At 39.8% G+C, this 142,236-nt stretch overlaps 9 protein-coding genes across 17 annotated transcripts in view; 7 read left to right on the plus strand and 2 right to left on the minus strand.

Annotated features, from left to right (window-relative positions):
* Positions 1–53,717, minus strand: part of akap9 (A kinase (PRKA) anchor protein 9) — a 65,394-nt gene extending 11,677 nt beyond the window's left edge. Inside the window, exons 1-32 of one of the 4 annotated variants that reach the window (XM_023409840.2) lie at positions 53,498–53,717; positions 44,502–44,774; positions 40,167–40,211; positions 39,161–39,223; positions 37,500–37,649; positions 37,270–37,425; positions 36,843–37,040; positions 33,858–36,728; positions 32,280–32,363; positions 30,414–30,561; positions 30,104–30,174; positions 29,893–30,010; positions 29,586–29,683; positions 29,393–29,498; positions 28,811–29,045; positions 26,838–26,898; positions 25,576–25,899; positions 24,741–25,019; positions 22,711–22,841; positions 22,208–22,419; positions 20,232–20,464; positions 14,670–14,832; positions 12,090–12,184; positions 11,529–11,646; positions 10,489–10,527; positions 9,290–9,522; positions 7,541–7,660; positions 4,355–4,531; positions 3,721–3,825; positions 3,134–3,286; positions 2,412–2,498; positions 915–1,961 (exon numbers count right to left, since the gene is read on the minus strand). In XM_023409840.2, the coding sequence (XP_023265608.1) occupies positions 915–1,961; positions 2,412–2,498; positions 3,134–3,286; positions 3,721–3,825; positions 4,355–4,531; positions 7,541–7,660; positions 9,290–9,522; positions 10,489–10,527; positions 11,529–11,646; positions 12,090–12,184; positions 14,670–14,832; positions 20,232–20,464; positions 22,208–22,419; positions 22,711–22,841; positions 24,741–25,019; positions 25,576–25,899; positions 26,838–26,898; positions 28,811–29,045; positions 29,393–29,498; positions 29,586–29,683; positions 29,893–30,010; positions 30,104–30,174; positions 30,414–30,561; positions 32,280–32,363; positions 33,858–36,728; positions 36,843–37,040; positions 37,270–37,425; positions 37,500–37,649; positions 39,161–39,223; positions 40,167–40,211; positions 44,502–44,774; positions 53,498–53,545 (8,241 nt within the window). In that variant the 5' untranslated portion in view covers positions 53,546–53,717. The remainder of the gene's footprint in view (positions 1–914; positions 1,962–2,411; positions 2,499–3,133; positions 3,287–3,720; positions 3,826–4,354; positions 4,532–7,540; positions 7,661–9,289; positions 9,523–10,488; positions 10,528–11,528; positions 11,647–12,089; positions 12,185–14,669; positions 14,833–20,231; positions 20,465–22,207; positions 22,420–22,710; positions 22,842–24,740; positions 25,020–25,575; positions 25,900–26,837; positions 26,899–28,810; positions 29,046–29,392; positions 29,499–29,585; positions 29,684–29,892; positions 30,011–30,103; positions 30,175–30,413; positions 30,562–32,279; positions 32,364–33,857; positions 36,729–36,842; positions 37,041–37,269; positions 37,426–37,499; positions 37,650–39,160; positions 39,224–40,166; positions 40,212–44,501; positions 44,775–53,497) is intronic. The other 3 variants (XM_023409842.2, XM_023409841.2, XM_023409844.2) reach the window with 3 other exon arrangements.
* Positions 53,718–57,940: 4,223 nt separating this feature from the next.
* Positions 57,941–60,728, plus strand: mterf1 (mitochondrial transcription termination factor 1). 3 transcript variants are annotated; one of them, XM_023409810.1, is made up of 2 exons: positions 57,941–58,233; positions 58,789–60,728. In XM_023409810.1, the coding sequence occupies exon 2, from the start codon at positions 58,835–58,837 to the stop codon at positions 59,993–59,995; it is 1,161 nt and encodes a 386-aa protein (XP_023265578.1). In that variant the 5' UTR covers positions 57,941–58,233; positions 58,789–58,834; the 3' UTR covers positions 59,996–60,728. The 3 variants fall into 3 exon arrangements, with proteins under 3 accessions (XP_023265578.1, XP_023265580.1, XP_023265579.1); XM_023409812.1 differs by having other exon boundaries at positions 57,941–58,148; XM_023409811.2 differs by having other exon boundaries at positions 57,941–58,023.
* A 288-nt stretch (positions 60,729–61,016) lies between these two features.
* On the plus strand, positions 61,017–68,667 carry dus3l (dihydrouridine synthase 3-like (S. cerevisiae)). Of its 2 annotated transcripts, none has more exons than XM_023409922.2 (16): positions 61,017–61,309; positions 61,734–61,831; positions 62,546–62,816; positions 62,921–63,272; positions 63,783–63,859; positions 63,982–64,077; positions 64,306–64,347; positions 64,583–64,735; positions 64,870–64,986; positions 65,648–65,713; positions 65,855–65,965; positions 66,542–66,638; positions 66,859–66,934; positions 67,282–67,470; positions 68,133–68,261; positions 68,372–68,667. In XM_023409922.2, exons 2-16 carry the CDS (start codon positions 61,758–61,760, stop codon positions 68,442–68,444), a joined length of 1,923 nt encoding a protein of 640 aa, XP_023265690.1. In that variant the 5' UTR covers positions 61,017–61,309; positions 61,734–61,757; the 3' UTR covers positions 68,445–68,667. The 2 variants fall into 2 exon arrangements, with proteins under 2 accessions (XP_023265690.1, XP_023265691.1); XM_023409923.2 differs by having other exon boundaries at positions 63,988–64,077.
* Positions 68,668–69,722: 1,055 nt separating this feature from the next.
* On the plus strand, positions 69,723–74,217 carry LOC111657644 (zona pellucida sperm-binding protein 4-like). Its single transcript, XM_023409915.2, has 12 exons — positions 69,723–69,922; positions 70,430–70,741; positions 70,837–70,946; positions 71,089–71,266; positions 71,528–71,650; positions 71,765–71,934; positions 72,528–72,625; positions 72,738–72,886; positions 73,031–73,208; positions 73,299–73,434; positions 73,996–74,070; positions 74,166–74,217. Exons 1-12 carry the CDS (start codon positions 69,772–69,774, stop codon positions 74,169–74,171), a joined length of 1,686 nt encoding a protein of 561 aa, XP_023265683.1. The 5' UTR covers positions 69,723–69,771; the 3' UTR covers positions 74,172–74,217.
* A 1,834-nt stretch (positions 74,218–76,051) lies between these two features.
* Positions 76,052–84,133, plus strand: cndp2 (carnosine dipeptidase 2). Of its 3 annotated transcripts, none has more exons than XM_023409860.2 (12): positions 76,052–76,207; positions 77,245–77,325; positions 77,723–77,866; positions 78,123–78,285; positions 79,982–80,070; positions 81,353–81,553; positions 81,730–81,814; positions 81,953–82,113; positions 82,221–82,385; positions 82,891–83,032; positions 83,513–83,660; positions 83,933–84,133. In XM_023409860.2, exons 2-12 carry the CDS (start codon positions 77,266–77,268, stop codon positions 83,997–83,999), a joined length of 1,425 nt encoding a protein of 474 aa, XP_023265628.1. In that variant the 5' UTR covers positions 76,052–76,207; positions 77,245–77,265; the 3' UTR covers positions 84,000–84,133. The 3 variants fall into 3 exon arrangements, with proteins under 3 accessions (XP_023265628.1, XP_023265630.1, XP_023265627.1); XM_023409862.2 differs by having other exon boundaries at positions 76,092–76,252; XM_023409859.2 differs by lacking the exon at positions 76,052–76,207 and adding an exon at positions 76,424–76,447.
* A 130-nt stretch (positions 84,134–84,263) lies between these two features.
* Positions 84,264–98,297, plus strand: recql4 (RecQ helicase-like 4). Its single transcript, XM_023409857.2, has 28 exons — positions 84,264–85,594; positions 86,382–86,415; positions 86,546–86,643; positions 86,745–86,891; positions 87,007–87,164; positions 87,778–88,846; positions 88,977–89,059; positions 89,160–89,256; positions 89,528–89,693; positions 90,230–90,343; positions 90,459–90,623; positions 90,726–90,818; positions 90,919–91,055; positions 91,208–91,291; positions 91,677–91,865; positions 92,136–92,318; positions 92,512–92,713; positions 92,911–93,104; positions 93,477–93,560; positions 93,794–93,931; positions 94,071–94,172; positions 94,413–94,683; positions 95,070–95,199; positions 95,384–95,550; positions 95,771–95,948; positions 96,467–96,620; positions 96,721–96,829; positions 97,921–98,297. The coding sequence occupies exons 1-28, from the start codon at positions 85,511–85,513 to the stop codon at positions 98,040–98,042; spliced, it is 4,752 nt and encodes a 1,583-aa protein (XP_023265625.1). The 5' UTR covers positions 84,264–85,510; the 3' UTR covers positions 98,043–98,297.
* Positions 98,298–103,715: 5,418 nt separating this feature from the next.
* Positions 103,716–112,437, minus strand: slc39a4 (solute carrier family 39 member 4). Its single transcript, XM_023409784.2, has 12 exons — positions 112,086–112,437; positions 109,415–109,765; positions 108,323–108,524; positions 107,748–107,914; positions 107,096–107,279; positions 106,507–106,679; positions 106,133–106,327; positions 105,721–105,819; positions 105,464–105,518; positions 105,190–105,342; positions 104,908–105,095; positions 103,716–104,812 (listed from the first exon to the last, which is right to left on the minus strand). Exons 1-12 carry the CDS (start codon positions 112,293–112,295, stop codon positions 104,684–104,686), a joined length of 2,106 nt encoding a protein of 701 aa, XP_023265552.1. The 5' UTR covers positions 112,296–112,437; the 3' UTR covers positions 103,716–104,683.
* Positions 112,438–124,452: 12,015 nt separating this feature from the next.
* Positions 124,453–127,096, plus strand: LOC111657597 (CD59 glycoprotein-like). Its single transcript, XM_023409825.2, has 4 exons — positions 124,453–124,519; positions 124,959–125,035; positions 126,375–126,482; positions 126,833–127,096. Exons 2-4 carry the CDS (start codon positions 124,981–124,983, stop codon positions 126,994–126,996), a joined length of 327 nt encoding a protein of 108 aa, XP_023265593.1. The 5' UTR covers positions 124,453–124,519; positions 124,959–124,980; the 3' UTR covers positions 126,997–127,096.
* A 2,003-nt stretch (positions 127,097–129,099) lies between these two features.
* Positions 129,100–142,236, plus strand: part of LOC111657568 (transcriptional repressor scratch 1-like) — a 44,827-nt gene continuing 31,690 nt past the window's right edge. The window contains exons 1-2 of the mRNA XM_023409780.2: positions 129,100–129,113; positions 129,788–129,906. The gene's annotated coding sequence lies outside the window, so the exon portion shown is untranslated. The remainder of the gene's footprint in view (positions 129,114–129,787; positions 129,907–142,236) is intronic.

The raw sequence follows: 142,236 nt of genomic DNA on the forward strand, positions 1-142,236 counted from the left end.
ATATCGAGTCCATTCAGTTCATAGATTTGGTGTTAATCACATCGTGCACACATAGGAAAAGAAGACAAGTATTGCACTCAACTTTAAATTCTTCTTTTTATTTCAAGACGTCAGTGCAGTGCGTCACTGTGGCCACAAGTTTTATGTTTAATTCCAGTGTATTGTCTTTGTAAAGTACTAAATCTGTTCTGATGAAGAAAACCAAAACCAGCTGGCATTTGAAATCTGTATGCCTGAATAAATAAAGGTTTTTAAACTTTTCTCCTTGCTCTGCCAAAGAGTGTCTGAAGATTGTCTTCTTTTTCTGCGACCATTTTTGTCATTTTCAACAACTCTTTTTTAAATTAATAATCACCTGTATAATAATAACCTTTTAAAGTCCAATCTGGGGAACAGGGATTGAAACTTGAATGGTTGGTGACAGTTTCAATACAAGTAGTAACATTTCACACATTAATAACAATTTGATTAAAATAAAAACTCTTCAGTAAATGACAGTTAAATCTGAGTATGTGTAGTACAAACACATTTGTACACAAAAAAGTACAGTTGTGCTGAAAAGTCAAAGCCAAATTTGCACATTTTCAGTGACAGTCATCTCGATGCTCTTTAGAGGAATAGTTTAACATTTTGGGAAATACGTTTATTCGCTTTTCTGCTGAGTTGTTATATGAGAAGATCAGTATCAGAATAATGTGTGTATGCCAAAGATGGAGCTATAGACAGCGACCAAGCTTATTTTGGCATTAACGACTGTCCAAAAGTAACAAAATCTTCTCTGAAGCTGACAAACTAACTGATACTGAAGAGTAAAAACAACAACTTGTGGTTTAATGGGAGGTTATGCGCGAGACTATTTCTTGGCTGAGCTTAAAAGCTCTAAGTATTTTCATACTTAGTGGCTGAACTCTTACCTCCACAGCTGGTGAAGTCCTCTGGTGACTCCTGGCCTTCATCTGACTGAGCAGGTCCATGAGCACAGCCAGCCTCCTCTCATACTCCAGCACCTCCTCCTCAGAGCTGGAGAGCAGCTGCTTCTGAAGCTCCTGGTCTTTCTGCATCCCACTGAGTCCCGCCTCCAGCTCCCGAAGCCTCTGGGTCAGGTGGACAACCTTTCCAGTGGGAACGTGTCCTGCTTGACCCAGTCCACTGAAGTCCATTTGGGGAATACCAAAGTCGCCAAAGCCGTGCACATGTGGCTCTGCATCTCTCTGCAGGTCCTGGCTTTCTTTGGTTCCTTGTGACTGCTGCTGCTTCTGCTGCTGCTGCTGCTGCTGCTGCTGCTGGAAGGCCTCCAGGGTGGCTTGGCTCACCAGCGCTTCAGCCACTTTCTCCCTCAGATTTTCCTCCAGACTGGAGACCTTCTTTTGGAGACCATCTACATAGCTTTGCGTTTGCTCCACAAGGAGGCGAGAGCGACTTAACTCACTGTCTCTTTCAGCGACCAAGTCTTCAAGCTCCTGGATACGGACCCCTAACTCCTCCACCCTGTTTGTTGCGCTCTGCTCTAGAGCTTGTACTTGGGCCTGCATGACTACGAGTCCTGCAGTTTTCTCTCTGAGAGCTTCTTCAAGATCTCCCTCTGAACCATCCATTTTCTCTGTTTCAGCTAAAGCTTCGGCGCTCTCTTTCAAGCGTAGATATGTCTCCAACAGTTTACTGTGCTCCGTTTTCAGTGTATCGAGCTCTTTGGTGGCAAGGTCCATCCTCTGCTTCATTTCATCGTACTCCTCTTTACTTGGCCCCCATTCACCGCTCTCCGCCTCACCCTTGTCATCCTCATCTTCCTCTGCGACCTGTTTTTGCTCGATATTGGCCAGTTCCTGCTGAAGTTTGTCTATGACTGCATTCAGTTGGTCAAACTCCTCCTCATTATTCCTCTTCAAGCGCTCTTGTTCACTCCTGAGGCACTCTACCTGGGACTCCAGGTCTTTTATCAGCTCATCCCTCTCATCAATTTCCTACAGAGTAAAACAGACATTATTAAACCGTGAAAATATCAAATTTGACGAGTCCATGGCTATCCAGCTAGGTTAAACCTCTGAGTCCCTGCTGTGCTTAGAGAGACTCTTTAGGCCTTTGATGTAGTCTTTACTGGCATTTTTAATCAAAATTTCTGTGTCACATAACAGAGACTCAGAGGTTTAATAAGCCACCTCACACGAGCAAATGATCACCTCACAACAAAAGATGGTGCTGTGGATCTACTTACCGAGACAAAACAAGCAGAAAATAAAAAAAAAAACAACCCAACAAAAAACATAAAAATGGAAAAAAAATAAAAACAATGGAAGCCAACACAAGTAAAAGCGAAGAGGAAACCAGAGAACACACACAATGATGCACTACCACGGAGCTATGCGTATTCGAAATAGACTTTGGTTCTATTTCGTATACACATATTGTGTTACCTTGTTATCGGAAGCTGTTTCCATGTGTTGAAGCTTAGTGATCTGTTCATTAAGAAGTGCTATTTCCCTGTCCTTCTCCTCCATCACCTTCAAAAGTCAGAGATTATAATGCGGTGGCTATTAATAAACACGTCACGCGAAAAGTCCACTCAGAGTCAGCCTTGTGGTGGACTACTGAAAGTTCAAAAACTGAGTCATAGAAGAAATGTGTCGCAGCGGCACTCTTGCATCACACATGGCAGAACGATGGGTAATAAATCCTAAAAATGTGCAAACTAAAATTAGCAACAGAGAGCCAATATCTTATCTAATAAAAAAACAGACCATCTGAAGAAGAATCAATTTGCAGTTTGTGAGCAGAAACATTAATGTGATATAGAAATAACAGTGTTATATATCTGTTTACATCTGCTGGGAGCAGTTTTAGTATCATGATTAAGACAAAACCTCTGCTGTACAAGACAAGCTTATCTGACAATATCACACTGGTCAACAGTTTTAAAGTCACCAGTGACCAGTGGTTTATCATTCGCTCTTCAGTAGAACAGTTTGTAAACTATGACACATTAGATTAAACAGTAAAAGTGTTAAGAGCACAGTCGTTTGATACAGTATGTCACTGTCTGTCTGACAGTGCTAACCACTGTCATCATACAGCCAGACTTCACAGCTCAATTTAAAAATAAACATTTAAACATCTGAGCAACAGGATGTCTGTTCACCTGGAGCATGCTGTCCCTTGTTTCTAGGTACTGCTGCTGGCTGCTGATCTCCTTCCTCTGGATCTCCAGCTGCATGTGAAGCTGCTGCACCTCCTCGCTCTTGTTCTCCAGCTCCTCTCTGAACTGCTCCAGCTGCTCCTCCAGGTTACCGATCTGAGGCGACAGGGAAACACATTATTGCTCTAGTCTTTTGCATCATAAAGGAAAATACTTGTCCTGCTTTTGAAATATTCTTCCCAAAGCTTCAGTTTAATTTTTCTTTTGGTTTACTAAAACTTAATAGAAATCCAGGTGCCACCTGTAAATATATTGGCAAAAAATGCTTTTGCCAGATAATTACAACTGTTTTCATTTTTTAAACACATCATCATGAATGTACTACTTTCCAAAAACAAAGGATGTGTAAATGCACATTATGAGTGTCAGTGTTTAAAATAATAATATTAATAATAATAATGTTTATGAATATCCACTTAAAGGAAACTCTTCACTATCAAAGATCTAACTATGTATACTGAAAGCTTATATAAAAAAACCAGGTTGGCTGCTTTGAAAAACCTCAAAGAACAAACTGAACATCACTCTACCTCCTTCTCTTTCCGCTCCAGAGCTTCTCTCTCTGTCTGCAACTGAGCCTCCAGTGTGGATTGTCTGGTCTCGGTGATGGATGCATGCTGCTTCTTTTGTTCAACCTGCCGAACACACGCACACAGAAAAAGAGACACACAACTATTTAGGTCAGCAGTTATTTACAACGTGTGCAGAAAGACATGAAAAAGCAACGTCTTGTAATCAGATAGATTTTTAAGGAGGCTGAACATATTGTATCCTGTATCGTGCCAAAGAAACTCAATATGTCAACAGAGCAGCAGCAGCACAGCAAACAGGAACACTTCCTACGCTGCTCTTTTTGTTCACTCACCACAGCCCTCCACGAACACTGGGGGGCAATCTTGACAGTTGCTAGCCATAGCTCAGTGTCATCACAGCAAACTGCCGAGGCAGCTGAAGTAGACCCACCCACACATTGTTCTCCCTCTTGTGCGTCCTGTCCCTCCTCCCTCCTGTTCCTCCACTAGCTGTCACCTCCTCTACATGCTCTCACATACACACACTTTGTCTGCGATGCTTCACAGCTACTGTTCAGGTTTTTTTCTTCTGCTTTAATCTCAAGAACATCCTTCATCTCCCCCTCCCCTCCCCTCCCCTCCCCTTCCTAACCTTCTCCAGGGACTCAGCGCTGGCCAGCAGGGCCTGCTCCAGCTCACGGATGCGGCTCTCCAGCTTGTCAATCTCTTCGTCGCGCTCTCCCAACTCACGACGCAGCTGCTCTGAGCTGAGCAGCAGCTCACTGCACCAATCCGCCTTCTCCTTCAGCTGGGAGGTCAGCTGTTCCACCTGGTAGCGAGAGGAGGAGAAAGAGAGAGACGAGGGGAGAGGGAGAGAGAGGGGTGATCGTTCAGTGAGATTCGTTCACTTGCTACAGCATAGCTGGTACATGTGCAGCTAGCTGGGATGTCAGCTGATCCACCTGAGAAAGGAGGGGGTGGGACAGAAAAGAGGTGCAGGGACAGAAGGGAGAGAGAAATTTCATTCAGGAGGACACAAGCCACAGAGCAGTACAGTAACCAGGAGGGCGACTGGCAGGTAACTGATCCACCTGTGAGACGGGAAAACAGCAGCAGATCAATGAGGGGGAGGAAGAGGGGGAGGAAGAGGGGGTCAACAGGAGGAGGATTCCTTTAGGATGTACTAAGATCTTGGAAGCGATAATGATATGTCCTTTTTGCAGAAACAGTACCCAGATGGTAAACTGTCCCCCTGCTGCAATTAACCAAGAAGATGATGTTGCTTTATCAAGGACTGACTGACATTTATAAAATGCATTTTTATGGACCTTGCGCCACAGAAAACTGAGATTCTATTTAAATCAAGATGAAACTGCAGTAAGCCACATGAAATACAGCTCTTAATCAAATATTAATATGACTAGAATGAAGGATGGACTCTTGTGAGTACTTCCGCACATAATAGGTTATTTACATTTCTTTAAGCTTTATTTTACCAAAAACTCCCTGTTGGTCCATTTATGGATGAAAATATAGCCAACACAAGTGTGTTTTTCTATCAAATTTCTTTCATGACATTCAGAAAAAAAAAACAAAAAAACACCTTGCAAGAGGTCTGCTCATTTTTGAATATTTGAAAATGGCATCTGAGGAATAGATAGGAAAAGCCAAGTAGCTAGTTTTACAGATTATATCTTTGAATTGTTCATTTTCACATTGAACTAAAACTTGGTCATATTCAAAATTTCATTAAAAAGTTTGGGAATTCAACTATGCAAAATTTTGACAAAAACCGAGCTTGAATTTATGGTTACTTTACTTTGTTTTTACCATTTTACTCTTTTTACATGGAAACGTTTGTGTGAGAGACAAGGGGATGGATGAGAGTGAGAAAAGGACGGTGGTTTGAGGCTCAGACACTTCCAGACAAAGACATACAGTAGAGAAGGACCAAACTGGAGAACGGAGAAAGAAAAGGGGTAACAGAGATGGACAAGTCATTTATCGTATCAGGGATGGGCAGGGTTACTAAAATGCACTAATTGCTCTCTGGGGGAGACTTCTACATGAAGCTAGAAGCAATACCTTAAAGGTTACTCCGTCCACCTGCAATAGCCACGGGAGAGAAAAGGCAGAGGCATAAGGGATCAGCGGATGGAGAGTTCAAGGGCAAAAGGGGGGTAAAAAAGCACTTAGTGATAAAAATGTGGCATGAGTCTCTGGGAATTATAGAAGTGGTAGAGGTTATCTCAGGGGAATTAGCCTGTGTGTTTAAAACAGAGGTCCAACTGGGGTATAAAATTTATGCTTCAAACACAAGAAAGCCATAGAACGAATAGCTGGTTAAAGCTGCAGTCAAAAATTATATTATTCACGTCTATATTTGACTTAATAGGGAATGAACTGGTCACTCTGATCTTTATGCTGCTCTCATCAGGCAGGTCAAAGACCAATAGCAGGGACAATATAAGGATACTTCACTTTTACAGTATCGTATGAAAGGACAGAACGTTTTGACATCAAGCATCAGTCATTATCCGCTGAACGAATAACTGATTTATCTTGTCATGTGATGTTTCAGATCAGGCAAGTGAAATGCACTGAGGGCCCATAAACCAGAACAGCTGATTTTCCAAAGATGACTGTGCTCTTTTATATTATCTAAAGGAGAAACATTTGAATCTCACAGATTATTGTCATTATTATAAACCAGACCTTGACGATAAACAGGGTAAAATCCTTACAAGCAAATTACTTTGGTGTGGTGGGCAAGGATCTAATCGATTGATTTGAGGACATAATTGACGCTTCAAATGTGCTGCAATTCCACGACATGACAGCGTCGATCAACATTACATTTCCCGTTGCCCAGAGAGAACTGGCGGCTAGATGGTGATTTGGATAAAAATAAAAATAAAAAACGTGACAGTAAATAATGATGACTACTTGAGCAGAACAGCAAAAGCAATGCAGGCACAGCGGATGTTACTGCTGTGAGGAATGAGACCGAGGAAATATCATTCTGTGATTTGGTGACCATGCTGACAACTTTAATAAGGCAGGGTTAAAACCTGTGGAACAAGATGTAAATATAAGTTGATCATGTTTCTGGTCAAATCTCCGCCCAATATTCATTCTCTTTTAGCTCTTTTTGTTTTCTAACTAACTCAATAATCTGGCTCTAAAGGTGTTTGAGGTTTAGTCTCTAACATTGTCTATCGGCTGTTTGAATCTCAGCGGGTACTGTACAGAGTTTTTATTGCTAAAAAAACAGCTGTCTGTTGAGGTTAGAAATGAGATGAGAGCTGTGAGAAAACAGCAAAGCTGTGGACAGTAAAACCAAAACGTTGAGTTGGGTGATTCGTCTCTACAAACAACCCCTTTCATATCACACAGTCACTTGATCCATTGTTCATATAAAAATATCAATTAGCACAGCTTTAAGCAAAATTATTTGAATTTAGCCTGTAAACTGTCACATGAACTGACATGAGTATTCACTTCTGAAACCTGACATCAGAGTCAGTCACATTTCATATGATGTAACTGAATTGTCCTTGTGTCAAAATGCACCTGATGTAGACACCAGGCTTTTTTTTAGACAAAATCTTGTATTTGAGTAAAAGCTGCATAAATATTAGCAAGTCTTAGACCTCACTCCCAGTGTTTTGTGTATTTGGTATCACTTTCGAGGCAGCACAGGTAATTCTACCAGCTCTATTGTTCTGCTGTGCGAGTCTGAGCTTAGTGTTGTAGCCATAACAATGTTACGCTCAGAAAATGAACATCTCTATTACTGCCTGTTCCCCTGGAGGAACACAGAGCTTTCTCCTGTTACCTCTTGGTTTCTTTGCTCAGAGCCGGTCTGAAGCTTCTGCGGATTCTTCAGCTGCTGCTCCAGTTTCTGGATCTCCTGCTGGAAGAAGTCCCTTTCATGTTCTCGGTCCACAGCTTGTTCCTGGACACCAAAACAAAGACCGAACAGTCAAATTAATAATGATGAATACCAAAAAAAAAAAGGTCTCAAATTAAGAGGGATAAATATTTATTTTTTATATTAATACAGTTGTAAGAATTTCTATTTTGAATCCACCTGTTGGGAAGTTGGAGTCCTGGTTAAAGAACTACTTTTTTAGTGATTGGAGGCTTTTATGTTTTCAGTATTTCTTCCCCGCTATCTAGTCTATGTTTTACTACACACATCGGAGCTGAAGTAAGTGGTACGCTTTAAGTGCTGCCTGATGGCCGAGTTAGATGAGTTTAACTGTTAGTAAATGCTGCTTTCCTGCAGATGATAATATAACTAGGAAATAATTCATCATTAAGAGTTATACAGAGAGACTGTCAGACTCTAAGAGCAGCTGTAGATAGATGAGAAGATACAAACATGTTTTGAGTTTTAGACCTTTAGTTGACTAATCTCTACACTGAAATACTGTCCTGTTGATGACTTCTATAAGAAAACACTTCCCATGTAACTACATGGCAGGAGTGGTATATCCATGTGCCAGCAGCTTTTTGTCCAAAATGTCAGCTCCACAAATGTAGGAAAAAGTAAGTTTCTTTCCAGTAAAACCTCAGATGGAGACGACCTTAAAATGAAATGCCCAAGAAATATTTACATGATCAGTAATGGGGTTTGTCAGGCCTCGATAACTGATCACAAAAAGATGAGTACTTTAACGAAACAGAAAAACATGCTGCACCTTTAGCTGTCAAAACAGAAACACAAATGAAATCGAAATTTCCAACAAGACTGTTTGTGTCTATATCGATGATTAAGGAAGGGCCAAATAATTAATAATTAATTAAATAATCAGAAAATCACATATTCACAAATGTGCTTATCTAATATTTGAGGATAACAGAAAACAGCAGAGCAGAATAAAAGGAATCTGCATTCAAACCACCTCCACTCAATCACATGCCAACTCCTGGCCAAGTGGCCTATTTATGATGATGGGAACAAAACTCATTAGACAAATACAAGAGAGGCCCCACAAAAAAACATGAAAACCATCAGTTTAGCTTTGGATAGTCCCACTAGGCTGAGCCTAAATCTGTTGTTAACAGCTAGCCCTGCCGCAGCCTTATCCCTGTGTCAAGTTATCCACCTGCAAGTGAACACTAAGCGTTTATTGACCAATATAAATATAATATAAATCAGTCCTACAGTCAACTGTCAAAAAAGGTAAAATAACCTTTCTATCTAAACCTGTTGATGGAATATGAAGGTGTCAGTAAATGATCAGAGCTGTGTCACGAGAAACACTCATCATTATTACAGTATACACCTTACAAGGTATGTAGCTTTAAAATAGATTTAAGTTGTTTCATGCTTCTATGGTTATTTGCATTTGACTGATGAGGGACAATAAGATGCAAGTGGACGAGAACAAAAATAAACTTTGCACAACTTTCCTCAAAGAGGAAACATATTAAGAACAAGGGCTGCAACTAACTTTCATTTTCACTATTAATTAATCTTTTAGTCTATAAAATCCACCTAAAACCAAAGATATCACAGACTTTAGAACATTTAATTAAACTGCCTCAGACATTGGAGCTCATTTTGTTAGTCACTTACATCAAGGAACTTCCTGTTCTTCTCCAGCTGTTTCTCCAGAGCTTGGATCTGTTGTTGCAGGTCTCCGCTCTCCGTCCTCTGAGCGTGCTCCAGCTCGATCACCCTGTTGACCTGTTCCTCCAGCTCTGCTTCCAGCAGCTTCACCTGCTTCAGGAGGTCAGAGTTCTCCTTCTCTGCCTGCCGCTGGACCTCCACCTTCTCTTTCATCAGCTTCTCCGTCTCCTCCAGCAGGTCTACAGGACACGATGGAGGAAGGAGCAGAGGTTAGCCGTCACTGCCTGGCAACCAAAGGTGGTTGAACTGAGCTTTTTAGTCATTCAGGTTTGATTTCAGTGATTAACAGGATGCTGAGATGGATCTGAAGAGTCTGAAGTCTGTGAGCATTGTGATTAGATTTAATGCTAATTTTTCTTTTTTGCCATGGTGATCACATTTCCCATGCAAAAGAATAATCTTTTCTCTTTGAAAAGCCTTTGATTTCATTATCTGTGGTTACTTTTATAACTTTGCACCATCTGAATAAATGGCTAACGTCAGACTCTTCTAACATCTCAGTCAGCTTCCCAACATAATGCCCCGTTACCAAAAATGACCACCCATCATGGTGCCTCTTTGCCCTCCTGCTGTCACCAGTGAACAACCCCCGCTGGTTCACCCAGGACCAAACCCCGCAGGATTAGTGCAAAAGTAACAAGGTGAGAGAGTGCAAATGACAGATCAGACACGTGGACAGTCCAGACATTGCAATATCCATGCCCAATAAGCATTTACAGGCAGGGGAGAAGGACTTCCTGAACGGCCAATCATCTCACTCAAAGAAATGCTGTAAACACAGCATCTACAGTTCTAAAATATAAATAAAGATACTTTAACTCAGAGTGAAGATGGTTGACAGTTAGGAAATAATGACTACATATAAATGTCTGAAGATTACTTTCATTTCATCATGCTAAAATGAGTGCTAACACTGACTCCAAGACATTAAAAATGACAAACCAGGACAAAAATCAATCAAAATGAAAAGCTGAAGCGAAGGTTAGTGATTGAACTGAGTGAGTTTGTGAGCCCATAGCAAGCAAGCTCCAAGCTTTGTTGGTGAGTTGCTGGATTAGGGTTAGAGAAATATACTGTCACTCAGCTACAGTAGACAATTAAAAGAACATATAGATATGACTGAGCCATGCTCAAAGTTGACACACCTGCTTCAGGTGCTGCAACCATTGCAGCTTCAACTAGGCCTACAGGAGAATAAGAAAGCACAGGAGTTTAACATGCTCTTGTTTTTTTTGTCATGAACAGGACAACTCTTAGAAAAAAGGAGAAAGAAAGGTGAAGATAGACTGGCAGTGCTTTTCTGCAGAGAGGATGCTGTGAAAGGAAAAGGTTCCTGAAAAAGCCCAATCTGGTTTATACCCTTCAATACAGAATACTCACCATTTCATCAGTGAATTAACTCATGGGATACCTTTTTGATAATACAGGAGTTATATAGTGCAAAATTAGCAGATACAGCTTGTCGAGCTTAATGCTTCCAGAGCTCTTCCTGGAAAATACCTGTAAATTTATGAGTTGTGTCACAAGAACCAGCAGCAAGTGTTTAAGAAATGTAGATAAGCCCGAAGAGTTTCCTCAGCATTGCTACTTTCAACATTCAACAAAATAAACATTTTAGCGACTTTTTGACCCTTGGTATTTAACTCTGTCACTGATAATGCTGCCCATTTATCTCATGCTCATAAACTTTTTTAATGACTTTTATTGGGCCACAGCAACACAAGAACTACAGAGGAAATCAATATGAGTGTTTTACATCTTTCCCTGAAACCAGTATAGATGCAGATATAGAAGTGTATACTGTCAATATGACGTATACAATACTTATATATATAATATAAGTATAATATATAATATAATACAGTACTTTAAAATAGGAGCTGGAACAATGACAACTTCTGTACTGTACTCTTCAAAACCTCAGCTCCTGTGGCTCTCTGGAGATCTTCTACTTTTGTCTCCTCATTTACTACTATCGTTTTTCTTTTTGATCGACTAACTATGATGTCTACAAGGCAACAAAATGTACACTTACACTCAATGTTCAGAACATGTTGAATAAATTAATCTCTGAATATTTTCCTTTCAACCGTGAGGATAATAACTACATGTGAATACTGTAGGTTACTTAAAACGCCATGTCAATTTCTTCCCGCCTTCGTTAAGGGAGTTCTAGGATACGTACGAAGCTCACGGGGCCCGGCGTGCTCCCTCATAGCGTCCTGTTGCCGTGACAGCAGCTCCCGCTCCTCCTGCATCTGAAGCCTCTCCTGCTCCAACTCGTGCAGCCGGCTACTTGTAACCTGCAGGGAAAAAGGATAATTCAGCTAGAGCACAGGAGATAATGCCTATATCAAAATGTGTCCCACAAAAAACAAAACAAATTTTCTTGCAAAGCAATATTTGACTTCACAGAAAATACTTGTTAGTAGGTTTTGGTCTTTTAATAATATTTACTGACAATAGGAAATATGTATAGATAGATGTAAACGATACATGAATATGACTAAAGAGAAACAAAACTACCTCATGATCCAGATTTTATTTTAGATAAACACATTTTATGTTTTTTTTTTCTTCTGGCAGAGACTGAATTCAGCCTGAAGTTATTGTACTTACACGTGAGTCACTACTATGCCATGCTAGAGGCAAAATACAGAAATCGACATTCAACATAGTCAGGTCATGTGCCGTCTCTTAAACAGGGTAATTAATTTTCCTCCTCTCTGCAGCTGGAATGCCTCACCTGCAGCTCTTGCTCGAGGCTCAGCTGGAGCTCTTCCTTCTGTCGCAACTGCTCCTCCAATGCAGCCCGTTCACCTGTGTAGCCATCGATCAGACCTGAATGTAGACAAAGGGGGAGGGGGACGGTTAGAAAAAGGGAAATTCTGAGTATTTCAGCCCCTTTCTAAAGTTTTTGCATCTTTCGTTCAGCCGCATTCTTGCAATCACTCAACAAGAGAATTTAGAGGAATCAGGTTAAACCTTGTTGTCAAGCCTCAGTCACACACGTACACACAGATGCTCATAAGGCAGCCATCCAGATGAATGAACACTTAACAGCGGGATACAAAATCCTAGGTTACCAACAACACAAAGGCAAACAAAAACACAGAAACACACAGAGGCACACAAACATGCATACAAATGCAGAGATGAACACAAGTGAGCGTGTCTGACCCATTTTGCTTGACATGAAGTACGAGACCGAGCTGTAAACACAATGCAAAGCTCTATGATTACTGTACTGCTCTGTCACAGGTCAACAAGCATTATGCACCAGGATGGCATTCAATTCATAGATACAGGAGAGGAGGAATTCACACACTAACAGACTGGTCAGAAACCATTTATTCATTTACGGTAACTGCCACTTTTGTGTAGAATGAGGCCAGTTCCGAGGTAAAATCTATATATTTTCTGACTTGAATCTGCGTGTTTATAGCTCGTGTGTGCTCAAAGAGCTTCCTATCTGACTTTAAACTGAAAGAGGCAGAAGGTAAATGTCACCTGTGCTGTCAGGGGATCATATCATTTCAGACATGTGAGCAGGAACCAAAGCTGTGTGTAAAGTTTGCCTAAGGAGGGATCCCTCCATGACACACAGCTATCAGATGCACATGATTACTGGCTAAATAAACACATTGTCCAACCAAACACACAGAGCTCTCCTCATTCTACAAAAACACACATCACGACATTACAGCCATCTCACTTGACCTTTTCCCTGGTTCAAAGGCAGACTTCTCATTCACTGAAATGTTATACGTCCCATCAATCAGCACATCATCCAGGTTGAGCCTGTCACTTGGGTTAACTCAAAACCAGTTTGAAAAGGCCACACCCTGATCTTTTACCTCTGCGCGTATCATCCACACAATAGAGGAAGAAATATTTGTCTTTCAATTCATTGGCATTTGCCTGAATAGATGTCCACCAGACAGCTTAGCAGATTTCAAACACTCCCTTAATGAAGAAGAGGCATGCCACATGACCAGAGAGGAACAGCTGCTCTGTAACTCTTTGCTGTGTGGCATTTCTTTCTCTGTTATAGCTGCAACTGTAAGTCGATCAGTCGACTGACAGAAAATTCATCAGCAACTATTTTGAAAATTGTGTTCCAGTCATTTTCCAGGCAAAAATGTTAAATAGTTTCTGCTTTCAGCTTCTAAAATCTGAGGTTTGGCTGCTTTACCTTGACAATAAATCTGTCTACATTTCTTGATGTTTTGTAGACTAAATGAATAATCAAGAAAATAATCAGCAAATTAATTGATAATAAACATAACTGTTACAGCCTTAATTTCTTTAATGTTGTTCTTGGTTTTATTTTCCACAGTTTGCCACATGGTCTCAGGCTTTGATGGTCAGCCCTATAAATCTATAAAGCTTTTCTATGATGGCAAATATTTGCTATTTCTCAGCACCTCTGTTGGATATCCATAAAACAACCATCGTAACAAGATCCTTCCCAAATAAAAAACAATATAAGATTAGAAATAGCTATAAACTCACCATTGTTCAGTGTGTTCAAAAAGCCATAGAGTAAGAAGTGACTGCTGGACTGTACACTTACTACAGAAGGCTTGAAAACAGCTTTGTGGACTGGGTTTGGTGTGTGTGTGAGTGGATGTGGTTGTAACAGTTGACCCTCATGGACCAGCTGTCTCTGAAATGGATGGGACAGCGATTTAACTGTCCCATCCATGCCCCCCCCCTCAAAAAAAAAAAAAGATCTGTCACTGCACTCAAACTGTTCTCAAGTTGCAAAAAATCCTACTGTTATTGTTTTGAGGATTTTTCTCTGTCCCCACAGCAATACATTCACTTCCATACACAAAAATGTAGTTGTCATGCAGATACAATCAATTGCTCAAACACAAACCAGAGACAGACAAGCAAACACTAATTACCATTTGTCGATTTCTCACCACAGATGGTCTTCACACTCCTCTACTCTCCCTTTCAAACAGCTGATCCCCTCACTCCCAGTAACACCCCCACTCCCTCCGCCAAACACATGCACACATGTATTTTCACTTCAGTTCCTTATGCTCTCTAATGCAGCACTCTCTGTTTTCTGTAATCAGTTCTGTCATCAGATCACCAATTAGTATCCACAGAGAAATTGTGAGTGAAATTGCATTTCCTGCTATAAAGAGACTGCTCGTCTTTGAGAAGGCCTATGAACTTTGAATGCTGCTGCTGTGCTAAGCGTCGTGGAGCACATAAAAACCGATCAACATTCAAATAAAACTATGATGCATCTGAGTTTTTTTCATGTTTAAAAAAAGAGACTCAAAAAAAAAAACAAAAAACCACTCACCCTCAGCACGGTGAAGCTCCAGAGCCAGCTGCTCCCGTGCCCGGGCCTCCTCGGACACTCTCTCCTGCAGCTCCTCCTGCTTCTGCAGCAGCTCACTCATCTCCTGGTTGTGGCGGAAGGACTCCCGCATCAGCTCGGTCTGGGTCATCCGGGCATGTTCAAGCTGAGAGGAAAGAGACGGTGTCACACAGGCACAATAGTTTGAAGGGAATGTTTTTTTTTTGCATTAAATATTCTGAGCAGACATTCATTTCTACTGTTTTTAATCTTAACCTCTTGCCCTAAAGCGGCTCCACCTATTCACAGCTAATGGTGTCATCAGAGTTATAATGTATGAGACAGGCATTTAGGAGGCAGGAAGGCCAATCAGAGATGCTATCAATCTGCAGTAATGGAAGTAGAATTTCATTGCTTTTGGAGCTTAACCCACACTAGGAACTGAAAGCCAGGATGTCTAGTATCTGCTGCTTCAGTTTCCATAGTTCTTTTTTAAAACTGCAGGTTCTACAACGTTATGGAAGTGACAAACAAGATATCTGTTTATCATCTGAAAGGGCTAATTATGACATCCACTGTCTGGAGTACAGCTGCACTTACCTGTTGATGATATGATCACATCATGTTATAATTTAGAAATAAACAATTCTGAAATTAGTTTTTGTTTTATATATGGAAGGTTTGGTTTCACATAATGTACCAGTGAAACAGCACATTACTGTCAATATCCATTTGATTATTTTACATGTGATTCTGCATACAATTGCCATATAGTGATATATCCAGATAACAGAAATGACGCTGTTTATACATACAGTAGATACTGATTTCAAGCAAATTATCAAGCCCATTTTGAAAACAGACTTTGTCAACTTAATAAAAGAGGGAGATTTGCAGCTGAAAAGTAAATTGATAAATCATCTCAAGCAAGTTATTTTTAACTTAGTTAGAAAAGCATTTTGTTGTCACCTTTAAGAATATACCACTTCTGCAAATGACTTGACAACACAGTTCATTGTCTCTATATATAATGTGCAATGTTTTTCAGTCAGCCTCCAACATATGTGCACTATCACTGTTCGGCAAATGGTACAAAAGTCAATAATAAAACAAGGTGTGTGCAAATGTGACAAATACACTGAGATAATTATATCACATTGCTATGTCGATTGTCTGGTCAGGTGACAGAAGGCATCTTTTCCTTGACAAACTCCTATAAAGACATCGTTATGCAATTAACTGCAAGCGTGCCCACGTTCATTTCAGTTACTTTCCATAGATTTGCATATCTCCATGAGCAAAGGTCTTACTGTAACATTACGGGAAGCAGGAAGTGGTAAAGTGACCCTGCCACATAGAAGTCATACAATCTTTCACCTAGTGATTCAAAAGCAGCACAGAAAGTTCCTGCTTGGAATAACATTTATCTTGCATCACATCTGCATGTGTAGACATGAACTGTATAAAAAAAGGCAGTGAGGAAATTTGCCCATAAGATATGAATCAACAGTACATGCCCCGAGACTATTTAAAATTGCATAAACCTCTATATGTATAATTTAAAAACTGTACAGTCGTGTGTTAAAGCTGAAAAACTTACTGTATAAGGAGGAGTGGGCAAGGAGATTTTGGAGATAACCTTAAGCAAGTGACCATTAGTCCTGTGATTGACATGCGAGATCTGCGTCTGCACCACCACAGCATTTTTCTCGTTCAAGGTGCTGCAGACCGGGAAAGGTCGGGGAAGGGGTACACGAGATTCCACCTCGTACACATCCTGATCCTCCCCCTCCAACCACGTGCTGCTGTGCATGCTGGAGTTCCAGTAAGAGCGGTAGGAATCCATGGTAAAGGATGGATGAATGAAGGGAGAACTTCCAAGCTTGTTTTGTTACGTTGAGGCTCTTTTTCTGGAGTCATCAAAAGACGTTTCAATTTGCCATGATCCGACAGGCTCAGCTGTGCAACCGCAAATGACAATAAAGTCCAGTGGGGAATGAAGCAGTGAGAGACCGTTATGGATAGCTCCAAGCAACAGTTTCTATGTGTTTGCCACACACGCAAGAAGAGTAAACAACATTTGGAGAGGGTGACATTCACGTCAATCACATGCTGCCTGGTTGAGGTAGAACAAGTTCCAGGTAAATATTGAGACAAAAAATCATCCAGCAACTGTGAGAATTTCTATAGTTCTACCAAAAAGTGTCATCTTCCACAGCAGGTGGAAACCACAGCTTGGTCCGGTAGCTTAAAGGGCATTCCTGAACATGACCGCAATAGGTATATCAACACAAAGGCAAGCATTTTTCCTCTTCATGTCCTCTTGAAAGATCTCCAGCCTTCGCTCCGTGTTATTTCTGACCTTCTTTCTTCAGAGTAAAACCATATCATGCCGCTCTGTAAACCTCACTCCCCCGCGACTGCTCCAGCTCTCCCTCTGTCTCTCTCTCTCTCTGGAGATTCATTAACAATACTATGCCACCGTAGCAACCCCGACCTGCAGGGAAGCCTCCCAGAGGCCCCTTTTAATTGTTTAGTCCAATCGGCAGCCAGCAGAGGTTGAAATGACAGCCGCTCGCTCTTTCCTTCCTACTTCCTTCTAGGACTGTCATTCCCTCTCCACACACGCCTCTCGCTCACACCACATTACTCACTGATGCCAGATAGCTCTCCTGTCAGGCGAGGTTTACTTACGTCACTCTGTTACACTCACTTTGCCTCTGTCTACCCATGTGCTTTAAAAAAAAAAAAAAAAAAAAAGGTTAAATCCCAGACTTTCAGGTCACTTTTCCCCACTCAGACAGAAGGATCTTTCTTCCACTTCCTATACTGATCGCACACAGCAGGATACTGTTCAGCAAAAGTGGGAGGGAAGCAGGCGTGGCTTCAATCCAGTGGGCCAGGTAGATTTGCAAATAGATCTCACTCAGCCTCCCCATAGACACAAATAACCAGAGACAATACACACCCTCTCCACAAAGAGTTGTCAAACCGGATTCCCTCCCTACATAGCCACAAAAAGAAGTAATTAAAGTGTTCTAATATTTTGCCTCTCGGTCCCACCTACTGTTTGGCACGTCAGCCGTCATAACTCGCACATGAACAATTTCTACCTCTCACTGAAGCGTCTCACTGAAATTATGGGTGGTGAGCAATGAGTGAGTAAACACCTTCCCCGAGCAAATCATTTACAGCAGGAGTTCAACAAAGACACTTAACATTCCTGAGCGGCTCGTTACATCAATCTCTGTTCACGACGCTGCTTCACGGCCCAGACATGATGATCCAGCACGGCTCACTGACAGACTAATGTACACTGGATCTATAGCAGCAGGAAAATCATTGAATGAACCATTAAAGGCTTTGTTGATTACAAGTTTATTGCGATGTTAATTGTGTTTACTTGGAAGAGATGTAAACTGTGTTACATGTAAGCAGCTTGTAAAAACTAGATGGTTCCTTACTGAGGCTGCAAACAACAGATATTTTCATTTTCAAGTCTCTATTGAAAATTTTAATCTTTATCTTTAAGATATTTTCCCTGAATCCATGCTGTCATATGTACATTTTTTTGTTTTATACAGGCAATGGTCCAAAACTCAAAGATATCCCGTTTACTATCACAGAAGATTGCGTTTGTTTACCTTAAAAAAACTGCTTTAACAATGAATCAGTTATAAAAACTGTTGCCAGTGAATCAACTTATCATTTCAGCACTATTCTTTAGTAACACAAAAACAGATCAAGATTTCAGTGACTGTGTCACTGGTATAAAAATGTTCATTGTAGATGAAATGCAATGCTATAATATTTAATAATTCTAAAAATGACAAACTGACAAAATCAATTAGTTTGATTATCATCTACTGCAAAAGAAACCACCAAGACGATGCCCAAGCAAAAGGTAAAGTGTGGGTTTATTGTAGTGATAATGTGTTGAATTAAACCTTTAAAAACCCAAATATGCAAAATGATTGGATAGAATACAACATTCAACCAACATGCACTCTGGAGTGCAGATGGATGCAGGGACAATGATGTTGAGTTGCTCGGCTCGAAATTTCTTTAAAGCTATTTTTAGATCAACAAGATAAAACCCATCTCAGCGTGAATAACGCGTGTATTTCAGCCAACGGGAAGATGCGCTGTGCAGTGAGTTACAGTAACACATTCAATGGCCTACTTAAACTGGCCCTGTCTCTGTGGCCTGACACCGCTACATAGACAGCCTGAGGGGGGGTGGAGTTGTTCTGTCTCACTGGACTATGATAGGCTGGTCAGCCAAACAAAAGCACAGTGCAAATACAACTCGTATCTACAGGCAACCACTGGGAATGAGGCAGCTCTTTTGTGTGTGAATTCTAGACAGGCCAACTTTGTTGCCGGCCGCATTCTGCAACCTCATCCCCATTATACCTCCATGAACGGGCGTAGAAACCCACATAGGGGGTTAACTGTGTTGAGTGTGGGCATTTAAATGTTTTGACAAAAGCTAAATGTGTCACTAGAGCTTTCTGTTTATTGGTAACTTTTAGGCACAAACACACACACACACAGAATCGTTCATGACAAATCCATCTGAAACCTCAACTCGCTAAAAAATCCACTTCACCTGACCAGGGGTTTTAAACTAGGGACTGTTATTGAACCATCTGTAGTGACGAGTAATGTCTGGTTAGAATTCTTCGTCTGGTTTACTCAATTTCTTATAATATTATCTAATCTATGTAAATTAGGAAAGTTAAAACGAGCAAAATAAGTTTTTTAAATGAATAGTTTGACAATTTGGGAGTTATGCTTATTTGCAGGACATGACGAGTGATACTGCTGGCTGCTTGTATGGGTTAAACAAACAAGATGTGTTAACCAGTCAGCTTTAGATGTGTGTTCAAGGGGATTTTGTTACCTTCAGACGGAGCCAAGAAAGCTGTTTCATTCCCTGTTCTAGTCTTTATGCTAAGCTAAGCTAACCAGCTTCTGGCTTCCAGCTACATATTTACTGTAAACACCTGAGAGCGGTGTCAATCTTCTCTGCAAAAAAGCGAATAGATGTATTTCCCAGAAAGTTCTACTATAAACAGTTAATTTCTTTTGTATTTATCATGCCTAGCCAACCAATCAGACTGAATTTATGAATTTTCGTTTAAATTCATTAATTTTCTTTAACTTACATTTATTTATTTCATAACTGTTTTGATATAAATGTATATTTACATTTTATAATGGATACTTTTACTGTCTTTTATTGAGTGAATCACTAAACAAATCTGAAATGTGAGCAGCTCTGGGACAAAGCTAACTCATGCTCAGTTTATATGATATTTCAGATTTGGCTACTTGTTTGCAAAAATATGAAAGAATATTTCAGAAAAAATAATTACTAATTATTTTTGTAAAACAGAATAATTTATCTTCTCAGGTTAAAAACAATGAAAGTTTCTTGGCCAGCAGAAAGTGCTATTTGCATTAAGGCAAGAAAATGAGGTGAGCTAGCCAATCAGTGCAGAGAATGGAAGCAAACAACAGGAATCCCAGACCACTTAGCCAACAACGTTTGGTTTGTACCTGGTTGGTGGTGTCGGTGATGGTCATCAACATCTTCTCCAGAGCCGTTTGGAGTCGGCTGCTGATGCCCATTAGATATTCCTCGTTCTCTAACTGTGTCCCCGCGCCCAGCAGCAGACTGTCCATCATCTGTTGGGACACCTCCATACTCTCGTGAGTCTCCGTCTCCCCAGACCACAAACTCATATCGTCTGCGCTGGTATCACTGCTATGCCAACTTTCTGCACTGTGACCTGGTGTCAGCAGAGGAACACAGAGCAGAAATACATCACACACAGAGCTGAGATTTAATGCAAAACTCCATTCAGATATTTTGTAACTAATAGTTATTATTAGATGAGAAATAAAAACCACAGTAAGGGTGTAGGTGCATACATCATTCAGGTCAAAATGGGTACACCGAGTTCACACGACTTTAAGCTAGTTCACATGACGTCATTCACTTTCAGTAATTTGACTCTGTAACTTCATGTTGACATTTTCAGAGGAATATCATGACAGCAGGAGGTTTGGTTATGGTTCAAACTCTCAATTGCCCCTCTGTATTTGGTGCTTTGTGTATTTTACTGTAATACTGCTGCTTAACCCACTTTAAAAGTTATTTACATACAAAACATGATTAGATAAACGCAAGCACTATACATACAAATTCTCATGCAGTTATGTAATTTCACAAGCACCAACCATAATTTGCATGCAAACACGTGATAAGACCAGCTGTGACAATCTGCCTGGGGTCATAGGATTACTAATTTATGAGTGATAACTACAGCAGTGTGTAGCATGTGCAGCACAGTGGAAGAGCAGGCTTTTAAGAAAATGCATATAAAAAAACAATGGATGGCAGTTAAATGAGTTGTAGGTTCAATGGCATCTGTCCTGGTGACTGGGACTACATTTGTTTAACCTAAATTTCAACTGAAATCTAGTTAATAATGCAATACTGTAATGCAAGTAACAGAAAGCATGGAACTGGTTAAGGCCAGAATGAAGCTGAGTGCTATGAGTTTCTTAGTGGTCACACATTTTCAGAATTTTTTATTTTACTTTAAAAAAAAAAAAGAGCCTAATGGCAGGTTGGTCAATTAATCCATAGCTACCATTTTGTCAAAGGATTAGACTGTTATCATGAGACTTTGTTGTCTGTAGCTGCCATGGAGTCACCACATTCACTTATAATGAACAATTCAGACTGCAGGCGAATTTGATATTTTTTCTGAGATCTGAATTACAGGACTAACTGTCCTTGCAGCAATTTGTACATTATGTGATCACGTTGACTTTGTGCATGACAACTGTACACGAGTAAACACATACACTAAGTGTGTGTTTTCTATAAAGAAACTGAAAGAAAAAAAAATTCAGGCTAAATGAAAAAAGAGAGGAGGATTAACTCTTTGGTCATGCAACAACATGATGTTGTCATGGTGGCAGCTTTGCTACATTGCACCAGACAACAGGGGAGGTGGGGCGCCTCAGTGTCCCACAGCGGATATGGGTTCGAATCCGACCCGTGGCCCTTTGCTGCGTGTCATCCCCTCTCTCTCTCCCTGACTTTCCTGTCTCTCTCTCACAGTGACTATCTAATTTGAGAACCCAAATAAATGTGGTTTCAAGCAGATTTGTAGTACTTGGGTTGGTTTGCACATGTTTTTGGTATGAAGACTTAATAAATGCAAACTGATTCTAAGCTCCACTCTATAAAATGTCATAAACTGGATTTGGGGTCAGTCTGACGATGACCTATTGCAGAAGCTCAAGACCTATACTGAGATTCTGTAAAGTAAGTGTAGCCATAATTAAATTTTGTAAACTTTACACTCTTATTTTCTGATGTTTTGCTTTTTAAAGAACTGTAACACACAAACAACTACAGTACAGTGCACAAACCGAGGTCTTTCTATTGACAGATGGGCTTTTGAACCTGTTGCTGGGATAGGGACATCAGCATTTACCGAAACCTTTGAGATACATGCCTGCAGTATAAGGTCTGACGGGCTGTGTGTTAACTCTCTGGCAGGTTGCTCTCTGTGAAGTGGAGTGGGGTGGTGCAGCCTGCTGCCCTGCACCGGAAGCATCACGCAGACTTTGCATGTGGAGGCCAATAGTTTCTTCTGCTGCTGCTGTTGTCTTCAGGACATCAACCAGCACCTGACTAAGCTTCTCGTTGGCCTTATGCAACAGGTTTCTGAAAACAAGACAACACATGTAGTTAATACCAACCAAAATTAAATACCTGAAATGTAGCTCAGAAAAGATATAGAAACGCTTGAGGTTATAGTAAGAATTCATTTGTAACAAAATCAAAACCGAGCCTACTATGGCTTCAATTGGAAATCAGTATTAATCTTTCCTGATTTATGAACAGAAATAAAACAAGGAAACATGCAGCATGTTATCATAAAGGAACAACTTTTCTATGTGCACAAAGCTGATTTGATTGTTAGATGATTAGAGAGCAGGATGAAAGCAGTACTACCTTTCAGTGTCCTTATCAGACGACTCTGCATCATCCTGCGATGAAGACGATTTGTGTTCATAAGCCTGCTTTATTCCCGGCCCGCCTGGATCTTCTTCTTCCTCCTGATCATCTTCTCTCTTCTTAATGGCCTGGACAGGCAGGAGAGAGAACACAGACAGCAGCCCTGTCATTGCAAAGTTGCAGTTGGATAAACTGACCTCTGAAAACTCTCCACTGCAGTGGACAGTGTGGCTGAATGTGGGACCAATAGTAAAAGTGAATTCAAATAAGGCACATGTAGAAAACACACTGCCCTTTTACGAGGACACAGACACACACAAAGACGCACTTCTAACTCCCTTGGAGCCCAGAGAAACAGTACTATCTTTGTGCTGCTATGGCAACAGGTGCACCTGAGACACAGTGACTCCACCTCCTGGGGAAAAGGCAGAAATGCAGCTCAAGTCTCACAGACACGACCACAGTGCAGAGACTGCAGATGACCGAGACTGGCACTGGTTTCAATCAAAGACAGATGAGTGCACATGTTTTCAGTGACACTTTTATAGTTTTTGCTAACAGACAACATTCAGCTCTGAACATTTAGTATGGTGTAAACATGACTTTCAGACAGACATGTTTACATGTCAGAGAGGCCTTGAGTCAACTCTGGACTGATCTTTTAGGTCTGTTGTTTAAGGTAAATTGTGTTAGTTAAATTTTTTATACTGCATGTTCCCCACTTTACACACATTAATATGATACAATGTAAAAATGGTTTATTTTAACAGATTTGAATTTACATGACTGTGGTACTGAAGTCAAAAAGTGTGTTGACCAACCAACCAAAACGAGAAGAAAACAAACTGGGCAAAGTAGAAGTGCTTGCAAGACATTAATTATGCATTAAGGTGCATACAAAGAAACCACATGCTATCATCAATTGATTTTTCATCTTGTTTTGTGAACTTGTAAAGCAAAGCTTCACTGTTAGAATTTAGACCTACCTCATATATTTTTTTACATTAGAGAACATTAGAGGTTTGTCCAAAAAGTTTTATACTGGAGATTTTTCTTAACAACAGATTCTTCTAGTCTTCTAAGTCACCTTTATCAACCTTTTTATTTTCTGTGGATCAATTCCACAATGAAATGTCGAGTTGTGCTTGTTTTTGTAGAAATGACATAATTTTGGAGAATTTAGGAGGGAATAACATAGTGCATGTAAACATCTCAGCTGGGACAAAATATTTTTCTCATCATTAAAATGAATCTAAACCAATAACAGGATCTTTAGACCGTTGTTTTACTAAATTATCATGAATCTGAATCACCACCTAGAGTGTGTTGGAGCAACTGATCTGACACAGAACACTGAACCTGACAGCCGCTGCTATCGCAGTTAAAGCCTAATCATGCAATAAATGGTTACTGAAAGGCTGACAGGCCCTGGGATTAGCTCTTCAAGAAATGAACAGTGCCTTAAAAAAAGAAAATCCCAAATCAACATGACGAAATCAGGGCATGTGAAGTAAATATATGATGAAAGTATGCATGATCTAGAGTGTAAAATATTTTTTTTTGAGTGAAGTGCATAAACAAATATTCCTCTTGTCTAATCAATAAACTGTTGTGAGAGACTCTGAGAAAGTTTTTCCTCTAAAACTGGTTATGTTCATGTGTGATTATTAAAAGATTATGATTATTGCATAAAGGTAAGTATAGAAGAGCGAAAGAATAATGATGCTGTTCTCTTCTTAAACAGGAGAGGACAGTGCGCGTCTTGTTCTACAGGGTCCAGGCTCTCAAGGCAAGATAAAACAGCCTCAACCACATTTACTGACTGTAGCTTACGGACACAAAGTCACAGTGAGTAGGTAAAAAACAGAGAAAACAACATTAATCACAGCTCAAGCATACATAATCAATAACACAGTATATAGCACACACCTGCACTGCACTATCTAAAAATCAGTGGCATGGCAGTAAGTGTGCTGAAAGTAAATCAAGTCTTAGTTCTGACAGCTCAGTTAGTGAGTGACACTGACCTGCTCAGGTGCTGTTTCCGTTTTCTGAAGCTCCTCCTTTAGCTTTCGGATCTCTGCGTTCCTCTCTTCCAGCTCCCTTTCCAGCCTCTCCCTCTCCACCTCCTCCAGCCAGGCTCCTGGGCTGAGAGAAGCTCTGGAAGTCCGCTCCTCATTCTCCCTCTCCTCCACCTCCTCTTCATCTAGCTGGGTCTGCATGGAGGTGCTCGCCTGGCAGGCACGCTTGCTGATTCGAGCCAGCTCAGTCTGCTGTGCAAACTCCACTGACATCTGAACAATGGCCTGTCAGAAAACACAGATATAAAAGTTTTTAAGGACTCTATAATGTGACATAATGGAGGATAACATTTCATATTTTTCAGAATGACTCTGTCGGTCTTTCTTTCTCTTTGTGAGTAACCTCTCAGGTTTTTACTATTCTACTATAGCTGCAATAATTACCTTCATTATCTGCTAATATTCTGCTGATTGTTTTCTTTAACTGTTTGCTCTTCAAAACATCAGAAAAAAGTGAAAATGAAACTCCATAAAGCAGAGATGACATCTGTAGATGTTTTGTTTTCTCCGTCCAACAGTCTAACACCCAAAGATATTTTGTTTACTGTCTCACAAGACCAAGAAAATCAGCAAATATTTGTATTTAAGAAGCTACAACAAGTTAATTTTGGCCATTTTTGTTTAATAAAATATCTTAAATGATATGTCTACTGTTTGTTTCAGCTTCAAATGTGTCTTTCCACATCAATAAAATAATACAAATGTCTAGTGTCTACAGTTCTACTGATAATGGAAATACAGAGAACAGTTGCATGAAAATATAAAATGCATGGCCACCTACTTTGGCAACTTCCTCCTCTACTCTCTCCCAGTGTTGTTTCTCTTCCAACACGACCTGCCCGGCAGCCCCGAGGCTTTCAGTGGAGCTTCCAGCGCCGATTATACCGTTGCGATCCTGCTCTTTCTCTCCGCTCCCTTCCTGACCCTTTTCTTCTCTCAGTCTCCTCAGCTCGCTGCTGTGCTGTTCTTTGAGTGCAGCGACTTCTTGGAGATACTTGTGATAGAGCGCTTTCCTCAGTGCCTGCAGCTGTGCCGTCAGGCCTGCAGACCTGGCAGCCCAACGCAACTCCACACCTCCCTCTGACAATTCCTCTTCACCCAGGTCCTGTGAAGAGAGAAGAAAGTAGAAAAGAGGAGGAGAGGAAGAGTTAAAAAAATTAATGTACCAAATAAGAGCAGACTGTAGTCTTTCAAAATGAGGCAGATAACAAGATATGAAGTTATGGACAATAAAAGTTCCTCAAGACTGTTCCTGAAATAAACAGGTCTTCCTTACTGTAGCCAAACCCCACCCACCCTTTGACCACTGATAAATACACCATTTTGTTCTCGCCGACCTCAGGGATGATAGCGCGATAAAGAGATGTCTTGCATTACATTACAGCTACATTTTCCCCTAAGACACTACTGCTCTGTCTCATGATGAATCCCTGTCTTGTCTGTTTCACAGTCACTCAGCTTCTTCGCTAGCACTCGACTCAAGTTTAACTTTTCCAACCCAAACATACAATCTCTTAAAGAGTATCATGCCCAGTTTTTTCAGTTCCTCTCCGGTTCTCGCTCCTCCTGTGCGTTTCTCAACCTCCCACTATCTTCCTGTCTGATCTCGGCATGAGGATGTCAGAGCCTCACACACATAGGATGTGGAGTTTTGAGGTCGGAAACTAAGAAAGGATGGAGGTTGGTGTGATGCGAGTGAGAGATGGATTAAATGAAGTGCAGTTCCTTCACGCAAGACAGAATCCTCCTTTAATGCAGCCGCAAAACTAGAGTAAGTCCGCTTGGTTCATGAGTAACACGCTAAAGTGCCGGGTTATGTAACATCCAACCCTTTTAATCATTAGATATAGGTCCACTCACGATGCTGCTTCTGGAGCAAAGCTGGGGATTCAGGACATGTTTTAGCCTAAAGGCTGCAACTGCCCCCTCCCATCCACCCTTACTGTCATAGCGTCTTAATGCATGTACACGTTTTAGCTCATACTAAGATGTGATGCATCTGACATGGGAGATTTAAATGAGGGCAAAATGTAGGAGCCAAACCTTTAGTTCCTTGCTGTGCTCCTCCGTCCTCTCAGAGCTGGACTCTGGAACTGTGGACAGGCTGAAAGACAAAACGCAATGTCAAAATGAATTGTTCTGTGGATCTCATTGAAGTTGAAAAGTTTGACACAGATTCTTATTTCTTACTCCTCTCTAGAAAAAAATATATCCTAGTATCCAAAATTGTTTTATATTACAGGTAAGAATGAATCTATAAAGGACCATGAAGCAGCTTACTGGGGGCATTGTTTCTGGTATTACTCATCATAAATGCACTCTGGGTTGTCGTTACCAACAAATTCTACAGCAATATGACGACGGAGACTATCCCACCTACTTTCATACGAGTCAAGTGCAAAACTCAAAACTTGCTAAAGCTCACGTGCTTTCCAATTGTGAGCACTTAAAGCTAAATATTTATCTGTGATACCATTTGATAGTTAATAAATTTGGCTTAGAAACAACAACAAAACATTTATAAAACAATATAAAAATTATATACAAATTCCAAAAGTTTAAAGTAAACACAAACTGAAGTGATGACATAATTTGGGCTGCAACTAATGATTATTTACATTATCAATTAATCTGCTCCTCATTTCTAGACTAAAGGATTAACATGTATATAAAATATCTGAAAATAGAGAAAATTTCCCATTATAATTTAAAATCCAAATTTTCAAATTCCTTATTTTGTCCAATCAACACTCCAAACCCATGTAAGTGGACAAACATATTGCATTATACTGTATATACATATAACGTATCTGGATATTTGTAATTGGATTCCATATTTTACTGTATGCCTGGGAATCTTTTTCTTGAACACAGCCAGGGTTGTTGGACAGAAAAGTTTTGAGAAAACCACAGTAGTAAGTGTATCTACAAAATCAAACAGTGGAGGGCAGCAGCATCTCAGTTTTCATTGCAATAGTGGGACTCAGCTTCTCCTTGGCACTGAGGAAGGAATATATCCTGTGTAATAAGCCATGTGTGACACACATGTTTATACTGAAAACTATAAATGGAGACCTTTATGCATCTTTATATACAGCCTTTGGTTTATACATAAACCTCACAGCAAATACCTGATTTTTGCCATTTCCGTGTGAACCTTAAATTCATTAAAAAACAAATTCAGTTCCCTGCTGAGTGCTTCATAGTGCTTCATTCATCTTGTCTCCTATGCAGCACGTCTGTGGTTCACTGATCACTTCCCTAAGAGAGCCATCTGGAATGGCTGAGAGGTACTTTTATAGGTTAGTGGGCTAACAAAAGGCATGAGTAACACTTTAAACAACCTAGTGAATATTTCATTAGTTGTTGTCAATGTAACTGGGTCAGGGAGCTTCCACGTGCTACACATCATGTGCAGACCAGCTTGTATTAGAGGTGATCTGGAGGAAATCATGTAACTCAGTCTGCTTAGACTCCTCTGACACATGCACTGCAAAGCAACCAGGTGAACAACTGCTAACATGAGTTCTTCTAATTCAAAGAAAAAAGTAAATGGGAGAGAGAAAAAAATCAGTGGAAGAGAAAGTCAAACTAAATTGTTTACCATAATAAGTTAAATTTATCCGACCATCATTTTCTCTTTCCAAACAGCTGTCATGCCTGCCTCTCTTTGGGGGCTTTTTATGCCTTTATTGGCTAGTATAGTAGAGAGGGACAGGAAATGGGGAGGCAGAGAGAGGGGAATGACATGCAGTAAAGGGCCGTCCGATACGGGATTCAAACTGGAGATGATTACAGCGAGGACTGTGGCCTCTACATGTGGGGCGCCTGCTCTACCCACTGTGCCACTATATTCTCTTAATTTGTTAAAACATCACAGAGATGAGAATTTTGAAACTTTGAGTTTGAAAAACTTTCTGTGGTAAAGCAGTGTAATGTACGTTAGAGAACCTAAAGCTTTTATTTTTCTTGTAGTTAACATTTATTTCTCAAGAGAGAATCTGTCGTGTCATCACCTGTAGTGCGTCTCAGAGCCTGTGACCTCCTGCAGTCGCTGCTGCAGCATGAAGAGCTCAGTGGCGTAACGCTCCTCTGTCTCTGTGGCCTGCTGCTGGTAGTGAGCTCTGAGATGCTCCATCTCTTGTCTGTGACTCTCCTCCAGCTGCAGCTGCTTCTCCTGAGCCTCAACCTTCAGCCTCTGTAACTCCTTGGTTATGGAGGGAGATGGTGCACCAGCCTGCTCCTCTGGATCTGAAAGATACAGAGGTGAAATGTTAAATTCACGATGCTCAACTGGATAGCTTAGATTAGAATCAATCACGGGAAACTTTAAGTTTCCTTCCTAGAAAAATGCGCCTCTGTCGTGGCAAAAGGCCTCAGCTCCATATAGTAAGACATGAGGGCACAGACGACAACAACAAAAAGGATGTCTTTTTTTAAACCAATCACAAAGTTAACAGATATTTGCTATTTACAGGCATATGTTTTACAGTATATCCACATGCAGGGTGTGAAGGTTTCTTACCACTGTCTCTCCACATTAAAGTCTTAGTTATTTGCTTTAGATTTATCATAAGTGGGTTTAACTCCAGGTTTACCTTTGCTTGAGGAGAGGCTTAAGGTGGCAACCTGCACACGCAGGTCAGAGATCTCCTTCTCACTGCTGCTCTTCAGGTCATCGTACGCCATCTGCAATTCCGTCATCTGAGACACCGACAGAACAGTTAGCGTGTCTCTGTTAACACTGTCAACCTCTCTGTTCGTTCAAAAGACTCAGTCAACATATCTTACCTTGTTCCCATCAGCTCTCAGCAAAGTCTGGAGCTGTGACAGTCGCTGATGTTCCTGCTCGATCCTCTCCCTCACCTGCTGAAGGTCTCTGTACAGCTCTACAATAAGAGAAAGCAATGTATATTATCAGATGAAATTATAATTAACCCCATCTTAGATTCTTCTCTTTTATTTGATTATGTATGATGAATATGAATATGTTGCTGGGTTTTGAATATACAGAGCTATATACAGATATACTGTGCATATACAGACATTTAGACATTTTACACTCGCCAATTTTTTAAATTTTAAAAAGAAAATTGACCTCTGGCCTCCAGTACAATGGGGCTGGATTCACTAGTTTCTGGTCTTTCCTCTGAAGGAGGCAGCTCGCCCACATCAACACTCTCCAAAAAGTCTTCACCAAACATCTTTCGAAAAGACTGAAAGAGACATGGTTGCATGTTATAGTAATGTGGAAACACATATTAATGAAATCTATTCAGGAAACTACAGTATTTGTATTCAATAATTACCTGAATGATCTCACTGCATTCCTCTGACACAATTTGTAACATATTCTGATATTTGAACATTTTTGGCTCATCTGTTAAAAAAAAAAAAACAGAAAATAAGACACATTTAATTAAATGTTTCAAATGTTCTGAGTGTTTCTCAGACAAATACACAGCCATCTATAACAAACAAATACAAAAACATTGCAATGTATACCAGCACACCAAAATCCTGCTCCCTCATGAACGAGTGATCAAAGCTCCTGAGGGGACTGCTGCTTTCCTACAAACACAGATGCACACAAAGGCAAACAACGACGCATCTGCTCACCCAGGTCACCGTGATCTTTCCGCTTTTGCAGTTTCATCTCCAGAGAGTGTGTGCGGGAGTCCGTCTCCTCCTGCAGCAGTTCGAGCTGGGCGGCGTGGATCTGAGACAGGCTGATGCGCTGGGCCTCCATCTGCAGCTTGCACTCACCCTTAACACACAAAGACACCATCACATTAACAGGGTTGGAATAATGTACACAATAATGAACAGGCTTTTCCACGTATATAATTTGATTCTATGTTTGAGCATTTGTCTTAATATTCCTAAAAGCGGTCAACCGGACAACACTGAATGGCAAAAAGAAAATGCTGTTGAGACTGAAGAGTTATACACATCACTTATAATTGATTACAAATTGAAGTACACAGCATGATGCATCCATTTGCTAATCAGAGAAGCTAAATGATTAAATAACATAATCCTGTTTCTGCGACAGAGCAGTGGCACAAGCCATCTGTTTCCAGGATGAGAGATTGGCTATTATCACTTCTTTAAACTAGAACAAAAGGCACACGTTGAGCCCTTTTTTTCTAATTATGCATTATGCATTAGCGCAGATTCGTTAGGGTTACACAATTATGAAATTACGATTCTGTTACCTTTGATGTCACATGTTTTTAAAGTGCACTCTACATTTTAATTAGGCTTTATTTAAACTGCTTTGTTATGATACAATATCCCCATCCGTGCTACATCTGACAGTGTAGTGAAGAGAGGCCTTTCAAAGCTGCGACCACTCAGATGCTGCTGCTTAAAAACATGCAGATAACACGCAGACTGCAGCTGGGTTATGATGTGCCGCTGCTACACACACACACCAATAACAATAAATATAGAATTGCTTTCCATGGTGAAAGCTGTACAAGTTTACTAAGAAACATAACCGTGACTACTACAATCCATAAAAAACAACTTCTCTTACAAAACACTTTTGTTCTTAAGTGGCACATCGAGAGATTAAAGAAAATTCTGCAGTTTCCCCGTACTAAACTTTTCTTAGGTACAAATGATATTCACAAGCGGTGCAAACCTGTTGTACAAGTTGTTGCAAATTGTTTAAATATTAATTAATTTGGTGTTTAATATGATGTCAAAATTAAGTCAAATAAAATACATTGATTAAAAAAAAAAAAAACTTACGGTAAAATAAATATTGTGTTCACCCTGTCAATTTACTGTCACATTTCAGCGGGTTTTTAGATTTTGTTGGTATATTTTGGTACAGAAACTTATACAGTTCTGTCGTTGCAAACACATTTCTGTCACTCTGACGGCCGCCTCAGGGCGCTGTCGAAGATCATCTTCCATTGCACCAACAGTGATATGTCATGGACTGCTTTGTTTTCGAAAGATGTTTTCAGCATTTTACTTCATGTTAAACCAATGCTCCTTCATCTCTGTCACAGTGCAGCTATGCTCTGATGACACTTCACTGGCAGCTGTAATTGTTTTGAGTCATCTAACACGACTGGTGACACGGCTCAAGTTGCTATGTTTTCCTCTGTTTATTTGTGACTGCAGGACTTGAAGCTCCACAGTTGTTTGTTTTACTGTTCTAATTTGTGTGATTTGAGTGATAATGCAAATGATCAAATCTCATTAAAGTAAACCTCTTCATGATCAGGCTGAAACGAGCATTTTCTGACAAATTAGCCACGGTTAAGAAAAAGAAAAGCTCTTTTGTGAAGACCTCACAAAAATAAGAGATTTAGGGCGAGAATACAAAACTGTTGCCATATGAGGCCCGTTGTATTTCAGCTGTGTGAGCACCTATCTATTGACCTTTATACTGTATGATGTGCTGTATCAAAGCAACTAGTGACACTGCAAAGCAAAGGGCAGGATGTGAGCTTAAGTGGCATTTACATGCTCAGTGGTCTCTGCTTCTCCCTCTGCTCCATGACACACGACAGGCTCTGTGTGGTGGCCGCCCATCCCATGTCTGCTCACCTGCATAAGCAAGCAGAAGAAAAGTAATGTAGTTTTTTTTTTTTTTTTTAAACTGTCTGAAATATTATCCCAGTGCAGATGCAGACAAATATGACGTCAATGGACAGAAAGACAAGATGAGCCATTATGTATCACTTCCTGAGAGGGAGGGGAGAGGAACTCTATGGTAAGTGCAGAAATTAAATTGTTAGTAAAACTATCCACTATATTTTTTAATGAAAAGATTCTGATCATTGTCTATTTTACCTTTGTTGCAATTCTGTTTCAGCATGAAGGATTTCTCTAGAGTGTTGTTTATGAAGCCCTTGTGTCAGCTTTACATGAAGTTGGTCAATGTGTGTGTGACTATACGCAGAACTTCATTTAAAAAACACCTGGTTTAAGTTCTGGTTTTGACTATACAAATGTAGAACGTCTTAAAGGGAACATCAAAGACATATCTAAAAAATTTTCCCAAGCCACTAAGCATCAAAAGCAAATGTTCAAATTATTTTAAAAAACTTCAAAACTTGCATTTTAGGTGTTTTTGGTCAAGGACATTGAAAATAAGATCGTGGCCCATGTGTAGTGTTCCAACCCAGGAGGTGACAAAAGACAATATGAACCACAGATGTGAAATGGCAGACAGACACTGTAAACTATCTTTTGCTTGGTGTAACTGAGACACAGACACAGAAGTGACTGGGGTAAAATGGCTTCTCACCTCAAACCCTTCACTCCCTGCAGGATGGAAAGAAACTAGAATGTACACATTTCTACACAACGGCAATGATTCAAAGCTAACAGAAAACTGCTGGTGATTGTTTTCCTTCTTTTCCTTCTATTTTTTATTTTCAGTCCTTTTTAAAACCAACGTTAACATTCAGACTGAGGACGAGCAGCATCAAACAAAAGCAAAGCATAAATATTGTATAAAGCCCCTTTAAAAGTAGAAATGAGCAGAATATCGATTGTCTTGACACTTCACCACTATATGCAGGCTGTACTGTGTTACAATTTCTCTTTTGCATTATTCTCCCCGCAATAGCTCTGCTTAATGTCACTGAATGGTCTCCACGAACTTAAAAAAAAAAATATGGCTATCTATTAACACACCAGTCTGACTGTGCTGCTCAACGCTACCTTTGAGAGCAAGCCTGCAGACACTCAGGCAATTTGCAATCATGACTGTTTGTCACTAGAGAGAAAACATGTCAGTGCTGAAATACCTCAGTCATATTCTCTCTCAATGTTAAAGCTTGATGTGGCTGTGAATGCAGTGCACACCATTTCTAATGAGGCTAATAACAATATCAGACATCACAGCATTAACTGTCAGTGTGATACATGCAATTTGAACTGCGCTTTCTTCTGACAAGCACAGTTTTTGAAAAGCCCTTGAATCAATCAAACATGTAATTTCGTCAGACTTAAAAAAAAAAAAAAAAAAAAAAAAAAGCCAGAGAAAATACGTTTTAGTGAGGAGTGATGCAATAGATGTATGCGAGTGCCTACCCGTGTGTTGGTGTGGTCTCCGTCTCCCTGGTACCCGTCAGTGGAGTCCTCCTTGCTGGCCCTCTCCTGTGAACATGACATAACCTGGCTCTCCATCTGAGGCTGCATCTCCTGCTCTGCGGCACTTGTAGCTCTCTCTTCCTCTGCCACTGCCTCCTCTTCCTCCTCCCTTTGTCTTTCTTCTCTGCTTTCTGTCAGAGGAGTGCTCAGTTTGCGCTCCTGCTTCGACCTCTGCCGTCTCTTGCGCCTGCTTGACCCGGAGGCTGTGGACTTTTGCGGGGAGGATCGTCCTTCAACAGGTCCCTCCCCCGAGGACTGGACTGCTGCTGGAGATGGAGTCTGTGAAAGCCTCTGGAGCTCCAGGGTCTGCCGGATGCCGTCTCTCTCGGCTTCAGCTGCCCGTAAGAGGGACTGAAGAGCCTTTATCTCCTCTTGCAGAGATTGAATCTGAGGGTGATGATCCTCAAAAGAACAAACTGGCTCAACAGCTTGCTCTTCTTTCTTGAGCTTAGCTTTTCTCTGGGCATCCTGCCCCCTTGTCTGCTCTCTCATAATCTGCTGTTTCTTGTCCAGTTCTTTCCCTAGGCTTTCATTTTGGGCGATGACCTTTGTGTTTTCTTTTTTCACTTCCACCAGCTCTTCTTCCAGCTGTCCCACTTTGCTCTCTGTGAACATCAGTTGCTCTGTAACTTCAGAAAGCCTCCCAGCCAGGCTGTCCTTCTCACTCAAAGTAACATTAAGTTTCTCCATTAGCTCAGTAGTATCTTTTTCTAGCAAAGCTTTGCTATCTGTATCTGCGTCCTCCATTTTGAAATCTCTGCTGCTCTCCTCCAGCTCTTGAATCTGTGTCTGAAGGCTGGCAATTTTTGCTTCAAACTCAAGTGTCTCCTTTAGTGTCCTCTCTTCTAACTGTGTCTTTGCCTCAATGAGACACATGTACTCCTCCTTCAGCTCCTGATAATTCACATCAAAATTCTTCTCAGCAAAAGAGAAAGTAGTTCTCTGCTTTTCAATTTCCTCTCTAAGCTCATCTACTTGTTGCTGTATTTGATTCTTCTCTGCTGTGACTGTCTCAATTTTCATAATTTTTGAGTCTAACTCTTCTTTCAAAGTGTTATTAGACTCTATTAACGTCTTCTTTTCTAATTCCTGTTCTTGGCATCGGTTCTCCCAACACTGTTCTTTCTCCTTTGTATGTTTTTCAAGCACTTCTGTCTTCTTCAGTAATGCCTGAATTTCGTTTTCCATTCTAGCTCGTTCTTCTCTTCCCTTTCTAAGTTCCTCGAGCTCCACCTGAAGCTCTTGTAGCTGCTGGACAAGCTCATCTGCTTTGGAGCTGTGTAAAGCTAGGTTTAGATCTTCTTTCAGGCCAAGAACCTGGTGCAAAAGCTCATCTCGCTCTGTGGCAAAACTCGCCTTTTCTCCTCGTAACAAATGCAGTTCTTCTTCGTAAATAACGCGCAGTTCATCCAACGCTCTCTCGTGTTTGATGGCAGCTTCATTGAGAAGGTTTTCTGTGTTCAGGAAGCCCTCCCTCTGCAATTCTTCCCGCAGATGGGTGAGCTCTTCCTCGTGGCTAAACAGAAGCTGAGTCCTCAGTCGTTCCAGCTCTGCTTCCTGCGACTCAGCCATGCGGTCCAGCACAGCATCTTTCTCCCTTTCTAGCATCTCCAACTTGATCTTGTAATTGGTTACTTCTGATTCGTGTTTTGTTTCTGCCTCTTGTGCAGCTTCTTGAGCAGCAGCCAATTCGCTCTTCAGATTGTCAATCGTCTCCTGGAGGCGCTGCAGTTCATCTTGTTGGTTTTCCTGAGAGATAAGACTGTGGGAGACCAGCTCCACTTTTTCTTTAGCAGAACGAAGATCTTGCAGAAGGTCCTCAACCCTAACCTGCAGGTTCAACTTTTCCTGGCCGACCTGGCTTAGCTCATGTATGGTTTTATCCTGCATTGCTTGGGATTGCTCTAATGTCTCCTGAAGCTCCTTAATCTTAGCACTGAGACGGTCCACTTCAGCAGTGGAGCTTTGAGACAGTTGTGCTTTTAGAAGCTCAAGCTCAGCACTATGTTGCTCAATCATTTGCTCCACTTTTGCTGCATTTTGCAAATTAAGCTCCTGCTTCATCTGAACAATTTGCTGGCCGTACATCTCATCCAGCTCTGCCCTGAGAAGTTCGAGCTTCCTTACACTCTCTTCCTGCATTTTTTGGATGGTATCACTCTCAGACAGGCTGCCCTGGTGACAGCGTTTCTGCAGGTCCTCCACCGTGCCCATGAGCTGCATGATTTCATTAGAGGACATTCGCTCTTTCTGCCTGGAGGTTGTGAGTTCACCCTTACAATTTTCTAACTCTACCCGCTCTTTCTCCAGTTCTAATTTACAACTTTCCATTTGACGTTTAGAGCTTTCTAAGTCAGACTTAGTGATTTCCAAATCATCCAGGCATCTTTCAAGCTCTGATTCTCTTGCAGACATTCGCTGCTGGAGGTCGCGCAGGCGTTTTTCAGAGGACTCAAGCTCATCCTCGAGCTGTGTGACAGAGCAGTCCCGCTCTGAAATGACTCGCTCTTGCTCTGCTATGATCAGGTCTTTGTCATCTGAATGGTGGATGATATTCTCATCTGTAGTCCTTCCCACATGAGCAAGTTCCTCTCTGAGGAGGCTCAATGACCGCTCATGTTCTGTGATTATTAAAGTTTGCTCCGAAATGATCACACTTTTCTCTTTCAGTGTTTGTGCTAAAGACTGCTCTGCTGTTCTTAAGTCCGTCAGCGACTGCTCCTGACTCACAATGACTTTTTCTTGTTCAGCAATCAGCAGGTCCTTTTTGCTTATCCTTTGTGTAAATGACTCCTCTGATGTGCTTCCTGACTACAACGAAAGCAAAAGGTAACATTTGGAACATGACCGTGACCTCTTTAATTTAACTGTAATAAATGTCTCAAACACATCTGTGATAATCAAACACTCTAGGCAACTTCTCACCATCTCGATCTCGCTGAGTTTGTGCTGGAGCTGGCTGATGTGCTCCAGCTGTTCGCTGCTCCTCTCCTGGTGCTTTCTGACCTCCATGTTCATTTCCTCCAGCTGCTGTTGGTACTGGACGAGCTGCTGCCTGGCCTGCAGAAGATCTGCTGCTGTGCTGCTGTGGCTGGTATTCCTCAGTGTCTCGCCTGCCTGCAGCTGTGATTATTAATCAGTGGAAGGCAGTCAGAATTTGGAAAGATAAAGAAAAAACATTTTACTTCCTGTTTATAATATGTACAAGCTCACCCTGACAAACAGATTAATTGCTAATTGGACAGGGGTATAACAAGCTGCAAAATAATAACTGTGTAGAAAGGATAGAATAGAGGAATGTAGCATAATAATTTAGGCCAAAAAAAAAAAAAAAGGCTTTTTGATTTCCCACCTGCTGGAACTGAATATGCAGTTTTTGGCTTTGTTCTGTCAGCTCCAGGAATTCTTTCATGATTTCGTCTTTCTCTTCACGAGCCTGCTGAAGGTTGGCTGTGAGCTGGGTGATGATGCCATCTCGTTGCTTCAGGGCAGCTTCAAAGTCCTGCAGCTATTAAAGCAAAATGAGATTAAGTAAAATTGCAGAAGAAATGGTAAAACTGTAAACATTAATGAAATATCTACCTGCTGCACTCCTTCTGTACCAAAGGCAGCCCTGATTTCATCAAGCTCTCGACTGAGCTTCTCCACTGCCTGGGTCTTGGCGGCGAGTGCATCCTCCATATCCTGCATCGTACCTCGCTTTGTCACCTGTTGCAGAGGCTCCACCTCCTCCTGAACAGGAAAGTAACAGTAAGACCTAGCATAGCATTTACAAGGTTTTGATAAAGGATACAGGATGAGGTTTCAGGAGTGAGCTTAGCACTTAGTCACCACCCCAGAGCAACAGCAGTTAGTTACAAGAGCCAGGAGCCACACGAAGGAATGTGTAGTAAATATATTGATGTTACCAACTGTTCCTGTTTAAAAAGGTTTTGTTTGTTTTGTTGCAGGGAACTGCTGTGGGCAAAATCAACTTTACAGACGCTGGTGAAAATGCAATGCTGACGCCAATAACCCAAAGCAGTTTAGTAGAGTCTGTCAGTGTTGTATGTTATGCCTATAAGTCCTGCAAGGAAATTCTATTCACCTAAACACCTGAAAATTCTGGCTAGAAAACAAGTGAAGTTGTTGGTCTAGCTTTAAGGCTTTTAAAATGTGTTTATGTCTCCCACGTTTCTTGAATTTTACAGATTGCTGGCAATAAATAAGATCTGATTTCTGTGGGTTCTCAAAATAACTCAGAAATCAGAGACAAGGTGATGTCTACCTTTAATATTTCTTTCATGCAAGAAAAATAAGAATAGTTGTAAATGAAAATAACACTTTTTATTGGACTGTAACCTCAGTACAGGTAAAACTTCCAAGTTCAATATTGTTCAACTATGGCTGTAATTCTATCCCTTAGATTTCTTTTCACTACCATTAGAACCCAAAACAGTGTCCGACCAAACTCAATGTCCCAAATTGGCAAAAATTTAATAAAAATACAAAGGGGGCAGAAGTAGTTTCATATCACTGTATCACATTTTCTCTTTAAAAGATGCCAAAAGATCAGATTTGCAAAGCTGTAGAATGCTGATCACATGGGTAATAATTTCTAGATTTCATCCCACACAAAGAAATAAAAACCATTTCATTAATTTCATTTGAATAATGAATGATATGTAAAACATATATGTTATGGTGAGTTACGGCAGCACTAATATATTTCAGACAATATTCAGCCGTATAGATCAGTTCTGTATCGGTTAATGCTCTAATACATGTCCCTGACACATCACTGTCATCCTTACTCTTCTTTTCGAATATCCCCTCAGTGAACCTAAAGAAAGGCGGTCTTTGATTAACACTTCCTCTCTCTCCTTCAAGCACTTCACTGTCCTCTCCCTTCTTTTCCATCATTCACCCTCACCCTCACCCTCACGTCATTTCAGAGATAATTTACACCTCTAAAATGTCACAAAGCCCTGATAAACCCTGAACTCCTCAGTCATTTGTGCTTCCAAAATGAGAAATTTATCTCCTTTCCCCACACCATACATTTCAAATACCTAACATTTACAGTTTTTAGGTATATATAGTCAAGTTAAGTGCAGCTTAAAACAGGCATGGTTAGTGGGTTACAGAAAATTTTGCAGAAGACTAAAATGTTAAGCAAGCAGAGAGTCAAATCCAGCAGTCAGACGGTTTTCTAGCAAAGCCAAAAGCAGAGCCAAAAGAACTGGATGATCGGATTACTGTACCCAGATAAAATCCTTCGAAGACATCATTAGATTCTCTGTCATCACATCATGGCACCCATTTACCTGTTAATTCACAATGCTGTCAGTGAAACGTTAAGGTTTTGGAACTGTGGTGAAAAAGCCCACATAATTTCAGAAATCATCTCTGGGCAGTCTGATGATTTGTATGATGTTTGTTCTTTAAAAATATTATTAAATGTTGGTTTTACTGAAAGTATAGAATCATATTTAAATCATCCTACTGCTGTTTTAGATTTTCTTACTTTAATAACAATTTTTTTCAATGTTTTAACCAGCGATGTCAAGTGTCATTAGGCAACAGAACAGCAGCAAATAAGAACAGTTTTAAGAATTTCAGATGATGCTGCTTTTGAATTGTCCCACTGTTACTGACACCAGCTGTTTTATTTGACTGGCTCACAGTCAGAGGGGGTGCACAGCAGCCGGCGGGGACACAGTTTAAGAACAGGAAAAGTCACTTTTGCACCAAATACAAATTCTCTCAGCACATGATCATGTCATCACCTGTGAAGTGGTCCGACTCAGCGCATACTGATGACGAGATAAGTCATGAAACTGACTAACTGAGTGACCTGCTTCCTTCCACGCTTGTTTCCAGTCTCCAGCACCATTTCCAAAGAAAACAGCAGGAACATGCCGCCTAACTAATTAACAAGCTATATGTAAATAATGGAAAACTTTGACAACTAAGGGCAGGTAATTAGCCACATGCTAAATCTTCCTCAGTCCGTGAAACTCTGCAAACCACATTTTCTGGCAGTCAGTTTTCAAACAGTCCCATTGGGTGCTTCATAATGAGGATTTTCCAAAACAGAAAGTGAGCCGCAGCCCATAAATCCCCTATGACACACACAGCCACATTAGCAGCCGTACGCAGTGGTGCTTAGTGCGCACTAATGTAAACTTGGCAGTGTGAAAAACAATTTGAGTTACCATGAAATTGAAGAAATGGTGATGATATACATTTTGAGAGGAGTCATCTCACCTCTGAGGAATAATCTTCAGCAGTAGTGGACACTTCACTCTCCGGCTGCAACAGACAAAAGTAAAGCAATTTCATTAATACTGTGCATAAAAAAACTAAGAGATTATTTGAGCCATATAACATAAGTGATTTAAATCATAACACTAGACAAATTACTGCATCACACTAACCACAAATAAACACTTAATTCCAGTTGAATACAGTTTAAGTTGTGGGCTCTCTTATTGTGAAATGAAAAAGGGTCCTAACATTTCCAGATACCTTCAAATGCAATATAAAATGCACATACTAAAATGTTCAGTCTACTTCAGAAAGCACTCTGCATTCAAATGTGGGTCTAACCTACTTCTGCCACACAGCACCGTTTTCACTCCCACAGACTGATGACGGCCATCACTGAAATCTATTTTCGGGGCAGTTCTTAGGTCATAAATTGAAACTGTGTGCGGGCTGGAACAGAACAAAAACCACAGGTTTTGCTTTGATTGATTGCGCGGAACTTGAACGTCACCTCAAACTGTTAGCAGCAAAGTGCACAAAGTAGATTATTGGTCCAGTAACGTGACATGACTCGGGATTGGCTCTGACAGTCTCATCCATTTTGGATCCAGTTTCCAGTCAGCGAAGTACCCAGATTCATTAAGTTCTGAGGGTAACAAATCTCTGATCAGACCTTTTTATCTTTCATTCTTTTTTTATTCACAATGAGCATCGGAAAAACACATTGGTAGCTTATTTGTATTTGCGTATTTGGACTGATTAGCTGCAGCTGTTAATTAAATGTGCCAGATACATTTAAAGAGAATTTCATAAATGACGCTGCTCATTTCCTTCTCTGGTTGTGTCTCTAGTTTCTGAACATTAATTCGGCTGCCATTAAAATCTGTAGAGTTTCTGCCCTCTCAGCCAACTGAAGTTGATGAGACATCTTTAAGTTGTAGTTATTTCAGCCTTTAGTTACTTGCAAATGTTGAAACATAAAACGAATGTTTGATAAGGGATTTGAAAAGATTCACATTCAATAAGTGAATTATAAACTGGATCTAAATGTGATAAATACTATTGAACCCTATCCCTAATATGTTTTCATTTTATTATAACCCCTTTGATAAGAGACCTTGATGGAAATTTTACTTGCAAATTTTGATGTCTAGCATCAATGAGTCCACACACTTGTACTTTCAATTCTTATCTCTTTCAGAGGACTGTGAAAGACTGTATTGACAGTATGGAAAACTTTGATGCTGTTGTGTTTCCACAGCAACCCTTTCATGCTCAAAGAAAGAAGCGGAGAACCAAGCACCGTGACCGTTTTGTCTGGGATGAGAACAAAAAATTGTTGTGAGAAAAATAACAAAGACAGAGGGGAAACCAACCATTTAATTTTAAGCGGTTAAACAATTTATTTGCATAATTAATTCACACATGCTGTCTTGTATAGTCTCTTAAAATTCACAACTTTCATGTGCATGATGCATAACAGGTCCCGTCCGTGTAGCACAAAAATACAGCGTGTCTGACAGTCTTTTGTAACACAGCAGATGAGGTTCGATCCCAAGGTAAGAAAAAAAAAAAAAAAAAAAAAACTTGCTATGCAGCCAAACATTCAAACATTCAATCAACCTTAAGGTCTGCTGAAAAGTGTTGCAAGGCCACAGGAATTGGTCGTACGGACTGACGCATCTCAGCCTGTTTAAAGGCAATTGTCTGTTTCCATGGCGACCGGTAGTTTTGCAGGCATGTACTGCATCAAATGTACAGTGGGTTCAGGGAAAGAGAGGCTGCGTGGTGCCAATAAAAAGAGACTGAGAGGGCTCGAATGATGATTAAAAAAAATGTGTAAGAGCTCTCAGGTCTCGCTTTTAGATGGCTGATTTTCTACACGATAATGTGACTGCCTGAATATTTATTTATTTATCAGAACCATTATAGAGCCTCTGAATGTCCAGGCTCCAGCTTTTCCATTTATCTAATGAATTCATTTCAGGTTTGAAGGTTGTGCATGTTTGCAAAGCTTACAGACCAAATACGAATCAGAATTTCTAAGGTTTTTATGAAGGAAAAGATTTATTTGACCGACCATTTTTAAATCACAAGAACAGGGCTTAGAAGGGCTACAGCAGTATTTGTGAATATGAATTTAATTCACAGAATGCATAAAAAAAAAAAATGTTATCATCCCTGTGTTAAGGTTCAAAAAGCATGCTTGATGAAGTTATCTGTCAGTGATGTATTATGCAAAGGGAGAACTAAGCTGCTGAAAGTTCAACCAAAACCCCAGAACAACTAAAACTTTCACAAGTTTGGAATATTTCAAACTTTACACCCAACAATGCTACAGAGTGTATTTTATACAAAAATGGCCACAAAGCAGCAATACACCAACATAATGTGTAAAAACCAAAGTATCTCTTCTGGCTCAAACATAAATGTAAATATTATTAACATATAAGTCAACCACATCAAATCTAAATTAGCTTATTGCAGACATATTGTATCGTGTATGTGTTAAAACAAAACTGCAGTGCAGAAAGGCAATTTGTTCCTGTTGCATCCTGTTCACCAGAGACCAGAGGTAATTTATTCAACTGTCCCACTTAGTCCACATTTGTTGGTCACAATTCGTTAATGAAGACACTTTAAGGGGATATTCATTAAAATCTTTGTTGATTGAAAGTGTATAATGTCGTTTATTGCGGTTACCAACAGACACTTGTAGGTCTGACAGAAACACTGTGACATTCAAAGAACAGCCTCTGAGGCCTGATTGGCTCAAGGACTGTAGGCAGACAGATCATTGGCCAGATATGGTGACGTTAGAAATGAATGAAAGAGATTTTAATAGCATGGGAAAGAAGAAGTGACAAAGCAGATTGAAGCAGAAAAGCAGGAAAATAGCAAGAATTTCCAATAGAAAGAGAAGTGAGGGAGAAAAGATCTTCTTCATTGAACTGTCGCCAAAGCATCATTACTCAGTAACGCAATACAAATAAAGCTGCAATTCTCCATTTCCACCTGGACTCTTTGCATTCAATAAACTCTTCATTTTCAGTGGCTCTTTACGCCCCAGGAGACAACAGGAACAAAACTATAACCTATAAGTTAAGTAAACATTAATAATAAAAAACTACAGCCATAAGATGAGCCAGACTTTCTAGGTGCAGGAGGATCAGACATGACGTGACAATGAAGTGCAGCATCAAAGTAGAGGTAACACTGCAATCTAACTGCTGCAATCTAAAAAAAAAGCCATGTCCAAAAAACAATCAATGCATCAATGCAACATAAATGCAATTAATGATAGATATATAAATAAATATCATACATTTAGTGCAACTTTGTGTGACTTACAAATCACTGAAAAAAAATGTTGTGGCATGAGAACACGCATGTAGAGGGATTCACTAATGGTGAGACATAAAAGTCACTTCTTCCCATCAGTATTTTTCAGTAAAGCTCCACCAGCAAAAGCATTTAGACACTAAATGAATGAATATAATTCAAGGTGTCGTCAAAAATTAGTGGAACATAGTGAAGCCATAATTTAGTAATTCATTCCTTAAAATAAAGTGACAAACTTTAAATTGTCACATTGTTACAAAATGTCTTTTATGAACTAAAGATTGATCTTATTTGGCTTAACAAATTTATAACCACCAATATCGCTTTGTTTAAATCTTGATAAAATAGAATTACTGCCTTCTGCCAACCAGTCCAGTTGCAGTTCATTAGCGTGTCACAGTGACCTTGACCCCCAAAATCTAATCACTTCATCTTTGAGTCCAAGTGAACGTTTGTACCAAAATTGTAGAAAATTCCCTCCCGACATTACTGAGATATCGAGTTCACGAGAATGGGACAGACAGACGGACAATCCAAGAGTACTAGGAGCAACTGATGACGCTGACAAATGTCCACATTCTCTCCATAAAACTGACTATACTCTTCTCTAAAATAGACTGAATACACATAGCTGTTTCAATATTAACGTTAGGGTTGAAATCATTAGTCTATGAATTGATATGTTGATCTTTATAAAATGAATTGGCAAGTATTTTGATAACCAGTTACTTGTTTTAGGTCATTCTTTGAGCAACAACAAGTTCACTGGCATCAGCCTCTAAAATCTGAATATTTGCTGGTTATCTCATTATCATTAACTGCAGCTTTTCTCAACTATAAAATGTCATTTTTGGTGCCACAGATGCCTGATTTGAACAGTTTGTCCAGCAACACAAAGATATGGTTCAAGTCTATAATATTTGTTAAAAGGAAATGAATAGATGTGAACTCTGTATGTGTCAATATTTCCAACAACAAGTGTTAAGTGTCTACCTCTATGGTGTAGGTCTGGTCGTGCTTGACAGTCTCTCCGCTCCGCAGTGTTCTAGCGAAGGTAAACTCCGTGGTGGGTGGGGCTTTATTTCCTTCTTGTAACCCATCTCGCCCTCCGCCTGAGACCTCCTCTCCTCCCACTGATTGATCCGGCTGGACGTCCACCCTTCCCTGCGTATCCCCCTCCGAGTCCTCCCCTGTCTTCTTTTTCTTCTTCTTTTTCTGTTTCTTCTGGGAGTCGGCGTGAGCTTTTCTCTGGCGGTACTCAGCCAGCTGGAGTGGGAAGAAGGAAACAAGAAGCGTTAAAGATAAAAATTACAATTTATACTTCAAAAGGTCCTTGGAAGTAAAAATGCATTAGCAAACACTTCAGCAACCATCCTTTTAAGTATTACTCTAGTCTACATTCTCAGTCGTTGCCTCCAGATAGTTATTTATCTGACCCTAATGCTCAGACTTCAGGGAAATAATCACCCGCTTTAGCCTGATTCACAACTCATTAGTCTGCCTCCATAGCTAATACTTCTAATAAATAAAAAAAAAACTCAACCTCAACGAATATCAACCTACTCTGAGTCTGCACAGTTTGGCGAAATTCAAGCGAAACATCGTGTGCCCCAAAAGGCGTCTTCCTTCCTTGAGTGAATCCTCCCTCCCTGTGTCCATATGACCCGACACATGCCTCTTGCTGTGCCAGGTGCTAATCCTGACTAAAGGGATTACATTTTTAAACTATGTCAACAATCTGTCTAAACAGCCAATAACACGTTGTGTTATCTTTACCATTTTCAAAATTTGATTCTTTGCTTTACTCAACACCAAAAAAGCCTTGAACACTGATGTCTATTGTTTTCTGTTTAGAATTTTATTTCCGCAAATTTATGACAGGAATAACTTATTTGGCGAGAAGAAGTACCGATCTCCACTTCATATCAATTGAAAAAGAGAGTGCTTGTGTTTACTGTGGCTTCATATTTGGGATTAGAGCTCATATAAATCTTCCATTTTCTCCACAATAGTGTCAGATTGGCTGGTCGGTCTGTCTCAATCACAGTCTACAATTCTTCCTCCAAACAGAAACTCATAGTGACGTTAACCACTGGATCTCAGTTTTTCTTCCATCCAAATTGAAAACATAAAAGTTAATGTGATGTTTTGTTTTACAGATCTGTAATCCAAGTTTCCATGAAGAAAAAAGACTATGTAATGTGGTGCAAGATTTTGGCATAATATGTTTTTGCCTAAAAAGGATGGCTCCACTTAAGTAAATTAAATTCCATTATTCATTTATCATAGGAAACTTCATTCCTCGTGTATGTCGAAGTGTAGGATGTCGTCACATAGTGGAAGTTTACTAATTGAATACTGTCTCTATTTTCCTTTAATTAGCACCAAGTTCTTTCAAGGAAACTTCCATACTGTATTTTTTCTCCAGTGTCATGTTGAAATGTCTTTTCACATGTAGTTATTGATTAAAAAAAACTTATCAACCTGCTCAACCAACTCACACACACTTATATAATTACGAGGTGTCATATGAGCAAATGTACAGCACTAATCTAATTTCCAATTAGCCATGAGGTATCACTCACTCTCCTTCTCCCTCTCCCTCTCTCCCTCTCTCCCTCTCAGTACTACAGATATCCATTATGTATGAGCAACGGGTGACAGAAAAGAGGTGGCAGAGTCAGCCAAACAGGGCAGACAGCAGGGCTGCAGGTGTCATACCGCAGGTGCTGCATGGACTGCCATCGATATAGATAGGCTGTTGCCAAGGATACCGTGCTAATGCCTGCTCACCTGTCTGGAAAATGCCTCTTTACCCCAATACAGACATCATAGACTTAAACTACATATATGTCCTACTGTTGGTTTCACGCTGTTCCACTGATCCACAGGTGGGGACAACATGCCAAGAAACACTGATATATGCCAGAAAATGTGGGGCAAAAGACTGCAAGTAAGGTTTAAGCATGTTTGAAAAATTTGCTTTTCAAATGTTTTCTTGGAAAGGTAAAGCGTTGATAACTTTTGTAAGGCCCCAAGGATACGCACAATGCATTTCAGTAAACGATGAATGTAAACAGAAGCTCTGTTAACAAGAGTCCACCTTTAAGTTTAGTCCACTACTGTATACAGACTTTAAATAACTTTGCTGTAAGGCTGCACAACAATTATTTTGACATAAAAACAATATAACAATGCCTTAAAATTTCTCACAGCCCAAGGTGAAGGTGGTATTCTGATAACTTGTTTTATTTGAATACCCAAAGATATTCGGTTTACTGATCACAAAACAATCAAATCCTGACATGTGAGAAGCTGGCATCAGAATCAGAGTCATTTCAGCTTGAAAACTGACCAAACCCCACTCCTGTAGCAGCAAAGCCAGCACAAAAGCAAGCACTTTTTGACAGGTCTGGTTTGGTGATGTTGTACAAAAGGTTAGAGGTCGACACGACAGAGCTGAGAGTGGGCGTAGTGATCACGTCCCCCTCCTACAACTCACGGCTAAAAAGCTCAAAGGGCTCTTGATCTGTGCCTATGCACCTCCACACATGTCCACCCCTGGTCCAAATATACCCACCTATCTGCATTTTCAGAAGAGCTTTATCTATCTAGTACCCGGGCACACAGAGTGAGATATGAATGAATGGCAGACTTACAGAATGGGGACTCGATGCTTTAATGTTACAGTGACGAGAACAGGGCTGTCCTTTATTTCTGACTGAATCAGAATGACACACAAGCAGGAATGTTTGATATGCAGTGGTCCTGCCAGCAAAAATCAACCTGAGTTTCGGAGAAGTCTAGGGAACCCCAGGCCTTTCGTTGAGCTGCTTATCATAGCTGCCCTATTTGGCTGGGCACGCCAGAGCACTGGCTGAGCATATGGAGGAAGGGAGCCTGTGTAGCTGTATCACCATCTGGGAAACAGAGACTACGTAGGTGTATCACCATCTGCTGTCTGAAAACATTTACACAAGCTTATTTTATAAACTGGCTATTTGTTTTTTTATGTGTCTAATAGTAGCTGACTGACAGCATCATGGAAGTGGTGGGGCAACAAAAATCAATGTTGTGACTGACATATTGAAAACAGATGTAAATCTAAATACTATGCTTTAGACAGACATTATAGAGCCATAAGGAAAATCTGTTTTTCAGAAGAATATTATACAAACACACAGTAAGAGGGTTGGAACTATTACAATAATATCACTGGACTGTATAAATATGTCTTCCATGAAATAAATTCTACCATAAGGTTAATACCACAGCAGCTATCCCTTTATCGTCGCTGGGTGTATTAGGCGATTATGGGCTTTGTTGTAATCAATGAACAGGACTGATCAATGACAATACTGGATTTGTATACAGTTTTTAATCTGTTGAGTTAGATTAAAACACATATTACTGTCTGATTATTTTATCCAAAAACAGTTTTTCAGTCGATTTGATAGACATTTTTTAATTACACATACCGTCATAGAGGATTTCATCCATATCGCCCACTTACATATGTAGAAGAAACCTTATTTAAAATGTTCTAAAAAGAAGTATAAAAATATATGACAGCTTTACAAAGATGACCAATAACAAGTCAACATCAATAACTCTTTAAGTCTTAAGTCTTTATGATTTGGTGACATACAAAAAGTTAATGATCTTAGTAGTAGTAAATGACTATAGAAATTCTATAGTTTATTTTATGATTTCTGCTATAAGACGCTGCTAAAAAATGTCCCTGCAGTCTGGAGCCCAGAAGGGAAGCTCACGGCCTCCCATGTCATGTCATGTGCCAATGACGGAGCCAGCAGCACTGTGTTAGTCAACACCCAGCTATGTGAGGGCCTATATCCTCCATTTTACACACACATTCCAGTTAACACATTAACAATAGCTGATAGTCCTGAAAACAAAGCAACAGCAACTGAAGCTGCGTCGGCCCCACCTGGTTCATCGTCTACACAGCAGGTGGAGCCACATCTGTGAAGAGGAACGACCATGTCACATATGTCTTAAAGACAAGGGTTGAAAGCTGCACTGGAGTCTCTTTACACCAAGTGTTTTGAGTGTCAGGTAGAGTCATCTCCGTGGTTTATATCCTGTAACAGCAATAATTCTCAATATGTGCATATTTGGGCTGAACAATGAATCAATAAAATATCAAAATTTATATTATGGCCAAATGCAATATCCAAATCACAAGCGCTCTAATTTTTTGATGAAGGTAAAATGTGTACCATTATAAATGGTACGTTGTGCTACAGAGATTCCTCGGCCTACAAATCATATTTTCAAGATGTAAGGGACACTGAGGTTTGGTACAGTCGTTTTTTGAAATATTTTTTCTGTGAAAATAAAAAGCAAAAATTACAATTCCCACTAGAATTGTGCATTATCAGAAAAGCAATATTTGTCAAAATAATCACGATTTTTTTTTTTTTTTTTTTGCATATTGTGCAGCCCTACTGCATGTTGCCAATAAATGGTGAGTTAAACTTGGTAACAAGGAAAAAAACCCCAAAAGAACAAAAACAAAAAAAGGCACTGTGTACATTACATTGAAGCAATGCAATGCAGAAACACATGCACAGCAGAGGAGGTTGTTTTGTAATCTAAAAATCACGATAAGTCTCCCTGATTAACTTTTAGACATTTTTGTTTTCATTGTTGAAACAACTGGAAGTTCCTTAGCAGACCCACAATTCACCTTTGTTTCTCACTAAAATAAACTCTTTTTCACGATCTTACATGCCTTTGCTTTGTCATGAACTCCAAGCAACAATCATTGTCAAGTATCTTAATAGCTTCTGCAGAGGATTATTGAGGTGCCTGTGCACCATCATCCTCCTAATGACAGGAGCCACAGTCTCCTTCCCAACCCCAGAGACGACAGAGTCCAGCAAGCAACAAAGAAATGTCTCTGGAGAAGGCTGCTCCTCTAAGCTGCAAAAAGCAGTGCTTTACAGGCACACCTTCATGGTAAAAGAACAAAGACAGAAACTCTCTCTCTCTCTCTCTTTCCCTCTTATTTTCATCCCTGTTTGATGGGTCTTTTAGAGAACAAAACTTGCCTTTTCCTGTACAACAGCACAGCACTGGCATGAATCATGAATCATAAAATATTTTCTCTATTAAAATGATCTAGTTCCAGGCTCAGTAACTGGGTTCAAATCTAGGCTATAAGATGATTTTTGCATGTCCTCACCCTCAACCATTGTAGTTTGTTCAAATTACATTATACATTTCCATCCATAACAAACTGCAGCCGATGTGGAACACAGTCATGACTGAACACTTTCAAGCTTCTGAACTGACAAACCAGACGGGCATAAAAATTGTAGCGTGTGACCGAATAAACCAAAACGAAAGACTGAACAAACTGTAAAAACCATTCTGGTCCCAGGAGTTAAATCTGAACAAAGCAAACTATTGGCTTTAAGCTATTATGAATGAGCTATTTTGTGCAAACAGATACAAGTTCTGATTTGAAAACATTTTCTCTCATACTGACAGTAAAGCCCAGACAGCCTCTTACATGGTATGATTTAAGTACATTAGTTATCAGTTATGGTGAGCAACAGCATCTTCAGATTACATCTATACTTTCCTGCATATAGAGCTCTCTGCAAGATGCTGGCTGTTACAATATTTTACAAGACTTTGTAAATATCAAAGGAGGGTAAAGTGCTCCCCTCAGTCATCAGGACTGTTTATAGAACTGCACAGAAAATTCACTTCAGTCATCATCCAGGCTGTAGCTAATTAAAACTGGGCAGCTGTTAGACCATCACATTCAATTAATCACCTGGCAATCCCTTCTCAAGCAGCACAGAATGCCAAAATCAGGGTTTCAGAAGTATTCAGTGTTTTGTTGTTGTATTACAGGTGATAAAGACTGTAGCCCAAAAGTAAAACTCTCCATCATTCAAGCCAGTTAATAAGCCAAGATGGTCATAGTCCATTCATCACACAGAGCGATGCAGAGTATGTTCATGCTTAGTCACTTGAAGGATTAACTATTCAGGCCTCAGCTAAGTAGATCAACTTGTACCTTTGCTGTCCTCAAAACCTCTAACGGTGTCCGACAGTGACACTGACCTTTAGGCTATTTGGAAACCCTGAGAAAATCTACTTGTATTCTACTTGTACTATAAAAATGTTTGTTTGAGGCTATAACATATTGCAGTTTGGTTCGTAAGTTATGTCAGTAAGTGTCTTTTCAGCATCACAGTTGGTTGTCAGAAGCATTACAGAAGCATTACATATTACACATCAGATATTATCATATCCTCATTTTGCAGGAGGATAGCCAGTTCTGCATAGATACAAAGTAAGCACATCAACCCATGATCATAATGGCAGAAGCTATACTAACATATTTTTTATCTGTGCCCGGTAGACACATCAGAGAAGCAGCAAATAAGCATGCAATTCTCCGTGAGTCATGTCTGCATCCCTTGGGCCAAATCAAGCAAACACTGCAGTGCCCTCCCTCTGAGCCTGAAAATGCAGCAACAGCAAATGGACAGGCCCACTTTAATCCCCGAAGTGACATTAAATATCAGCGCTGCTCAACATACAGAGTGTGATGGACTGATCTATAGACAAAAATAAGCAAACATCTCAACCTTAACTTGTGACATTCAGATGAAACGCCCCCTTGATAAAATGTAACTGCTAACGACGCAGACAATGTTACACATTTTCTTCCTATGAGTGGCATTATACAGTGACTTCATACTTAGTTGAAGCAAGCATGTCAAGCATATTGGTGAAAAAATATCAAGACGAGAGAGCGTCAAAGTCACAAACTTCCCCCTTGGTGATTGTAAAAGGTACCATACGGTATCGGAGCCTGTGAGTTCTTTTGACTTAACACAAAATCTAACACCATCTTACACCAATCATCATTGCAGTGATGGGTGCTTTTAAAGAGCAGAGAGAGTCTCCAAAAACTCAGGGGAGCCGGTAAGGCACTTGTTAATACGTTCCAAGAGAAAAGTGAAAAGAACAATACATCTGCAGCTAATGTCTTGGAACAATAGCTTGTAAACACCAGCCCACAATTTGTGCTTTGCTCATTGTCTGGTATGACTCAATAAGCACTTGCTTGGGACAGACATCATTTCAAGCACGCTATACAATAGATGTCTGACAGTTTTAACTTCACTCAAGACATTAACATGGATGCTTCCTACACCTGAAACAAAAACCACCCAGTCACTGTCAGTAGATTTTGCTTCTGTTTATCAAACAATCACAGCAGCTGTTCTACAAAAGTCATATTTGTTCTGAAATATCACCAAAATCAATTTCTGTAAAAAAAAGAAAAGAAAAAAGAAAAAAAAGAATTTGAGGCAGAAGATGCAGACTCATTATTTATTTTAGATTTTAAACAAGTTTTCTTAAATTTTGGAAGAGCTAAAGAAGGTGATGTCACATCATCATCCAAACACTCCCATTGCTTGCTAATCGACTCCATCAGCTTGGATTAAATCTAAGTTTGCAGGATCCAGCCAGAGTTTGGGAGCCGAGAATAAAAAATAATATCTCGGATATCCCTGCAAGCCATTATCAACGTGTTATTCAGTGAAATTACTTGTGTAGTTTCTCCTTTGCATGTGACAACATGGTGACACGGTGCTGTGAAGAAAACAGCGGTGAAATCCCCCTGCAGTACAGAGGGGCCTTTTATAAACCAAAATGCCAAAGCCATAACCAGGGAGATAGTCTTTCTTAAGGTCTCTCCCACTGTGCAAACCTAAAAGCCAGAGCACCAGGACCGCTGTGAATCCAGGAGAGACCAAATGACACACCTGACACAGCATATTAGATGCTTCTCTGCAGTGAACTGTAGCACCTTTTGAAGTCAGGAGTTTCAACACCAACTCTTATTATAATGTCTGTGAATGCATAAGGTTTATAGAAAATCACTGCTGGACAAAATGTGTAATTTGGAGAGTAAGGAATAGTTAATAACAGTGGTGACAAGTACTTGTGTTAAAAATAAAGTGATCACGATTAATTCTTCAATAATTAGATTTTACACTGATCATAACATTTTTTATTTAATCCCCCTCTCTGCTGTACACATGGTTGATCCTATTAGCCACATGTCTTCAGGGTGTATTATAAAAAGGTACATCTATCTATTATATGACCAAAGGGAGGTTGGCACATCACACACTGCTCGGAATAATTCATACCCATGATGTTTGATTAAACAATTATCAATAACACTGCTACAAGGTCATGCAACACCTCACAAGTCAAAGCTACAGTATAAGTGCATAGCTCAGACAGAGCAGTCTGCCATTTATTTCATTGTCATTTATTACACCAAACAACGCTAATTTCTGTGACAAAATAAAAATCCAGGTTTACAAGGCAACATCAGAGCCACCATTACCCTACTCTGTAGCATGAGTTGGTGGATGGCTAGGAGGGTGAAAAGGTGTGAAGGGGTGTTGTCCTGACCTAAATCTTGATGCTTCTTATTGATAACGCCAATGGTAGCACAAGACTGGCATGTGGGGCAACGTTTGTTCTAGCTAGTGGGGATATGTCCTGTAAATCCTGTTCCACCAGCCTGTCAGTCTCACTTTAGCTGGGGTTTATAAGCCTTTGACAACGATGTGGCGGCTTGACTTGAGATTAAAGTTAGCATTGCGTGCAGACTCCTACACGTCACTTTCAGAAAAGTAATAGGCAGCACTGTAGTAACGTTTCAGACATGCAGCATGACAAAGGAGGTTGTGGCTAGCTGTAGCAAGCCAGCCGCCGGCTGTCAGAGCGGGGCGCATGTTTGCTGGGACTGACAGCTGAGAGGGGGTTATGAAGGGAAGGGGGAGGGGGAGGGAGGGTAAGAAAACAGCTGACAGCCCCAGCTGTGAGAAAATAAGTTGTCAACAACATGAAGTTACTTCTTTACAGCCGTAATAGCAGTGTTACTGAGTTAAGCTAACACCAGAGACAGAGAGTCCTACCTTTGCTTTGCCGGCCTCCAGCTTCTTTTGCCTCTCCTCGTCTTCCATCACCTCTGTCCCTGTGGCGAAAACAAGACGGAAGCTGCTTCATACGAAATATCAGCGAGAGAAAACTATTAAGCCAGCGGTTAAATGTCTGTCCGGCTAACAGCTCGCTGTCAGAGACTTCCACCCGCTTTTTACTAGCTGCTGTCTCCTTGTTGGTAGTCCGCCGCCATGTTTTCCACGTAAACATGAGACTCAACTATGATGACGTCGTGTAGGTGCCTTCACGGCCACGCCCACTGTCATTCCACTAATGGTGCCTTCAGGATCCGTAATAAATGTCGGAATTTGCTGTCCAAGTATGTTTGTGCCATGGATGTACTATAGACACACCTGTCTATATAAAGGTATATCAAAGCAAAAACCAAGCCATGAGGTGGAAGGGACTCTCTGCAGAACTCAGAGACAAAACTCCGTTGAGGCAAATATCTGGGGAAGTCTACATAAATATCTGCTGCAATGAAGGTTTCCAGGGTCTGAATACTTCGTCTGCCAATGTGATATTTCATTTTTTCCTTTATAATAAATTTGAAAAAATTAAAGGGGTCTGAACACTTTCTTTGAATGAACTGTAAGAGCAGAACTAATTATAACCACTTTACATGCTATTAAGTAGTTTAATGTATAACAATCCACCATGTTATAAAAGCTCATAATACTGTGTGTAAAATCTTTATATAGTTACAGGCATGGCAGAATCCCTACATGTCATAGTTGATGTACAGCAATTTTGTTAATGATCATCAATAATCAACATATCTTATTACCATTTTCATAATGTCATAAATTTCCCTGTATTATATTCAGTCTGAATTCTGCTTAAAACGTCTGCACAGTTTCTATGGTAACGCGGGGAGAGGTTGTCTGAGCTGTCCCAGTTGAGACTAAACACCAAATATTTTCATTTCAAAGCTGTTTTTTCTCCTAATATAGGCTTCATCCATCACCTCATATTTTGCAGCACAACAGTTGACTGGGTTATTCTGGGTATGTTTCACACAATAGTGCAATTTACTTCCTTAAAGAGGAAACATTTGAGCTGTCTCAGCTGAAAGGGACAGCAGGTAACATGAGAGCCTGGCATCAGTTTCTAGGACAGATGGGGGGTGATAAAGGAAAGGATGACCAATATTTTACTTACAGACTCCATGTGGAAGTGATCTGAGTCTTCAAATAGTTCACATCTGATTAAAACAGGATGTGATGATGCATTGTCTCTTGTTGTAAGCGAAGTTGAATCTGCTCTGCGGACATTTCCAGGACACAGTTTACAGTATACAGCAGTGATAAACTAAACTGACACTCAGACTGAATTGTTTTCATAAATTCATTATTTTATATTAATCACTGAAATAATGGGTGATGTGGGCTGCAATTCAGAAAACAGGGCCATAGCAGGATTTTAGAAAGGCTGTTGTAATTTTTCTGTCTCGTTTACTTAATTTGTGCATCTTTGTTTTAATTGCTTTGTTTTTTGCAAAGCGTAAAACAAACATGATAGCCTAGACAAACTCTGTCTCCACATTGTCTGGAATATTATTCTGGTGGTGAGTTAAAACCCTTTCTTATGTGTTTTTTTTTTTTTTTTTTTTTTACTAAAAACGAATTAAAGATCTTCAGTCTATAATACACACAGCTCATGCAATGTGTTCTTGTAGGATGTAAAGTCCCTCTCAGGTTGTTACAAACAACTACATTTACAGAAAAAAATTTAAAAAATTGTCCTCAATTTTAAAAAGCCCTGGTTATTGTCCAAACATCTTTAAATTAAAGTATTCTGCTTCCTTGTGGCTCAACATGATTTCTATAAAATATTAAATTCTCAAAGAAAACCTGCTAAATTCACAAGTTCCCAAAATGTGAACCTTTCTATTCTGCTTCTTAAATTGCTGATTGGAAACATACCAGCAGCAGCAGGAGAGGATGCTCTGTGTCTTCGGCTGACTGGAGCTGAACAGCTTATCGTCTGGCAGATCTTGAATTCCACCCATCTTCTTTTGGACATTCTTACCTGTTTGAGCCCACCTGTGAGCACTCGCTGTTTGTGCAACAAAGTCTGCAGGAACCACTGAGCATTGGAAAGCTTCGTCAGTTTCTGAATTATTGATTCACCGAAGGAGTCCTGTGTCAGCAGTTAACCAAGAAACTTTACCAAGTAGACCCCAACAAATGGATCAGGACAGGATAACATGTAATATTAAAAACACAACAGCAGTGAACTGTGCATCAGGAAAGGACTTGCTCCTCCAGGCCACAGCACAAGCTTGAAGCTCAGCGGTGACACCTGGGGCTGAGGCCTGGTCTCAGCTGCTGCCCTTGACAGCCGATACCATGGCCTCCATCCAACCACCGGAGCTTTGCATGCCTCCTCTGTGGGAGAGTGGAAGTCAGTCTGATGGCAGCCACGGCTCCTATTTAACAACAGAAAATAACTCACCAATTTAGCTCAATTTTTTTTTTTTGCAGGTTTAAAATCAGTTGAATTGACAGCCTTTTACTTTACTTTAAGTCATTAGCAGTATAAACACTGTTTGAAATGAGATGGGTGTCTGCAACAGAGAGAATGGCAGCCTTATCGTTTCAAAACAACTTCCACATTCGACCAGGATTTTATACAAATGCCCCTAAACACTATAAATTTGAATCAACAGCCATCTAAGGTTTCAACATAAAGCAAAGAACAAAACAGGAATTGATTTTGTATGTTTGGATAATGCATTAAGACTGAGTTGGCTGTTCACAGTAGAATCATTAAGTTGACCAGTTATTTCAAGAAAGCCTTTGAGATGAGAAAAAAACTCATTATATGATGAACTTTTGCAGCATTTATGTTCTTTCTTTTCCTCTTCGTTGTAAAATGTACTTTGAATTTCTGATGTAAATATTTGAAAGAATATAGACTTGCATATAATGTTGCAGTAGATGAACTGATACCATGCGGCATGGGCCAAATGTTCGGCATGACACAGAAATAACTGGCCTTATTAGACTGCATTAGGTTTAGTTAGAGTGGCCATGGGCTCTGATTCGCTCCCTCTCGTTAATGTACAATCAAATTCAACTGCAACTTTCTCCGTCTTTTCCACTTCTCCCCTCTCATCATTTGCCCTATACTAAAAATTATTTAACAGGCAGCAGCGTAGGCCATAAGAGTTCCTCCCAATCACATCATTATGCAAATACAGTCAAAAGTGCTTTGGACAAGTGTGAGAAAAAAGTAACTGCATGAATAAATGGAAAATAAACGGTGTCCTGTTGATGACTGAGACAAAACAAAATTGACTCTTTTCAGCCTGTCATGAACGGAGCTGATTTGTCTAATACACAATCTTATAGCAGCGGAGTGAAAATCAATTTGCATAATGACGGTATCACTGTGTTGTATTAAAATATTCATAAGTGGTGGGACTCATCGTTAAAGAGATGGTAATGGGTCAGCAGGTCTGTCACTGTCATGCTGTGAGCCACAACACATGGTAAATGGTCTCTTGTATCCCATGGGCATACGATAACATCTGCTGTATGATAATGTCTGCCACAAAATTGAGTTTTAATGTCTGTAACTCGCAGTCTAATTTAGGCTACTCTACAAGTTTGTATTTTTTGTCATTGTGCAAAGCATTAAACTTGCCAGGTGTGATAATGGATATGGACTAAAAAAAGCCATTGCACTCTGAGGGTTTTGTAAGTGACTGAATACGTATTTACAGTGCACATTCTGTGCAAATGAACACAGGGTTGTAGCTACCGCTGAAAACACAGAGGTCTTGCCCTTTATATTGTTTCTGGGAATTCCTCTAATGACATACACATTTCATAGTTTACAGAATACAGCATTTCATAGATTCATTTTAGACAAATGTTCGACAAAAATTGTGAAATTAAATTCAAATATAATGCAGGGATTCTCACTAGAACAACACCCTGGCATTGAACATTCATAGCATCCATCATAGAGATTCAATGTAAAGAAAACGTTATTAAACACTTGAATTGGTTGACTTAATTAATACTACTTATAAATGTAATTTATTAATTTGGCTAATCAACAAAGTGGGACTATAATTTCTAAAATCCTGCTTAAATAGCTGCAACTTCATCACTGTGATGTATTGACCTGAATGAACATAACAAAATTAATGTGATCAGTGTCAAAAAATAACCCATCGATTCAAACGGCATCTTAATCCAAATGTTTCAGATTTTTATCATCAGTTTATGGTTACGTCATAGTCTCAGGTAGAGACGTGCAGCCTCCACATTTAAGCCCTTTTCCTCTCTCTAGTGGTTGGAAATGAAACTCCTTCTTAACTCCATAACGCTAGATGGCGGTAATTAGCGACAAACTTCACGTTGGGGGTCAAATTTCACGTTTCCGCTCTGGTCTGTCAAGGCAAACATGCCCCTTTCACCGACTTGGAAGCAGAGGACTGTGAGGAGCCGCACGACTATATCTATATATATATATGTGTGTGTATATGGTATGTGCTGTGGTTTTGTTCAATTTCTGCAAACGGGCTTCCTGCATTGATAAATTGACAATTAATCGTACGCGATAAAAGCTGCTCTGGTTGGCCAAGACTTTACATTCAGTCATTATTAAAAGGTATTGCAAGTAACATTTTGAGTTTGAATTTCACATCTGGCTTTGCAGTGGGGGCAAGAACCACACGCTGAAGTGCAATTCTGAGGTGCTACACTTGACAACTTTCAATTTATGCTTCGTTATTTCACGCTTTTTACTCCGTTACATTTATCTGGCAGCTGTAGTCATGAGTTACCGTGCAGACTCGAGAGTTCAAATACATCAGCAGTTAAAATATGATGCATTATTCCAAGTTCAAATTATCTCCAGCTCACATTTAAAATGCTGCAGACATGTTAATGCATCAAGACTTACTCCCATAATTAATAATATAGATGTACCATACATAAAATCCTGTATACCACTGACTCTCAGTAAAGGACATTATACTGATAATACTTTCTGTGGTTTTACTTAGGTAAAATTTAACTTTGACTTAAAATTGAGGATTTCTTTAATATGGTACGGCTACTTTTATTTAAAGCATCTGTAAAGGTAAAGGATCTGAGTACCAGTACTGCAACACTCGGGTCATAGCTGGTTAAATGAGATCCTCATTATTACCAGTTAGTCTTGTTGAGTTTGAGTTCTTCTGTTAGTTTGACTTGACTTTTGTTTTATTATTCAGGTAAATATGCCGTGTTTATTTTTCCTCCTTTAGCTCCACAGACACTGGCGGTGATGTTACACTGTAGACCTCATTGAAAATGGCAGTGGTACCTGGATCGAGGGCTCTCATCAGCCTCCATCGATCAGTGACGTTGCAGCACAGCTTTGGGCTCATTAAAGTACAGTTGAGCGCAACATGCCGTCCCAGGAGGCTTTGCAGTGCTCCTACAGGAAGCGACGAGCCGAAGCCTCAGGTGAACCCAGACAATCAGTCTCTGCTGGAGAACCTTAATCTCATGGGAGTTGATGTGAAGATGGCACGCCAGCGCCAGCCTGGGGTGCTTCGGAAAGCCTTTACTAACGAGACGGGCCTTTTTCAGTTTCTGCAAGGCAAAGGTGTCAACCGCAAAATAATCGCCAGCATCATATCCCGTTATCCCCGCGCCATCACTCGCTCGATTGCACACTTGGAACAGCGCTGGGAGCTGTGGAGAAACATCTTCAAGATGGATTCAGAGATTGTGACCATCCTGGAACGCTCACCTGAGTCTTTCTTCAGGTCCAGTGATAATGGGAACTTGGAGAAGAACATAGTTTTTCTGTCCTCACTGGGACTGGACGCCAAAGACCTCCACCGGCTGCTGACCACAGCGCCACGCACATTCTCCAACAGTTTAGAGCTCAACAAGCAGATGGTGGAGTGTCTGGAAGACATCTGTGCAGAGCTTGGTGGGAAGAACCCAGAGCAGTTTGTCAAAGCCGTCATATCCAGAAACCTTTACATTCTCATCCGAAGCACCAAGAGAGTCAGGACAAACATTGATAACCTGAGAACATCTCTTAAGTTTAGTGACTCAGAACTGCTGGCTCTTTTGAAAGGCCCTGGAGCAGAGATTCTGGACCTTTCAAATGAGTATCTGAAAAATAATTTTAACAGCCTTCAGCAGAAGATGATGTCACTTGGTTGTCAGAAAGCTGACATCAAAAAACTAATCAGTAGCTATCCGATGGTTTTGTACATTGGGCCAAGCACATTGAACTCTAAACTGGACTGTCTCCTGAGAGGAGGAATAACAATGAAGCAGATACTGGAGAAGCCCAAGGTTTTGGACTACAGCACACAGAACATTATGGGGCGACTAGAGGAGCTGAAGAGAGTGGGATATGACTTCCAGAAGAATGGCATCAACATCCTGGACTCGAGCAAAAAGCGGTTTCTTGCAAAGATAGAAAAACTTCGTGCCTCACCAGATGAATGAATGTAGTTGCTTGTAATGTCAGACAAAGTTGGGGGCTGCTTTTACTTGAGCTTCAGCTTCAGGATGATCATGTCTTCTGGTTTCAACATTTATTAATTTGTCTTGTCACTAAAGTATAATTTCTGCCTGATCTTTTGGAATTCTTTTATACACTCTATCTTGTTGGACTGGAACTAAATTCATTATCCATCAATCTGCTAAAAGATTTCCTTGATTAATTGTTTGGTTTCTAAAATGTCAGAAAAAAGTGAACATGGCAATCACACGTTTTCTAATGCCCATGGTGACATCTTCAAATTGCTGGTTTTGTCCAATTAGCCGTCCAGAATCCAAAGATATTCATTTTAACATCACATAAGATAAAGGAAATAGCAAATCCTCACTATTTAGAGGATGGAAGTTGTGAATGTTTGGCATTTTAGAAAAATTACTTCAACAAATAGAGTATCAAAACAAGTGTCACTTGATTTTATGTCGACTGATTGATCAATTAATAGACTGTGAACTGTTTTAGCTCTACTATCGAGTAGTTTATTGACAATGATGTTCTCTTTGAAACATTGACAGCTGCTAAAAAATCCCTCGCACTCAATATGCATATGCATTGCTGTAAGAATATATATTTTTTCTTGTTCAAATGTTTGTAAATGACTGTTCATGTTGGAGAGCTGAATTCATGTGTAGATGCAATCTTGAAATAAAAGTGATGTCCAAACAAGGACATAACATCTGACTACATGTTTCACCCATACTTCCTGCTCTTCTGATGTACTTATATAAACGTGAGGTATTGTTTGCAATATAGAAGATGATTGCGTACCATTTTGAAAATTAAAATATATATTATACATATCCAAATAACAGGGGGAATTTTATCCTTTTCCATCCATTGACTACTGTCGTCCATTAAAATGATTTAATATTTTAATCTATTATTCAATAGTTTGGTCTGAAGGCTGGGGAATATGTACTGTACTCTGCGGAACCAATGTTCGCCGGACAGTTCACCACGGACCTCGCCCAACAGTTGCACAACCTTTTCCTCACGCTGCTGGATTGTTGCTGTACGTCTCAGGGTGAGAAACAGAAGTGCAGTGAAACTTAACTTTATTTGGTTCGCTTTATTTTTTTTTTGACAAGTTACCTTTAAACAGCATAAAGTTACATCTGTTGTTGTCCAGGGCGTCGCAAGCGTCAACAGCCCCCCGTTAGCTGTTAGCTTGTTAGCAGAGTCTGGATTAGTCCGTTTATGTCACTGTTGCAGCAAAATATGCCACAGTAGCAGTTTTTCTCTGACAACCCTATGAGTAACAGGTAAGTACCTCTGCTAATATGGATTGTTGCATTTGGCCATAAAGCCAATTTATGTGGAAGTTAAATGGAGCATAGATAAAGTTAATTCACAGATTACAGTTAAATCTACCAGAACCGAGCAAGAAACATGATGCAGCAGGATTACACAATTGTCATATGTTTATGTGCATATAATTATACATATGTTTATTTTTTATTTAGCTTTGTTCAGTTTTGTTGTATGTCCACGTACATCTTAATGATATTATTTGTGCTGTGTTCAAGTACATGAGAGCCAGATTCCTTATATGCACAAAATACTTGGCCTAAAATAGCTGATTCTGATTATGAGGATGTGCTGGTTAGCTCAGGATCAGGAGATGATTATTACTGTCATGCTGCATTTTGATCCACAGTGATCAGCTGATGTATCCATGTGTTTCAGAGCAAGGACTGTGGGGAAGGTGTGATGGAAAAATCAGCAGAGGACAAGGAAAAGGGGACAAATGTGGCTGTGAAGGGTCAAGCTGCCATTAGACCACAGTAAGCAGCTTGCCATGTGTGGCACCTATGAGAATCGCATGAGTCGCACTTGAAACTGGCGGAAATCACTTCAAACATGAGAAACACTACTACTACTTATCATGACTTCAACACGAATGCCCATTGTAGCGCTAGTATCAGTGTCTCCACCACACCGGTCTCTTGCTCTTGTCCTCACTGGTAAACAATACTCAGATACTCGTTGGGGCAGCAACTAGCTCGCAATCTGAGTAGAGCAGTCACCCTTTATTCCCAGTAGCACAGACTCAACCTTGGAGGTGATGCCCCCTCCTCTAACCCTTTCACACTGCCTGCTGCTTTGTCTGGTGAAGCAAAGACAACTACACTGTCAGCAAAAAGGCTGAACAGCCTTTACTGAAAGCACTTAACTTATTGCACACAGTATGGATTTATATCTTGCAGCAGTTTTACAAGGACAGGCTGGTTTGTATCAGTAACAGTTTAAGTTATTTTACCATCAACAGAGTAATTTGTAATGATGGATAGAAGTGGGCAAATTTGACTAAATACGATGTGAATTCATTCTTACTCCTCCCTGAACTCTTTTCCGGTGTGAAAACCCTTCACACTAAAAATTGCTTAGAATTACAGTGTATAACAAAACTGGGACAGAACTACTTTCTTCAGGTATGTTGCGTATCACACTATGAAACAGAAGGATGATTTGATTTCTTCTTCTTTTTCTCATTGCAGATTCCTGACAACCAAAGAAAAATTTCATGGGTTTATTGACTCTGAGTGGCAGGGCTCAAAAGGAGAAAAGGCCAGTGATAATGACACAGCTGAGGAGGCAAAGGAGATCTGTGTGGAGGAACCAGAGGCTAAAAAGCTCAAACTAGACACTGAAGAAAGGACCAAGGCGGGGAATCAAGATGGTAAACGCCTTCGAGGACAAAATAAGTCAAGGCCGCACACTAAGCCTACTGCATATGATGAAAAGCGACTGTGTCTCTCAGTCATTCAGGTAAGCAGCTTTAACGGACCATTCACAAATGCCACATACGGTACATGCTCTCCGATCACTATGTCAGCTGATAGCTCATGTCATAACTTCTCCCGTCCATGTAGGCCAATAGGGAATGTCCCTTTGGAGACAAATGCCACTTTCATCATGACGTCGCTGAGTACATGGCCTCTAAGCCTGCTGACATCGGGCAAAGCTGCTACCTCTACAGCACGTTTGGAAAGTGTGCTTATGGCCTCTCCTGCCGCTTCGCCAAGGCGCACACGACACCTGACTTCAAAACCATGGAGAACGCAGATCTAGTTAAGGCTCGTGAAGGCAGGAACCCGGTGAAGAACAGCTTGAGTAAAGACCTCCAGAATCGTCTGAGGAAGCGCTCGGTGGCCTTCAAAAAGTCAGAAGAGTACCTGAAAACACTTTCAAACAACAGAGACAAGAAAGAGCAGCAAGGGAACGGTAAGAGGGCTCAAGTGGTTTTAGATAGATTTACTTGAATATATCACACATCAGCATGATCTAATGGAGACACTAGTACCCTCCAGGAATATTAGTATTCTGCCAGGGTTTTTGCTCCTTCTTAAGCATGAATCTGTCAGTCATATTCTTTTGTCTTATAAGGAGTCTGTTAAGTAGTTTAGATTTACACTGGCACAAGTGCAGCAATCAGCAGTGCATATGAAGTGTCTCTGCAGTGAGTCTTTCATTTAATCAGTCACTTAATTGTAGTTGAGCAACAAGCATGCCATTTCTACTCCTTTTGAGTTGAGCAGGTGTTGAATGGCATGTATGAGTCCTACTTAGTCACCCAGTGTTGCTGCTCATTGAAACATCCTTTCTGTTTACTTTCTAAATACCCTAAATTTTCAAACACAGACATATTTAATGAAAGCAGCCATGTGTAAAATGTGAAATATGAATGAATTTGGTTTTATAATTCAGTTCTTTGACATCAACACTCACACACAGGTAAAGCTTGTGTAGCTGAAGTATCTCCAAATCCAACAGGCGGGGAGCAGCTATTGTCTACTGAAGCAGAGACACAGGTACAAGCATCTACTCGGAGCACTACCTCTTATTCCCAGTCTGTCAGTCAGCTAACGAAGGTTACTGCAGAGTGTCGCATGGGGGTTTGCAATTATTTTTTACATGTTTTCTTTGTGACAAGCTGCAGTCCAGCCCTGACAAACAGCCTCCAGTGAAGACTGTTGGCCCACTGACTGATGCAGATGTCATCAAGTTGCGCCCATGTGAAAAGAAACAGGTACATCTTCAACCAACTGTCTCCCCTCCAAAATTACATTTTTTAGTTAGTTTGGTGACTAATTTTAAATATGACAAGGAATATTGTGTAATCATTTTTCTTGCTGAATAAATAAATTTCAAATTGGTAAAAGCCAGCTGATACTGATAAATATTTAAGAGAAATAAAATCGGTGCACTAGTGTGGGTTCATGAATAAGGAGTATGTTTTTGTGTTTCTGTGTTCAAGGTGGACTTTCAAGACAAACTCTACCTTGCTCCTCTAACAACTGTAAGTACTGCCAGACTGAATTGTCTGTGTTAATAGGTTAATTGATTCAAAACTGTGTCAACTTACAATCATTTTATTGTTTTTAATATATATTAATTTTATTATTTTTAAGTGAAGTGCAGGGCATTTGATGTGATGTAAAATTAAAAACAAACAGGTTAGATAGACTACTAAGAGAACAAGTTATATTAAATGAGCTTTTGGACTGACTAAAAGCTTCCCGCTCTTTCCTCAGTGTGGAAATCTGCCTTTCCGTCGCGTGTGCAAGCGTTTTGGTGCAGACATCACCTGTGGGGAGATGGCCATGTGCACAAACCTGCTGCAGGGGCAGCAGTCAGAGTGGGCCCTCCTCAAGAGGCATGAAAGTGAAGATCTTTTTGGCGTCCAGGTGAGGTCATCATAAAACATGTTGTTGAACGACTCTGCTGATGTTGTGGTTATAAACACGGCTTGTGGTATTTGGCAGTGTGTTTCTCGAGAGTGAAGATTGTCTCAGATCTGAAATCCATATTGTGTCTCCAGGTGGAGGGCTGCTTCCCCGACACCATGACAAGGTGTGCAGAGCTTATCAACAACAACACTGATGTTGACTTTGTGGACATCAACTCTGGATGCCCCATTGATCTTGTCTACAAGAAGGTAAGCTCTTATCTAACCAGGTTGCCCCAATCACATTTATGGACACTTCCAGTTTGGTTTTCATGTTGTCCTCCCTGCAGTGTAAATTTTTTGAACTTTACACACATGGACCACAGTGTGGGAGATATTGCCAAACCTTCCTGGTTTATTTAGTTCCATCTATATCTAAACCACAGAGACTTCTACATTGGTTTGATTATCAATCACCATGGGCAAGAGGATGACAATCATTCTCTGTAAAGTTGCATCAAACGCTGCTGTCAGCCTATCAACTTTTATATTTAGAAGGAATTTCTCTTAGCATAGTAATGCTAAATTTTTAATCAATAACTAGTGTCATCTGTGGTCAAATAAGGGCCCACCTTAAAGCTTAAAATCAGAACCACTTTTATAAACCAAAGGATAAGCTTCAAATGTTAAAGTGAAGTGCAAAGAAGTTGGTAGTCCCTGCAATAAACAGACATAAAAAACATAGCCATTGTAAACCCACTGTTACCTTTACTGAGTAAATAAGGTTGACGAACAAACACGGTACCATGATGGTACCTCTGAGCTCAGATTAATTTTTGTGTGTTATGATACAGTGTGCAAAGCACAGACATTTGACAACGTTGATATAACACTCATTGACAGATGGGGTTTGTTTGCTCTTCCTCATCAGGGCGGAGGCTGCGGCTTGATGACACGCACCAGAAAGTTTGAACAGATAGTCAAAGGAATGAACTGTGTAAGTCTCTGATTTATTGTTGGACATACTAGTACTTATACAAAACAATTGGACAATATATAACAGCTGTACCTTGAAAACAGTGCTTCTTTGTCTTGGATTACAAAGCCTGAGTGAAAACACAAGTGTCTCTTCCTGAAGGTCCTTGATGTCCCTTTAACAGTCAAGATCCGCACTGGTGTTCAGGAGAAGAGCAACGTAGCACACAGACTCATCCCAGAGATGAAAAAATGGGGTGTCTCCATGATCACCGTGAGTGTTTTAGTAGCAGAAACATTAATAAATGTGAAGCATCATTGCAGCTGTAAAAGGAGAGATGGGTTTGAGCGGCGTGAAACCGTATCTACTAACTTCATGTGTTGAAAATCATATTTAATACAGTCACAGCAGAAGTGTGGAAAAACATGAAAGAGTCTAATTTCGAGTGGTGTCTTGTATACACCCCTGGGTGTATAAAATATTGATTAATTCACTCAAATAGCTACAAACCCTCTGAAATTGACAGCACACTGTCAATTTCACTCACATCGGTCAACAAATTAGAGCACAATTTAAAATGTAATGTTAAAGAACACTTGATATGATTGTTTATCTAAGATGACTTTCCTTTTCTCTTTTTTTTTCACTTATTATTTATTAAACGAGTGTCCTTGTCAAACTGATTCCACCGTGAGGTCTGTTTCCAAGCACCTTGTCTTTTGTCAGTCATGCATACATTTTTTTTTGTTCTCGTCCCTCCTCTGTTATTTTCATATCTTCAAATGAATAAAACATGGCGCCAGCATCAGATTGTGATGATATAGAGCTGATGCTGTTGTTTTCTTGCAGTTGCATGGCCGATCCAGAGAGCAGCGCTACACCAAATTAGCTGACTGGGATTATATCACCACCTGCTCCGAGCTGGCTAGTCCTGTGCCGCTTTTTGGTATGTGGATTTGTAAAGAGTTTGTAAAAAGAGCTGATGAAGGGGGAAAATGTTTTTTAAGGAGATGAATACTAGAAAAACAACCCCCTCTAATATGGGGGAAAAAATCCAGTTATACAGTTACGCAATCTCACGGTTGTAAAATCTTTGACAGGCTATTGAAGAATAATTTATTGCGGGTGATGAGGTGAATTAAGGTGACCTGTTTTTATTGTTCCAGGAAATGGAGACATTCTGTCCTATGAAGATGCCATGAAAGCGAGAGAGACCGGAGTTTCTGGTATAATGATTGCAAGGTACACAGAAAATAATACACAAAATCATATAAATATATTATAAATAATAAAATAATAAATCGTTATAAAATAATACATTGTCAGACCCTTGAAGGCTTACATGTCCATCTTATTTTTTATTTTTTCCTCTCCCTATTTATTTGCTATTATTGTTATTCGCTATTTGCTATGCATCATTATCAATGCGATTCTTGTGCTTTCTTACTTTAAATCCACATCGAATCCCGACAAGAGGATTTACTCCATATTACAGATCCCAATTGTCTTTGTGGCGAACTTGAACTTTAATTTGAAAATCGAATAAAAGGTTCAGCCAGTTATGCATGTTCTTACTTTCGTCTCCTCAGGGGTGCTCTCATTAAGCCTTGGATCTTCACTGAGATAAAGGAGAGCAGACACTGGGACATCTCGTCCAGTGAGCGACTGGACATCCTCAGGGATTTCACCAACTTCGGTCTGGAGCACTGGGGCTCCGACACTCGAGGCGTGGAGAAGACCCGCACCTTCATGCTGGAGTGGCTGTCCTTCATGTGCAGGTGGGCACCACCGTGCACTTCAATATATTGTATTTTCTTCTAGTATAAACGAGCAATATTCATTACTGTTTCTCGTATGCTGTGGTAATACAGCATTTACATAGCAGGTTTTGAATTGCGGTATTTCTTTTTCTTAATTGCATTATGTTGCTATGGATACATTTGCAATGAGAGAAGGTCAGAGGTTTTACTCCAAACAAATGATATTCATGAATGAAGGGGATAATGAGTCAAGAGGGCATAAATTCAGTTTTTCCTAAGAATTAAAAGCTACACAAAGGGACTACATATGCATGTGACAGCAAGATTTGACTGACATTATAAAAACTACTATACCGTAAACCAATTACAAACTCGGTGAGATTGAAATAGAATATAATGGATTATATATCTCACAAGTTTCACTTTGTCAGTTTTTGTGGTGGAAAAGTGTTTATCAGAAGTAGAAGATGGGATGATCTTCTGTCACAGCTCCATTTTAGTGAATTAGGCCAAAAAGCGTGTATTATTCAGTGTATCTTAAATTCTAAACTGTAACAACAAAACCATCAAATATAATCTGGTGATTCACACTGAATACCTACTGAAAAGTGGATTGGAGAGAAATTGAGGATGATGTTTCTCTCTCCTCCACCATCTCTCTCTCTCTCTCTCTTCGTCAGATATATTCCTGTGGGCTTGTTGGAGCGAGTGCCTCAGAAAATCAATGAGCGACCTCCGTACTACATGGGCAGAAACTACCTGGAGTCACTGATGGCGAGTCAAAACGTTGGGGACTGGGTCAGGATTAGGTGAGCAGAAAACAAAGAAAAGAACACCATTCAGTATCAAGCTGCATTAAGATTAAAGAGTTGAATAATGCGTTTTATGATTATAACTTTTTACCCTTTCCTTTCTCCAGTGAAATGCTTCTGGGTCCTGTACCGAAGAATTTCAACTTTTTGCCCAAACATAAAGCAAATGCCTACAAGTGATTTTCTCTTTGTCTGAAGACTAAACAAACTTCCAGGTTTTTGATTATATTGTTTCTTTTTTTTGTCGGCTCTGGAGAATAAGACTTAAAGAAAGAAAAACCTATTGTGTTGCAAACGATGAAGACTGTTTAATAGTCTGTTTATTTGACCTGTGGTGCAGTTGTAAAATACATGGCTGTTTGTGTACTTGAAATATATGCAATAAAGTCTTTGGCCACACCAACATATTTCTACGTTTTTTCAAAATATATTTTTCAAGGGGGTAAAATGAGAAAGGGTTTGATTTATGGCTTTATTATTAAATAACTTTATAATTGACACAAAAACCCAGTAATAATCCTGTGACGTTCTGTAAAATCTCTGCAGATATTTTTTGTTGTTTTTAATCAGTGAGTTTACTCATTTTGTTGTGATATGAAATTGAGTCACAGGAAATAATCCAACACTAAGACACCATATACACTGACTGACCAGTCTGAGGTAGTGCAAGACAACATCTGTGTGATAAACCCTATCTGTATAAAGCTTGTAATAATATGCTTTTAACACAACCATAAGAGGCACTGATTGTACTTTTGGAGATCTTTTGAAGAATATGAATATGTGATGTTGTGACTTTACATCTTGAAATCTTGAATTATTCAGAAGTAATGTCTGAAAAACAGACTCAGTGGCTACTTCATTAGGTACACCTGTAAAATCCAATGCAGTGCAGTCTCAGCTCAGTCAGTTGACAATAATGTTCAGTTTTTAATGGCACTGTCAGATGGGTATTGATGTAGCCATTTGTTTTATTATTGAAGTTGTAGTTTGCAGTGGTGTTGAACCGGACTGCAATATGTAGAAGTTTTTACCGTCTTGCCCAGGAAGGACATTTAGGAAGAATATTGGAGACCCATTTCAATATGATGTAGCCTAGTACAACACTACCTTAATGTCTACCTTAATAATAAACATACAGTTGAATTAACACCCCTAGGAAAGTTTGAACCAAAACTGACCATTATAAGCTTAAGAGCTGATTGCATTAGATCCTATGGGTGTATCTAAGTGTCCAAAATTGTTGTATATCTAATTAATGGCATACTCTTAAACCATAACATTTTTTAAAAGTTTTCTAAGAAGCACGACACTGAGCTTGTCTTTTTACCCCAGCCCTGGGCACGGGACACGTGGGCGGTTTGCATGTACATAAGTGAGACGTTAATAAGTTCCTCAATTGGCTGCTTGCACGTGCAACTAATTAACAAACCACTATTTCTACGGGGCCACGGGCGGCGTCTTTATCCGGTGTACAGCAGCTGCCGAAGGGCTTTCGCTTGGATCCATGGCTGGGATCAGGGTCGAGTTTCTGGTGGTCCTGTCCGGGACTCTGCTGTTGGCCTCGGGCCGGGGCTGGTATCCGATCAACGACACTCAGCTCTTCAGTTTCTACGAGACGGGGCAGTGGGGCGAAGCTGTTAGCTTTACGCCGCCAGGTAAAAAGCTGCCATCGCTGTCCTTTACCGAGTCTGTTCATTGACTTTGTCTCTTTACTTGTGCTGCTCATACACTATATTATAACATTTACCCTTACATAGTCAGAACTAAACCAGCTGCCTTTTTTAACTCGGATCTTTAATTAGCATTGACTTGTGAGCAGGGCACTGATTGTGTGGTCAGTTTTCACCATTTTATTTAATCATATGCTTAAAACAAGTGGAAGCATTTAACAGCTACAATAAACTGTCATTTAGAGTGTAATGTAACGTGCTTTTTAAAAAGAAAAATACTCAAATGAGTTTCCATAATACAATTAAAACATGGAGGAACACAGATTTTTACATTAATCATAAAATTTTAGTTCCATAATGGCTGTTTCAGGTCCAGATATAAGTGTGTGTGTGTGTGTGTGTATATATTATATAATGTAAGGCCTCCATGGGGAGGTCTTTTGACTCAAGTAATCTTTGACATTGCCTACACTCTCTCCCACTCCTCTCCAGATAACCGCAATGAGTTCGACAGTGACGAAGCAATTCCTGAAGATGCACTTCCTGAATTTGAAGGTCCTGCCACTAGTGACAAATTCGACCCTTTTGCTGACCATGGATTCCAGGTGGAGAGTGGCGATTTTGGCCCCAGACATTGGGCCAGTGGAGCAGATGGTGGATTCCAGATGGAATTTGTAGACGCCCCTCCAAGGAGCTGGACTAGCAGTGCCAGTCCGAGTCCTTCTGGGCTAGCTATTGTTTGCAGTGAGGCTGGCTTCCAGATTACTCTGCCAACAGATTATTTAAGTGAAGTTAAAGTTTTGGGTATGTGCTTTGACTTTTCTGCTTACTTGAGGTCAAGTCTTTAATTTTGCTGAATTTATGTTCTCTACTTACTATGCTTTATTTTCCTCCTTCAGGCACGAAGGATGTGCTGTCTGTCATGGATGCTCATGAGTCTTGTGGTTATGAAGTGAACCCTCTCAGGAACACTTTGACTGTACCCTTCACTGGGTGCCATGTGAAACATGTAAGTTACTAAAAGTAACTGCCTTAATTTACTTTTCTTAAATCTTAAAATGACAAGAACATGTAATTGTACTCAATGTCGTTTTGTTTGCTTACCTGGAATTCAATTCATCTTATGCAAAAGCTGTTTGAAATGATTTCAGACTGACGGCTACAGCCTGCAGTTGTTGTACATCGATGAGCTCGGTCAGACACAAATTGCTACTGTATCTTGTGAGGAAAGTCTGAAGATCGACCCTGGCCTGTTCCCTCGCTCCAGTGACAAACCCCAACCCAAGCAAAAGTGCACTAACCCAGGCACTGGACCATCAAAGGCACAAAGTGAGTGCAAACTCGACAACACGGCAAATGATCTGAATACAAGAATTGACTTACTGCTGTGATGGTTGTGGATTTACTTCTGTTATAAGAGACCTGTGAGATATTGATGCTTCTTTAATAAGATCAAGGCATTTTCTTGGTCTGTCTATCTTTTGAGAAGGGCTGAACTGTCTTGGTTGAAAACAGGCACTTTTTTTCTAATTAGATGATTGCTTTTAAAAGGAATTCACTGTTTATATTTTGTACTTGTTTGTTTTTCAGACTGCGCTGTCGCCACAGGGGAGCGCCTGACTTGTGGCCAGTCAGGAATATCTTCCTCAGATTGTCAAAAGATGGGGTGCTGTGTGGATTCTTCTACATCTGCCTGCTATTATCCAATGGATGGTAAGGTTTCTGTTCAACAACTTACTTAAGTTGATCCTCTAAGAACTTTTGTATTCAAGAAACTGGGTAACTGATAGTTCTGGTATTCATAACTTTCTCTTTTTCTCACTTCAGAGTGCACAGGGGATCAACACTTTGTTTTTGCCATTCGCTATGACGCTGCAGCCATCCCTGTAGACCCCGCCAAGCTTGTTATTCCTGGTACAAACTGTAAACCAGTCATTGTTAATGACAAGGTTGCCATCTATAAATTCAAAGTTACAGAATGTGGAACTCGTGCTTATGTGAGTTGTCCTCCCTGCTTGACTTTTTTTGCAATGCAGTATTTCAGCTAAAATGACACTTTTCCTGCTCAAGTGATGACGGGTTGTAGCTGGACTGCTTCATATCTTCACCTTCACCTTGTTCATGTCAAACTGGGTTAAGGGTGGTGACTGTCAGACTTGCAGGCTCTCAGTTGACTTGGGTTTGATTGCTATTGCTTGTTTAAAGAAGGGGAAATGTCACAAAATGTGATGCTGCAGCCCCTTAAAGCGTGTGTGTATTTTGAACTCGTCAGCAGAGACATGTTGACTTTTATTGCATGACATTTTTGACACAGGACTTCTCACTGACCTGCAATTGTGCCAAAACTTTCACAAGTTAATCAATTCATATTGCATCTAGATTTATTTTTAATCATGTGCCAAGAGGTACTTACATGGCACTTGTAGTAGTAAAAACAGTAACAGTTCTCTTTTGAAAAGTCTTGTAATACTGTATAAAACATACCTACACATACTGGCTGTCTTGGTGACTGCCTCAGGCAGTACTTATACATGCTGTGTAACATAGACTGAGGTCACCACCTGATGATATAAGTGACTTTTCTCTGCAGGAGGTTGGCAATACAAAGATTTACCTGGCTGAGGTGCAGACTATTGTCCAAGCTCTGAACCTCAAGTATGGCGCAATTACAAGAACTGATCCACTCAGGTTAGTGGGTTAAACGGTACATTTAACTGTTGCTTTTAAAGCCTCTTTTTAAAATACACATTAGTACAATGCTAAGCTTAAACACACTGCTCTTAACCCACGTCTTTTGTAGGTTCATGATTGAGTGCCGCTACAGCAAAGGGGGCAGTCCTAGCCAGTCACTGGCCAGCATTGGCTATATGGTCAAGATCCCAAGTTCTGCCTTGCCATCATCAGTCATCTCCAATGGCTTATATGGTGTTCAACTGAGAATTGCTAAAGGTCTGGTATTCATGCATTATTTTGACACCAAATGCAGTAAGTGTAATATTTGGCTGAAGTGGGATTGTACACATGTAGCTCTCAAATAGCTACATTTGATCAATTTAAATGAATATTTGTTGCTTGTCTGTATAATCCCAACAGATCAGACATATTCAAGTTACTTGCCCACTTATCATCAGCCCTTGCGACTGCTCCTTGGCAAGCCGGTGTATCTTGAACTGCGCCTGAAGTCTCCCAAACCATATGCTGTAATTCTTGTCAATTACTGTCTAGCTTACCCTCGCTCTGCAAAGAATGCACTGGTGCTTGTTTATGAAGGGTAAGCATGACTGTGTGAACCTGCTGCATGTGTATTTAAAATGTATCCCTGCCCTGTCAGCTTATCAGTAAGTTATGTTTGCCTCTGTAGGTGCGCCAACCCTTATGACCCAAATGTGTCCATCCTTAAAGTCAGTGACCTTCCCAAAAATCGCCACCAGAGGCGCTTCATGGTCAACGCCTTCCAGTTTATGGATCAAAAGACAAACAAGTACCTCGATGAAGAAGTGAGTCGGCGTACACTGAGCTGATATAATGTCTTGAAGCAACAGTGCAGGTTGACTTCAACAAGGGCAAAATTGTTATGGCCAGGCAGCTGCATCACAGCATCTTTTGAATGGCGAAGGTTTATGGGGTGCTCTGCTGAGCAGTAGTGAGGTGATCCTGAGGGTGGGGTAGTGTGTGCTTAAACGTAAAGGATCTGTTGCTAACTTCATGGCACTAGATACCACAAGGTGCCTTGAAGGACCAACTGCATGTTGGGCAGGAGTGATCATAATGTTTTGGCTCGGTGCATTTGAGAGCCATTGTGGCGTTCTCAAATGAGCATGAGTAAAGGGGCCCTGACGCAGAAGTGAGGAGGCTTCATCAGATGTGTTTACATTCATACAGTTGTTCACTAGAGGAAGCTTACTTTCACTGAAATTATTTTAAAGGTAAAATGACTCACAAAATATGGTAATATGTACTACTTGTTTGTCTGTGCTCCAGTTTTAAATATCCTTTTTCTAAGATTCTGACAATTTTTCAAACCATTTTCCTCATGGTGAATGACTTTCCCCCTGCAGATCTATTTCATGTGCTCTGCAGAAGTTTGTAGGCCAACAGAAAAGACGTGTAAAGAGCGATGTTTTGATGGAAAGGTGAGTCTCCAAACTTTGCTAATGTGAACTTTTTTTTTTTTTTTTTTTTTTTTTTTTTTGTAGTAAATGTCTAATCAAATTCTTTTTCTTTCTAGGCATAAGGAATTGCTATTAAGACTGAACTGAGATAAATGCAACATTTTATAATACAGTGTTGGTGTTTTCTTTCTTAAAATATAGATGTGAGAGATTACTAGTGGTTTACAACCTTGTCATCTTAAAACACTTTTTGTATGTGGTGCTGAAATTAAAGTTTTAAGTTTTAATTATATCTTGGTAACGTTCTGATAAGGCAAGCCTGACTACAAACTTCTCACAGTTGTTCAGGTCTTTGGGGAAAACTCTTTGCAACATGAAATGCAAAACAGACAATTTGGAGTAAAGTGCTGGTACTGTGCACATGAGTCAGAATAAAAGGATGTGTTTATAAAAGCAGAAGAGAGGGGGAAAATATGCAAAATGCTAAGACTCATCAGTTTCATGGAAAAATTCTACAGTGGCCTGTTTATAAAATGTCAAACCCCCACTAAAACATTGTATAAATACAGACTTATATTGGTCTATCAGTATGTTGTATACCTCTCAAAACCTATGGGTTCATCTTCATAAACTGTCTCATTCAGGCGTTGCTTCTGTAATGAAATAGCTTTAAACTGGCAATACAAGCAGAAATTCTTATTTTACTGGGGAGGATGAAGGTGGTAAATAAACACAATGCCATGTAATCCTCAGAATCAATATTCATTTTGTGAGGTCATTAAACACCCACTGTAAGCCATTGTGTACAAGGTTCCCCATTTTTAATGTGGCATCAAAGGAAATTTCTGTAATTTTGGGTTGCATAAATCGGCATTATGGCCTGAAAAATTGTCAATAGAAAGGGTTAAAATTTTGGAGAACATGAATCCACACAATCATCCACCACATTGCAAGATGAGTTTGGCCTAAGGTTAGTGTTGGAGGAAAAACTCATGACAGCATGGAAACACAGGAAAGGTTGTGGTCACAAAATAATACATTTCATCCTACTGGGATTATTAATACATCAAATTTGGTAGTAATCTAGATAGCAATGGATATCTTGCTCTTCACTAAAGCAGACAGACCAAATCTCTCTGGACACTCTGTTCTGGGTCACATACATGTGGCATGTGATCATACTTCATTTTCTCTGTAGGGATACCAGAAGGCTACAGATACATGTTGCATGTCCAGTGGCTTTAATGCATATTTCAGTTAGCAAAAACTGTCTTGAATGGAGTGTTGGAAGTTTACCTGCAGCATATTAGTGGTTGATTTTTTTTTTTTTTTGATAAATTGCTTAAAGTCAAATGCCAAAAGTCCCTTGCCAAAAGTAAAATGATACAACAAAGTAAAGCAATATAATCAGAAAATTATAGTTTCAAAAAAACCTGACATCAGTGATGGGAAAACCAGATATTTTACGTGTAAAAATAGTTACAATTTCTGCATTCAAAATCTTCTTGAATGAATCATTGAAATCATTAGCAGCAATATATACTTAGTCCCAAAAGTAAAAGTACTAATTTTTCAGATTGGTCTATTTCAAATTAATATGAGATGTAGATTTTATTGTTTTACAATTTTTGATGCAATAAAGTGTTCGTCGCTTTAATGTTAAAGTTCATTTTTATATTCTGCTTGTGAATTCCCCTTGTGGATCAATCAAACATTTTCTTATCCTCATCTACAATGATACAAATTCATGTGTGAATTGTCAAATAAATGTAGTGGAGTAAAAATGACTAATTGGAAATACTCAATATAATATATGGAAATACTCGAAGTAGGCTACAAGTATGTGAATATTTTACTCAGTACAGTGTTTGGTTACTTTTCATTACTGCCTGACGGAACAGCTTCCTCCTCATCGGTAAATGTAGGGTGATTTTCCAGAGACGACAGCTCTCCTCCGTAAAACGTCTCTGAACAACATAATATGGATCAACGTGACGAGGCAGTTACCGCTGACCCACAATTCATTGCGCCTAAGCGTCCACTGTGTGTGCGCTGGCTAGGTGAGTCGTCGGCTCAATAACGGCTTCAATAAAGGATTGTGTCAAAGTTTAAGAAACAGCGCTGTCCGTCGGTAACAAACACAGGAGCCGTGTGTCAGGTGAGTGGAGTCACGTGAGGTCAGCTGTGCGGGGACAATTACGAAGTGAGTCCTGACAACTGAACATGCAGTTTCAATGATTGTTCATGCGTCTCAGAATATAACCAGAAAGGCCAGTTCTCACTTAATGAAATCTTAAGTTACACAGCTTCTGTTTTACAGTTGCCTGCCAGCTAGTATCACATGTCTGCTTTCTGCTTGGTTGATCTAGGGCTGTTTTTCAAGCTTTGTGTTAGTACGGTATGTACCAGCAAACAGAAACTAGTTATGTGTTATAATGTGAAGGTTTACAAACAAAAGGCTCTCACAGTTAAAATGCAACTTTCATTTAATTTAACCTGAAACTACTTCAATTGAAGTTTAAAATGACCCCAGTTGTGATCCATGCTTGCCTCATTAAGTAAGGAGCTCCACACCCGATAAAACGTCAGCTGTATGTCCACATCTGTGATTTTATGTGCTTTTTACTGATTGATTAATTACGGGGGAAGTTTGACTTTCTGCCAGAGAGCCTTGCTGGCTGCAAGACTGTTCGGTTTTCACAACTTTAACCAGTGCAAAGACTTTCAAGTTTCTTCCATGTGTGGTCATGCAAACTCCAGTATCTCAAGGCATGATATACATTAAATATGTAAATGAGTAATGGTCTCTTAACAGAAGTATGAATAATATCAAAGGTGTGCACAAATTTGTAGGCTATATTTATATTGTAAATATACAGTATTATTCTTATTCTATTGAACCTGACATTTACTCTTTCTGGTGTTCATTTAAAAAACCTACAATATCGAAATTGCAAGATGCACAAAGTAGCTAGGGCCAGTCAGCTGTGTTTATAGTGCTGCAAAATTACATCAGCTCAACTTCCTGATCTGAACCTCGCTCTTCTGTCACCCGCACTGCTCATGTGCATGAGAGAAGAGCTGTACATACAGCAGCAGTCAGCAGTTAGCAGGAGGGTGTGCTCTTTGTCCTTCCATAAAATAGCACAGGGTTTGAGGTAGACTCTCACACCGTTCTGCCTGTTAAACCCTCAGCTCCTCCTGTCACTGGCAAAGATGGCTCATCTCACAGCGCTTTTCAAGTATGTGGACGAACACCAGGATCTGTATGTGGAGGTAAGATCATTCAGAGGATTTGACATGATAATTCAATGTAGGATTACTCCCTGTAGGACTTCTTGCTGTTTTGATCAGCTAATCATTGCAGTGATTAGACTGCAGCCAAATACCTCTCTTGACTTGATCAAATGGTGTTCTGTTGTCTTTAATACTGATGAGTAACTCAAAGTTGTAACTCATTCACGTGAGTTAGAGTGTGTGCCAAATGTCATAAATGCTGAGCCAGTGGACGTCATGAAATCACGGCAGATTCAGTGGCATGTTAACTGTAGCTATAGTTTAACGTAATGGAAACCCAACTGTGCTAAGAAACACTCACTCTGGCTCCATTTTACTGGTTTGAATGAAACCTAGACAATATTAAAAATGAATGAAAATTTTTCTTGTTTCTTAGCGTCTCGCTGAATGGGTGGGAGTCCAGAGCGTTTCTGCTTGGCCAGAGAAGCGTGGGGAGATCAAGAAGATGATGGAGATGGCAGCCAAGGACATTGAGAAGCTGGGGGGCACAGTAGAGATGGTGGACATTGGCAACCAGACGGTAAGACTGCGTGAGGGAGTGCTGTTGAGCTGCTAGTTTCAGTAATTTGTTACTTGCTGTGCCAGTTAGCTTGTATGTCAAAGTGAGTAATGGATAACTTTTATGTTGATTTTATCATATAATCTGTGTTTAGGGGATCATTCTGCTTTTGAATAAGTCATTTTTTTTAGAAACCTGGACCTTTCCTTAGATCTACACCATTTCTCTACAGCTATTGCATTTTATAGTCATTATACTGAACATTTTGTTCATGCAGCTTCCCTCCGGAGAGGAGATCCCCCTGCCTCCTATCGTCCTGGGGCGTCTGGGGTCAGATCCGGGTAAAAAGACTGTGTGCATCTACGGCCACCTTGATGTCCAGCCAGCCAATATTGATGACGGCTGGGATACAGAGCCTTTCACTCTGGTGGAGAAAGATGGTAAGAGCAGAACATATGCAGCAACATTCGGTATAAAATTACCATTAAGCTGTTTTGGTAGTGTCTGTAAAGTTTGCAAAGTGAAACCACTTAAATGGAAATTATTGGAGGGCACTTGAATGCAACTTGAGACATGATCATAGTCTCTGTTCCCAGTCTGCTATGTAATGATTACACCACTTTCGTTTTTGGCTTTGCAATCTTATGGCATCAAAACTGAAATTCATGACTAACATTTCCTTTTGATAAGTGAAGTGGAGAGTAGAATTAATAAAATGTGGTAAAACAGGTAATTTGTCATCAGAACCATTTATCATAAGCTGCGTAATGTCATTTACACCCCAGCATCACATAATAATATCATCAAATTCCTTCTTTGGTGAGCAGAGAAGTTCTTTTCATCATAATTACTTAAAAGTAACTTTGTTCTTTGAGCTTTTATCAGCTTTGTACTTGTGAGCGTATCACCGCTGGCTACACATTTCCAAAGTCCAGCCTAGTTACGATAGAGCCGTGTTCTTAATCAAGCCTTATCTGCAAACCTCACTTGTCAAATTGAACCAGTGCTGTTGTTTTTATAAAGAATCAGTGATAGGCTCAGCTTTTCGAAGGGCTCAAGTGAAACATTTATATAGTAAATACAGTATGTTGTTCAATGATAGATGTTGGTATTTGGTACTTTTTGTGTATACTTATGTTCTATATTTATTGTTTAAGCACCTTCTACTTCACTTGACACAGTCTGGAGTGTGACTTAACAAATCGTTTGTTTTGTTTTTGCATGATTAAGACATTACAGCAAGCCTTAACTGGTGCCTGTGCACTGTGAGACTCAACACATGAATGCAAATGCTGTAATGGAATGTCTTGCCGTTTATCACGTGTTCAGCAACACCCACTGATTTGACTCTAGCACAAATTGACCTTCAGCTTCCTTTTTCACTATTGTTCTTCCTGGACAGATAAAGCAGTACAGATTAGGACTGTCACATTATTAATCCGCTTTTATTGGAAGTTTATTTCTAACAGATATTGGGACAGCGTTTTACCTCCTTCCTTCTTTTGTTAGTTGGATTTTTTTGCACTGCTAATACCAATACCCAAATGGTCTTGTGTATTTTCTGGTGATAGTCAGCTGACAGAAAGCACCACATCCACTTCCTCTTGTCTCATTCCTGTCTGTTCAGCTCTATTCCTGCTTATGTCATGTCTTGGGATCTATTTGTCTAGTTGCTAAAGACTCAGATGCTGACAGACACCATGGATCTGCCTTCCATGTTTTATCATGTGGGAGCATTCTTTAACTTTGCATGTATCACTATCTAGTCAGTAGCTAAATCACCCAAGTGAGTGTTTTATTTGATTGATAATAAAGGTCTGTAGCTATAGCGGCCCCAAGAGGTTGTTATTACACACCAGAGAACAAAGTTGTTGGATTGAGTAAAAAAAAGAAGGATGGATAGATAACTTTTGTCATGTCTAAGAAGAGTAGGTTGGCACATGAGGAAAAAAAAAGACATGTTACCTGAAGTTTCTCTTGGACAGTGGTTCTCAGATCTCAGACCGAGCTTGTCAGGCTCAGCTCTGTGTGATCACACCTTTTTTCAGTTTGACTTAACTGAAAGAAAGACGCTTAGATCACAAGCAAATTCTTCTCACGTGGGCTTTGAATGAAAACATAATTCTCTCTTTGCAGGTAAGCTCTATGGAAGAGGTTCAACTGACGACAAGGGTCCAGTGTTGGCCTGGTTTAACTGCATTGAGGCCTACCAGAAGATCCAGCAGGTGAAGTTACTGTCACAGTTTGGCTTTTACTCCTGTTTTAATGAGAATCTAAAACTCTCTGCACTAGAGACTCCTAAGTGATACGCTGTGCATCAAGTAAATCAGACCTTTCACTTTGAGCCCGACAGCACCTCTTTCAGTGTCTGGGTAGTTGCCTGCGCTTACCCATCCATACACTCACAAACCATGCTTTGTCTATTCTATATGCCAAGACAAATGGCTTAAATGAGCAGAAATAATGCACTGATGTGAGAGTCAGAGCTTGCAAACATGACTGTGTGTCATCTTGATGTCCAGCCAGCCAGTAACTATAATGGCAGTGTTTCACAGCTTTTTTACTCTGGGGATGGTGAGAGCATAATAAAAAATAAAAATATAAAAATCAAACTCCCCTGTGATATTCTCCAGTGACAGCAGCCTCAATAATCCACAACCCATAAGACCTTGTGTTTTGCATCAGAGTTGTTATTCTCCTCTTAAAAGGCAACAACCACCTGCACATTTTGCTATTGTTCTCTCACATAAGATCCCACTAAATATTTAGCTGGAGTTTTACTGTTTAACTTCCAACTGGCTCTAAATGATGATATGAAACATTGTATTTGTATTTTTGAGTCAAAACGACCTTAAAAGTTTTGGAAATATTTTGATTCCAGGACAAAATGTTTATTGATAAAACACAATAAAAGATGAACCGATATTAAAGAAAAAACTATAGACATGGAATATTTGGATATAGCACAGTGGATCTGAGGGACCGCTTTTCATAAGTGACTCTGCATCACTCTGAGAAATGAATTATCTCCGTGTTAAAGTACAGAACTGATTTGTAAATTACTTGTTGATCACTTTAGAGCCGTCAGCAGGATAAGGAGTCAAAGGTCTCTGGATGAAATGGTTAATAATATTGCGTGTCTTATCCATCCATCACTTAATGATTAAACCAAGTCAAGTTTTTTGGAAATCACTTGTCCCTGAAACAGTATTTGACAAGTGAAACAGTTTGTCTTAGGAAAAAAATCACAATGATATGGGATATGTTGTACATGAATTAAGATGCTCCAGTCAAAGATCTATTCTATGATTAGAAATTAAAGGGTTACTTTCCACATGAAAACTCAACTCTAGAAAGAGAGGATATGTTGTTTGAACAGCCTCAAACCGATCGTCAGTTTCAAATTAAACTGGTCTTTCATCCGTCTGATCTTTATTGTTGAGCACTGCGCTGCCTGGTGATGATGTTTTAACTGAGTTTTCTTCTTTTTTTTTTTTCATGTTGCAGGAGCTTCCCATCAACATCAAGTTCTGCTTCGAGGGGATGGAGGAGTCTGGATCTGAGGGCCTGGATGAACTGGTGTTTTCTCGAAAAGACACCTTCTTAAAAGACGTGGACTATGTCTGCATCTCTGACAACTACTGGCTGGGCAAGACCAAACCCTGCATCACCTACGGGCTGAGAGGAATCTGCTACTTCTTCATTGAGGTGGAGTCGGATTGTAGTGACTCCATTTTTTGCATAATCAGTTAAGCTGTTGGCAGAAGGAACCTAGTCCTACTGTATTGCAGTGTTTCAGTATTAACACCAGTGTACTCCAGCATTTTGTGAAATTGTGTTTTGATGCAGCACATTAAAATGATGGTTTATTCTTAACTTTAAAGGTGGAGTGCTCTGAGAAGGACCTACACTCAGGGGTGTTTGGTGGCTCTGTTCATGAGGCCATGACTGACCTTATTGCACTTATGGGTAAGCGAAGCTGATTACTGAATATAAATTGAATATAAAACCCATTTCAGTGCAGTTTTAGAGGCGAACTCTGGTCACAAATGTGTGCTTCTCTGAACTGTAGGAGTTTTAATCTCTTGTATGTCATTTCCCAAACAGGCTCCCTGGTAGACAGGAAGGGGAAGATTATGGTCCCTGGGTTGTACGACGACGTGGCCCCTCTGACAGAAGAGGAGAAGAAGCTGTATGAGAAAATTGAGTTTGACTTGGATGAGTACTGCAAAGATGTTGGAGTTAAACATCTGCTGCATGACACCAAGGCAAGGAACTGATTTCCGCTCTTTACATCACTGCTGCACTACTCTGAGTTACCTAATGGCAGTTCATCCTAATTTAAGATGTCCTGTTCTTCATTTTTGGCGTGCAGGAGCAAATCCTAATGCACCGCTGGAGGTACCCATCTCTTTCTCTTCATGGCATTGAGGGGGCTTTCGCTGAAGCAGGAGCCAAGACTGTTATCCCCCGCAAGGTCATCGGCAAGTTCTCCATCCGCCTCGTCCCTGACATGGACCCCAAAGATGTGGAGAAGCAGGTAACCCTGACTCTGATTATATCATCTGGGGATGTTCATGTGACTAGAATCCTGTAAAGGTCATTGTGTGGAAAATATTAAAGTCTCTGCAAGTGAAATTTAATGCTTGAAGACTTTGCAAACCACTTCCTCATTCCTGGTTGAGTGTCACACAGATGAGTCGCTCGGTCATGCTGCTTTGGAAAGAATATCGCATCTACAGCTACATTTGTGCCAGTAAAGCAGATTTACAGAGCAACCTAAATTGTTGTTTAGATTTTGATTAAATGTATACAATTAAAAAATGTTGACAAATGAATTGTAATATAGGTTGATAAATTGTAATCAGCCTGAAAACGACAGGTGTGAATGACGAAGTGTCAATCAGCTCTAGCTTGAGCCTGGACTATGTTTAATAACCTCTTAGATTAAGCTAAAATGTCCAACATTTGTCCTCACAAACAAAGTTCATGACAATCTTCTTGGTGTTTTGGTTTCACTAATGTTTTTATTTTTTATTTTCAAGGTTATCGGCCATCTGCAGAAGAAATTTGCTGAGCTGGGAACCCCCAACAAACTGAAAGTGTACATGGGCCACGGAGCCAGGGCCTGGGTCTCTGACTTCAACCACCCACACTACATGGCTGGTCGGAAGGCCATGAAAACAGGTACAAAGACAGAGTGACAGGAGAATGACAGATAATTGATGAAATGATTAAAAAAATCAATTCACTCAAAATACTAAACATACTCCTACTTACTCCCACGGTTATTTAGCCTCGTAGATAGTTTTGGTTTTATAGACTTACAGAGTTTCTCAATGGAGAGTAAGGAGTTTTGTTTGTAGTGCTCAAAGCAAATAAAGCTGAAACTCTGAAGGACTAGATGCTGCACAGGATAAGTGGTAAATGTTCTTTGTAATTTTGGTGAAATTACATTCTAATTATTAATTTAAAATTGACACTGAATATTAAAATTGACATTGTATATTGTTTTTTTTCTACAACGGATTATTGTTAAAGAGGGAGATATTGGATAGTATGAAAATAGCAGTCCACAGGTTGTTTTCATTTTAACACGTTTTACTCATATTGACTGTTGACTTTGTCTTTGTGTGTCTTTGTCTCGTCCTCCTTGCGGTGCTGTAGTCTTTGGTGTCGAGCCCGACCTTACACGTGAGGGTGGAAGCATTCCCGTCACCCTGACTTTCCAGGAAGCCACAGGGCGTAACGTCATGCTGCTTCCAGTTGGATCCTCTGATGATGGAGCTCACTCCCAGAATGAGAAATTCAACAGGTATGTCACAGTCCACAGTTGAATCTCCAACGGACTGAAAAGTTGGACACAAAAAAACTATTCAGGCTGTTTTAAGGCTGTTGATTACTGTCAACAACCTCCACATTTTATTTTATGTTAAATTTTGTGATAGTTCAATTACCAATATAAATTCTTGTTTTCCACCCAAAAGTTAGAATTAAAATTTTGAGTATTTTATTGCAGCTTGAAATATTGATGATGATCCACTGATTTAAACAAGCTCATCAGTGTTTTCATGTTTCGTTTTTCAGATCCAACTATATTCAGGGAATCAAGATGCTGGGTGCATATTTCCATGAGGTTTCCCAACTGGAATGAAGTGATGTGTCATCATGAAAAATGTAAAATAATGTCCATCCTCACTATCAGAGCCATAGTCTTTGTAGCATGATAGACCTCCCACAGTAAACATATACACTGCCTCCTAATAATAAAAGTGTTTTTCTTTGTTACTGTTGTTGTTCTATGTCATTAACACCTTCAAAGGTTTTGCTGTTGCTTTAATACATAACATCAATTATCTGCTTATGGTTAACTCTCACCCTGTTTACACTTGGTATTAAAATGTGATCTATATCTGGACAAGATGCATATTAATGCAATGCATATTTTTTTTTGTATATTGGTATCTACCAATACGTAGCTGAACACACTGTACATTACTGTATACTGATGGTACAGTATATTATATTATATAACATTTTGAAGCACGACTGTATGCAGGATGATATTGTGACGAGTCAAATGTGTTTTGTCAAAAAGTTTTAATCATTAAGGAAATTTCTGCTTGTGTTATAAGCATAGATCTGACATGGATCATACTGTAAGCAGAAAGGCCTTTTTTGGGGCCATCCTTGTCCCTTTAATGAAGGAGGCTGGGTGTGTGGAGCCTGAAAGAGGAGGGCCTGCTCAGGGTTGCCAGATCTCCGGTTTTACCACGGAATTGGGCTACTTTTGAAGTGTTGCTGGTTGGGTAGACCTATTATGCATGCAAATTACAGTACAGAGAGCTATATTTTATTTATAATAATATATTGTATCTAATTACGCAAGGCAATTGTAGGAGCAAGGTGAAAATTATTCAGGGAAAACTGCTTTTAATGCTGACACATTTAACGTTTATGTTTACGTTTACATTTTTATACTATAGATATTTCAATGTATTTCGCTATAATAACAATGCTGTTGGACCGAATAAGCAGTGCAGGGCCATAGGGTTTGGCAGAGGCATATTTTGATTTGTGGTTTTGTGCCTGTTGGGCAGGTGTTGATTGGCATTAATTTTGTCACGCAGATCTGGCAACCTTGCAAGGGCGTTTTATTGTAATGATATCCCTACATATTACATAAAGCCTTTTTCTCTTTCTTATTTATCTCTGTCACCTTAATGTTCATCGTTAGTCTTTCATAAAATCACAACACAATTTTCACCACGGAAAAGAAGCGCGTGTTTTGTGAGATTGGGGGATATATGAGGGAACCTGGCAACACAAAATGTCATTTTTCCGGCGCGGGAAAATCGTAAACAACACAGCGGAAGAAGCTCTTTACGACAGTCCCTTAATATGATTGTTGTGGACTACAAACGTAACAGTAACTTTTATTAAAGGAGGACACATTAAGTTAGTCAGGGTTACTAAATACACGAAGGTTTTCGCTTCCGGATTCAGAAAACAAGCGAACAATTACGTTGCGTTTCTTGTTTTTTCTTGTTAAAACTTACGTGTCGATGCAGCTTTCGCCTGAAGTCAAGCCTCACACCATCTACGCATTATTAGAAAGTTAGGTCTGTCAGAAAGTCGGAGTGTTTTGTCGACCCTGCAGTCAGCATGGACCGCTACAACGAGGTGAAGCTTCTGCTGAAGGGCTGGGAGCAGGGGTTTGTCCAACAGCACCAGAGGAAACCCAATAAGGTGATTTAAATGTTAGCACACTGTTAGCTGCAAATTAAGCTTTGAACAACAATGACATGATATTTTGTATGTTTTTATATTGTTTATTTCATTATTGTTTTGTTTATACACAGGGCATACATGTATCTTACTGGCGAAGATGCTGTTGCTGTCACTGTGTTTCCCTTTTTCTTAAAATTCATATTTCTTTATTTTGCTTTATTGAACGATACATTTATAAACAGCAATGCAGATGAACCACGGTGTTAAAAATCCTTGGCTTGTGTCTGAGCGGTAATGGGAAAAAGAAAAAATCAAACAAAACTGTCAACTAAGAAAAATACGGACACTGTAACGAATACGAAATAAACAACACGATAAGTGAATCCAAAATAAATACATTAACATGAATTGGTTTTCAGTGTAAATTAAAGGTTAGTAATTTCAGGTTCAAGTTGTACATCAGTTCTTTTGCAGACTTTGAGTTTATACATTTGTTTATATATTGTATTAATCAGCAGATTTTCCAGTTTATTAACCACTCCATAGATGTAGTTTGAGTTCAACTTGTATATTATTTTGTTTAAACCATTCTTACATTTGTTTCCATTACAGCTGGGAATGATGACAAAAAAGACAATATGCTCTGTTGTTTCAATGTCTATATTGCAAAAGGAGCCGATATTACTTTCGCAATTGAATCTTAATCTAAGGAATTGAATAATTAATTGGTAAATTTGAAATGATTTAATTCAGTTTTGACTAATGATAATAAAAGTTGAATATTATAATGCTCTTTAATTTCCAGGAGGACATTGACCAAGCTCCAGAAGAGACCAGGAGTGAGTACTGCCATTCAGTTGCGTTACAGATAAATGGATATATTTCCTTGATCCATACATTTAGTCCAACTGCAGCATAAATCATCGGTTTAGAGACAGGAGAGAATCACTTTGTGTGTCTGTATTTCAGAACTGTATAAAGAGTATCGCACTTTAAAACAAGCCAAAGAGAACAGCAGCAGTGATGCAGCCAGCGAACACGCCGAACAGTCCAGATCTACAGCTAAGGTCAGATGTCCAAATGCTATTTCTCTTTGTTATTTTCCACCATTGCTTCTCCCTGTCTCATCCATTTGCTTACTGTCTTTGTGTGTCATCTGTCTGTTCAGGAGTCAGACAGTTGGGGTGCCCATCTGAATCGTAGTATGTTGCCGGTGTCTTCTCCTAGACTAACATCCCAGGACAGAGACGGTCTTAAGGCCTCGGCCCAATACTATGGCCTAAAACTTAAAAACAACCTAGCTACACTCAGCAAGGTGAGGCACACTTTGAAAAAAGGCTGACCACAGTCACTTATGTACACATTGAGGATGGATTGGTCACGGTAACAGCCACTTTGGTTTTTGTACTGATTTCCTTTTGTTATTCCAGGAGAAACCTGTCTCGCTGAAGAAATCGGTCCTTCCTGGTCGGGTGCCTCTTAACTCCTTAAAAGGTGGACTGAGTGGTCAGACAAACAGCCCTGTTGTTGCTGCTGCCACTGACAAGACCACGTCCACTGACCCCAAATCGAACCCCTTCTCACCAAGGTAATTGAATTAAAGAGAGCATTTTAATGGTAGCTCCATATTATCAATGCATAATTCACAGTTAGATATATAACCACATTTTGCTGAATATTACATTGCAGTTCAGGCTGCAGCTAATGATTGTTGTCATTATTTATTAATTGTTTAGTCTTTGAATTGTCAATATGTATTTTAGAGTCCAGGGTGACGTCTTATTATCTTATTTTAATCCAACCAACTGTCTAAAACCCAAATAAGTCCAGTTTACAATGATATGAAAAAGAGAAAAGCAGAAAATCTTCACATTGTTGGAGTCACACCAGAAAATAGTTTTGGTATTTTTGCCTCATAAATGACTGAAACATTTAATCAATGATCAAGATTGTTGCCAGTTATTTTTGTTTCCATTGATGAATCAAATAAGTGTTTAAGTTTGACTTAAAATGTTATTTCTCAGTACAGTACACAGACACAGATTTTTTTGGGGGGGATTTTTCAGTCTTTGTTATGAGTTAATTTTAAACATCCCTGTGTATTGCATCAGCCATCTTAAATATACAAGATATGTAAAAACTTTAATTTGAATGGAAGAACCACTAATGAGTCCTCCTTGTAACTGTGTCTTTGTTCACAGAAGAGTAACGACTTTCCCGCGGCCCCTGGCTTCAAAGACGTTACATCCAGTGGAGCCTGAAGAGCCGTTTGAACCAGTTGAGCCTGTCGGAGAGTTTAGTGATGAACCTTCAGATGCTGCCAATAGTTGTGGTAGTAATGTTAGTAGTAGAAGTTGTACCAGTGATGTCATTAGCTCACAAAATCAAAATGTCTCGAGTCTAGCTCCCTCTGCAGCCAGATCTTCTGCCTTGTTGTCGTTGTCTCCACTGTGTAGCGTAGAAACTTCAAGAGAAGATGTTGGAACCACAGGGAAGTTAGATGACAGTATAGGAGCTTCAGGAGAGAAAAAAGTGAATTCTGAGACATTAGGAACTCCACATCGGGGTATGTTTCCTTTGAGAGGGAGCCCACAGTTCCTCGGAGGTGTCAGAGGAGGAGTGGGAGGTAACGGTACTGGAGGAAGGCCCTCTCCTGCCAGCAGGCTGGGTTTTGTTGATAGGAAGTGGTTAGAGAGGTGTCAGGTGTTTGGGGAGATGGGGGCAGAGGAGACGCCTGGGGCAGGTAACCAGGAGATAGACAAAAAAATAGAGAGAGAAACAGAAGGAGAAATACAGGGGGGTGAAAGAGTAGCAAAAGGAGAAATAGAGACAGAGGGAGAAAGAAGAGAGACAATAGACATGGGGAGAGATGAAGGCTTTAAGGGTATTCCCAGTGACACAATAGGCAGTGATAGTGCACCAAAACCTCCCCGAAAACCCACTAGAAAAAACAAAGGGAAGGGAGGTGAGGAGTTGCAAGGAGGGCAGGCGCCACCTCCAACACCAGAGGGTGATGGTGAGACTAGTCCCAAGCCCAAAGGTACGAAGAAGAGAGGGAGGAAGAGGCAGAGAGAGGGAGTGGACATGGAGGGAGAGATGACACAGGAGGGAGGAGTGAAAAAGAAAAGGAGGAATGGCAAAAAGAAAGAGGAGAGCTCTGGGTTGAACTCTAGTCCGGCTCGAGGAGAAGGGAAGAAAAGGAGAACCAAGAAAAATGAAGAGGAAGATGGAGAGGGAGAAGAGGAGAAACAAAGCAAGGTACCAAAAAAGGTAAGGAGTTAGGTTTGTGTCCATCTTAGATCAAACTGTGTGTTGTTTCATATTATTTTTGTGCAAATGCATTAAGTGAAGATAAACATAGTATGATGGTATAATTAAATGTGGTATAATTTTTGTCAAGGTGCCCCAGGAGAACCTGTTGGGAGAAATAGAGGAGGAATTTGTGACTAAGAGAATGTATCACACTCAGCCTGTCAGAGCCAGGTGAGATCATACGTGACCCCACACTGCAAAATGGTGTTGCAGCGTCTCTTTTTGGAGCCTGTGTTTTTTAATTAAATGTTTAAATTTATTTTGACAACAGCATGAAAGGTGCAGAGGGTAACTTTGTGAAGATAAATCTGAAGAAGAAATCTCATGTCAAAGGATATGCCCTCAGAGGGGTAGCTCTCCGCAAACAGGTGAGTTTTGTGTATGTGTGTGTTGGACTTCAGTTGTCCTGCTCAGGATAGAAATGTTAAGATGAACAAATCTGACCAATCAGCTTTGTTTATTACTAAATATACAAAACCTGTCTTCAAAATCCTAGCAAGGAATGGATGTATTTGTGTAACTCTGTCCCAGAAAACCTATACATGCATCCTGTTCCACATGACTCCAGGAACAAAAATGTGTCTGTATTAATGTATTTTTTTTTGTTTTTTACATGTAAACCTATTGTATATGTTTCAGTTGTACATGCAGAAATTCCAGCTGAAAGGCGAGCGTTTTGGTGGAGGTGCTGGATATTTTGGCAGAGGAAGGAGAGGAGGCTTCAGAGGGGGGCTCAGTCGCCAGGGTGACACCTGCTACAAGTGTGGAGGGACAGGACACTGGGCCATCGACTGCAAGGGACGAGGTAATACAGAGTGAAACACGTAACGACTTATTCATTTCCTTACACAATGACAATGGCAAATGTAAACTTCCAGGAAAATTCTAGGGAAAAAACACATTTCCTCTTGGCACAATGCATATTAATGTGCACGGTGCCTGTTAGATTAACCAATAAATGAATAAATAAATGAAGTTGCGCAAAAGGGTGACCAGCTGTGCTATAAGCTGAACGGGTCATAGTGTGAGTGATAAATTTGGTTGTTTTGTTTGTACTACACTATAGACCCCTCTGTAGAAACTGGTGAGCGTGAACACTGACGAGTCAGATGTTTGTGTTACTATAATTAAAACCCTTTTACCTTTAATTAGTTGCTTGAAAAATACATGAAAACTGAGGGTTTGCTTCCATGTTTTTCCTCATCTTGTCATCTCACTTTGTCATATTTAATTCCATTCACATTCTTCAGCTGTAGTTATGTGCACTATGTTACACACATGGTATCATGTCTGAGAAGCTGTACTGATGAACAACAAATACCTCTGAACTCTGTTTTGTAGCCCCCCCTCCTCCTCCTGTTCCTGAGGAGCAACCTGTTGAAGAGGAGCCCTTTGAGCTGCCAACTCTGGAGGAGGTTGCCAGGGCAACGGGAACACTGCGACCTCAGCCGCTCGGTACTTTACAAAGTTCATCACAACTTTGGAAAAAATCTTGCTGCAAATACAAGAAACTCACAAGTACTTGTGTGTTTGTCGTGTTTGTGTGTATCCTGATGTGTGTGTGTTCCAGTGTCATCTCCCAGCGTCAACGAGGAGCAGCACCCAGAAAATGAAGCGGATCATAAGCATCAAGATGAGGTGTTGTTGAATGTGATTCGTCCTGACTATGAGCGGCCCGCTCCTCCCCCACCAATGGCACCACTGTATGACCTGACAGATGATGGAAAAGTCCAGGGTAAACACACGCGGAACTCCTTAAAAACAAGGTGAATGGAAATAAACAGATCTTTTCAAACATTAACTCATTAACTCTTCGTCTGTGTGTATGTGTGTTCAGCAACACCCGCTGATGTGTATGCAGCTCTGCAAGACCTCGGCTATAAGTCATTTAGACCAGGACAGGAGGAGGCCATCATGAGGATCCTGTCAGGTACGGACATACACAAAACACACAACACAGACTCTCTCTCTGTGTTTTTATCTGTGCAGCTATAATCTGTATTCATTTTTCTCTCTCTCTCTCTCTTTAGGTCTCTCTACCCTCGTAGTGTTGTCAACAGGGATGGGTAAATCGTTGTGCTATCAGCTTCCAGCCTACCTGTACGCTCAGAGGTCAAAGTGCATCACACTCGTCATTTCACCTCTCGTCTCACTGATGGATGATCAGGTAATCACAACTTCACATAAAGAAAATCAGCCAACATTTTGTCATTGCTTAATCATAATTGCAGGGCACAGAGCAAACATACCCTCTCACTGTGAACAGTGACGCAGCTGTTGTGATACATTTTACTGTGAATTGTACTTGTGTGTTTCCAGCTGTCTGGCCTGCCAGCCAAGCTGAAGGCAGCCTGTATCCACTCCAACATGACGATGAAACAGAGAGAAGCTGCGATAGAAAAGGTAACACACATAATCAGAGTCTCCACAGTCACCACTCTTCTCCCCCTCAGTTGTGGATGAGTTTGATGTAAAAATCACAAATTGTTCATTATTTTTTACTTTTTTAAGTTTTAATCCAGTTCATTGACATCTAGTCTCATGTAATTCCCTTTTCCTGTAAAAATGTATTTGACAGTGTCAATCACAATTTCACCTCTAGTTGCATTTAGTAGCTCTTCTGGAGCTTTTGACTAATCGCAAAAAAAACCCTCAATTGTACAGAAGTGTTTTGATAGTTCAGTAATGCAGTTTAAGCAAAAGAGAAATCTTGGCTTGAACTGGAAATGTCATATGTTCAGTCGTATTTTCAGCCCAGGCTGTGTGCTCTTTTCCTCTGTTTGTCCAGGTGAAGTCAGGCCAGGTGTGTGTGTTGCTGCTCTCTCCAGAGGCTTTGGTTGGTGGAGGTGGCTCAGGTGCAGGGTGTCTGCCCTCCGCTCAGGAGCTCCCTCCTGTGGCCTTCGCTTGTATCGACGAAGCTCATTGTGTCTCTGAGTGGTCACACAACTTCAGACCCTGTTACCTGAGGCTCTGTAAGGTGGGTGAATGATGATTGTGTGTGTGTGTGTGTGTGTGTGTGTGTGTGTGTGTGTGTGTGTGTGTGTGTGTGTGTGTGTTCGTTAATAATTTTCAGTGCCTGGCATTTTGATCTCAGACTTTTCTCCTGATCATAGCTGAAATCTTGAGCACCACTGTTGGTTTATCACACACACACATTGATGTATATATGTACCACTAATTGCTAAAACACAGTCTGATGAGTCATAGATAAGTGTGTGTGCGTGTGTTTTTGTGTGTGTATTTGTAGGTGCTAAGGGAGCGTTTGGGAGTGCAGTGCTTACTTGGACTTACTGCTACGGCCACACTGTCTACTGCTCTGGACATCGCTCAGCATCTGGACATCACTGATCAAGATGGCATTGCAGTCAGATCTGCAGCAGTTCCTCCTAACCTGCGTCTGTCTGTGTCCATGGATAGAGAGAAGGATCAGGTGTGATGATTTATATGTGTCCCTGTGCGTGTGACTATGCATACTTGAAATCATCATCCTAGATTTACAGCAGTTGTGTGCAAATGTATAGTTTCCCACGCCCACAGACTCCATCTGTCCCCTTGTGTCTTTCTAGAAATATTTAAAACTCTCTTACTTTTTATCTGCATCTCTCCTGTCTTCACATTTTAAGGCTTTGGTGTCCTTGTTGAGAGGTGATCGTTTTGGTTGTCTGGACTCCGTCATCGTCTACTGCACCAGAAGAGAGGAGACCACTCGTGTGGCAGCTCTCCTCAGGACCTGCCTGCAGGGAGTGCTGGTTAAAGAAAACAAGCAAATCAGCGGCAGCAGCCAGACACAAAACAACCCTGTAGGACAGAGAAAGAAAGAGCTGGGTGAGGGCACAATAATTTGTGTTTTCAACTTTCTCACTAAAATGGAGAGAGAAATGTCAGGGGAAGAGGTAAAATGTAAAATAACAAGACATGCTAAACTTCAGCCAACAACATGGTATGGGTAAGCTGCTGTATTACCTTAATCAAAAATCATTCTCCCTATTGTTTTTCGCAATGTCATGTCTTTCTGTGCTCAGCAAGGAAGAAGATTCGTAAACCACTGAAATGGCAGGCTGAGTCGTACCACGCCGGCCTCTCGGCATCAGAGCGCCGTCGCGTCCAGAACAACTTCATGTGCGGGGAGCTTAGAATAGTGGTGGCCACTGTGGCGTTTGGCATGGGCCTCGATAAATCTGACGTCCGTGGTATCATCCACTACAACATGCCAAAGGTGGGTCGTCGCTCTTGTGGCTCTTGAAACTTTGTAATCCCAGTGAAACTTCAGCTCTCACTTGGTGTGCGACTAGTAAACTTCTTGCTTCTAATTTTCAACCATATTATCAACAGTGGTAATGTTTGTGGCCATGAGCATTACATAAAACATAAAAAGAGATTTCATTTGATCTTAAACCCAGACATCACAACAAACTCTGGCAAGAATAAAGAACTCATTGTTTCTGTGGAAGTTTGTTTGCTTTTTAACAATTCTGTTGCATGATTGCAGGATGTAATTAGACCAAACTTTGTTAGATATACGTGTTTATCTATTATGGCCAAGGTCCTGTTTGTATCAGTATTCCCTTACTGGTAATTGTGTTTCCAGAGCTTCGAGAGCTACGTTCAGGAGATTGGGAGGGCAGGGAGAGACGGAGAACCGGCCCACTGTCACCTCTTCCTGGACCCTGAGGTGAGAATTAAACTGTTCATTTAAGAAGGGACTAACCTGACTCTAATTGTTTCAGTGCTCACAGCTCAAAACACGGGGTTTGTTATTGGATAATAACAATGCTATCTTACTGTTTAAAGAAACAATAAATACAAATTGATTGGCTGTATTTGATAAAAGATTTTATGTACCTCCTTTATCGTGCCTTGAATCTATTTTTTGTCTTATTCATTTACTACTGTATTTGTGTGCAGGGTGGAGACCTCCATGAGCTCCGTCGTCATATCTATGCAGACACAGTGGACTACTACACAGTAAAGAGGCTGGTGCAGAAAGTTTTCCCTCCATGCAAATGTAAACGGATACACCAGAAACAACAGGAACTCATCAAGGTAACTGTCTCCTGTTCTGTGTGTGTGCATCTGTAGTCCACATGCTGTTCCAAGAAGTGTTTTTGAGTCCATGTTACTCAAACTAAAACTTTCTATAAAGTAAAAAATAAAACAAAAAAATCTGTCCATATACGTGTAGGACGTTGAAGACGCTGAGCTGTTGGAGATGATGGATGCGTGTGATCAGGAGAGCAACCTAAACCCTCCTAGTAACCCTAATCCAGAAACTGCTGCTGCACAGGTAATTAAAATGCTCTTTAATATCTTTTATTCTTTCTTTTTAACCATTTAACCAATAAAAACTGTTATAATGCAGGTTATGCTTAAGAAAACAAGGAAACTGAAAAACTAAATTTAAAAGCAGTGTATGGTTGTTAATTTATAGTTAATTTAACAAGGACACATTTTACAAAGTGATATTAGTGGGGGCCACTATTTTAGGCAAAACGAGTGCATTATGTGACCTTGTTTTCACTGCAAGGAGTCGTCACATCCTGATTCAGTGGAGTTACCTGTCCAAGAAGGCAGCGATGAAAGAAAGGAGGAGGAGAAGAAAGAGGAGCAGGTTGTAAAAGATGAGGGAGCTGATGGTTCGGTGAAACACCAGGATGTGGAGGTGAAGGCCGCCGCTGATTCGCCGAGGGATCACGAAAGAGAGAGCACAGATTGGCCCAGAGAGCGAGTGTGTCATACGCACGAGAGAGCGATTCCCATCCAGCAGACTGTCGAGGCTCTGGATATCACAGAGGAAGGTAAGCGGAAACACGCACAAGCACATATACACAAATAAAGCAATTAAAACAAAAAGTAAAACAGTAAAACAGTGTGGTAGTAGGATGATAAATGGAGTATGTAGCAGTATTTATTTATTTATAACGAAGTATTTCATTACAGATTTAAGCCAGATTCAGCCCAGAAAAGATGGGTTGAGTCAAGTCTTCTGAAGTGAGAACATGGCATGTTTAGCTTTACGGTGCATTCAGAACAAAGTAGAATCTAGTGGCTGTGACAAATTAAAGGCACTAACTACAGTGAAAAATCAGTAACAGGACAATCACTAAACAAGACCACACAAGTAGAGCAAAACATAATTGATGAACTTTTTCTCTCGCTCTCTTTTTCTTTGTGTGTATTTCAGGAGTGGAAACACTGCTGTGCTATCTGGAGCTGCATCCTCAGCGCTTCGTCGAACTTCTGCACCCCACCATGTCTGTGTGTAAAGTCAGCTTCTATGATGGACCGAGGCAGCTCCAGAAAATCATGAAAATGTATGAAATGTTTGACGGTATTAAAGATGTTCTTAAAAAGCCACACACTCTGTATGTGCCACTTTATACCGTGTGCGCTTGACTGTGTGTCATTTTACACAAAGATATAGAACTGAAGTTATTTATCATTAGATAAATTAAAACGAAATCAGGTTTAATTTATTTGACCTTTTCCTCTCCACAGCTGTCCTCCTGTTGCTGTGGTTCTGGCCCGAAGGCGGATGGCGGGCGAGCGAGTGGAGACGTGTGATCAGCTGGAGTTTGATGTTGTTGAGGTTGCGGACACTATGGGGTGGCAGCTTCCTCTTGTGAAGAGAGGACTCAGACAGCTGCAGTGGAGCACTGATAGAGGTTTGTTTACGAGCGTGTTTGTGAGCTTGGGGCAGCCCTCCTTCTTTTATTATCATCACAGCAAATGTTGTAAGTGACTTGGTTTGTGAGTTTGTTGATGTTGATGTTGATGTTGATGTTGATGTCCTGTGCTTACTGTTGTTGTCTGATGAAGGCAGCAATGCTGAAAAATTGACCAATGATACACAGAAACAATTGGTCATCGATATTTGTGTTTCAGCTGGCGGGCGTAGCGGCATCCTCGTTGAATTCTCCTCCCCGTCCTTCTACTTCCGCTCCTATGGAGACCTTAGCGATGAGGAGATGGACAGAGTTTGTCAGTTCCTCCATAATCGCGTGCAGGACCAAGAGAGAACACAGCTCTACCAGCTGACCACTTGTTTTAAGTCCTTCAAGAGGTACACACTGTTTTTAAATTTAGTTGTAGTTGCAATTCTTCACCCTCCAGTTAAATTCATCTATATCTATATTATTCCACTTAAAAATGGATTTGTTCACACTTGTGAAAGAGAAATTGGTAGAATGGTTTCAGATCTTTTAATGGGATGTCAATACTTGCATTGGTCTTAGATGGTTGTAGTTTATTCTGTACTTTGCGACTGACATTACCTAATCTGTTTTGCTTTGGTAATTCCAATAATTTATAAGTAATTAATGTTGCTAATGACATATGAATACTGTATCTCAGTTTGATCAGTTAAGTTATGCTGTGTACGACTATAAAGCTTGAGATTAAATGTTTGATTCACCAGTCCCTTATTCCACTATGAAACCTTCCACATCATTATCATTCAAATCTTAACCAGAAGAGAACCTGCAAAAATCTCAACTAATAGTTGAGCAGCATTCAAACAATCTCTTATGGGGCTTTTGAGTGTTAAGCGGACTTACTCAAAACTGTACGTGTTTTTCCCAGTGTTGCTTTCCAAAGCGTTTTGTCCTGCGTTGATGATTTGGATGTGAGCCGCAGTCTGCAGCTGAAAAACCTTCTTTCTGAGTACTTTGACAAGAGGCGAGACCGAGCCCACACACTCAGACCAGTGGACATTGAGGAGCTCGACAAATATAAGGTAAAACCCACAGGATGGCCATCAGGACTTTCAGCTGAATATGTGTCTTGAATGCTCTGAATATTTTGTTTGACTTGCGTGTTTGTTTGTTTGTTTGTAGCTGCTGGACTGGGAAAGCCAGATCAGAGCGGACATCAGAAGTTTTCTATCCAACCGCAGCGATGAGAAATTTTCTGGAAGAGCTGTTGCTAGAATCCTCCATGGCATAGGTGAGAGCACACAAACACACCAGACCATCCGGTGACAGTGACCATGGAAACTCTGCACCTCTAGAGGGCGGTATAGGACTAATGGGAAAATTGTGAGATTTCTTCATTGAGCAGGTGTGGTCACATCTCCATAAGCTTTTACCTCCTCTCAGCTGACCAAATTGCCATTTTGCGAACAAATGAAGTGATTGATTTAAGATTATCTAATAATTGTCCCAGGCCCCAGACCACATACAGATGTTGCCAGAATTATTGGTACCCATCTGTTTAAAAAAGAAAAGTTTCTGTGAAACTGGCAAAAGCAACTGGCTCTGGCTCCACTATTTTCTATTCTGTTTCTATATTTGTATGTTTTCAATGAAACATCATTTTAAATGATACAAAAAAATGATGCAACCCTTAACCTAATATTCAAACTATCCCTCTGTTCTGTGGTCAGTTTTGTTCTTGTGGCCACATCCAGGGAGGTTGGCTACGGCGCCTTGGACCTTAAACGTGTTAATAATATTAGCAGCTGTGGTCACAGGAGCATTGAGCTGCTTAGAAATGATCTTGTAACCTTTACCTTGACCACGGTTTCCAATTATTTTCTTTCTTATCTCCTCAGACAACTCTCTTGTTTTCTGTCTCTCATCCATATTCAGTGTGGAGCACACAATGAGGACCTTTCTCCATATAAATAGGCTGAATTATAAGATTAAAGACATCTGTGATACTTACTGAAGACAATAGTCTGCTTGAAATATCACTACAACCTACTTATTTATCCCCACTTCCATTTTAGGAAGATTTTTGTAGAATAAGGAAGAATTCAGCTCTTTCGACAACTTCTTTGTTTTGCTTTATAGCAAACCAAAGCCGTGCAGGTGACAAAAGAGCTTTTAATTTCAATACCTCTCAGGAAGAACAGTTTTGTTTCAACGAGGTGTAGGGGTGCCAACACTTTTGGCCATGTCTGTATCTTCCTGGATTGTCGGCAGAGATGAATCAGGGGTAATTCAATCCGACTCTTAAGTGCATTCATGAGCATGATGAGCATCGATGCCTAATTTAAGGACGTGCATGTACCTAAGCTGAAACCTGTCTTTCAGGCAGTCCGTGCTATCCTGCTCAGACCTACGGCAGAGACAGACGCTACTGGAGGAAGTACATCCAGTTTGACTTCAACCAGCTCATCAGACTGGCCACTCAGGAGATCATTCACTTCAAGTGACCAACCAAACATGCACACACACAGATCTGCACATGCACACCACACTCACATCCGTGGATTTTTACCCAAAACAGCAGAGGTCTGTTTTGGATAAATTTTTGCTATAAAACCCTTTTTTTTTAAATGTAACTTTTCTTCCATCATGTTGAATCATTTAACTTAAGCTGTTTTGTCTACAATGTTAGGTTTTTGTATTTGTGTTAAAAAGGTTTTTCTTGGTTGGTTGTAATTAAATAAAATCTTTCTATTTTTCTAGCTTGGTCTTGTAGTGACATCTATTTGAAAAATATCTATTTTTTTTCACATAAATGAAAAACAGAAGTCCTGACCCAGAAATGACCTGATATGAGGAAGTAAAAATATAAGAGCAAAAACAAGGTGGGATTTCTACTCCCACCACCACCACCTGTGTCCATGAGGCAGGAAGCACTGGACAAGAATGCAAATATTGACTTTCTTTGACTGGAATATCTAATGACTAATGACTTAGAGCGAGTCACTTCCTGTAGTTGTGTGTGGGATTTTCCACAAATCGTTTGTCTCACCTTTTGTTAAACATTTTCTCAACTTCAGCAGACACACATGGGACTTGTGAATCATAAACTTTAACAGCACATGGTTTAATTGTCGTGTTACTGTAAAGAGCAGTAGTGGAGTAAGTGAGAAAATCAGTTTATTACAGTTAAATTAAGCATGATTCTGCAACTGCATGACCTGATTATTGCTGTTAATATATGTATTTTTCGGAACAGTCGCCATGTTTTTCTTGTTTGAAAATTTAAAAGCAAGTTACTATCAGGGCCCAGTGGCCGGTGCATCACTGGAAAATGGAAAATGGAAAATGGCTTAGAAAAATTTTCTTACATAAAGAAATAGGTTTGATATTTTGGGAAAGAGCAGACGGTTAGCTTAGCTTGAATACAAAGACTGAAGGGGGGGTGGTGGGGGGGCTAGCATGACTTTTAAAATGTGCCTACCAGGTCACTGTCTCCTGACGGCAGCTTCATATTTACTGTACAGACATGAGAGTTGTATTGATCCTCTCATGAGAGGAATGGCATACAGCCTGATTAAAATTATTTTCTAATGCAGAAGACAAAGATGAAAGATAAAACGTGCTCTTTAGAATGAGGCAAATGAAACACAACATTCAGGTGGAAAACCAGCGATGCTGCTGCGCGGGTGACGTGACAGCCTGAGCTTCTTTCTTCATTGTGTCTTTACACTGGACTCTGACTTATGCATATCTGTTTTGACTTTGACGTCATGTCATAAAATGTCGAGAACGAAGTCCAGAAGATTTTGAGAACACTTACATTTACTCATTAAGCAGACACTTTTATCCAAAGCAACTTACAAGTGAGATTCTTGTCCTTGTTGACGTGATTGCTTCACATCATTTCTGCAGATTTGTCCGCTGCACATTCATACTGCCAGTCTCCCGTTCCACCACACCCCAAAGATTCAGGTCTGTTTGATTCAGATCTGGTGACTGGGGAGGAAACTGAAGTTCACTGAACTCATTCTCATCTTCATGAAGATAGTTTGAGATGACTTTTGCTTTGTGACATGATGCATTATCATACTGGAAGTAACCGTTAAAAGGTGGTAAATTGTGGCCCTAAAGAGATGCAAATGGTCAGCAGCACTCAGATTGGCTGAGATTCACATTATATCACATTTGTTCTCAGTTCTGATAATTGATGTGAACATTAACAGAAGCTCCTGACCTGTATCTGCATAATTCTAATGCGCTGCACTGCTGCCACAGGATTGGCTGATTTTATAATTGCATGAATAAGCAGGTGTTCAGGTGTTCCTTATAAAGTGCTCATTGAATGATTCTGCAACTGCATGACCTGATTATTGCTGTTAATATATGTATTTTTCGGAACAGTTGCCATGTTTTTCTTGTTTGAAAATTTAAAAGCAAGTTACTATCAGGGCCCAGTGGCCGGTGCATCACTGGAAAATGGAAAATGGAGAATGGCTTAGAAAAATTTTCTTACATAAAGAAATAGGTTTGATGTTTTGGGAAGGAGCCTTATTTGCTTAATGGTTGAGAGTTAGATGAAAAGATCAATACCTCTCCTATGTCTGTATGTTGAATATAAAGCTATAGCTAGCAGACGGTTAGCTTAGCTTGATTACAAAGACTGAAGGGGGGGTGGTGGGGGGACTAGCATGACTTTTAAAATGTGCCTACCAGGTCACTGTCTCCTGACGGCAGCTTCATATTTACTGTACAGACATGAGAGTGGTATTGATCCTCTCATGAGAGGAATGGCATACAGCCTGATTAAAAATATTTTCTAATGCAGAAGACAAAGATGAAAGATAAAACGTGCTCTTTAGAATGAGGCAAATGAAACACAAATGCCAACATTCAGGAGGAAAACCAGCGATGCTGCTGCGCGGGTGAGGTGACAGCCTGAGCTTCTTTCTTCATTGTGTCTTTACACTGGACTCTGACTTTTGCATATCTGTTTTGACTTTGACGTCATGTAATAAGATGTCAAGAAATCAGTCCACTGAGCATATATACAGTATATATGTATATACACTGGGGAGTGAAATGCAGTTCCCATGGTTGTCTTTCCACGACCTATTACTGTTGGTGGATGGGTAATTTAACTAGGGTGCTGCAATAATACTTAAAACACTTTTTTGAATGTTACAGACATGCTAACCCTATAATAAATACAAGGTTTTAAATAAGAAGTGCTCCTTTAGCTTGCTTCACCCAGTGGCCAACACAAGAAGACTAGAAGATCTTACTGGACTTAGCTTCCATGTAATAATATACTGTGGGTGCAGCAAGGAAATACTGGGTCATTAACTCAGCCTTTTCCTGAAAGCTTAGGTAAAGAAGGTTAGGTGATGCACAATAAACAGCCACTCCTGATGAATGTTTATTCTTGAACAAGACTGGCTCTTCAGATAAACACAGAAATGGCATTTCTTTCTTCTTTTCTCCTCAACGGATCAACGAACACACAGTGAGCTGGTAGAGACAAAAAACTTAGCAGTATGTACACTTTAGTTTATCAACATAACATCAGCAGCATTTTGTGTTGGTACTGAATATTGTATTCCATTTATGTTTGATAAATGTTTTTATGCCTCGTCGCTGGCGACAGTCAGGGCTGGTGACATTTTGTTTTCGGGTTGCTCGTCCCATTCTCATTAACACGATAAGTTAGGAATGCCTCGAAGGAATTTCTTCAAATTTGGCACTAACATTCATTTACCACATTGGTGGTCAAAGATCACGGTCATGGTGACCTCATAAAACACGGTTTTGGCCTTGTGAATGTGATATATCTGGGACTCCTCCAGGGAATCCCTTCAAATTTGGCACAAATGTCCATTTGGACCCAACAAACAACTGATTAGATTTTGGTGGTCAGAGGTCAAAGTCACACAGGCTGTTAATATGACTATATATATATATATATATATATATATGTATTTGTATGTGCCACATATAAATATGTGACACAGGGAGACATACATTGTTCTAACTTTATTAAGTGAGGTTCCTCGGGAAACAACGTTTGGAAGAACAAGTAACACACTAGTATGGAAATGTTGTTTTGTTGGCAGGAGAGAAAGACAGAGGGCTTAGTGCAACTCTCATCTTTCTATGTCACTGGATTACTGCCTGACACACTTCTTTATGAGGCTGTAAAACTTCCCATCCAGAATTACAGCGTAACCCAACTAGGTAGTCTCTCTGTCTTGGTCTTTCTTTAATCTGTCATGGTTCATTTTCTGTCTGTAAAATCAGACTGTATCTATCAACACTACTGTAAAAGACATTATTATCTAGTATAATGCTCAGCTCAAAGGTCCAGTTTTACATGAAATTGTCAAGTGTTTTATTAGTAAAGTTACAGGACTCAAGAGGCTCATTAAAACCCTTAAAACGTTCTGTGGAAGTTGAGAGTGATGGATGGCAGGTTGGAGAGCTGACTTCAGGAAAATCCAGTTCTCCTCCGTCAGCAGCCACGTGCTGTAATCTCTGTAATTTGTTTTTTTACGGCATATGCTTAAAGGATCAGTGCACAGCCTACATGTTGTCATTAAATGGGTCATTTTGTCAGAGACAAAATGCGCACTAGTCATGACTAAGCGTTCATACTGAATATGCCGACTTATCCCCACCCCTTATCCACATTTTGTTGTGTTGCAGCCTTATGCTTAATTTGTTTAAATTAATTTCTCCCCCATCAATCTACATCTATGGAATAACCCATAAATAAAGAGGATTTTAGATTATTTTTGCAAATTTATCACAAAGGAAAATCTGAAATATCACCTTGATATAAGTATTCAGGCGCTTTACTGTGAGACTTGAATATTAGCTCAGGTGCCTCGTCTTTCTACACCTTGACTGGAATCCACCTGAGGTAAATTCAATTGATTGGACGTGGTTTGGAAAAGCACACACCTGTCTATATAAGGTCTCACAGCTGACAATGCATATTAGAGCAAAAACCAGGCCATGAGGTCAAAGGATTAATTAGTGACGTCATAGTAATAATGGGTAGGGTCTCCTTTGCTCTGAAAACAGCCCCAACTTTTCATGTGATGGAGTCCACAAGATGTTGAGAACACTTACATTTACTCATTAAGCTGACACTTTTATCCAAAGCAACTTACAAGTGAGATTCTTGTCCTTGTTGACGTGATTGCTTCACATCATTTCTGCAGATTTGTCCGCTGCACATTCATACTGCCAGTCTCCCGTTCCACCACACCCCAAAGTTTCAGGTCTGTTTGATTCAGATCTGGTGACTGGGGAAGAAACTGAAGTTCACTGAACTCATTCTCATCTTCATGAAGATAGTTTGAGATAACTTTTGCTTTGTGACATGGTGCATTATCATGCTGGAAGTAACCGTTAAAAGGTGGTAAATTGTGGCCCTAAAGAGATGCAAATGGTCAGCAGCACTCAGATTGGCTGAGATTCACATTATATCACATTTGTTCTCGGTTCTGATAATTGATGTGAACATTAACAGAAGCTCCTGACCTGTATCTGCATAATTCTAATGCGCTGCACTGCTGCCACAGGATTGGCTGATTTTATAATTGCATGAATAAGCAGGTGTTCAGATGTTCCTTATAAAGTGCTCATTGAATGTATCTCTCTCTCTCTCTTTGTGCGATAAGTTGTCAGTGGACTCTGTCCCTAATGAAGACAATCACACAACCTGTAAGTCAAGAAGATTAGATGAGACGGATAAAAACAGAGTCACAGTTTCCACTGTACCTCCGGCTTCATTCACACAAAGATTACAAATTGATTTATTTTTGGCTTTTAATTTTTCATGTTACCTGGGGTTCAAAGTCAAAACCATGATCTAATGCAAGAGGAAAGGATAAATCCACCTCTAAAATTAGTTAGAGCATAGATTCACTCCCAAATGGATAGTTCTTTAATTTCAGACTAAAACTACTAAATGTCAGTGATGAAAGTTTTTCTGATACTTGTTTCCAACCATTTTATAGAGAGCTCTCAGTGCCAACATTAAAATCTAAATTTATAATCAAAGGCCAAAGGCCCAAAGTGAAAGCTGTTTTTCCTCTTCATCTCCAAAGTTGAAAGGTAAATGTGTTTTAAGTTTTCATGCACCCGCTGCTTAGGCAGAAGAAAAAAAAATAGAGTAAGTTTTAATTTCTTTATTTTCAATTTTCAAATACAGCAAAAATACAAAAGATGTACCATACTGTATATCCCAACATATTAACACATTTTTTATACATTTACATTCATCGTAATTAGTGTTGTGAGATTTTTAGTTTAATCAGTATCATTTCTCTATTGATTCCCTTTTTCTTTGGCAAATGTGACAGTTTTTGGTCTATTTTCCTGATGACTCTGCAACAGATACATTTAAGAAAAAGCACAAAAAGAACAACTCTGTACAAAGCTGTATGATGCAAGTATATCACTAAGGAATTCAAGAGGAACCAACACATGTACAGCATATTCTGAACTTCGCTGTGCGGTTTGTCATTTGACACTTATCATTGCTGCAAAATACAATCTGACGACAGCTATTGGTCGCTGTGGAGTTAAACCGTCCGAAATCAATTCTAATTTTATGATTAAGTAACTTTAATCTGTAAAAAGACTGTAAAAAGTCAGCTGAAGATGACGTGTGTGGATGTGTCACCGGCCACAAAACGCTTCATAAAAAGTGAGGAAAAACCATACAGGGTGAGCTAACGTCAGCATTGGTAAAAAAAAAAAAAAAATTAACTTCTTTTTTTTTTATATATATGTTGTATACACTGAGAGTTAAGTTCAGTCCACTGCAGAGGTTCATCATATTCAGTGTTTGTTGAGACTGTCAGAGGAATGTTACTTTCAGCTCTCCTGCCGGCTGATTGTGGAGTTGTTGTACCAGATTGCATTATGTGGTAAGACGCTCCCCACCACTATTTTGTGTATCTAATAAAATGGAAACCTATTGTAATTGAACATACAGGAAAAGGTCACAGGGAGGCCAAAATGTTGCCGTATATGTCGTTCATTCATCGATATTACATTCTGCTGAGATTATACCTGGAGCTAGGCACACCGACTGGGTCAATGTGCTGGTGTATGTGTCTTGACATGAGTCTGTGTATTAAAAGCTGATGCTCTCTTCGTAAAGGGACAGCACCAACATAATACCCCACCCGGTCAGGAGGCCGACGTTCTGCAGCAGAAACATCAGCCAGGGTCTCTTGTTGCTGATGTGGATCATGGTGGGGAGCTGGAGAGGAGATGGAGGTGTCATCTTTCTCTGCATATCATTTATTCACGACTTATTCTGTTGTCTTTCAATGTCTGTAAAACACAAACACTCACCATGTCAGCCAGTCCCACGTACAGGAAGAGCCCTGCAGTGATGGCAGCTATCCACTGTTTGGTTGCGAGGTCGGTGGCGATGGACAGGGCGATGTACAGGCCGATGAACGAGGTCATGGCGCTGCCGACGTTTAAAAGCAACGCCCTGCAGACGGACATGCCGCTGTGCAGCAGAATGGCGAAATCACCTGGGGAGAAACAAATGCAACGAGACGATGTTAAGAAATCATTAATGAAAAATAAGCATACCAGACATACCCTGCCTTTGGGTGTGTTCTTTACCCAGTTCATGTGGTAGCTCATGGCAGAGCACGGCCAGTGATGTGGCCAAGCCGGACTTCCATGACAAGGAGAAAGCTGCACCCATCGCTAAGCCGTCCGCAAAGTTGTGGATCCCGTCACCGATAGTTATCATGTAAGGCAGCAGACGTTGTTCTGCAGAGGCAGGCAGACAAAGTTAACAATTATCATAGTTCTCACAGCCACAGTGATGAGCACCATTATCACAGCTTGATGATATCATGCTTGTTTTCGTGTTGGAAACTACTTTACTCACCTCTGGTGAGCTCCCTTGGTTCTGAAAGTGATTTCATGTTTTCGTCACAGCCAACCTGAAAAGTAGATGAACTCAAATTTAATTGTATAGAAAACATCCAGTAATCCGTCCTATTATTGACGTAAAATATGTTTGTCTTTGGACACAGCTTCTTTACTGGTTCTAATTTTTCCAAATTGTTAGCTGAAGCAGCTGAACTGTTTTGGTTTTGATCAGTATTCCACCTGAAACGTTAATGTTAATATTATGTTTCTCACCAGGTCTGCTTTTGATGCCGACTTGTCTTTTCGTTTCCTTTCCTGTTGATACATCTCTAAAACTGTCCCATGGTCACAGTGGTGAGGCTCTGCTTCTTCCTGAAGAGACAGGAAGTGAGAAAACTGGTTAAAGACGGAGGAAAAAGGGTAAAAGGAAAGACTGCAACAGGAGGAATGAGCAGAGGAAGAGAAGTCATCCAACAGGTATTCACCTTCATGCAGCACAAATAATTGAGAGTGAAAATAAAATCCTTTGAGACAGTTTTTGCGTGAATAAAATCTTTGAACACTGCTGCACAATGTGGAATATAAGAAAAATTCAGAAAATTGTTCATAAGCAATATGTTCTATCTATGGTTATACTACTAATAGGTACAGTTTTACCTGTAGTGGTATGTTTTTGTTTTCTTACCGCATGATGGTGTTGGTGATGTTGGTGATTATCTTTATATGTGACCAGAGAGAAGATTGTTTCCATCAGGTAAAAGTAGTAAATCCCGGCCAACATGACCAACATCTTGTAAATGTAGTCTGGAGTTTCTTCCTGATGATCCCCTGAGTGCCTGTGGCTGCCGCTGTCGCCTGAGTGCACATGTAAGCCTAGAAACTGCACACAGACGCCGGAAGTAGTCACACAAAAATGAAGAATACTCTACATTATAACTGTAAAGTCTCCAAACCAAAACTAAAATCTAAGTGAATATTGGATGTTTTACAGTTTTAACAAACTCCTAGTGGTCTGAAACAATCTCTCCCTGCAGCTTTAAAACGGTTTAACTGGCTCACCATGGGAAGCAGGTGCAGTAAAGCATCTCCAGTCAGTGAACCTACAGCCAGACTGATGCAAAACTGGATACACATTTGGAACACACTGGTGCAGGCGGTACACAGCAGCACCACGATACCAAACATGGACGTCAGTGTTATCACCATGTTGGCGAGGGTTGCATAGAGGTATCCTGCAACAGGAGGAGAGAACAGAGAAAGGGGTCGGGGTCAACAACATGATGAATAGGAGCGAAATACGATCCTGAGAAAGAGGAGCCAGATGTTGTTCTTTATCTTTGGAGGTTTTACCTTTGTTAATGTTTTGCAACAAAATAAAACACAGAAATGCAGCTGAAGGAAAATTAATGTTAATTGAATTTCATTATGTATAAAAATATAACATAAAAAATGAATGCAATCTGCCTCAAAACTTAGGAACCTGTGAATCAAAGTTATTTCCTAAGCTCACTCCTGTGATAACAACTTGAAGGGACATTCAAGTGCAACATCTGCATCTTCTATGTCTAATATTACAACTTGTAGAGGCAGGATCACTGTTCATCACTCGAGTCCACACACACACACACACACACACACACACACTTACTCTCAGTCTTTGTGAGCCCATCTTGTTTCGCTTCTTCTGTGATGTCTGCGCAGGCTCCGCTCAGGATCTGCTGGACCAATGCCGGGCTGAGCCGAGCCACGTCAGACCGGCCCAGACCGGAGGAGGCAGAACTGTTGTCTGCCAGACCGAAGATCAGGACCAGTTCTTCAGCCGAGAAACAGCGCTGGGAGAAATCACAACGTTTAAGCTTTGGTTGGTAGCTGCCTGATGATCTGTGAGGGACTGTAGTAAAATCTGACCCTGGCTGCTCCTCACATACTGTGTGTTTTTCTGTAGTTATGTCAGCTATTGTGTTATTTCATATCAGTTTATTATTGTTAGGGCTACAATTAATAATACAATTAATCATCTGATTAACAGTTTTGTCAATAGAAAGTCAGAAAATAGCATCACAGAAATATCAAATATACAATAATATTAAAACAGAGGAAAGCGGCAATCCTCAAAGAACAGATCATGATTAAGATTATGTCTATCAACTAACTGATTAATTGACTAATTATTGCAGTTTTAATTACGTAATTTTTTGTTACAACTTTCTACTTTGACTGGTGACTTATTCTCCTATGCACCTGTCTGAAGTCAGGTGTGAACAGATCAAGTCTTCTGCACTCTGTGTTGGCATATATACCTGATCCAAGGTGGTGTTTCCTTCGTGCCCCACATGATGTTCATGGCTGCTCCTCTTCCTCCGTCTTGCACCGCTGTGATCGTGATCGGTGTGTTCGTCCTCCTGGTGGTGGTGCTCATGTTCATGCGCAGGCCCTATGTTCAGACTCTGCATCAGAGCCTCCAGATCTACACAGCACAAATGTAAACAATCATCAGATTCACATGGGTTTCCAGGTGACATGACTGACCGACATAAAGAAAGAAAATATAGAAAATGAAGACGTGTGTTGATATAAAAAATAAAAAAAAATCAGTGACATTGAAATATTTCAGTGGAACCAACAGACATGATTTTTTGCACACAAAAGTACTCCTGGAAAATATGCATATTATTATAATAAATGAAATTCTGCAGTTTAAATCAGTTTTACTTGCTACATTTACACATTGGGTTATTTTAAAGGAGTGGCTCTCTCCATGTGCTGAACAAGACAGTAAAAATAGGATCTGGGTTTTTGAGTGATTGTTATTTCTGCAGCCCTGTGTGTGTGTCCATGTATCTGTGTCCATGTTTTTTTTGTGCTGGACATTTACCTCCGACAGTAAAGTTCTCTGACCCCAGACGCTCCATGATGAAGTCCAGGAAGAAGCTCTCCTCAGGCAGGGACTGGGTGATGAAGCAGTGACCTTGCAGAGCGTGATACAGGACGCGGCCCAAAGCTGCACCCACTTCCTGCCTCTGGTCTGGTGATGATGCGTTGACCTCTGTCATGATGTCACTGGCTGCTACACAGCTCTGGTTACCGTGGTGAAGAGGAAGGATGAGGAGAATGGGTAAGACAGAGAGTTTTATTAATTCACTCAACTACATAAGATTCGTCGACAGTAAACTGTTCATATTTTAATTTAATAACCAAAAAATGTGTTCCGTAAACTGATCACGAACTTCCTTGAAATCTCTTTTGTTTGCCGTCTGACATACAAATGACATCTTTTTATTGTGATGACTAGTGCGATGGTGATGTGGCTGAGTACGGGGCAAAGCCTAGTAGGTCTAACTGCAGGCATCACCCAAGTATGATAAGATATGTTGAGTGGTAAATACTGCAGGGGACCAGGAGCAAGAGTAAAGTATAGCTGAATTACTACTGTCAATCTGCGTGTGCATGACTGATGTCTGGACAGTCTTACAGTTACACATGAATAAATACGAAAAATCACATCGTTGAAAACAAGTCCACATGGAGTGAAATAAAACTGAACAGACATTTTTTTACATCTGACATTTTGGTGAAACACTTAATATTAATTACTCTATTACACTCTATAATTGCTGGAACTGACCCTTAATTATTAATGTTAGCAGTTACAGCTGTGCTTTTCCTGCTCCGTCAAGCCTAAATGTCTGCTGTGAAAAAGATATATTGTTGTGATTAATTGCTCTGATGCTGGCTCTTCAGATTTGTTCGCAAGTCAGAAAGATTAGGGATGGACAAGATGGACAGATGTTTGACAGGGAAAAGAAAAACATTCTTGCAAAAGGGGGCATGACAGAAAAGATTGGGGCCTACACAGGGTCTCCTAAAAGGACACAGGTATGAACAGACTGCAGATGAACAAATACTCATTTTCTCTTTGGTTTTTAATGTTTATTCTGTTTTCTTTTGCCGTAGGCCATAAACTCACCTCACTGTGTGATGGCTCGTAGTGGTCGTGAAGCTCTTGAAGCAGAGCCTCTAATCCATGAAGGTCGATGTGTTCGTGGTCGTGGCGTGCCCCGCTCTTCTCATGCCGGTGTTCATGGTGGTCCTGATGTGTGATTTTGTGCAGGAAATGTTCGGTCTCCTCTCCCCACCTCCCCTGCCTTACTGCGGCGCAGACCAGGCCAGGAGAAGCTAGGTACAGGACGCAGCCGGCAGCAAAGTCAGGGAACTGAGATACAGTGATGGTTACATTTCCTCTGGCTTCTCCGGTGTCGCCCTCTCTGTGGATGGAATGATTGCTGATCAGCTGGTGAACGGCATCTGTTAGATCACACTGCGCAGACAGCAGAGCATACACACACGCACACGCACACACACACACACACACACACACACACATACAGATGAAAGTAACACAATGTAGTTACTAATTCAGTCATTTCCAGAGAATATAAAAACACTTCTATAAAAAACACACATCTGTTTTACTTTATTATTGTTGTTCAAAATGGGTAAACCTTTGTTAAATTCAACATTAAAATCAACATACACATAATTAACAGTAACATAAAGTCAAACCATATGAGCTCTTTTATTGCCTTTTTTTTTTTTTTTTTTTTTAGAAAACAACCTTTTCAGATAACAAGAAGATTACAAGATAACAAGAAAGAATATGAGCTACAATATAAATGGAAGAAAACACCATAAAATAATGACAACCATCTATCCTGAACTAGAAACTCTGCGATGGGGAGAGGATTAAAAAAAACATGCAGTTATTAAACGTTATTCATTAGTTTGACTTTATTAAATGGGTTTTTATCAAATGTTTGCTTCAGCCAAATGACAAAATAAACATATTTTCTTATACATATTTTGCCTTTCAGATACTTGTCTGTAAAATTTCCAGCTCCACCCCAAATACCTTAAAGATGAATAGAATTTTGATTGTAGTGAGTTTTCTAGCAAGAAGCTTTGCTGATGGACTTTAAAATGTAATTTCATAAATACAGTTTCATTCGCCTTTATTGTATTTGGAGTGGTGATAGAGGAAGACTTCTGATATCTCAGAACCTGGGCACATAAAAAAAACAAACTGTCTGTGGCTACAAACCAGCAGAGGTAAGTGAAAAAAATTTTTTTTAATTACTTTTGTAATTAGGGTGAACCTGCCCTTCCAACAGTCAAAACAGGAAACAAAGGGTGTAACCAATATGACCTCACAAGGTGAAAGTACAGGACTCCTTGACATTTTGTCAATGTCAGTGTCAAAGAGACACTATAATCTTTTATTGTGGGTCAGACAAGGTTTATTATTTTATTGAATCTGTTTCAAGTTTGCCTGTTACCTGTTATAACACTACTGGCAATCTGTTATTTACAATATATTACAACTTTGTCACTACTGAAAACTCTCACTGCTCCTTTTGATATCAGAACTTTATCAAAAGTCAAATAATCTGAGTCATCACCTGCACAGTAAAGCCATTTTTCATATTTTTCGTTTGCCAGCCAGTTGTTAACACTTGACACTTATCAATCATGTACTGTCCATTCATGCAGATTACATCTGACATTGGAAATTCAAAGACTTCACTCACACTGGCTTTATCCAGGTTGCAAATACGTAAAAGTGCCCTTCATAAAATGAGCATATGGACCAGTGCTACAATAATGACTATATTTTATGAATTAAAACTGTTATTAAACTTATTATTAATGTAATTAAAGTTTACAGAGTAACATTTATCAATAAAACAAAAGGATAGGATAGCTTCTTGTATCAACGTGTATTCTTTTTGATGCCTTTACAATGTTTGAGAGTCCCTTTTGTCAAACATTTGCCCAGATAAAGTGACTGAGAGCTTGGCTTTATTATTAAATATTTGCATGGATTGCAAAACCACCCTGCCTCCATAGACTTAACTAATAATTTCAAATAACTCCTGATTAATAGAGAGGGAAAAAAAATCTTAACAAAATTCAACAGGACCTCAAGAGATTACAGTTTACTAAGTATTTGAGGTTTCACCGAGAAACCTGTGAAATGACGCTGGTTAATTCAGGTGCGCACCGCACACAGCGAATCAGGAACAACCTGTGACAAACAAATAGGCCACACGTAGCCATAATTAACCTCCTAGGATCTGGCGTCCACATATGTGGACCTCACATTTTGGGTTCTCTAGACCACAATACTAACTTTTTCGCAACAAGGGCCTGGTGACCACATATGAGGATATTATACTGCTACTCAGTAATCGAAATTTAAAACCAATATCCTCATATGTGGACATCATTTTTCTCAGGTCCCAATCAGCCTAAATAGCAAAGAGAAATTAAAAATGCACGCCATGCAAGAGTTCGGGTCTTAGTAGGTTAAATACATAACTTGTCACAAATAAACAATGAGTGATTTTGAAGTTTTGGCTGGAACTCAAATTTTTAATTAATTAATACATTTTTATAGTAAAATTCAGATGATAAAATAACTTAGTAAGTATTGAAAGATCCCCATTAAGAAATCGAGTCGGTGTGGTTACAGGAACAACAGGAAAAGCTGGTTGATAGTTGTTGGACCTTGATCTCTCTACGCAGACCCTGCAGTCCGCCACCTAGCTCTCTAACCTGCCTGCAGAGTTAATAAACCTTACCTTTTCACACGACACTTCACCGCACTGCACACGTTTCTCCAGTGTATTAAAGAGGGAGCGAAGGGACTCCTCGGTCAGAAACTGCTGTCCTGGAGACACGATGCTGACAACATCCCTGTAGGCTCCCTCCACAGCGGGAGAGCCTGAAACAGAACCGAACAAACCAGAACCAGCAAACAGAGAGAAAAGGACCAGCGCAGAGGACAACATCTTAAAACTTAATATAAAAACGACTTTTTAATACTAAGAACTAACTAATAAAACTGAGAAAAACAGGGCAAAATAGGCAGATAGAGGCTGATACAGTCCCAAAGTATTTCTACAGACACATTGAGCTGTATAGAGCTCAGCTCTCAACTGTTATCAGTTTAAAACCACTGCAGTTTCACTGCACCTGCACTCTGGCTTGTGATTGGCTGAGACTCGTGGTTCGTGTTGTCCTATACCTGTCTATTAAACCTATTGACACCTGTACGGGGCAGAGGAAATCTCTACATCACCTCTAGGGGAGACTGGGGACTATTTGGAGTAGACGAACCAAACTTGAATTTATTGAACTTACATCTTTCTGCTAATTATACATACTATTTAAAGATAATTACATGTATCACTCACGATACTTATTTGAATGGAAGAATTCGGATTGTTGCAATCGACCCAAACCTTGAACCCCAAAATACATTTTACTAATGAACTCGTTTTCTCAACAAGCATAGTATTATTAAAACATGCACAATTTTACAATCATAAAGTATGATTTATTTTTTACAATAATATTATGATATTTATTTATTTGATAATGTTTATTAAAGAACAGTTATTGAGTTCTATTTTGCTTAGACCAAAGGCCTACCAGTCAAAATGGGAAGAATTGATCAATTTTAGCCAAATATATTGTAAGACCATGAGAGGCTACCAAATAATTCCCCAAATAACTTGTTTATATTCTATTATGCGTTAAAATGAGCAATCATTGTTGCATCTGTTGCTCCATGGGACAAAATTAGCTGCATGTCACTGTTGAAAAATACTGCTCTGTGATCAACTTGTTGTAACTGTCCCCACTCTACCAGCCATGACAGAACGAAAGGTGCTAGCAGGACATGTTAACCTTGACACATGCTAACCACGTCAACAAAACAATGAGTCAAACTAAGTTTTGATTATTTTGATTATTTCACTATGAAAGGTCAGGACAAAATTTTTTTTTTTTTTTTGATGAGTGCAGCAGATGTTGAATGTGTCTTCTGTCTTCCTGGTGGAGGGAAAGTCTAACTGAGCGTGTGCAGTGTGAGTGTCATCAGTGTGCATCGTTGAAATTAAATTTCATCAGCTTGTTTGTTTTGTTTTATTCATGTCAGAACTGCACACATTTACCTTTATGGTCGTTCTGTGTCTTTTAACTGAGCTCTATGACTTTCATTCAAGAAATATTAACAGTCACTTCATACTTGGGGTGGGGGTCTCCCTGTCCTCTTGAGCCCCTGGGTCTGTGACCAGTAGACCTCTTCTGTAATCCATCCATGTGTCCCATGTGCCCGGTGACACTGAGGTCCGGAGGATGTTTTATGGATTCAATGAGGATGTAAATCTGAAAAATAGTTTTATGTTAGTGCCAAGCAATCTTTAACATGCCATTGTTATAATGTGTGCTTTTGGTTTGGGGCTGATTTTCATGGTTTGGATTAGGACTCTTAGTTCCCATTAAGTACTGCAAAGTGAGGCCTTATCATCCAACATCAGAGTTGGACCTCACAAATGCTCTTTTGGCTGAATGAGTGTAAATCCCTGCAGGCAGGTAGAGGGCCTTCCCCAGAAGCTGCTTTAGAGGAAGATTTACATCCGTGGTTTTGGAGAGTGATATTCAACAGTTACATTTGGGGATAATATCATGATGTGCACAATATTTGTGGCCGGCACTTACCTGTTTTAGGCCACTGACTCAGGTGATATTCGGACAAGTCTTGTTAAACCACTAAATCAATGGTTACAGGAAAAAGAGGCCATTGAGATGCTTAACGTTCCACCCTAATCAGCAATAATATTTTAAATATAATGTAAGCTGAGTGATCATAGAAATGCATCGAGACATGAACAGATTGTTTCACCTGTAGTGGAAACTAATGGTGTAACATCATCTCAGAGAGCTTTTGTGTGATTATGACTGGGTCTAAGGACAGACAGACAGATGATATGTTGTGAATCTTGATAGCCTGACATTAAATACTGAGGTATTTCTAACATGAACATGTGGTTTTAAAGTCAGTTTGTACATTTGTAAGATGATAGTTTTGTTCCTGTTTTGCTGGCAACAATTTAAGGCAAAGCGCTTTCCATCCTAGAAGTTCATCAAACTAAATGTCAGCCATAAAAACCCGGGTACAGGGGTTAAAGAGTGCCAGGTTATTGTCTCTCGTAAGGATTTAATGTTGTGTTGGTGGCACGGTACAAAAATAAATGCTCTTTATCTTGTTTTAGCCCAAGGAATTTAAGCTAATGGTTAGAGTTACAGACATTGACAAATATGCCCATGAGTGAACCACAGAAACACTGACTCAGCATTCTGACTGACAGTCCTCGTACAAGAACATGTACACCAAGCACCTGACAAGAAGGTAAACCTTATGAATGTGGTTTCACAGCTCGATTGAGACATCATGACTTAAAATGTGAACAATGCTGCCTTTGTATTTCTTTATCATACTGGATTACAGATTTATGGAGTCACAGAAACCACACACTTTTTCTCACATAAAATGCAATGCAAAGTGTCTCGCGTAAAAGCAAATAATGATGACATTTACAATAAAACAAGGATAAATACATACATTAAATAGTATAGTATAACTAATAGAGACAGTTGACAGAACATATTCATCTTCTAGAGTAGAAACAGTAAACATCTATCTTCCTCTCTTAACACACACTCAATATATATATCTACTGTACTGACATTACAGTCTAATCAATAGATTTGAAACGTGTGTGTGTGCTTGTGTGTGTGTGTGTGTGTGTGTGTGTGTGTGTGTGTGTGTGTTGCTGTATCAACCACAAGATGGTGCAGTTGCTTTGTGTAATGTCACAGTGAGTCATATATCTGTGTTTTGCAGTCCTGTGTTAAACCTTTTTGTTGTGCCCAAAACCAAAATCTTTATAAGCTGATAACATGTCTGATAAAACATACATACTCAATTAATAAGCAGAAAAATGTGTTAAAGGTTTGAATTGAATTTGTTTTATTTTATCATGTGATTTAAGACTTATTGTGAAATTGAAAATGCTGCCTCTAAATGATTACGCAAACAATAAGTAATTAATAATTACACAAACTGAAAATTTCTCCCAAACGAAACAGTGCAGTCGAAAACAAAACGCACAAACAATGAAACAGAAAAAAGTTCAGCATGCACCTGTCATTAATTTCTTCAACTTCACTTTCACATCTTACTGACACTTCATTACGACATGGAATTATGAAGCCACTTTACATGTGTGAGGTAAGATTACGGGGAAAAGCTGCTTCTCTCAGTTCTGTGGTCATTTAGCTGTAAAATGACAAACAACAGCAGAGCTCGGTGTTGTAATCTATTCTAAAACTTCTGTTCAGCTCTGTAGCATTGCCAAAATTGCTTTCATTGCTAAGTCTCATTCTCTGTTGTTGTCAAAATTTGCCTGCACATGAATGACCAGCCAGTTCATTTCCCTGGAGTTTGGTTTGAAACAAGTTGTCAGGAAAAAGAAAACAGCAAGAAATGTGTTTGTGGAATTAATCTTTTAATTGTCTCAAGGAATGTATCAGTCCATGGCTGCTACAGTGTTGTTTTTGTTTGTACTTTCAGAGTGGTGAGCTTCACAAATCCTGACTTTTTCCGCTGTTGCTTGAGGCCTGAGACATGAAACATGAGCTGAAATCATGTCAACAGTGACTCGCTGTCGGCCGTACAAATCACTGAAGAGAAGGACATTGAGTTGATTGGCTGCACGTCACTTCATACACATGAACAGACAGCAACGCACACACACGCTCGCTTATGGCATGGGACCCTGGACATCTGCCCCTGTACACACATACACAAACACACACACACACACACACACACACACACACACACACACAGACATGGGTGACCCCTGCTCTGCTAATTTCTGAGACAAAACACACACTGTCCAGTGACCTGTTTTCACACCCCCCATCGTCATGTCACTCTCTGTTACGTTGTCTGTCAAGCAAACCTGTAGATGTTCTCAACACACACATTCATCAAGTCCCACACACACACACACACACACACACACACACACACACACACACACACTCTCTTTTTCTCCTTTGTCTTAACTGATGTTCAGTTGCATTATGGGAAATGTAGTTTTTCTTTCTTTCTTTTTTAAAAGATTTTTTTTTTTACTTTATTTGACAGATATTAGGGCCTGAGTATCAGGACACGTCGGCAAGTTCTGCACAGATTTTGCCCATTTAATTGTCCAATTGGAAATTGTCCAAGTTTATAGAAGTGCAATCAATTGCTGGAATACAACTTTAACCACCTCTTATCCTACATACTGTATGATATTCATATTTCATACATTAAGTCCCCACATAATAAAGTGCAAACACATTCCCACCCATCAGCTTTAACAAACTTCTCCTACATTTCAAGATGCTTGTTTGGTGTCATTATAACTGCGTCTTTCCAAAGTATTTCAGGAACAGACCTTTCTCACAGAAGACACTCTGACTTGTCATAGCAACGAAAGTGCAGGCGTTAAGTCTTGACATTGTTGCTTTCTAGGAAACTTATATAAATTGGAATTAATGGACCTATTGAATAAAGCATCATCAAAGATTTCTACCCAAATACAGTTTTGATACTGCTGTTTGAAGTAAAGACGAAGCTGAAAAACATTTTGGAGAAAGAGGTTCCTCTCACAGAATACACGACTTACACCCCCCCCCCCCCCCCCCCCCCCTTTCTCCCCCTTGTCTCATACACACCCACTGCCTGGCCACAGCCCTACTTTCTTTCTGAAGCTGATGTTTCCATTACAAAAATAAAAGCATGACGGCTAATCCAGTTATATGTACCCTGGACGACACACACACCCACACATACACATGCATGCACACACACACCCGAATGCACATTATGCTTACACACACGTGCACATGTACACACACGCACACACACGCACACACACGCACACACACGCACACACATGCACATACACATGGGCACACACTGACACACAAACTGCTGAAACACAAGAAAGCAAGTTCAAAGACACACACATGTTGCAACTGGGCAAATATGAGCACACACACACACACACACACACACACACAAGGCACAAGGACTCTAACACAGGGGGCATGTGATTGAAGCAAGACCTCCTGTTGAGAAAAAGTCAAACTGAGCTTTCTGGAGCTCTGGAAATAAATACCAAACATTGGTAATCCACATACACGCACGCACGCACGCACGCACACACACAGATAATCTACCGAGACAATTTCCCATGGAGCTGCACATCGTTCTCCAACGGAGTGAAAATATAGGGGAGAAACTAAATCTATAGACCTGATCCTGATCTCCTACTCTTAACTTCTTCTTCTCTTTAATTCATAAAGAAGATCATTTAGAGTTTATCTAGTTATTCAGATCTATTTACGCAGAGGCAGGAGAATCAGCCCCATCATGACTACATGATATTTGTCCTGATAACAACAGGGCAGCTGCTTTTCTCTCTTTTCAAATTATGATATTATATATGATAATATTAAGAATTAAAAGAGTACTCCTGCAATTTAATGATGTACTTCTATAAAGTTGGTGGACTCACAAGGGACAGATTTTAAAAAGAATGATCACATAGTTGAATTGTAGTTTTGGATTTAGCCATATGTCTTTATTTTGGTCACATGTCGAACACGATGATGAATAAGGCACATCGAGTAACTCTAGTCTTGCCCTGAGAGCCTGAATCTCAATCTTCCATGGCCCAGTTGCTCAGTTGTTCTTTATGGCGTATACTGTTACAGTGCATATTTAACATCCTCCCGTCATAACACAAGGACTCAGATCTACACTGGATTTCATGCCTTAAGGAGAAGAACATTTCAGTTGTACACAACATGAGACCCATTTCTTTCCCATTTGGGAGATGATGTGATGTGGGACTTTAAAGGGAGAACTTTGTGGACTTGCATGGGAATGGCTGGTTGGAGCAGATTGTTCTGTGGACTCATTTCCATCTGAATGACCACAAGCAGTCTTTCTTTTATGTATTTCTCGATGGAGGTTGGACAGTGATGGGTTGAGAGAGTTATTGAGGTGTTTCAGTGTGGAAGAACAATGAAGATGGAGGGAGGAGAAGACGAGAGAGGAGGTAAAAAAAACTGTGAGATTCAGAGAGAGAGAGAGAGAGAGAGAGAGAGAGAGAGAGAGAGAGAGAGAGAGAGAGAGAGAGCAGATATGTCCTACATGCATGGACACTCAGGTCACTCCAGATAATTATACTACCTATGGCACTTTCTCTCTCTCTCTGTCAACCCCTATACAGTTATTAATTTACTGTATTAACCCTCACACGCCCGACCACAAGTTTGTTCTCAGGACATAAGATAATAAAAACATAGGTCTCTCTCTCTCTCTCTCTCTCTCTCACACACACACACACACACACACACACACACACACACACACACACTGCATTACTACAACTGTTGTACATGTATGTGAAGTTTAATTGGTAATTCAGTGCTCTTTGCATTCATTGATTGAGTTAATTACGTCCTTAATGAGGACACTATTTCTTCCTATATCTAATTAAAGGGTAGTTACACCGCTTAATTGTGAGTGTCCTGAAAATGACCGGACAAGTTGAAAACTGCTGTCCTGTGGGATCTGAGTGTCTGATTGAACATCCTTATAGCCTCTCAGCGAGCAGGGACCTCTGTGTCACACATGCTGGTGTATGCATGCATGCATGCGTGCTGAAGTAGGACATCACAGGTAATATGACCTTGTGAGTGTAAGGGGAAGGTTATGACGTTCACTTTTTGTTGCACCTGTTTTAGAGAGGTGCTGATTCACCTGTCTGATCGTTCTGGAGGCTGTAGTTTGCGGTGCTGTTGAATTGCATTGCGTTATACTCAGAAGGGTTTTCTGTTATTCTGTCCACCCCGTTTATATCAGTGAGGTTACACTCGAACACGAGATGCACAGAACATAAGAATATATATAATATTATGTCATATACATACACAGTATTATAGAAATATGTTAAACTTGGTAGAATGACGTATGTGAGATAACAAAATAACAGTACAGATGAAGGGACATCATAATATAAACCCTATCCAAAAGTCTTTGTTGTCATCTCATTGTGAGCATTTTACAGTTTGATGTCAGGACAAATGAGATAATCTTTCACCCTCTCACTCTTTGTCCAGAGGGAAGAAGCTCAGACTCACAATACAATACATTTATTACTCACTTATTTCACTCCAGCCTCTGAAATTGCTGCTTTGTAGAACTGTACAGTATGTGATATTGCCAGGCGTTGTCACATGTCAAGAACTACCATAGAAAATGTTAAAGTGGACATAATCTATATTTTTATAATAACAATGCATGAAATTACAAAGTGATAACAATGTGACGGGGGTTCAGGGTTGTATTGATGAACCTGCAGCTCCTCTTGGCCTTTAGCTGTCTGACCCACCACTTTACTGTTCTGGTTCTCTCTCACCGCTGTCATAGAACAAAAAGCTCTGAAAACCCTCTGTACACCACCTGCTCGGCACAAAATGGCCAACAGATACAGTTAGTGATTAGCTCGTGAACACAATGGAGCATTTAGCAGCTAAAGAGCCAGATATTTCCCTCAGGAGTTGGTGATAATGTTGCTGCTGGATGTGTGAAGAGGCAACTGTGTGCGAAGAAGTTCGCCGTCCCAACTTAAAGGTTGATGATTTGTTAATATTATGCACACAACCTCTTTCCACTGCCCTCAAGTGGCCAAGAACAAAAAAAAGAAAAAAAAAAATCAGTTATTGCAGGTTTTATGATTCAGTCTTCCATGAAATTATAAGAGTGCCATGGGTTTGCACACAACTCAAACAACTGGAAGTACAATCATTCCTGATTCCTGATCTATACTTTTTTTTATTCTACCTTACTGCTGCATCATTTATCCAAAAACTGCAGACCCCCCCCGTCTCTGCACATGGCATCTCAAACACTCACCGCTCACTTTGAATCTGCTCCACGGGGTGAGTTCCAACATGTGTGTTTTCCTCGCTGGATGAGGTGAGTAATTTTGCCCGGTTGGAGCACGATTTGCATAATACATGTAGTTTGTGCAAATCTGCATGCTTTTAGGATTTCTTATGGAACCTCTTTCATTTAGAGTTTCTCATGGATCATCCGAGTGGAAAAAAAATACTTCAGAGCACTTGTGTGTGCACATACACAGTGGATGGCTTTTTAATTCATGGTTGGCTCTTTTTTTTTTTTTTTTAAAGAATCCTCCAAAACGCACCCATGCACACACACACACACACACATACACACACACACACACACACACACACACACACACACATACTTGGTCAAATGTTAATGATTTATTAATTCATGGTTTTAAATCTCAAGGTGCTGAAACCTTGCAGATGGACAGAATACTGACTGAGACAGAGAGAGAATAAAAAGATGTAGAGAACAAATGGTAATGACAGAGAGAGAGAGAGAGAGAAAGAGAGAGAAAGAGAGAGAGAGGGAATTAAAAAAATCAGTTAAAAATAATAACCATGTCATGGCCTGATTGGTTTGGTTTTCCCATATTTAACTCAGTGGACTGGGAAATGAGAGAAAGACAGAGAGAAATGGTGGCAGATTGAAGGAGAGGGAGGGGAGAGATGTAAAAAGAGTGAAGAAAAAAATTAAACAAGGCAGTGACTCAATGAATGAAGGACAAGATGAGGAAAAAAGGAAAGGGGGAGGGGAAAAGAAAAGAAGGAGAGAAAAATAAAGGGAACATGGATTGAGAACAGAAGCGAGAGCGAGGAGAGAGAGAGGGGAAATTTATGACAGTTTGAGGTTAATTTCCTCTGTTTTATCCCTTGTGTGTTACTAATCAATAACCGTATCAATCTGTAAAATACTTCAGTTCAGTTGAAACTGAACAGTCACACAGGTCATCGTTCGTGACTGAAGGAGCTGCTCCGCTGTTTGTGTGAGTCAGAGTTGAACTGTGCAGTTGTCCTGAACCTGCCATGATGATTGTGAACGCTACTTACAAGAGGGAAACTGGTAGTTCTGGTAATGCTAATGTGCTGTGTGAGAACGGCCTGACACGTGTAGCAACAGTAACTAAAGGGAAGCGTGGCTTAGCTTAGCGAAGAGTCAACTACACATGTCCTGATCTGGCTGCAAACCTGCTGCAGTATATGAATGAGATCAACTTTTTTTTTTTTCAGCATTCAATTTTGTCATGATTGGAAAAAAAAAAAAAAAAGATATTATTCTTGCATCACAGTGTCTTTTTGAAATTTTGACATCAAAGTAGCTAAGGAGCTCTGACCTTTTCATGAAACCATTGATTCGCTTCAGGTTTTACTTTACAATCAGCTGTGCCCTTTATGAAAAAAAACAAAGTATTCACATAATGCCAGTGTCAACAGTTTTCAAATGAAACTAGAAAAGTAGAAAATCCTGCCTGCTGAGGTGTGAGCCCTGCAGAGGTACAAAGAAAAACCACACTGACGCTGGAGTCGGCACCAGAAACAAATGAAAGAGCTGGTTTGCCTCATTACACCAGCCTTTAGCCCGGTCTCAGACAAGAAGTAATGAGCAGCAGGACAGCCAGTCATTAACCTAAATAGCTGCAATGGCAAAGGAAAGTCATGTTGCTTTGAGATGGCGACGTTTAAACCTCTGTGAGAAAATGTGGAGCTTCCCCCTGGGAAAAATGATACACAATTATACTTCAGACTCTTCTGAATTAAACATAACACGAGCTGGATTCCCAAATAAAATCATTCTTTTTTATTGATTCTTATTACTCATAGATCTGTAAAGACACAACTTTTAAAGGTTTTAGTTCTATAAACTTTTACAGGTTATAATATATTCTTATCTTTTATACATTGAAATGATCTCTCTTCCTTTAAGCACCGAGGCTAAAACTGATTCAAAAAGCTGCAGGTCCATAAAGAAAATACTTAGAGTGGAAAAACTGTAACATGAACTTGATTTCATGCTTATGGTTCATGCATATGAGTGTGTGTGTCTCTGAACTCTGATTCCACACCTCCAGCAGGCTCTGAAGCTTACAATAGAGAGAGAGAGAGAGAGAGAGAGAGAGCAGGGAGAAAGAGGAGGTAATATGAATTCAGGATTATGGAACTCATAACACCCGCAGCAGAGTTTCAGTCCTGATTGAATGTTTATTGACATAAAACTTGTGTCACTGCTGACAGCGGTGGGAGGTTGAGTCATTTTACAGAGTGAAAACTTCACAATAAAAATAACAAAAAAAAAAAAGACAGCTCTCCTGGCAGTTTTCATTGTTAATAGAAAACACAGCATGAAACTGTTTGTCTCAGACGGACTTTGATGGGGTTGAGGTCTATTGGTTTTCTGAACTTGAGGACCTGACGAGTCCTGACTCAGGTCTTGAATCCTCATCAACACAGATGAAACCACTGGATCTTTTTATCAATAAAGCTCATGAATAGACTAAAAGCAACAACTCATTGGTCTGTCTCTGAATACTTTCCAACGTCCTTATTCTGTCTGTTTCATGCAGCAACATGTCCATTTGTTTCCACCGAAGATGTAAATCTTATGATAATATTTGGCTTTATTTTAAGAAGTAGTTTTCTGAACTGCTTGGCACTTTAGCTACATGAACAGAAGTAAATTGAACCTTTGTCGGGGACTATTTTCAGCTGCGAATGAAAACACATTTCTGGTGATAGTATTTACAGCAGCAGGACAACACGTGTGGAATTGATTCAAAATAAAACTACAGTGATCATGTTCTCGGTAGTGAAGGAACGTGTGACTCACCGTGTTTTAATAGTTGTTTCGACAATTTCTGTTTGTGTCATGTGTTACTTTGAGCAACATTACAATCTCCTCATCTCTCCACTCAGATCCTTTTACATTTTTCTGTCTCAAACTTCAGTCACAAGCTTCATTGAATCTCTTGGTTGCATTTTGCTTTTATCTTATTGTTGCAATATTTTGTGATTTTTCTTTTTTATTTCTGGTGTTTTCTTCTTTTTGTCTTCTGTTTTTTTCCTTTTTCTTTTTAAAAAGAAAAAAAAATCCCTTTATAAAGTGAAAACACAATAAAAAATGTTGGTTGGAAACCAAGCTACAGACAATACTTGTCTAGTTTTGGTATTTTCATGAGATTCATTGAAGAATAAGACAAACATATCACCACACTTACTCTTTGAATTGAAAAAGTCCTCATCAGAGTCTGATCATATTGCAAGAAACATGACACAGCACCACGAGGCACATAAAACACACACATCCTTTGTCCATGTTATTTTATTTTATAGCTTCACTTGAAAGTTTTCAGTTTTTTTTCTTCCTCCTGAAGGTGTCTGTTATAAATTCAGCAGCATTTACACTGATTCATTTCAGCCTCTCTCTCTGCAGAAATGTGCTGACCCTCCTCGTCCCGTGATGGACAGAGATATTGCACTTATCTGACTTTAGGGGTGAGTCCTTCAGCAATAACAGCTTCCCAGCTCACAGCGTATGACTTATAAACAGTGGCCTCACACTGTTAAACTTTATTCTCTTTCTCTGCTTTTCTTTCATGCTATTCATCTGCTCCTCTTTTGTCTCTATTTTCTTAATCTCTGTTGTAGCAACTTCCTGTCTTGCATGACTTTTCCTTTCCTTATTTTTCTCTTACTCCACTCCTCCTTGCTTTTTCGTTAAATCTCTCTCTTTCCTCTCTCTGTCATTATGAAATCTCTGGTTAAATATTGTAATGAGATCACTGTGTTTTTTCCACAAATCAAATTACCGTAATTGTGTAATATGTAATCGGTCACTTCCCTGCCTGTCCTCATTTACTCTCTATTGAATGCTGTGTCATCTGTCCACTTCCAATTTACATAGGTTCTTTCTTGATGCAATGAACATGTAGACCTTTTTTTTATATATAAGAAATAAAGATAAGCATTAGAATACATAAATATGTCCTAATGTCCTCACAGAAACCTGTATCTTGTTTCTCTGTGTTATGGAAACATTGCACTGTATTGGCCAATTTGTAAACATCTGAATCAAATCCATACATAGACTCTGAACCCAAACAAATGGGATGTTTACTTTTGTCTGCTGGCCCAGTTACAAAAAGCCTCGCTCTTCACAAGCTGAAAGTCACTTTCTTCACATTCACAGGTGAGTGTTAGACAACTACCAATTTGTGGTGAAAATGTTTATTTCATAGATAAATCAGTAAATATTAATAATCAAAAAATATTCACCTTCACTCCTGAATTGTTATATGTTGCGTCCTACTTTCTGTCTGTCTTATTCTCTTAAGTCAATTATAGATCTTATTTTGTAATCATTTAGTTTTGTTCAGCCAAACAACGTTAATACATAACTCCAGACAATCAGTGAAAGTGAAAAATAACATGCGCACTAATAAACCAGGCTGACTTTGCTTTGTGTAAAATCTCTTCATCAAACTGTAACAGCAAGAAAGATGCAGAGGTGGTATTTTGCTTCTTGACTCCCTGCATGTGTTATTCCTTTTTTACTTCCACAAAGTTAATTCCCAGCTTTTTATCCAGCTGTGACAAAATTGGAAAATGCTTTTTGTTTTGATTTTCAGACTGACAGTGCTTCCAGTCACCATGAGGAGCTCTGTGGTGTTTTGCCTAGCTGTCAGCTTTGCCATGTTTGGATTTGGTAAGAAAAAAGGGGAGGCTGAAGAAGAAACTCTTTCATTAATGCTGACTCTTTTTTTCTTTCTTTCTTTCTTTCTTTTTTTTTTTTTTTACCCTGAAAAGCGCAGCCAAGTGGGGCTAAGTCAGAGAGATTACATGTTTCGCAAAGAGGACACATAACAGCCTGAGGGAACGTTTTGGCAGATCAGTGCGTAGTTTGCATGTGCTGCCGTTGTGTCATGTGCTTCCAGTTCACAGTCGTGATAAATATTCATTCATAATATTTGCTATGATGTTTCGGAACATGCAGTTTGCGCTGTGCACGGATGTGTCATATTTGGTTTGGTTTATTGAAATACAAAATATCAGGCATGTTTTTTGTTTCATCGTTGTTGAGGTTTTAACAGTCTGCCACCCTTTTAGTATTAAGGTGGAGACAGGCATTCAGTGACGTTTACACTAAAACAGTTCCACAGTAAGTTCAGCACAGGAAAGTAAAATGTTCAGACATTTCCACTATGCCTTCTATGGTACGCAATAGGTTTCGATTAAAGTTACACATCCCAATATTAAATCCCACAATTTCATCAACCAAAACCAAAATATACATGTACTCACAAAACTCTATGCAGATTATACAAACTCCTCAATGTCTGACATTAAGATACAGTAGGAAACGACAAAATTGGTAAGGTAAAGGTAAAAAGCTTCATGGACTTAAAGTCACATCATAAAAGGCAATGATTGTATTACTTAGTTCAATATGTAAATACCAATTAATTAAAAAGAAAAACATATAGGAGCTATAGTTTAGCCTTTTCATTAAAGGAATAGTTTGATATTTTGGGAAATACACTTGCAGAGAGAGAGAGAGAGAGAGAGAGAGAGAGATTAGTTCTCTCATGTCTGTTCAGCAAATAAGAAGCTACAGCCAGAAGCTGGTTAGCTTAGCTTAGCATAAAGAGGGGGAGACAGTTAACAAACTAACTAAGGTTAGGAATTAACTACACAGCACATAACCCCGTATAACACCACCTTTCATTCATACACTTTGATTTTTGTATGGATTAAACAAAACGAGGTGTAATGTGTTAAATGGAGCTTTAGAGGCAGGTGGACTTTGGACAAAGCCAAATAAGCAGATTTCACCTGTTTCCACTCTCTGTGCTAAGACAACCTCCTGCTGGAACATAAAGCTTCACATTGAAACAATGGCATCAATTTTCTCATTTAACATTCACCAAAATCAAACTACTCCTTTAACGGATGATTATATTTATTTATTTATATGAGAATAGAGAATAAATGAGGAAACTCACAGTGAATGTTTATGTAATCATGTAATCATGTGAACTCTCCAGGCGTCTCGCTGCAGTGTTACTCCTGCCCTGATGGCAACTCCAGCAGCTGTGAAGTCAAGCAGCAGTGTAACCAGGGTGAAGACAGCTGCATCAAAGTCACCAGTGGAGGTAAGTGGAGCAAAGGAAACAAAACTGAAGAAGTACTTAATCCAATGATATTGAAATTCACCATTAAATGACAGTTTAAGAAGAAATAATAGCAAAAAAAAGTTTCATATGACTGGAGGGATGGAGATGGGAAATGTGACGGCATTGAATGGATGTTTTTCGTGTTCTAACTCTTCGTCCTCTGGACAAATAACAAGACACTGGGGGTTATTTTAGGGGGAATTTCTGAATTTCTCTGTTATTTCTCTGTTATTAGTTTTTTCTCTGAAATGTGCAGTGCAGGCCTTGTTTTCAGTTGTAATAAAGCTCACAAAACTGCATGCTGTGCTTCTCACGCTGTCTCCACTTAGAAACGATCTACACCGGATGCATTAGCTACGCAGACTGTGAGTTCAGGACTCTGGCTGTCAGATACCCCATCCCTCAATTCACCTTCTCCTGCTGTCAGTCCGAACTCTGCAACAAGCAAGAAAAAAGTTTTTTACAGAAATTAAAGGATTTGTTTAAGAATTAAGAAGTCCTGATTTCAGACTGTTGATTTCATTCATAGCACTTAATTGTTCTCCTGCTGTAAACATTTTAACACTCAACAATAAAGTCTTATCCTAATAAAACGTGTGCACTCACCTTGCTGGATTCATGAAGCAGTCATTCTGGGGGAGTTTGCTGCAGACCATTTGTCTGTCTACATTTATCCATGCAGCAAAAATCTTCAAAAATTCCCAAAAGAGATTCAACCATAGCCAGTAAATGTAGAAAAGTTAATAAATATTTACTATTCATTTATGAATTCATTATAAGCATGAATAAGGACAAAATCCGAGTTACCCTCATTCTACTTTGAACTATGAGCTGACAATGATCACTTACCGTGTTGATAATGACTGCAGTGGTTCAAAATCCTATCAACTTTTTACCAACATTTATAACGCTAAGAATGTCCTAAAATATGTAATATATATAACTACATCAACCATTTATATAATGGTTATTATTATAAATTATAACCATGTGGCTACAGCTCTTCTTCTTAAGGCTTATAACTGATCAATAGAGCTAAAATACATGATTTAAAACCATTTATTAAGCAATTAGTTACATATTTATAGAGGGCACCTTATTAGGATGTCATTTTTTGTACATCTTTAGATGTATGTCAGATTTTAGTTCAGTATTTCAAGACAGCTTTGATCTGAAACAATTAAGGAACAGTCACAATCTCCAGTGATTCACTTTTTCATACATCTCTGGCATTAATAACGTCAAATAAAAGTTTAGCCATAAAAAAGTATTTGTTGAAGATAAAATATATCCCTTTTATCCAGACCACGTGTGAAAAGACTGAGAGGGAGGGAGAGACAAAGGAAAACAAATCATGCAGAGAGCTGGGTCAACACCATGATGCTCTTTGTGGCTCACTGGGCTGAAGCACAAACCATCAGTCCCGTGTGTGATGGCTGGATTGAAACCTGTGATTTCAAAAGCTCTCAATAAGAGCCTTAAACCCGCTGAAGCACAACAGCAATAGTCGGAAAACAGTCTGAAGAACAACATCAAAGTCCAGGACTGTATAAGTGTCTGCTGCTGTCCTTGAATAATAATTAAAATCTCACTGAGTTTCTAAACAAGCTGCAGTGTTCCCCTACAGCCAATTATAGAGTAATGCAGAGAGGACAGAAGTGAATGTGTGTTGGGGCCTGTTTCTGCAGCAGTGAGTAAGTACAATGTCTTAATTTATTGTCTTTAATTAAAAGAAGGACAACATCTGTTACCTGAAACAATGTGTGCGTGCGTGTATGTGTTTGTACGCATGTGCATGTGTGTGTTATTCTATCCTCCTGAGGTCCTGACAACTACAAAATGAGTTTGAGTGAGGACATTTATTTTGGAATATATGTATATTTTTAATTTTAACCATAGGTTATAGGGTTTTCTTATACATCAGTGTGCGTCGAAGCATGATGAAATTGTGTGCAAAATGTGTGTGTGTGTGTGTGTTGGTATGTGCACGTGGTACAACCCAGTCCAGGTGGCTAGATAATTAAAAACATTTCTCATACTTGATTTTACATCGAAATCTCAATGCTAACATCTGGCCAAGCAAGGGAGCAAAAGACCAGGTGTGTGTGTGTGTGAAAACACAAAGGGTGGCCTGTATTGGATGGAATCAGTGTTCCTTTGGTTATGTAATCAGAATATAAGAAAGGTTAATCAAAAACATATTACAAAGTACAATAATAATAATAATGGAATTGCTATTTTAACCATTTGAGTTCTATATCTTGTGATTATCAGCTGAGAAAGAAGAACTGCTTATATGGTCCCTTTCTTTCCAAAACAATTAGCCAGGGCAGAGCCAAACTTCTAATTTAAGAAGGTAAATTGATTTAAAAAAAAGTTACTTTCATCAATAAACTTCAATATTACAAATAAGATGTGAATTATAGCTTTGTTAACAAACTATATAATTGCTCCAAATCAGACTAATACTGTATTCTCACAGTATATTAAACTTATGACCACCCCCACAGTCGTGGTATAACCCATGACATCACTGATGACATCAGCAAGGTAGTAAAACAAGGAAGTGGTTTGGCTGCCACCTTCTTTTGTAAACTCCTGGAGTCCATGGTGAGTATGAAGGATCAAGGTGCTCAGATTAAATCAATGAAGTGTAGTGGAACTGTATTTAACTCAAACTAGTGCTGGTCAGTGTAACAACACAAAGCTACCCACAAACATTCCTGTCATACTGTTTCCAGTGCTAAAGAGTAAGGTGGACATCTGCCTAAACAAAGCATGAGATTTGTGCTCTTTGCTGTGTACACAAACACAAACACAAACACAAACACAAACACACAAGCGCAAGTGACATTAGCTACTAACTTTTGGACATTACAAGGTTAACATTAAGCTTTATTTAACAGTGTCGGTAACATTAGCCGCTTACCTTTGTCTTTATAAATTTAAAGTTAAGATACAATGAAAACGTGTCAGTATCATTAGTAACTTGCATGAAACTGACAGCATGGGTGTTCATTCTCAGTTACTTTACCATGTTGAAATAAAACAAAAGCTTAAATGTCTCTGTTTGTCATCTCACTCAGCATCAAATTAGTTACCTTTTAGACCTTTTCATTATAATAAGCTACGCAATCAACACAGGTATACTGTAGGTACCAATCAGCACCAGGGCAGAAAAGTCACAAATACTGCTTCAGAAATATCATTTGTCATAAATAACATACTATTTGAATGTTGATGCAACAATATGTGTTCTGCTTAAATTGTTAAAATTGCAAAAGGTGAGAGAGCTCTGGATGTCCTGCCGACTCTGCTCCACACATCCGTCTAGAAGAGAGGAGGAAAAGTCTTCAGACCCACCACTGAGGAGTCCCACAGCTGATTTACTGACATGCAGCCTGTAAGTTTTGCTCTTTGTTTTTCTACTTCAGAAAGGCTGGACGTTTGCACTTGATAAGGTAATTTAGGGACAGAAGCATTTCTTTCTAAATGCTGCACATTGTGTGTACCCTTGCTTTTTAAACAAATGTGTTGAATGCATTTCCCTCCTTATAACACACTGCATTACATAACATTTAAAGTCTGTATATTCGTTAGCAGTATTTTTCCTTATAGCCTTTGTTGTTGCATTTTTTTTTAAATCAAATGTTGTGTGGCTGAATAGCGGCGAAGCAGCTACAGGAATAGGTATCGCTTGTCCTGTGAGCTCGTGTGCAAGACTTTGCGTCCTTGTGTGTTTGCATGAGAGAAAAAAACAAAATGGAGACCCACTCGTAAAAGTACTGCTTAACAGAGCTATACGTTGTCAGAAATCTTTAAGTTGCACTGTGTTGAACTTTAGGGGCCACTGGAAATAGACCTTAAAACCACGATCTAGTCACGAAGGAACTGAATAGAATATAACAGAATAGGAAATGCGTCATATTTCAGCAAATACAGAGTAGTTTCTTGTTGATTTGAGAGTGGGAGGGGCGGAGGTGTATCTGCTTGTCACGGGTACAAGTGTCTGTGTTCAAAAATCCTCTGTAAAGACTGAAGAATATATTTCAGAAGCAATGAGGGGAAAAACAGGAAAAACTGATGTCTCAGCCTGTCTGATCAGCCTGTAAGAGTGACAGAAAAGGAAGGCTTGCTGCTTCAGAGTCAAGTGCATTTCACAGACAAACCGGCGGTGTGACGCCGATGGAAAAACATAAGAGCTGACAGGTTGTAGAGCCTTTGTTCAAGCACTGGAATATATACAGAGGTGGATTTGAAAGAAGCCTAAAGCAGCACATGCGGGTATTTTAGCTGAGATTCGTAAACAGCAACCGCAGTGAGACAAAGAATTAGCAGCTTCTTGAAAGGTGGAAACCTGTTTTTAATTAAGAGCAGATGGTTTTTAGGTGTTGAAACAAGAGGATGCCTCAGCGAATAACTGAAGTTTAACATTTCTGAGAAGTGTTCTTGTGCAGACTGTGTGACGCCTCGGGAGCTTTCTGTTTCTCGCCACACTCCTGCTCTCCTCTCTCTTTCTTATTGAATTTCAACCTAGTTTGTATTTTGGATAGAAAACTTTTTTTTTTTTTTCTAATGTCAATGACTACAAATGTTTAGCATCAGGAGATTGTTAGTGTGTTGCCTTGTGCCATCATGTTCAGTGGCTTGAAAAAGAAATTAATCCTCCCACTGCTGACCAGTTTTTTCTTTATTAATGAATCCAATTAAATTTGATTTTATGGCAATGTTTTCTCTAAAAAAAAACCCAAAAAACCCCCCCCAAAAAACAAAATACTATTTAAAACGTGTTTTTAGTATTGTTGAGTGTCATAATAGTGTCATAATTTCTTTTCTTTTTTTTCATCATTCATCTCCTGTATCATTTACAAATAACATTGAACAGAAAACTCCTCCTGATTTAATAGGAATAAAGTTTCCCCATGAGTCCGGTCATTAAATACTCTGTATTAGTAGTGTAACAATCTAAGCTAACAAAATGTACTGTTAATTGGCTTAGAGGCCTAATTAAAGGAATAGTTCAACATTTTGGGCAATGTACCGATTCACCTTCTTGCCAAGGATCAGACGAGAATACCACTCTCACGTCGGTATGGTAAATATGGCACTGGAGTCAGGAGTTGATTAGCTTAGTTTAGCTTAGCATAAAGACCGGGATCAAAGGAGGACAGCTAAAAAACTCAATAATAAGGCTACTATACATGTGTTCAGAGTAAAACCAGCTGTGTTAAGCAACGCAACAGCAATGCAGAGAGGGGTGCATTTCACATTTTCACATGGGATCAAAGTCGGTCTGAATGCTCATTAATTAGCATGTTATATGTTTGTTTAACCTGTACAAAAACAGAAATATAAAAAGCCCTAACATATTGTGAGCTTTACAGGTGGTAGTAGCTGTTCTTCTTCGCTACTTCATACTTAAGACACAAAGGTGGTGTTAATCTTCTCACCTAACTCCTGGCATGAAAGAGCATAAGTGCATTTCCCAAAACACCAAGCAGCAAGTTCAGTTTAACTTTTATTGTTACCCGCACATATTACTGTAAAATGTCTTTGATGTAGCATGTATCATGATAATTAAGGAGTAAGTTTTATTTTCTTACCAAGACAAGCAGATAAACAGTATAAACAGTAGGATACACACTCTTATCTTAATTTTACATTGAACTATGCAGCGTGGTTGCCTGGTGACAACAGGCCGTTAAACAGTTGCAGCAAAGCCACCGGTTCACCACCTGTGTGGATCTGTAATGAGCTTTACTACTGTTCCTGTTCCTGTCTTGTACGACCGGTTTGTAACTGTGTCATTCTGGTAATCAAGGCAGCAACTGGTTTTGTTTTCTGTCCCTGTTGCTGTTGCACTGTTGCACATCAGACTATCGCCATGGAAACCAGACCTGTGGAGGGCTTTGTATAATTTTTGTGTATTTTTTATATATAATCTCCTTTAATCCTGGACCAATTAGTTTCAGACCAGGACAGAGAGAAGGAACATCTCTCTCTCTCTCTGTCTCTCTCTCTCTCTCTCTCTCTCCCTCTCCCCTTCCTTTGAAGGTTTTTTCTTGTTTTCATTCCTCCTTTCTCCAAATCTGCCTCTCTCTCTCTGCCTCACTGTCCATCTAAATCTGTTTTCATTTCTTTCTGCGTGTTTTTCTCCGGCTTGTTTTTCCACAGCTACTGCTGCACACAGACACGCACACACGCACACATAAACACCCATACGCCAGATCATCCAACATTAATTTAGCTTCCTATTAATCCAATTAGTTCAAAGAAATTGTTGATGTGGCTTCATCCGTCCTCTTGTCGCTGTTTTTTTTTCGTGCCCTCCTTTTGGTCCTTCCTTGGTTTCCTCAGAAAAGCCCAGTACTGTGACCACTGCCTTCACTTCTACTACCACCAACAATAATAATAAATTTGGAATACCAACACAAACTACAGCAATCTGTGCCTGGTTTTCAGAATCACCCACAGATTGAGTTTCGTGAATTTTTTAAAACTATTTTTTTCTATCCATTTATCCCTCTCTCTCTCTCTCCCTCTCTCTCTCTCTCTCTCTTGGGGGCCCTCGGGCATATGTGTGTCAGAGATCCCATGGGGTGTGTGTGTGTGTGTGTGTGTGTGTGTGTGTGTGTGTGTGTGTGTGTGTGTGTGTGTGTGTGTGTGTCCTGGGGATCCGCGACATGCACACACGAGGAAGACACAACACACACATACACTCGTTGTCCCAGTCAGGGGTACAGGCTGAGATCTGGGTAGAGGGGAGCACAGTGGGAGGACAAGGGGAAAAGATTATACCTCTGAAGCTGACACCCACACAAACACGCACATAAATGAACCACACACTGAACTCACACACAAAGGCTCAGTACAAACCAAACTCTTAACTTTGAAAAATTACAATGCATTTCCATTATAGTAACCCTGAAACTGACTCAAGGTGTTGTGACAAGCTACATAGGCCACTACAAGGAGTTTTAGTAAGGTATTGCTAAATCTAGCAAACCACCTTCCACGTTTTATCAAAGCTTGGTAGAGTAAACAAATATTGGACATCTGAGGTTTCCAAAAGCGTTTTGTGCCTTGCTCTCACTTTCAGCTCTTGGATGGATTTTAAACTCCTCAGTCAACCAGTCCAACCTTCTAGCTCAGTGATAAAAAGTCAAAGTTACCTACATAAAACTGAAGGGGAAACATGTCAAGTCCAAAGGAGCAGTGCGATTAAAAACCTGACCTGACTGAAAGTGGCTGGAGGTTAGAGGATGAAGTCTGAATCATTTTGTTTTTGATTTCTGTCAGTTCAGGGGACTATGGTGCAGTTTTTTTTTTTTTCAAGCGCAAGATTTTTCTGTAAAGAAGCAACAATATTCATAGAAAAAAGGCCACAGTAACTACAACCTTATAGTATAACCAGGAAAGGAGTATGAGTATTGAGTGCTGCGTATGAGTACTTCTGGTATACATTTACACAGTGTTCATAAAATGTAAGAATTGATATGTGTATGAATGGCTGGTTGATGAAGCTTAATTGGCAAATAAATTGTTAATAATGTTTCTATTTTCCTGTGTTGAGGAAATGAGCAAAACATGTGATTTAGGGCAGGAAAAATACTTGTATGAATCAGGAGCTCAGCCCATATTCCTCCTCTATTAGTCTCACACAGTTTTATTTGTTAATGACTGTGAGAATCATTGTGGGTGTCCCTTACATATACCACCTGCAGGCAGTTTAAATAATCCCCTACAGTTTCTATCCAGTGAGCATCATCTGGCTGGCAATTTAGATGCGTTTGCTAAAAAGATTCAAATACAGATTTTAAAAAGAAGATCCTCCACCATGAGTTTCCTTGGATTAAAGAGTGTCGTTGTTTAGTTTTAATTGTTCAGGGTAACAGTAAGGTTTATAAACCTTATACACACTTCAACTCACCCATATACAGATACATTCTCTTTCTCTCTCTCTCTCTCTTTGTGTCAGACACAGACAGATTTCCTCTTTGTCTTGGTGATATGTAATGACCGCTCAAGCATGGAGGGCCAAAAGATCTGAGGTCAAGGGTGAATAAGGGGCAGGGGGTTGCCGGTTCAGCAGCGCGTGTGTGTGTGTGTGTGTGTGTGTGTGTGTGTGTGTGTGTGTGTGTGTGTGTGTGTGTGTGTGTGTGAGAGAGAGAGTATACTTGGTTTTCCCTTGGTGAACACAACCCTTCTGAAGACACCAAACACACTGTGGATCGACAAAGAACATCAGTGTGCTTGCTGACATTGCTTATCAGCACTGAACTCAGATCAGTTCTCACGATGAATCAATGCAAGAGTCGCGTCAACTGAACCGTGAGACGACATGTCATATTTGTTGCTGAAACTGCAGCCACATGCTGTCAGTGATCACACGATCACATCCACTGTCAAATAAACACAAAGAAGAGATGGAATATAACGAATTTGAAATACAATATTATTAACATGTGTTTTCTGTTTATTACTAAGATGTTGTCATAGAGTAACTGACCTTTGAGAACAATTTGCCAACATAAATTGAATGATATGATGATATGATAATAATAATGATAAATGAGCAAATAACCTTTTAAAATGCAAGAATTATTTATATTGCAGTTGGTCTCAAAGAAAGTAAAATCTCTTTCATTTTAAGCAAACTCAAGTTTTGAGTTAAACTGAAAATAAAAGATTACAAAAAAAATGAAAGTGAAAAATCTCTAATTTAATGTGAAAAATGAGACTGATGTACTGAGAGGAAAAAATATATTTTGTGCTGATTTAAGCACTGATCATGTAGAGAATATTACATACAGAGAATATCTTTTCTATTTTAGTAAAATTGAAAGGAAACAGCTAGAAATTCAAAGTGTACTCCAATTTCCAGTTTCATTTTTTCTTTTACGTGAAAAGTGTTTTAATGCAAAATGTCTGGTTCATTACACCACTTACAGATTGCATCTTGTGCTTAATTTTATCTAGAAACATTGATTGAACTTAGACATAGAACTAGTAGTATTTACTACATGGTGATCAGACCAAACATTGATAATTAACTGCAGTTCATACACTCGTTGTCATGCAAATAGGACAGCGGTTTAGTAGGTTTAGTTTCTCTACATGTATCTATTCTTACACAGGGTTTTTTTTTCTACACACATACATTTATTGGATTAAAGATAAGATAAGAATCGTTTAAAACAGCTACGAGTACAATTCTCCAAAGACATGTTAACATTGACAACAATTAGCTTCTGGATAGCATTGTGAAATGTAATTGTTCCTTAGTTGTATGTGACAACAAAGAAAAAGACAGAGGTGACGTCCTAGCGTGGCACACATGCACTCCCACCCTCGTCTAGTCCCCATATGGACCCTCTCCTTCGAGAGAAAGCTATCAGGGAGTATGTGTGTTTTTATTGTGTGTGTGTGTGTGTGTGTGTGTGTGTGTGTGTGTGTGTGTGTGTGTGTGTGTGTGTGTGTGTGAGAGAGCCCATGTGAGTGTTTGTGCATGCCCTTCGTTTGCTTTACATTCATTTTGTGTCCTTTGCTGTTACCATATCTCAGTAACACAAATTACTCTTACCTCTCATTAGTCCATGTTGGTGTCCAAACTTTGAGTGTCCGTCTCATTATGTGTGGGCAGGACAAAGGGTCATTATACAGGCTTCTCTCCACTTTGTCACGGTGCTGTTGTCCGTGCTCTGAAACCTACAGCAACCTCAGAGGAAAGGAGAAAGGATGCTCAGAAATTATTCTGTACTACTGTTGAGGAGAACAGCATTTCATTAGGAAGATGGTAGAACTTGTTTGTCTTTTTATAACCTCCAAAATACATCTTAATATCCTAATTAATGGGGACTATTTTTTTTGCTAGAAAGTGTAGTCATTTCTAAATATTGTGAACCCCACTAACAAAACTTAACTAATCTCAAATGTATTTTTTTGTTTTTTATTTATTCTAGATCTTAAAAACACAGGCAGATTATAGAGGACAATGAAAAATATGGGTTGTTTTATTTATTTTTTTTATTTTTGTTATTTGGGTGAATTAACCCTTAAAACACAGCTGTAGGAGATGCACCACATCTGCAGGAGGGCACTAACATCACACTGATGAGGTCTGAAAACTGGTTTTAAAAAAAGCCTTCATCTCATGACACCTGTATTACTTTTTTTGTGTGCTTCCTCCCTCTCTCTCCTCTCTCTTCCCTTTCTGTCCCTCACTGTCTTTTTCTCCGTCTCCCACTCTCTCCCTTCCTCCCCCCTCAGGCCAAACTGCAGCTATCAGATTTCTCTCTGCTTGGTTCTTTTCAATTAGACTTGCTCACTTTCCCCAACCCTCTGTGTGTATGTTTGTGTGTATATTACCCGTTGTGTATTTCTGCGTTTAGTGTGTCTGTATCTGTGTGCGACACCTTAGGAAAAGACACCATGGTGAATTCTATTAAGAAGCCGCTCATTTTCCAACACTCAGAACACAGCAAGTGTCCACCCTCTTCTCTTCTCTTCTCTTCTCTTCTCTTCTCTTCTCTTCTCTTCTCTGACTCCCTCTTTTAGGGCAGATGAGAGCATTAGTGGTGACAGCTGATTGCATTATCGGTGACTTTATCCCACTCACTCGTAGGCAACAAGGGACACACCATCTTTCTTTCCCCTTTAAGAGCTTATGATTGCAGAAATAATTTTGACTATGTAGAACTAATTACCAGCTGCGACATCGTGGCTGGTATTTTCACCTTTTGAGTCTGTGCTCTCTCTCTCTCTCTGTCTCTCTCTCTCTGTGTGTCATCATGACAAAATGTGGTCCTGGAGACACCTATAGCCAGAACTACAACAGAGTCAGTTTTGAGTGCTTTGGCAGGTGTTTTATACAGTACCACGGGGAAAGTGTGTCCAAACTTTTTGAGTTTGATAGTTTATTAGGATTCTACCACTCAAGGGGTAGAACCCAATTGAGTTTGTGCTGGCTTGGTAAAGGCCACCATGATGGATTTTTAGCTAATTTGCATAATGTGAAAAAGAGTAACGGGACATCTCCTTTTCTGCATTTCTAAAAACCACTGCTGCTTGTGGCTTTAATTTCGGGAAAACTGAGCTGTTCTTCATTTAAAACGATCCAAGGAGAAAATTGGATTAAAGGTAACCCGTGGAGTTTTTGACCATTAGCATCCGAAGCAATGTTTTAATCCATTTGTATCTTGCACATGCTCACGATGCAATGCAAATTTTTACTGAGGAGTGTGATAATGCAAATGTATTGCACAGATAAGCCGTCAAACATGAAAAAGAACAAGTAGTTTCAAACTTCCAATATTTTATACAATGGGCAGAGAAAACCAACAGAACTAATCACATGCAGATCAACATGGCACAACAAGGTAGAACAATAAGGTGCAGTATATATAGAGAGCTCATTGGGTGGGGAAATTGATGTAGTGCTGATGTCGGGGATCACCCAGTCCAGCTCCAGAATCAGCACCCTGGCCATGTAGCAGTCACATGAGCAACATGAATGTAAACATAACTGTTCAGGAGAAAGCTCCACAGCTGTATGTACTCAAATGTGGGCAACAAAAAAAACCCTTTGTAATTACTATACAGAAGTTACTTTCCACTCCAGACAGTTGCCTTTGAGACGGTCAGCCAGTTACAGTGAGTCCTGCAGCCCAACAATAATCTTTCTTTTGGACATACAAAATGGTGCAGGTGGAGGAAACTCATACATCTCCAGTCTGTGTTTCTCGGTGAGCCATCCATCAACGACATGAGTAAGACGGCTTACGCCTGTGCGCCATGGGACGGGTAAAGAAGTCAAACTTGGAGGTCAGCATCTTCACAAAAGCTTGTCCTTTATGTACAGTTAAGTGAAGGTCCAGTACGTCTTTGTACAAGATTCAATTTCTTCAGTTTAAATGTGAATTTGGAGCAACACAATATCCCTGTTGACGATGTTCAGACTGTGTGACACCCAAGCCAATTTATTGCAGAGAAGATAAGGTGTGTGTGTGTGTGTGTGTGTGAGTGTGTGTGAGAGGGAGAGTGTGTGGGTGTAGTGTATAAGACAGCCTGGGGGTTAATTAGAGAATAGTAAACAGAACACATGTGGCAGTTTAATATCCCCTCTGCCTTACAGCCCATGTCACACCCCACCTGCTCTGTTGCTATCTTTCTGTTGTGTGTGCGTGTGCGTGTATGTGTGTGTGTTTATCTGTATGGTAGGGGTCATGGGCGTTCCCCCACCACCTATCCCAAAGGCACTAACACCCCCTCCTTGCTCCCGATGCGCACCCCACACCCGCCCACACGCACTCACACAGCCGCGGCATGGTGCTGGTGCAGGTGTGTGTGTGGTATGGAGGTAATTTAAACCAGATGAGGTGGTGTCTTTCAGCCTGTGGCCCTGTCACTTCATCAATATCCAAGAGATGAAGGAATGAGGAGATGGATGGATGAGTGGGTGGAGGAGAAAGAAAAAACGGAGGAAAGCATTGTTTCACCTAAAATGTAAAAGATTGGGGAATCTATCTATCTATCTATCTAAGATTGAGAGACAAGGAAGCTTTTGTTTTTACTTCAGGGCGAGAACAAATGAAAAAAGTCATCAAACTTATATTGGTTTTTTGGACATCCTTTCATCCAATATTGTTAGTTTGTTGATGCTTTTACTGTCTGTAAACTGAACAAAAAAGAACTGAGCAGCCAAACGCCCCATATGCTGTAGATTTCTAGAATAATTCTTGTTATTAATGAACACTTTTTAGTGAGGAAAAAGCTGCCACAGCAGCTGTGAAAACACCATTTTTGAGACAATTTAAATCTGAACATATGGATCATATCCACAGCGATTTAAAGGATAAGGTGGGTGTTACTTTACAGTATATGTTTATTAAATTCAGTACATTCAGGCAGTATATATATATATATATACTATATATACAGTATATATATATATATATATATGTATATATATCAATTTAGCCCATGAAAGGCTGTACAGCAATCCAATTTGTATAAAAACATCAAAAATAAATAATTCCTTCTAATAATAAAAATAATTTTCATGATAATTCAATTTAAAATCCTATGCAATAACATACATATAATGATGAACAACATTTTTATTTATTTATTTAGTCTCATCCTTTAATAAATACACACAGATTAAAAGTTTGTTTAAGTCAAAAAAACCCTCAGCAGAAAATTAAAACTTCCCCGACAACAGAAACTCCCTAAGTGTAAATTGGGAGTGGTTGTCGGAGCTGAAGGCAATCATATTCACTCATCCATCACACACTTGCTCTCCCCTGCGTCTGTTCATTGTCAAACTACTGTCTGTTTATGAAGCCTTTGATTTCCTAATTATAACCACAAATTTCATAGGAGATCTGGTTGCAGCGTTTAAGGCATTTATACTCGACGACAGGGTGCTTTTTCCCCCGAGCGTCGTAGTCTGAACTTCAGCAGTTCTTCCAGCGTGAACCAGCGACCGCGCAACAAAAGACCAATCTGTTAGACCAATAAATGAGCAGTCAGGTGTGTGTGTGTGTGTGGCAGTAAATGAACACTCTCTCTATCTCCCATCTATCAAAGGCTTGACACCAGGAGCAGCTGTGAGAACACACACGCACGCACACACACACACACACACACACCCACACCCTCTCTACTACTTTAGCAATTTGGGATAATTAGCCTACTATACAATGTCCGCCTGTGGTCCCCAGGGGTCCTGTGGGCTGAGTGCGTGTGTGTATGTATATATGTGTGTGTGTGTGTGTGTGTGTGTGTGTGTGTGTGTGTGTGTGTGTGTGTGTGTGTGTGTGTGTGTGTGTGTGTGTGTGTGTGTGTGTGTGTGTGTGTGTGTGCATGTTTCTGTGGGTGTCTGGTAAGGATCAGCTGTGTTAAGCGTCCCGTGACATCTAAACTACTAATTCATTGCAACATTAACGGCATTGATTAACATACGGCTATAGACACACGCTCACACACACACACACACACACACACACACACGCACACACACACACACACACACTGACATACACATCTGGGGAATCCCTTGTGATGTCAGCCGGCAACCCGGTTTTGGGCAGTCTGTTAAAACACAAAAGACCCAACCTGCACATAAACAAACACACATTTTGTTGTTGAGTTTTGTTACAAAATAAAAATACTACCTTTAAATGACATAAAATGCTTTTGATGCTATTGCAAGCTGCTAAAAAAATAGTGTGTAATTTACTCTGAATATTCAAACTCATCCTAACATACATGTTGTATAAGGCACAATGTGGAGATATTGTAACAGGACTTTCACACCTAAAGCTCAGTTCTGCTCGATTGAACTGACCTCCAAGATGCACGTCCAGTGCCGGTTTGGCCTTGACAGGAGGGGAAATTTTGGAGATTGCAATTTTACTAGAGCGAAGAGTGGAACAAAAGTTTGTTTTGTGCTTCTCTGAATTGTCTGAGTTCTGTAAGAAAACATCCTACTTAGCTGCTCCTGTGCACTACTTTACGTACAGTATTTGCTCTTTATTCTGAAACCAAGATGCAAAAGAGGCACAAGTCTTCACACTGAACGCAAATATGACTTTGCAGAACATTTCATGTATTATTACACAAATGAATTTTGTTCTGATACTGAAAACCCAACCTATGTCCCAGTTGTTCACTCTGCACAAATTTTTTGTTTCAGGCAGCTAGAACAAAATGAAATACTTATTAATAAATGCAAACATACATATTCAAATTCCTTTTTTTTTTTTTTCATAATTTCATAATAAAGAAAACATAATTGGGTGCTCTGGTGGCCTATAGGGGTCGACAATGAACCATAAAGTCCCGAGTCTAGCTCAAGACCTTTGTCTCCCTGTGTCTTGACTTCCTGCCATCTTTCTACTGTTGGTTTGTAAAGGCGTGAATTGCCCCCCCAATAAAACACACAATGACAACAAAGATCTAAGTTTTAATCTAAATTTTACTGTCCTTTTTCATAAATTTAGCAAAAGTAGAACTGAGAGTATTCTAATCTTGCATCTGGACTGATCCATTATCATTTCTGTCAGCACATTACTGTTATGTACTAACTAACAAATTTTCTTGTATACTAGCATACTGTACTTTGCATTACTGTAATACATAATGTGCATGTTTAAATGTGAACATGTTGGATAGAATTGGGATACACTTGAACAGTAAAACAGTAATATGGCCTATGTTCCTGCCTTCATGTTCAATTTTAAAATTATGATGAAATAAGAGCTCAATCAAGTTATTGTAGAGTAGACGAGAAGTGACGTTTAGAGACACTCAGTCCTAGATGGAAACACTTTGTGTCCCCAAAACTGAAGGTTTCTTCTCTCTCATGTTTAGTCGTTGTTGCTGCACAAAAGCAGCCAATCATGACTGGTGAGCAGAAGGGAGCAGAAAACATCTGTATGTGTTTCATTTCAGAGCCAATGGCCAGAGAACAGACAGAGAGAGTTTATGTGTGAGTACTGTACTTCAAAAGAGAAAGAGAGTGTGTGTTTGTGCGTGTGTGTGTGTGTGTGTGTGTGTGTGTGTGTGTGTGTGTGTGTGTGTGTGCGTGCGCATATAAGACAGAAAGATAATGATGTGTAACTGCGCCTGTCTCTGCTGCTATTGAGCCTCAGTGTCCTACTGTGACAAGAGCCAGGTGCTGGTGGGAGAGAGAGAGAGAGAGGGAGAGAGAGAGCGAAAAATCAAGCAG

The sequence above is a fragment of the Seriola lalandi genome, unplaced genomic scaffold (genome assembly GCF_002814215.2).
Source record: "Seriola lalandi dorsalis isolate HSWRI2012SDOR001 ecotype SW California unplaced genomic scaffold, Sedor1 jcf7180002054408, whole genome shotgun sequence".
NCBI classification, from domain to species: domain Eukaryota; kingdom Metazoa; phylum Chordata; class Actinopteri; order Carangiformes; family Carangidae; genus Seriola; species Seriola lalandi.

Coding starts and splice junctions, on each gene's coding strand:
- mterf1 (XM_023409810.1), top strand. CDS start 58,835: ATGGCAGTGGTACCTGGATCGAGGGCTCTCATCAGCCTCCATCGATCA.
- dus3l (XM_023409922.2), top strand. CDS start 61,758: ATGGAAAAATCAGCAGAGGACAAGGAAAAGGGGACAAATGTGGCTGTG. Junction 64,078..64,305: donor GCCCATGTGAAAAGAAACAG/GTACATCTTCAA, acceptor TCTGTGTTCAAG/GTGGACTTTCAAGACAAACT. Junction 67,471..68,132: donor TGGCTGTCCTTCATGTGCAG/GTGGGCACCACC, acceptor TCTCTTCGTCAG/ATATATTCCTGTGGGCTTGT.
- LOC111657644 (XM_023409915.2), top strand. CDS start 69,772: ATGGCTGGGATCAGGGTCGAGTTTCTGGTGGTCCTGTCCGGGACTCTG. Junction 72,887..73,030: donor TCAACTGAGAATTGCTAAAG/GTCTGGTATTCA, acceptor TAATCCCAACAG/ATCAGACATATTCAAGTTAC. Junction 73,435..73,995: donor ACAAGTACCTCGATGAAGAA/GTGAGTCGGCGT, acceptor TTCCCCCTGCAG/ATCTATTTCATGTGCTCTGC.
- cndp2 (XM_023409860.2), top strand. CDS start 77,266: ATGGCTCATCTCACAGCGCTTTTCAAGTATGTGGACGAACACCAGGAT. Junction 81,554..81,729: donor TCTGCTACTTCTTCATTGAG/GTGGAGTCGGAT, acceptor TTAACTTTAAAG/GTGGAGTGCTCTGAGAAGGA. Junction 83,033..83,512: donor TCGGAAGGCCATGAAAACAG/GTACAAAGACAG, acceptor GCGGTGCTGTAG/TCTTTGGTGTCGAGCCCGAC.
- recql4 (XM_023409857.2), top strand. CDS start 85,511: ATGGACCGCTACAACGAGGTGAAGCTTCTGCTGAAGGGCTGGGAGCAG. Junction 86,416..86,545: donor AGCTCCAGAAGAGACCAGGA/GTGAGTACTGCC, acceptor TCTGTATTTCAG/AACTGTATAAAGAGTATCGC. Junction 96,621..96,720: donor AGGAGCTCGACAAATATAAG/GTAAAACCCACA, acceptor GTTTGTTTGTAG/CTGCTGGACTGGGAAAGCCA.
- slc39a4 (XM_023409784.2), bottom strand. CDS start 112,295: ATGTTGTCCTCTGCGCTGGTCCTTTTCTCTCTGTTTGCTGGTTCTGGT. Junction 106,680..107,095: donor TGGGCTCACAAAGACTGAGA/GTAAGTGTGTGT, acceptor CTCCTGTTGCAG/GATACCTCTATGCAACCCTC. Junction 104,813..104,907: donor ACGTGGGACTGGCTGACATG/GTGAGTGTTTGT, acceptor TCTCCTCTCCAG/CTCCCCACCATGATCCACAT.
- LOC111657597 (XM_023409825.2), top strand. CDS start 124,981: ATGAGGAGCTCTGTGGTGTTTTGCCTAGCTGTCAGCTTTGCCATGTTT. Junction 125,036..126,374: donor CTTTGCCATGTTTGGATTTG/GTAAGAAAAAAG, acceptor TGAACTCTCCAG/GCGTCTCGCTGCAGTGTTAC. Junction 126,483..126,832: donor CATCAAAGTCACCAGTGGAG/GTAAGTGGAGCA, acceptor GTCTCCACTTAG/AAACGATCTACACCGGATGC.